At 56.3% G+C, this 139,175-nt stretch overlaps 5 protein-coding genes and 1 long non-coding RNA gene across 13 annotated transcripts in view; 4 read left to right on the top strand and 2 right to left on the bottom strand.

Moving 5' to 3' along the window:
* Window positions 1-57,787: 57,787 nt before the first annotated feature.
* Window positions 57,788-70,346, top strand: GFUS (GDP-L-fucose synthase). The gene is made up of 11 exons (XM_084260481.1): window positions 57,788-57,859; window positions 61,402-61,560; window positions 62,898-63,012; window positions 64,018-64,146; window positions 65,134-65,207; window positions 66,431-66,564; window positions 68,190-68,254; window positions 68,456-68,522; window positions 68,620-68,699; window positions 68,909-69,008; window positions 70,215-70,346. The coding sequence occupies exons 2-11, from the start codon at window positions 61,409-61,411 to the stop codon at window positions 70,268-70,270; spliced, it is 972 nt and encodes a 323-aa protein (XP_084116607.1). The 5' UTR covers window positions 57,788-57,859; window positions 61,402-61,408; the 3' UTR covers window positions 70,271-70,346.
* A 455-nt stretch (window positions 70,347-70,801) lies between these two features.
* On the bottom strand, window positions 70,802-73,192 carry LOC311188934. Its single transcript, XR_014617143.1, has 4 exons — window positions 73,166-73,192; window positions 72,946-73,061; window positions 71,404-71,564; window positions 70,802-70,911 (listed from the first exon to the last, which is right to left on the bottom strand). It is a non-coding gene; the product is annotated as an uncharacterized lncRNA (long non-coding RNA).
* A 1,330-nt stretch (window positions 73,193-74,522) lies between these two features.
* On the top strand, window positions 74,523-83,465 carry PYCR3 (pyrroline-5-carboxylate reductase 3). Its single transcript, XM_084260876.1, has 6 exons — window positions 74,523-74,629; window positions 78,841-78,905; window positions 80,716-80,895; window positions 82,502-82,714; window positions 82,837-82,929; window positions 83,217-83,465. Exons 1-6 carry the CDS (start codon window positions 74,548-74,550, stop codon window positions 83,397-83,399), a joined length of 816 nt encoding a protein of 271 aa, XP_084117002.1. The 5' UTR covers window positions 74,523-74,547; the 3' UTR covers window positions 83,400-83,465.
* Window positions 83,466-91,183: 7,718 nt separating this feature from the next.
* Window positions 91,184-92,986, bottom strand: TIGD5 (tigger transposable element derived 5; the record flags this gene model as incomplete). Its single annotated transcript, XM_084280246.1, has 3 exons — window positions 91,184-91,332; window positions 91,453-91,843; window positions 92,057-92,986. 3 exons carry the CDS (start codon window positions 92,984-92,986, stop codon window positions 91,184-91,186), a joined length of 1,470 nt encoding a protein of 489 aa, XP_084136372.1.
* A 616-nt stretch (window positions 92,987-93,602) lies between these two features.
* Window positions 93,603-121,475, top strand: EEF1D (eukaryotic translation elongation factor 1 delta). Of its 7 annotated transcripts, XM_084280075.1 has the most exons (10): window positions 93,603-93,661; window positions 96,469-96,497; window positions 106,327-106,450; window positions 108,117-108,188; window positions 114,250-114,318; window positions 116,321-116,414; window positions 116,672-116,775; window positions 118,002-118,253; window positions 120,622-120,816; window positions 121,372-121,475. In XM_084280075.1, exons 3-10 carry the CDS (start codon window positions 106,331-106,333, stop codon window positions 121,408-121,410), a joined length of 945 nt encoding a protein of 314 aa, XP_084136201.1. In that variant the 5' UTR covers window positions 93,603-93,661; window positions 96,469-96,497; window positions 106,327-106,330; the 3' UTR covers window positions 121,411-121,475. The 7 variants fall into 7 exon arrangements, with proteins under 7 accessions (XP_084136201.1, XP_084136202.1, XP_084136196.1 ...); XM_084280076.1 differs by lacking the exon at window positions 96,469-96,497 and having other exon boundaries at window positions 93,611-93,661; XM_084280070.1 differs by lacking the exons at window positions 93,603-93,661; window positions 96,469-96,497 and adding an exon at window positions 101,906-102,717.
* A 6,361-nt stretch (window positions 121,476-127,836) lies between these two features.
* The window catches only part of NAPRT (nicotinate phosphoribosyltransferase), a 12,516-nt gene continuing 1,177 nt past the window's right edge, over window positions 127,837-139,175 (top strand). The window contains exons 1-13 of one of the 2 annotated variants that reach the window (XM_084260537.1): window positions 127,837-128,026; window positions 132,690-132,817; window positions 132,928-133,010; window positions 133,970-134,100; window positions 134,177-134,292; window positions 135,802-135,995; window positions 136,166-136,306; window positions 136,510-136,594; window positions 136,892-136,972; window positions 138,224-138,326; window positions 138,428-138,585; window positions 138,843-138,950; window positions 139,098-139,175. The exon at window positions 139,098-139,175 is cut by the window's right edge and continues 1,177 nt beyond it. In XM_084260537.1, coding sequence (XP_084116663.1) covers window positions 127,840-128,026; window positions 132,690-132,817; window positions 132,928-133,010; window positions 133,970-134,100; window positions 134,177-134,292; window positions 135,802-135,995; window positions 136,166-136,306; window positions 136,510-136,594; window positions 136,892-136,972; window positions 138,224-138,326; window positions 138,428-138,585; window positions 138,843-138,950; window positions 139,098-139,157 — 1,575 coding nt within the window. In that variant the 5' untranslated portion in view covers window positions 127,837-127,839 and the 3' untranslated portion in view covers window positions 139,158-139,175. Of the gene's footprint in view, window positions 128,027-132,689; window positions 132,818-132,927; window positions 133,011-133,969; window positions 134,101-134,176; window positions 134,293-135,801; window positions 135,996-136,165; window positions 136,307-136,509; window positions 136,595-136,891; window positions 136,973-138,223; window positions 138,327-138,427; window positions 138,586-138,680; window positions 138,715-138,842; window positions 138,951-139,097 lie in introns of those variants that run through there. The other variant, XM_084260538.1, reaches the window with a different exon arrangement.

The raw sequence follows: 139,175 nt of genomic DNA on the forward strand, positions 1-139,175 counted from the left end.
AAGCTGTTGGCCTTCTTGGCCACCTTGCCACACAGCTGGCTCATATTCAGTTGGTTGTTGACCCCCAGGTACTCTTCTACCAGGCAGCTTCTCAGCTCCTCTTCCCCAAGCCTGTAGCGTTGCCTGGCGTTGTTGTGACCCAGCAGAGTGTGCACCCACCGAAGCCAAGAGAAGCCAGTTTCTCAAGGAGAATGCTGTGGGAAACAGTGACAAAGGCTTTACTAAAGACCAGGTAGACAACATCCACAGCCATTCCCTCATCCATTAAGCAGGTCGCCTTGTTAGGGCAGCAGATCAGAAGAGTCAAGCAGAACCTGCCTCTCATAACCTATGATGACTAGGACTGATCACCTTCTTGTCCTGTATATGCTGTGTGGTGGCACTCAAGGTGATCTACAATATACACTGCCCTGGGACCAAGGTCACACTGACAGGTCTGTAATTCCCATATCTTCCTTCTGGCCATTCTTGTAGGTTGGTATCATGTCTGCTCACTTCCAGACAACAAGGACTTCTCTGGTGCAGGCAGGATTGAAGAGACAAGAAAAAACTTATTCGTTGAGCACGGACACCAAGCCCCACAGTACCCCTGGGGGGATCCTATCTGGCCCCTACACTTGTGTAAGGCTAAATGGTGTAGCACGTCAACAAACATTCCTGCTTCTCTCATATGGGCTTTTTTATGATCCCCTTCCTTGTCTCCTATCTCAGGAGGGATGGGCACCCAGAAAAATACTGGCCTTGATAGTCTGTACTGAGGACCAAAGTAACTCAGACTTTTCCTCCTCGTTTGTCACTGTTTCCCCCACATCAAATAAAGGATGGAGATTCTGCTAAGGATTTTCTACATCCCCTTCCAAAGGAACAGTAAACACCCTCACCAGTCTCTACCTTCCCACATCTTCCTTCCCGTACCTCTTACACACAGGAGCCTTAGGAAGTCTCTGCAGGCCTTTAGAAACCACTCCCAAGCAACAACACCTCTACAAGACCATCAAGAAGGGCCGCCCAGAGAAGTCAGCCAGCTCCCACCCTCACCTGTTATGCTGACAAACCCACACAAGGCCCCACAGAGCTGTGTCCGGGCAGTTGCCAAGCACTCAGGAGCTCTGGGCTGAAGCTGCCAGGACAATGGCCTGCTCTCACAAGCAGCCCTCCTCTGCCTGCTGGGTACTCACACACCAAAGGCAGCCCAATCTGGGAACAAGCCTAAAGATGCTGCCTCCTTTCTCCCAGAAACAAACGTTGGAGAGACAGGGGCAGCAGGACAGAAACAAAAAGCAGAACCAGCAGGAAAGACCAGGCCCAAGGACACGCTTTGCCTCATGGCAGCAAGGCAGAGAAGGCCCAAATGCCTTCAGCTGGCACATATACAATGCACAGACCAGCCTTTCATGGAGGCACACCACAGAACTGCTGTGGCATGAGCTTAATAATAACACCCCAGCTCTCCTGTGGTTTGGTTGCATCTTCTGCCCGTCCTGACACACACACTCAACACCAAGAAGCCTTTGGCATCTCAAAGCTGCCGCCAGGGTCAGGTGAACATGGTGTCAGGAGAAGGACATGGAATTGCAGAAAAGTGTGGCCAGGTAAACACACCCCAGCTCATTGCTCACCAGGCTGTGGCATGAGAGAAGAGTTGGATGGAAAACGTGGTCACTCCCAAAGGCTGTCACACCCCTCTGGGAGCAGCATAAAAGCCGACCCAGAGCCTCTCTCCCTCACACACTTCTCCTGACGCCTTCTGCTCCACGCTCAGCAAGGTGAGACTCAAACCCCTTCCCCTCCAGCTCCTGCCCTGCTTGGCCCAGCTCTTCCAGACCCTCACCCCTTTCCACCCCGGCGCTTTCTCAACCTCCTCTCTTCCAGGGCCCCTCCACACCACACACATGGCCTGCAACACCCTCTGCAGCCCCTGCGGACCCACCCCGCTGGCTAACAGCTGCAACGAGCCCTGTGTCAGGCAGTGTGAGGACTCCCGGGTCGTCATCCAGCCTCCCGCTGTGCTGGTCACCCTGCCAGGACCCATCCTCACCTCCTTCCCCCAGAGCACCGCTGTGGGATCCTCCGCATCCGCTGCCGTGGGCACCGAACTCAGCGCCCAGGGAGTGCCTGTCTCCTCTGGAGGCTTTGGCTATGGCCTTGGCTATGGCCTTGGCTATGGCTACGGCTTAGGAGGCCTGGGCTGCTATGGAGGCAGGAGAGGCTTTGGGTACCCCTGCTAAGGGCCCTCAACACCACCCCTGACACCAACATCCCAATCTCTGGCAGCCAGGGTGTTGTTTTAAGTCACTCCTCCAAGCCTTTCATGCTCCATGGACTTGCCATCCATGAGTCCTCCTGTCTCAGCACCAAGAAATGAAGCAGGGAAGGGACCAGACCAGGCGCAGGCAAATATGGACCCGCGATCTCCTTCTCCCGCTTCCTTCTTTGCATCTCCTCTTCTCTTGCATCTACTACTCTCCACTGCAACCACCAGCATACAGACCAAAGACCACCAGGAACCTCGACTGTGCCACTCCCACAGTGGGGCAGGAACACCTCATGGCTCTGGGAAGAACTCCTACACACAAAGGATGTTGGCTGATGGTCACTCGACCTGTTCCTCACACGGGTGCCCCTCTTCTGGGCACTCCTCCCTTTTCACTGGATTGTTGTCCTTCAATAAACTTCTCCTGCATCACAGTATTCAACATGTCCTCATTCAGTCTTTCTTCTCCCAAGGCTCAGCCAGCCTCACCCATTAAATAGACAGGGCTCCAAAGGCCATGGAGGTGGCTTGACCAACGGCTGCCAGACCTCTCTTAGAAAGTACATCCCCAGACACGACTCCCATTGGCACCCAGTGGCTTTTCAGCCTGTCACATGAGAGCTTGGACACACTTAGGCACTTCTGAACCACAGTCACTTGGGGGCTTCCCCAGGGTTCCGTTCCAGGTCCAGTTCTTTTGAACATTTTCATAAATGTCCTGGACTCAGGACTAGAGGGTGTCTTAAACCTGCACATGACACCGATTTGAGATGAGCTGTTGACTCCAGAGAGTCCACACACAGAAACCTGGGAAGGTGCAACCAGTTTCAGGAGAGCAGAGCAGAGGGGCAGAATGACATCCTTTGACCTTACCAATACAATTCTCTTGGTGCAGAGAAGCCAAGGATCAGCTTTCTGGCCTGCAGACACATATTGCTGGCTCACAGTCAGGTTTCCATCCACCAAAACCCCCAAGTCCATCTCCACAGAGCTGCTTGCCACTGCCAAGCATCTATCCCTGTTCAACATTGCCCCAACCCAGACATGGGACCGAGCACTCGGCCTTGTTGAATCCAGGAGATTCACACATCAGGCCCGACCTCCCCAGCCTGTCTAAGACCCTCTGGATGGTGGCCCTTCCCTCCAGTGTGTCAACTGTACCACACAGCTTGATGCCATCTACAACAAAGCTTGGTGTCAGCTTCTGTGATCCTGTCTAGCATGTAGCTCACAGCCCCATTCATCCTGCCCTTGAACACTGCCAGGAACCCAAGGACAAACACAGCTTCTGCTGGCACCCTCTCCAACTGTCCAGTCACACATCAAAGAAAGCCTTCCTAGTAGCTCAGCTAGATCAACCTTCTTTCAGTTTTGTTTTGAACCCCTCATCTTATCACCACACATCCTGAAAACAATGAGACCAGGACCATATTTCCTCCTATCAACTTCTCATTCCACCCTGCATTGGCACTCCTTTACAGAAGGACTTTCAACATCCCCTTCCACAGGAACAAGAACAGGCTCAACAGCCTCTACTGTCCGAGATCTTCCCTCCTAAACTCCTCACACAGACAAGGCTTTTGAGCTCACTGACAACTGTTACCAACCCCTCCTGAGCAACACAACCTCAATGAGATAATAGAGAGGCCCACTGGAAAGATTCAGCCACGTCTCTCCCTCACCACTCCTGGGGACATCCCATCAGGACCACAGAGCTGTGTACATGCAGCTGTCAAGCACACCTTCCTACCTCTCTGTGTCATTCTTACCAACAAGGAAGTCTCCTCTGACAACCAGCCCAAAAAACACGCCCCTTGGCTAAACTGGAGCTGCCTTGCCATTCCTAAGGCCTTCAGCATTCATCACCCACCACCAGGGCCTCAGCTCTGCAGCCACATGCTGCACGCTTGGCTCCAGCTCGCCCTGGCAATCTGCAGACCCTCCTGCTGCCATCAAACACGGTGCAGAGAAGTGGCCTCACGTCTCAGCACACTCCCTAAGTAAAGATCTCAATGTTCCTGCAGAACCACATCCTCTCCCTGCGGCTTCCACTCTCCTGTGCCTCTCATCATCACACTCAGGGGCTCTCCACAGCCTCACCTGCCCATGCAAAGTAGCCATGGGGTGTGGCAGCATCACACCAGAGCCCGGCCTACAAACCTGTCAGCATGAGGAAAGGGCAGCACTGCTGAGGGGCTGACACCAGCCCATGGGGAGCCTGGCAGGTCTCCCAACAACACAGGGATTGGCAGGCTTGTAAGTCCTGGGCTGGGGCCACCACTCCAATGGCCTGTTCTCACAAGAGTCCCTCATCTGCCTGCTTGCACTCATGCATCAGGGATGGCCCCATGGGAGCATAAGGCTGAAGATGCAGCCCCCTTTCTCCCAGACACAACCTTAGGAGTCACAGGGGCAGGAAGACAGAACCACAGAGCACAACCACATAGAAAGGCCAGGCCCAAAGACACACTGAGCCTCCTGGCAGCAAGGTGGGGAAGAGCTGAATGCCATGGAAAGGGCAACACCTCACCTGGCACAACTCCAATGCCCAGACCAGCCTTCCAGGTCTGCCAGAAATTGGGGCACTTGCTTCACAACACATCTGCAAACCACACAAATGCCATGGCATGACCTCAGTGACAACACCCCAGCTCTCCTGTGCTTTGGTTGCATCTTCTGCCCGTCCTGACACACACACTCAACACCAAGAAGCCTTTGGCATTTCAAAGCTGCCGCCAGGGTCAGGTGAACATGGTGTCAGGAGAAGGACATGGAATTGCAGAAAAGTGTGGCCAGGAAAACACACCCCAGCTCATTGCTCACCAGGCTGTGGCATGAGAGAAGAGTTTGATGAAAAATGTGGTCACTCCCAAAGGCTGTCACACCCCTCTAGGAGCAGCATAAAAGCCGACCCTGAGCCTCTCTCCCTCACACACTTCTCCTGACGCCTTCTGCTCCACGCTCAGCAAGGTGAGACTCCAACCCCTTCCCCTCCAGCTCCTGCCCTGCTTGGCCCAGCTCTTCCAGACCCTCACCCCTTTCCACCCCTGCGCTTTCTCAACCTCCTCTCTTCCAGGGCCCCTCCACACCACACACATGGCCTGCAACACCCTCTGCAGCCCCTGCGGACCCACCCCGCTGGCTAACAGCTGCAACGAGCCCTGTGTCAGGCAGTGTGAGGACTCCCGGGTCGTCATCCAGCCTTCCACCGTGCTGGTCACCCTGCCAGGACCCATCCTCAGCTCCTTCCCCCAGAGCACCGCTGTGGGATCCTCCGCATCCGCTGCCGTGGGCACCGAACTCAGCGCCCAGGGAGTGCCTGTCTCCTCTGGAGGCTTTGGCTATGGCCTTGGCTATGGCTACGGCTTAGGAGGCCTGGGCTGCTATGGAGGCAGAAGGGGCTTTGGCTACCCCTGCTAAGGGTTCTCTCCACCTCCCTTCACACCAGCACCCAAAATCCTGCCGTCCATACTGTGGACTGAGAACACGACTCATCAATAAACTTCTCCTGCATCACAGCCTTTGACTTCTCCTCAGTTGTATTTTTATTCTTCCAAATCTCATCCAACCTCAAACAACACAAAGTCAGGGCTCAAGCAGCCAGCAGGATGGGTTGACCAATGGATGCCAGACCTCTCTTCAGGGCATGTATTCTGGGAAGACCATCCCACTGCCACTTCTGGCCTGACACACAAGACCTTCTCTTGCCCAAAGAAAAGCTTTGATACCTTTATTTTTACATGTCTCTTATGCCTCTCTGGTCGGGTAACATGAGCAGGGGACCAGGTGAGCACAGAGCCCCTCTATCACTGCCCCTCCTCAACTGGGAAGGGGAGGGGAAACATGACAAGAGCTTTGTGCAGTGACATGAGGACAGAGACAGCACAGAATCAGAGAGTGGTTTGTGTTGGAAGGGACCTTCAAAGTCATGTCAGTTGCTTCTCTCCTGCCATGAGCAGGGACACCCTCCACTGGGCCAGGATGCTCAAAGACACATCACAGCTGCCTTTCAACACTGCCAGGGATCCAGAGACACAGAACTCCACATGGGATCCTCTTCAAGTCTCCAACCACATGTATGGTAAAGAAAGCCTTCCTAATAGCTCACCTAAATCTACCCTGGTTCAGTTTTGCTCATTACCCCTCATGGTATCACTACATGTCCTGAATAATGAGTCCATCTCCATCTTTCCTGCACGCCTTCTATAAGTAGGACCTCAACCATCCATAGGGGAAAGGGAAATCCTGCAAGGACCTCACGTAAGGAGGACCACAACGACCCACAGGGGAAAGAAAGCCTAAAGAAAGCCTTCTTAATAGCTCACCCAAACCCCCCTTCTCAGTTTTCTTGATTACCACTTACTGTATCACTACACATCCTGTAAAGAGTCCCTGCCCATCCTTCCTCCATGCCTCCTGTCAGTACTGGAAGGCTGCTCTAAGGACTCCCTGGAAACTTCTCAGGATAAACAACCCAAATTCTTGCAGCCTGTCCTGAAGCAGGAGACACTTCGACACCACCAACTTCATGGCCTCTTCTGCTTCCCCTCCAGATGGTTCCTATCATTCTTATGCTGGGGGCCCAGAGCTAAACCCAGGGCTCCAGTTTCAGGAGAGCATATAAGAGGGGCAAAATATCTTCCCTGGACCTGATAGACATGCTGCTTTTGATGTAGCACAGCCTATGATTAGCTTTCCTCCTTCCACATCTTCTTGTAGGTGGGTATCACATTTGACAACTTCCCAACAAGTAGAACTGTCTGGATATAGTCAGGACTGCTGAGACTCAATAGGAGGAGATTGGATAGCACTGACACCAGCCCCCCTGGCACCCTTGGGGGATCCCATCAGGCTCCCTACACTTGTGTGTGGCTAAGTGGTGTAGCAGGTCAATGACCATTCCTGTTTCTGTTGGTGGCTTTGTTATGTTCTTCTTCCTTGTTTTCCATCTCAGGGGGGCTGGGCACCTAGAAAAACTCTTCTTCATAGTAAGGCCTGAAGCAAATAAGGCACAAAGTAACTCAGTCTTTTCCTCCTCCTTTGTCACTATGTTTCCCCCACAAAAAAATCAAAGATGGAGATTCTCCTTAGCCCTCCTTTTGCTGCCAAAGTATTCACAGAAACAGCTTTCCTTGTCCTTTATGGCCATAGCTGGATGAAGTTTCAGTTGAGCTTTGTCCTTTCTCAACTTCTACTTGGATAACCTCACAACATCCTTGTAGGTCTCCTGAGGTATCTGCCCCTTCCTCCAAACACCAGAAAATCTCTCCTTTTTCTTAAGTCCCAACCAAATGCCCCTTCCTTCTGGGCCAGACATTCTTCTTCCCGTCCAGCTCATCTCTCGGCACATGAAGACTCTCCATCAAACATAGAGCAATCTTTGGGAACCTTCAACAGAAGCCCTGCCTCTAGACCCCTAATTAACAAAACCATGCAGCATGAAGCCAATACAGAGAGCTACAAGCAGCCAGGCCTGGGGGAACAAAGACATCACAGAGCAATGACAAAGGCAGGAACAAAACCAGGCTTACTGAGCTGGCAGCAAGATGTGGACACAGCAAATAAGATGGAAGGGGAATGCCTCATACTTGGCACAACTCCAAAGCCCAGTCCAGCCTTCAAGGGCTGCCAGGCAATGGAAATCCACTGGACAATGCACCCACAACACACACCACATGCATGCCATGGCAGGACCTCACCCATGACACCCCACCTCTCCTATGCTTTGCCCGGGCCTCCAAAATGCCTTTACACACCCCTTGCCTACAAATCCATCCCAGGACCGACTCTCCCTTCAAAGCTGCCGCCAGGGCCAATGGGACACGACCTCAAGAAGAGGACAGGAAAAGGGAGCCTTGTGGCCAGGAAAACACGCCCCACCTCATTGCTCTCCAGGCTGTGGCATGCAAGCCCTGCCTGTCTGAAAACTGCTGCCCTGTGCACAGGCTGTCTCTCTGCCTCGGGCACTCCAGGAGCAGCATAAAAGCTGACCCAGAGCCTCTCTCCCTCACACACTTCTCCTGACGCCTTCTGCTCCACGCTCAGCAAGGTGAGACTCAAACCCCTTCCCCTCCAGCTCCTGCCCTACTTGGCCCAGCTCTTCCAGCCCCTCACCCCTTTCCACCCCTGCGCTTTCTCAACCTCCTCTCTTCCAGGGCCCCTCCACACCACACACATGGCCTGCAACACCCTCTGCAGCCCCTGCGGACCCACCCCGCTGGCTAACAGCTGCAACGAGCCCTGTGTCAGGCAGTGTGAGGACTCCCGGGTCGTCATCCAGCCTCCCGCTGTGCTGGTCACCCTGCCAGGACCCATCCTCAGCTCCTTCCCCCAGAGCACCGCTGTGGGATCCTCCGCATCCGCTGCTGTGGGCACCGAACTCAGCGCCCAGGGAGTGCCTGTCTCCTCTGGAGGCTTTGGCTATGACCTTGGCTATGGCTACGGCTTAGGAGGCCTGGGCTGCTATGGAGGCAGGAGAGGCTTTGGCTTCCCCTGCTAAGGGCCCTCCCCACCACCCCTGACACCAACATCCCAGTCTCTGGAGGAGATGCTGTGGGTTGAAGACATGCCTCCTGCCACCTCCTGCCTTCTCCATGGTTCCTCCTCTCACGGCACCCAGCAGAGAAGTGCCCAGCCAACCCTGAGACAAACACGGCCCCTTCACCTCCTCTTCTCCTACCACCTCCTTCTTTGCACCTCCACTTCTCTCTGCTATTCTACAGTGCAAAAATCTGCTCAGAAACCAGAGACCACGAGGGACCTTGACTGTGCCACTCCCAGAGTGGGACAGGAACACCTCGTGGCTCTGGTAGGAGCTCCAGAAGACAACAGCATTGGCTGGTGGTCACCCGACCTGTACCTCACACAGGCCCCCAGCCACTCTCAAGTCCTCCCTCTTCACTGTATTATTTTTTCTTCAATAAACTTCTCCTGCAGCACAGCCTTTGACAGCTCCTGGGTCCTTCTTTTGCCTCTCAAGGCTCATCCAACCTCACCCAGCAAAATGCCAGGGCTGAGGCCACCCGCGTGGCTCGACCAATGGCTGACAGTTCTTTCTCTAGGACGTGCACCCCAAAACACCTCCCACCTGCACCCAATGTGCTTCCAGCCCGCCACACAAGACCTTCCCTTCCCAAACAACAGCTTGGACACACTTCTGCAGTTCTACCCATGCCTCTGACCCAAGGCTTCCTTTCTGCTGGGGTGAATTGCCCTGCGTGCTGGGTCACCACTGAGGTTCTTCCTCTCCCCTGTCTGCAGAGGAAACAGGAGAGAAACAATGACCCAAGTTCTGTGTGTCCACAGAACAGCAGAGACAACACAAAGTCCCAGATTTATAGAATCAGAGTGTGACAGGATCACTGAAGGGTTTGGGTAGGAAGGGACCTGAAAGATCAGTTAGTTACAACTTTCCTGAGCAGGGTCTCCCTCTGCTAGACCAGGCTGCTCAAAGCCCCATCTAACCTGCCCTTCAACACTACCAGGGACCCCAGGACATACAGAGCTTCTGCTGGGATCCTCTTCAAGTGTCCAACTACTTGTGTCGTTAGGAATGCCTTCCTGATAGCTCAGCTAAATCTCCCCTCTTTCAGTTTTGTACTTAACCCCTCATCTTATCACTACACATCCTGCTAAGCAGGCCCTGCCCATCTTTCCTTCATGCCTCCTCCAAGTTCTCGCAGGCTGCCTTGGGGTCTCTCTGGAATCTTCTCCAGGACAAAAACCCCCAACTCACTCTAAGCCTGTCCTCAAGAAGGAGAAGCTCCAACACAACCATTTTATGGCCTTGTCTGATCTGATCCATGGCTGATAGTCAGGTTTTCATCCACCAAAACCCCAAAGTCCATCTCCACAGAGCTGCTTGCCATTGCTCAGCCTGTACCCATGTCTGGCATTGCCCCAACTCAGTCGCAGTACAGAGCCCTTGGCCTTCATGGGATTCGCACATGAGGACCCACCTACTGAGCCTGTCAAAGTCAAGCTGCACAGTAGGCCTTCCCTCTAAGACATCTACCACATCACTCAGCTTCCCACCTCCCCAGCCTCTAAATGACCCTCTGACCCTTCCCTCCAGTGTGTCAACTGTACCACACGGCTTGGGGTCATCCACAAACCTGCTGAGGCTGCACTCAATCCCACTCTCCTCTTCCCTGACACAGATGTGAAGTAGGACTGGACTCTATACCGACCCCAGACAGACAGAATTCATCACCACTCTCAAAAAACACATTGAACCACTGACCACAACACTTGGAGCATGACCATCCAGTCAATTCCTAACTCCACCAGCTCGTTCACCCATCCAATCCACAGCTCTCCAATTTACAAGCAAGCATGTTGTGTGGCACCATGTCTGAGCCCTTTCACAAGTCCATGTCTATGAAAATCTTCACTTTTCACTTACCCACTAATGTCACCCTGTTGGGGAAGGACACAGCATTTGTCAGGCAACAGTCTGCCCTTCCTGAAACCATGCTGGCTGCCAGCAGCCACCTCTCCTGATTCCAGGTGACTCAGCTTGGTTTCCAAAAGCATTTGCTCCATCACCATGACAGGCACAGAGGTGACACTGACCAGTCTCTGCTTACCCAGGGGATTCCTTTACACCTTATTTTTTCCAAAATCAGGGTTCCATCTGCTACTTGTTGCAGGGGTGGGGACTTGATTACATTGCCCAGGTCAGTAATGGGCATGTTCAACAGTGTTGGCCCCACATAAGAGTCTTGGGCTACACCTCTTGAGACTCTCCTCCAATGGACTTTGAGCCACTCAGCAGAGTGCTGTGGGCCCAGCCCTTCAACCACTCTGCACTCCACTCACTCCACACTTACACAACAGGTACTTTGGCAGCCTGCAGTGAGCATGCCAAGGGAGAAAGCATCATCAACTGCTTCATGAGAAGCTGGAGGGCAACACCAGCCACGACTCACTAAGCCTTAAAACATCCACTTCAACATAAAGGATGGGGGATCAACCAAGCCTAATGTCCCCTCTGACAGTTCACACTGGCGACTCCACATCACCCTCTCATGATTCCCTGCATTGTCCCTGCTTTACAGAAGCATCTTCTGCATCCCCTTCCAAAGGAACAATAAACAGTCTCACCAGTCTCTACCTTCCCACATATTCCTTCCCGTACCTCTTTACACACAGGAGACTTAGGAAGTCTCTGCAGGCCTTTAGTAACTACAACCAAGCAACAACACGTCTACATGACAATCAAGAAGGGCCTCCCAAAGAAGTCAGCCAGCTCCCACCCTCACCTGTTATGCTGACAAATCCCCACAAGGCCCCACAGAGCTGTGTCCGGGCAGTTGCCAAGCACTCAGGAGCTCTGGGCTGAAGCTGCCAGGACAATGGCCTGCTCTCACAAGCAGCCCTCCTCTGCCTGCGTGTACTCACACACCAAAGGCAGCCCAATCTGGGAACAAGCCTAAAGATGCTGCCCCCGTTCTCCCAGACTCAAACTCTGCAGACACAGAGACAGCATGACAGAACCACAGAGCAGAACCAGCAGGAAAGACCAGGCCCAAGGACACGCTTTGCCTCATGGCAGCAAGGCAGAGAAGGCCCAAATGCCTTCAGCTGGCACATATACAATGCACAGACCAGCCTTTCATGGAGGCACACCACAGAACTGCTGTGGCATGAGCTTAATAACGACACCCCACCTCTCCTGTGCTTTGGATGTGTCTTCTGCCCATCCTGACACACACACTCAAAACCAAGAAGCCTTTGGCATCTCAAAGCTGCCGCCAGGGTCAGGTGAACATGGTGTCAGGAGAAGGACATGGAATGGCAGAAAAGTGTGGCCAGGAAAACACGCCCCAGCTCATTGCTCACCAGGCTGTGGCATGAGAGAAGTGTTTGATGGAAAACGTGGTCACTCCCAAAGGCTGTCACACCCCTCTGGGAGCAGCATAAAAGCCGACCCAGAGCCTCTCTCCCTCACACACTTCTCCTGACACCTTCTGCTCCACGCTCAGCAAGGTGAGACTCAAACCCCTTCCCCTCCAGCTCCTGCCCTGCTTGGCCCAGCTCTTCCAGACCCTCACCCCTTTCCACCCCTGCGCTTTCTCAACCTCCTCTCTTCCAGGGCCCCTCCACACCACACACATGGCCTGCAACACCCTCTGCAGCCCCTGCGGACCCACCCCGCTGGCTAACAGCTGCAACGAGCCCTGTGTCAGGCAGTGTGAGGACTCCCGGGTCGTCATCCAGCCTTCCACCGTGCTGGTCACCCTGCCAGGACCCATCCTCACCTCCTTCCCCCAGAGCACCGCTGTGGGATCCTCCGCATCCGCTGCCGTGGGCACCGAACTCAGCGCCCAGGGAGTGCCTGTCTCCTCTGGAGGCTTTGGCTATGGCCTTGGCTATGGCTACGGCTTAGGAGGCCTGGGCTGCTATGGAGGCAGAAGGGGCTTTGGCTACCCCTGCTAAGGGTTCTCTCCACCTCCCTTCACACCAGCACCCAAAATCCTGCCGTCCATACTGTGGACTGAGAACACGACTCATCAATAAACTTCTCCTGCATCACAGCCTTTGACTTCTCCTCAGTTGTATTTTTATTCTTCCAAATCTCATCCAACCTCAAACAACACAAAGTCAGGGCTCAAGCAGCCAGCAGGATGGGTTGACCAATGGATGCCAGACCTCTCTTCAGGGCATGTATTCTGGGAAGACCATCCCACTGCCACTTCTGGCCTGACACACAAGACCTTCTCTTGCCCAAAGAAAAGCTTTGATACCTTTATTTTTACATGTCTCTTATGCCTCTCTGGTCGGGTAACATGAGCAGGGGACCAGGTGAGCACAGAGCCCCTCTATCACTGCCCCTCCTCAACTGGGAAGGGGAGGGGAAACATGACAAGAGCTTTGTGCAGTGACATGAGGACAGAGACAGCACAGAATCAGAGAGTGGTTTGTGTTGGAAGGGACCTTCAAAGTCATGTCAGTTGCTTCTCTCCTGCCATGAGCAGGGACACCCTCCACTGGGCCAGGATGCTCAAAGACACATCACAGCTGCCTTTCAACACTGCCAGGGATCCAGAGACACAGAACTCCACATGGGATCCTCTTCAAGTCTCCAACCACATGTATGGTAAAGAAAGCCTTCCTAATAGCTCACCTAAATCTACCCTGGTTCAGTTTTGCTCATTACCCCTCATGGTATCACTACATGTCCTGAATAATGAGTCCATCTCCATCTTTCCTGCACGCCTTCTATAAGTAGGACCTCAACCATCCATAGGGGAAAGGGAAATCCTGCAAGGACCTCACGTAAGGAGGACCACAACGACCCACAGGGGAAAGAAAGCCTAAAGAAAGCCTTCTTAATAGCTCACCCAAACCCCCCTTCTCAGTTTTCTTGATTACCACTTACTGTATCACTACACATCCTGTAAAGAGTCCCTGCCCATCCTTCCTCCATGCCTCCTGTCAGTACTGGAAGGCTGCTCTAAGGACTCCCTGGAAACTTCTCAGGATAAACAACCCAAATTCTTGCAGCCTGTCCTGAAGCAGGAGACACTTCGACACCACCAACTTCATGGCCTCTTCTGCTTCCCCTCCAGATGGTTCCTATCATTCTTATGCTGGGGGCCCAGAGCTAAACCCAGGGCTCCAGTTTCAGGAGAGCATATAAGAGGGGCAAAATATCTTCCCTGGACCTGATAGACATGCTGCTTTTGATGTAGCACAGCCTATGATTAGCTTTCCTCCTTCCACATCTTCTTGTAGGTGGGTATCACATTTGACAACTTCCCAACAAGTCGAACTGTCTGGATTTAATCAGCATTGCTGAGACTCAATAGGAGGAGATTGGATAGCACTGACACCAGCCCCCCTGGCACCCTTGGGGGATCCCATCAGGCTCCCTACACTTGTGTGTGGCTAAGTGGTGTAGCAGGTCAATGACCATTCCTGTTTCTGTTGGTGGCTTTGTTATGTTCTTCTTCCTTGTTTTCCATCTCAGGGGGGCTGGGCACCTAGAAAAACTCTTCTTCATAGTAAGGCCTGAAGCAAATAAGGCACAAAGTAACTCAGTCTTTTCCTCCTCCTTTGTCACTATGTTTCCCCCACAAAAAAATCAAAGATGGAGATTCTCCTTAGCCCTCCTTTTGCTGCCAAAGTATTCACAGAAACAGCTTTCCTTGTCCTTTATGGCCATAGCTGGATGAAGTTTCAGTTGAGCTTTGTCCTTTCTCAACTTCTACTTGGATAACCTCACAACATCCTTGTAGGTCTCCTGAGGTATCTGCCCCTTCCTCCAAACACCAGAAAATCTCTCCTTTTTCTTAAGTCCCAACCAAATGCCCCTTCCTTCTGGGCCAGACATTCTTCTTCCCGTCCAGCTCATCTCTCGGCACATGAAGACTCTCCATCAAACATAGAGCAATCTTTGGGAACCTTCAACAGAAGCCCTGCCTCTAGACCCCTAATTAACAAAACCATGCAGCATGAAGCCAATACAGAGAGCTACAAGCAGCCAGGCCTGGGGGAACAAAGACATCACAGAGCAATGACAAAGGCAGGAACAAAACCAGGCTTACTGAGCTGGCAGCAAGATGTGGACACAGCAAATAAGATGGAAGGGGAATGCCTCATACTTGGCACAACTCCAAAGCCCAGTCCAGCCTTCAAGGGCTGCCAGGCAATGGAAATCCACTGGACAATGCACCCACAACACACACCACATGCATGCCATGGCAGGACCTCACCCATGACACCCCACCTCTCCTATGCTTTGCCCGGGCCTCCAAAATGCCTTTACACACCCCTTGCCTACAAATCCATCCCAGGACCGACTCTCCCTTCAAAGCTGCCGCCAGGGCCAATGGGACACGACCTCAAGAAGAGGAAAGGAAAAGGGAGCCTTGTGGCCAGGAAAACACGCCCCACCTCATTGCTCTCCAGGCTGTGGCATGCAAGCCCTGCCTGTCTGAAAACTGCTGCCCTGTGCACAGGCTGTCTCTCTGCCTCGGGCACTCCAGGAGCAGCATAAAAGCCGACCCAGAGCCTCTCTCCCTCACACACTTCTCCTGACGCCTTCTGCTCCACGCTCAGCAAGGTGAGACTCAAACCCCTTCCCCTCCAGCTCCTGCCCTACTTGGCCCAGCTCTTCCAGCCCCTCACCCCTTTCCACCCCTGCGCTTTCTCAACCTCCTCTCTTCCAGGGCCCCTCCACACCACACACATGGCCTGCAACACCCTCTGCAGCCCCTGCGGACCCACCCCGCTGGCTAACAGCTGCAACGAGCCCTGTGTCAGGCAGTGTGAGGACTCCCGGGTCGTCATCCAGCCTCCCGCTGTGCTGGTCACCCTGCCAGGACCCATCCTCAGCTCCTTCCCCCAGAGCACCGCTGTGGGATCCTCCGCATCCGCTGCCGTGGGCACCGAACTCAGCGCCCAGGGAGTGCCTGTCTCCTCTGGAGGCTTTGGCTATGGCCTTGGCTATGGCTACGGCTTAGGAGGCCTGGGCTGCTATGGAGGCAGGAGAGGCTTTGGCTTCCCCTGCTAAGGGCCCTCCCCACCACCCCTGACACCAACATCCCAGTCTCTGGAGGAGATGCTGTGGGTTGAAGACATGCCTCCTGCCACCTCCTGCCTTCTCCATGGTTCCTCCTCTCACGGCACCCAGCAGAGAAGTGCCCAGCCAACCCTGAGACAAACACGGCCCCTTCACCTCCTCTTCTCCTACCACCTCCTTCTTTGCACCTCCACTTCTCTCTGCTATTCTACAGTGCAAAAATCTGCTCAGAAACCAGAGACCACGAGGGACCTTGACTGTGCCACTCCCAGAGTGGGACAGGAACACCTCGTGGCTCTGGTAGGAGCTCCAGAAGACAACAGCATTGGCTGGTGGTCACCCGACCTGTACCTCACACAGGCCCCCAGCCACTCTCAAGTCCTCCCTCTTCACTGTATTATTTTTTCTTCAATAAACTTCTCCTGCAGCACAGCCTTTGACAGCTCCTGGGTCATTCTTTTGCCTCTCAAGGCTCATCCAACCTCACCCAGCAAAATGCCAGGGCTGAGGCCACCCACGTGGCTAGACCAATGGCTGACAGTTCTTTCTCTAGGACGTGCACCCCAAAACACCTCCCAACTGCACCCAATGTGCTTCCAGCCCGCCACACAAGACCTTCCCTTCCCAAACAACAGCTTGGACACACTTCTGCAGTTCTACCCATGCCTCTGACCCAAGGCTTCCTTTCTGCTGGGGTGAATTGCCCTGCGTGCTGGGTCACCACTGAGGTTCTTCCTCTCCCCTGTCTGCAGAGGAAACAGGAGAGAAACAATGACCCAAGTTCTGTGTGTCCACAGAACAGCAGAGACAACACAAAGTCCCAGATTTATAGAATCAGAGTGTGACAGGATCACTGAAGGGTTTGGGTAGGAAGGGACCTGAAAGATCAGTTAGTTACAACTTTCCTGAGCAGGGTCTCCCTCTGCTAGACCAGGCTGCTCAAAGCCCCATCTAACCTGCCCTTCAACACTACCAGGGACCCCAGGACATACAGAGCTTCTGCTGGGATCCTCTTCAAGTGTCCAACTACTTGTGTCGTTAGGAATGCCTTCCTGATAGCTCAGCTAAATCTCCCCTCTTTCAGTTTTGTACTTAACCCCTCATCTTATCACTACACATCCTGCTAAGCAGGCCCTGCCCATCTTTCCTTCATGCCTCCTCCAAGTTCTCGCAGGCTGCCTTGGGGTCTCTCTGGAATCTTCTCCAGGACAAAAACCCCCAACTCACTCTAAGCCTGTCCTCAAGAAGGAGAAGCTCCAACACAACCATTTTATGGCCTTGTCTGATCTGATCCATGGCTGATAGTCAGGTTTTCATCCACCAAAACCCCAAAGTCCATCTCCACAGAGCTGCTTGCCATTGCTCAGCCTGTACCCATGTCTGGCATTGCCCCAACTCAGTCGCAGTACAGAGCCCTTGGCCTTCATGGGATTCGCACATGAGGACCCACCTACTGAGCCTGTCAAAGTCAAGCTGCACAGTAGGCCTTCCCTCTAAGACATCTACCACATCACTCAGCTTCCCACCTCCCCAGCCTCTAAATGACCCTCTGACCCTTCCCTCCAGTGTGTCAACTGTACCACACGGCTTGGGGTCATCCACAAACCTGCTGAGGCTGCACTCAATCCCACTCTCCTCTTCCCTGACACAGATGTGAAGTAGGACTGGACTCTATACCGACCCCAGACAGACAGAATTCATCACCACTCTCAAAAAACACATTGAACCACTGACCACAACACTTGGAGCATGACCATCCAGTCAATTCCTAACTCCACCAGCTCGTTCACCCATCCAATCCACAGCTCTCCAATTTACAAGCAAGCATGTTGTGTGGCACCATGTCTGAGCCCTTTCACAAGTCCATGTCTATGAAAATCTTCACTTTTCACTTACCCACTAATGTCACCCTGTTGGGGAAGGACACAGCATTTGTCAGGCAACAGTCTGCCCTTCCTGAAACCATGCTGGCTGCCAGCAGCCACCTCTCCTGATTCCAGGTGACTCAGCTTGGTTTCCAAAAGCATTTGCTCCATCACCATGACAGGCACAGAGGTGACACTGACCAGTCTCTGCTTACCCAGGGGATTCCTTTACACCTTATTTTTTCCAAAATCAGGGTTCCATCTGCTACTTGTTGCAGGGGTGGGGACTTGATTACATTGCCCAGGTCAGTAATGGGCATGTTCAACAGTGTTGGCCCCACATAAGAGTCTTGGGCTACACCTCTTGAGACTCTCCTCCAATGGACTTTGAGCCACTCAGCAGAGTGCTGTGGGCCCAGCCCTTCAACCACTCTGCACTCCACTCACTCCACACTTACACAACAGGTACTTTGGCAGCCTGCAGTGAGCATGCCAAGGGAGAAAGCATCATCAACTGCTTCATGAGAAGCTGGAGGGCAACACCAGCCACGACTCACTAAGCCTTAAAACATCCACTTCAACATAAAGGATGGGGGATCAACCAAGCCTAATGTCCCCTCTGACAGTTCACACTGGCGACTCCACATCACCCTCTCATGATTCCCTGCATTGTCCCTGCTTTACAGAAGCATCTTCTGCATCCCCTTCCAAAGGAACAATAAACAGTCTCACCAGTCTCTACCTTCCCACATATTCCTTCCCGTACCTCTTTACACACAGGAGACTTAGGAAGTCTCTGCAGGCCTTTAGTAACTACAACCAAGCAACAACACGTCTACATGACAATCAAGAAGGGCCTCCCAAAGAAGTCAGCCAGCTCCCACCCTCACCTGTTATGCTGACAAATCCCCACAAGGCCCCACAGAGCTGTGTCCGGGCAGTTGCCAAGCACTCAGGAGCTCTGGGCTGAAGCTGCCAGGACAATGGCCTGCTCTCACAAGCAGCCCTCCTCTGCCTGCGTGTACTCACACACCAAAGGCAGCCCAATCTGGGAACAAGCCTAAAGATGCTGCCCCCGTTCTCCCAGACTCAAACTCTGCAGACACAGAGACAGCATGACAGAACCACAGAGCAGAACCAGCAGGAAAGACCAGGCCCAAGGACACGCTTTGCCTCATGGCAGCAAGGCAGAGAAGGCCCAAATGCCTTCAGCTGGCACATATACAATGCACAGACCAGCCTTTCATGGAGGCACACCACAGAACTGCTGTGGCATGAGCTTAATAACGACACCCCACCTCTCCTGTGCTTTGGATGTGTCTTCTGCCCATCCTGACACACACACTCAAAACCAAGAAGCCTTTGGCATCTCAAAGCTGCCGCCAGGGTCAGGTGAACATGGTGTCAGGAGAAGGACATGGAATGGCAGAAAAGTGTGGCCAGGAAAACACGCCCCAGCTCATTGCTCACCAGGCTGTGGCATGAGAGAAGTGTTTGATGGAAAACGTGGTCACTCCCAAAGGCTGTCACACCCCTCTGGGAGCAGCATAAAAGCCGACCCAGAGCCTCTCTCCCTCACACACTTCTCCTGACACCTTCTGCTCCACGCTCAGCAAGGTGAGACTCAAACCCCTTCCCCTCCAGCTCCTGCCCTGCTTGGCCCAGCTCTTCCAGACCCTCACCCCTTTCCACCCCTGCGCTTTCTCAACCTCCTCTCTTCCAGGGCCCCTCCACACCACACACATGGCCTGCAACACCCTCTGCAGCCCCTGCGGACCCACCCCGCTGGCTAACAGCTGCAACGAGCCCTGTGTCAGGCAGTGTGAGGACTCCCGGGTCGTCATCCAGCCTTCCACCGTGGTGGTCACCCTGCCAGGACCCATCCTCAGCTCCTTCCCCCAGAGCACCGCTGTGGGATCCTCCGCATCCGCTGCCGTGGGCACCGAACTCAGCGCCCAGGGAGTGCCTGTCTCCTCTGGAGGCTTTGGCTATGGCCTTGGCTATGGACGTGGCTATGGCTATGGCTTAGGAGGCCTGGGCTGCTATGGAGGCAGGAGAGGCTTTGGCTACCCCTGCTAAGGGCCCTCAACACCACCCCTGACATCAACCACCATGAAAAGCCTGGAGTCCGTACCGTGGAATGAGGATTTCACTCCAGGCCTCTTCTGGCACTTGGTCTTGCCGTCCACATCTCCTCCTCTCACAGCACTAAGCAAGGAAGCAGGGAAGAGAGCCTGCCAAGGCTGAGGCTAACATGACCCCTCAACCTCTTCCTTCTCTGCATCTCCTCCTCTCTTGTGTCTGCTGCTCTCCCCTGAAACCACCTGCTGAAAAAACCCCAAGACTACTATGGTCCTCCAGTGTGCCTCTCCTATGGTGGGGTGGGAAGAACTTGTGGCTCTGCTAAGAGATCAGGTATACAAAGGATGTTGGCTCATGGTCCCCTGACCTGTATCTCAGGTGATCACCCTCATACTTGCACTCTTTCCATTTCATGGTATTTTTTTTCCATCAATAAACTTCTCCTGCATCACAGCCTTCCACGTGTTGTTCTTTCTTCTCCCAAGGATCATCCAACCTCAAACTCCAGAGGAAAGGCAGGGCTCAAGAAGCCATTGGGGTGGGCTGACAAACAGATACCAGACCTCTTTTAGGAAGTGCATTCTGAGAAGACCATCACTGGCACAGGGTGCACTCCCAGCCTGTCACACAAGACCTTCACTTGCCCAAGGAAAAGCCTGGCCACTCTTCTGCATTTCTACCCATGCCAGTGGCACAAGATCATAGAAACCACTGGTAAATGTTGGAAGGGACCTTTAGAGGTCATCTAGTCCAACATCCCTGCAGTGAGCAGGGACATCTTCACTAGATCAGGTCAGCCAAAGCCCCATCAAGCCTGATCATGAACATCTCCAGGGATGGGACCTCCACTCTGTCTCTGGGCAGCCTGTGCCAGTCATCCACCACCCTCATATTGAAGATCTTCTTCCTAATATCCAACCTAAATCTCCCCTTTTCTAGTTTAAAACCATCACCCCTCATCCTATCATTCCATGCCCTTGTGAAGAGTTCTTCCCCAGCTTCCTTACAGGCACCTTTCAGGGGCTGGAGGCTGCTATAAGGTCCCCCTGGAGCCTTCTCCAGGATGAGGAAGCCCAACTCTCTCAGCCTGTCTTCACAGGAGAGCTGCTCCAGCCCTCTGATCATTTTTGTGGCCTCCTCTGGACTTGCTCCAACAGGTCCACATTCTTCTTGTGCTGAGGGTTCCAGAGTTGGGCACAGCACTCCATGTGAGGTCTCCCAGAGCAGAGGGACAGAATCCCCCCTCTCAATCTGCTGGCCACACTTCTTCTGCCACAGCCCAGGATGTGGTTGGCTTTCTGGGATGCAGATGCACATCACTGGCTCATATCCAGCTTCTCATCCACAAGGACTCTCAAGTCCTTTTCCTCAGGGCTGCTTCCCAGCACATCATCTCCCAACCTGTATGGATAACTGGGATTGTCCTGACCCAGCTGCAGAACTCTGCACTTGGCTTTGTTGAACCTCGTGAGGTTCACCTGGGCCCACTTGTCCAGCCTGTCCAGCTCCTTTTTGGATGGCATCCTGTCCCTCCAGCACATGAACTTCACACCCCAGCTTGGTGTTATCAGCAAATTTGCTGAGGGTGCACTCAAGCCCATTGCCAATAGCCTTCAGGAAGATATTAAACAGCACTGGCTCCAGTACAAACCTTTGACAAACTCCCCTTGCCACTGTCTTCCATCTAGACCATGACCACCACCCTCTGGATGCGACCATCCAAAATTCCTTACCCACTGAACAGTCACAGAATCACAATGTTGGAAAAGACCAGGACCACAGCCTGCTCTTCCAAAAAGCTCTCTGCTGCCTGCCTGCACTCACAGCCCCAGGCATGGCCCCAAGGCCCACAAGGTAACAGGCAGCCACCCTTCTTCCAGCTACAACCATACAACCAAGACAGGCACTAAGACATCCCAACCCACACCCAATACAAATGAGTGGTGAATAAAACCTTCTGAGCTGGCAGTAATGTAGGAAGAGGGGGAATGTGATGGAAGGGGAATGCCTCACACCTGGAACAACTCCAAAACACAGTCCAGTCTTCCAGGGATTGAAGGACATGGGAACCCACTGGACAATGCACCCACAACCCACACCACATGAATGCCATGGGAGTACCTCACTGATGACACCCCACCTCTCCTATGCTTTGCCCGGGCCTCCAAAATGCTTTTACACACCCCTTGCCTACAAATCCATCCCAGGACCGACTCTCCCTTCAAAGCTGCTGCCAGGGCCAATGGGACACGACCTCAAGAAGAGGAAAGGAAAAGGGAGCCTTGTGGCCAGGAAAACACGCCCCACCTCATTGCTCTCCTGGATGTGGCATGCAAGCCCTACCTGTCTGAAAACTGCTGCCCTGTGCACAGGCTGTCTCTCTGCCTCGGGCACTCCAGGAGCAGCATAAAAGCCGACCCAGAGCCTCTCTCCCTCACACACTTCTCCTGACGCCTTCTGCTCCACGCTCAGCAAGGTGAGACTCAAACCCCTGCCCCTCCAGCTCCTGCCCTGCTTGGCACAGCTCTTCCAGACCCTCACCCCTTTCCACCCCTGCGCTTTCTCAACCTCCTCTCTTCCAGGGCCCCTCCACACCACACACATGGCCTGCAACACCCTCTGCAGCCCCTGCGGACCCACCCCGCTGGCTAACAGCTGCAACGAGCCCTGTGTCAGGCAGTGTGAGGACTCCCGGGTCGTCATCCAGCCTCCCGCTGTGCTGGTCACCCTGCCAGGACCCATCCTCACCTCCTTCCCGCAGAGCACCGCTGTGGGATCCTCCGCATCCGCTGCCGTGGGCACCGAACTCAGCGCCCAGGGAGTGCCTGTCTCCTCTGGAGGCTTTGGCTATGGCCTTGGCTATGGCCGTGGCTTTGGCTATGGCTTAGGAGGCCTAGGCTGCTATGGAGGCAGGAGAGGCTTTGGCTACCCCTGCTAAGGGCCCTCAACACCACCCCTGACACCAACATCCCAGTCTCTGCAGGAGATGCTGTGGGTTGAAGACATGCCTCCTGCCACCTCCTGCCTTCTCCATGGTTCCTCCTCTCACGGCACCCAGCAGAGAAGTGCCCAGCCAACCCTGAGGTAAACACGGCCCCTTCACCTCCTCTTCTCCTACCACCTCCTTCTTTCCACCTCCACGTCTCTCTGCTACTCTCAGGTGCAAAAACCTGTTCAAAATCCAAAGACCACCAGGGACCTCGACTGTGCCACTCCCAGAGCGGGACAGGAACACCTCGTGGCTCTGGTAGGAGCTCTGGAAGACAACAGCATTGGCTGGTGGTCACCCGACCTGTACCTCTCACAGGCCCCCAGCCACTCTCAAGTCCTTACACTTCACTGTGTTATGTTTTCTTCAATAAACTTCTCCTGCAGCACAGCCTTTGACAGCTCCTGGGTCATTCTTTTGCCTCCCAAGGCTCATCCAACCTCACCCAGCAAAATGCCAGGGCTGAGGCCACCCACGTGGCTCGACCAATGGCTGACAGTTCTTCCTCTAGGACGTGCACCCCAAAACACCTCCCACCTGCACCCAATGTGCTTCCAGCCCATAACACAAGACCTTCACCTCCCAAACAACAGCTTGGACACACTTCTGCAGTTCTACCCATGCCTCTGTCCCAAGGCTTCCTTTCTGCTGGGGTGAATTGCCCTGCATGCTGGGTCACCCCTCAGGTTCTTCCTCTCCCCTGTCTACAGAGGAAATGGGAGAGAAAGAATGACTCAACAGCAGAGAAATCACAAAGTCTGAGATTTATATTATGGTAGCTTGAAAGGATCACACAAGGGTTTGAGTAGGAAGGGACCTGAAAGATCAGTTAGCTGCAACTTTCCTGAGCAGGGAGTCTCTCTGCTAGACCAGGCTGCTCAAAGCCCCATCCAACCACACCTTGAACACTGCCAGGGACCCCAGGAGGACACACAACTGCTGCTGGCAATCTTCCAACTCCCCGTGTCTTTAGGAAAGACTTCCTAATACCTCACCTAAATCTACCCACTCAGTTTTGTTCTTAACCCCTCATCGTATCACTACACATCCTGATAAGGAGGCCCTGACCATCTTTCCTCCCATCAACTTCTTGTGGCTCCCTGCATTGGCACTGCTTTACAGAAGCATCTTCTACATCCCCTTCCACAGGAACAAGAACAGGCTCAACAGCCTCTACCTTCCCAGACCTTCCTCCCTGCACTCCTCACACAGACAAGGCTTAGGAGCTCTCGGAGAGCCGTTACCAACCCCTCCCAAGCAATATGAACTCAATGAGATAACAGAGAGGCCCACTAATGAAATCAAGCCAGGTCTCTACCACCTTTACCACTCCTGGGGACATCCCATCAGGACCACAGAGCTGTGTACATGCAGCTGTCAAGCACACCTTCCTACCTCTCTGTGTCATTCTTACCAACAAGGAAGTCTGCTCTGACAACCAGCCCAAAAAACACGCCCCTTGGCTAAACTGGAGCTGCCTTGCCATTCCTAAGGCCTTCAGCATTCATCACCCACCACCAGGGCCTCAGCTCTGCAGCCACATGCTGCACGCTTGGCTCCAGCTCGCCCTGGCAACCTACAGACCCTCCTGCTGCCATCAAACACTGTGCAGAGAAGTGGCCTCACGCCCCCAGAACTGACCCCAAGTGAAGACCCCAAACGCCCAGCCTCACCACATCCTATTCCTATGGCTCTCACAACCCTCTGCCTCTCATCACACTCAGGGGCTCTCCACAGCCTCAGCTGCCCATGCAAAGTAGCCATGGGGTGTGGCAGCATCACACCAGAGCCCGGCCTACAAACCTGTCAGCATGAGGAAAGGGCAGCACTGCTGAGGGGCTGACACCAGCCCATGGGGAGCCTGGCAGGTCTCCCAACAACACAGGGATTGGCAGGCTTGTAAGTCCTGGGCTGGGGCCACCACTCCAATGGCTTGTTCTCACAAGAGTCCCTCATCTGCCTGCTTGCACTCATGCATCAGGGATGGCCCCATGGGAGCATAAGGCTGAAGATGCAGCCCCCTTTCTCCCAGACACACCCTTAGGAGTCACAGGGGCAGCAAGACAGAACCACAGAGCACGACCACATAGAAAGGCCAGGCCCAAAGACACACTGAGCCTCCTGGCAGCAAGGTGGGGAAGAGCTGAATGCCATGGAAAGGGCAACACCTCACCTGGCACAACTCCAATGGCCAGACCAGCCTTCCAGGTCTGCCAGAAATTGGGGCACTTGCTTCACAACACATCCGAAAACCACACAAATGCCATGGCATGACCTCAGTGACAACACCCCAGCTCTCCTGTGCTTTGGTTGCATCTTCTGCCCGTCCTGACACACACACTCAACACCAAGAAGCCTTTGGCAGTTCAAAGCTGCCGCCAGGGTCAGGTGAACATGGTGTCAGGAGAAGGACATGGAATTGCAGAAAAGTGTGGCCAGGAAAACACACACCAGCTCATTGCTCACCAGGCTGTGGCACGAGAGAAGAGTTGGATGAAAACGTGGTCACTCCCAAAGGCTGTCACACCCCTCTGGGAGCAGCATAAAAGCCGAGCCAGAGCCTCTCTCCCTCACACACTTCTCCTGACGCCTTCTGCTCCACGCTCAGCAAGGTGAGACTCAAACCCCTTCCCCTCCAGCTCCTGCCCTGCTTGGCCCAGCTCTTCCAGACCCTCACCCCTTTCCACCCCTGCGCTTTCTCAACCTCCTCTCTTCCAGGGCCCCTCCACACCACACACATGGCCTGCAACACCCTCTGCAGCCCCTGCGGACCCACCCCGCTGGCTAACAGCTGCAACGAGCCCTGTGTCAGGCAGTGTGAGGACTCCCGGGTCGTCATCCAGCCTTCCACCGTGGTGGTCACCCTGCCAGGACCCATCCTCAGCTCCTTCCCCCAGAGCACCGCTGTGGGATCCTCCGCATCCGCTGCCGTGGGCACCGAACTCAGCGCCCAGGGAGTGCCTGTCTCCTCTGGAGGCTTTGGCTATGGCCTTGGCTATGGACGTGGCTTTGGCTATGGCTTAGGAGGCCTGGGCTGCTATGGAGGCAGGAGAGGCTTTGGCTACCCCTGCTAAGGGCCCTCGACACCACCCCTGACACCAACATCCCAATCTCTGGCAGCCAGGGTGTGGTTTTAAGTCACTCCTCCAAGACTTTCATGGTCCATGGACTTGCCATCCATGACTCCTCCTGGCTCAGCACCAAGAAAGGAAGCAGGGAAGGGACCAGACCAGGCTCAGGCAAACATGGACCCTGGACCTCCTTCTCCCGCTTCCTTCTTTGCATCTCCTCTTCTCTTGCATCTACTACTCTCCACTGCAACCACCAGCACACAGACCAAAGACCACCAGGAACCTCGACTGTGCCACTCCCACAGTGGGGCAGGAACATCTCATGGCTCTGGGAAGAACTCCTACATACAAAGGATGTTGGCTGATGGTCACTCGACCTGTTCCTCACATGGGTGCCCCTCTTCTGGGCACTCCTCCCTTTTCACTGGATTGTTGTCCTTCAATAAACTTCTCCTGCATCACAGCATCCAACATGTCCTCATTCAGTCTTTCTTCTCCCAAGGCTCAGCCAGCCTCACCCATTAAATAGACAGGGCTGCAAAGGCCATGGAGGTGGCTTGACCAATGGCTGTCAGACCTCTCTTGGAAAGTACATCCCCAGAAACGACTCCCATTGGCACCCAGTGGCTTTTCAGCCTGTCACATGAGACCTTCACATTCCCAGGCGTAACCTTGGACACACTTAGGCACTTCTGAACCACAGTCACTTGGGGGCTTCCCCAGGGTTCCATTCCAGGTCCAGTTCTTTTCAACATTTTCATAAATGTCCTGGACTCAGGACTAGAGGGTGTCTTAAATAAATCTGCACATGACATCGATTTGAGATGAGCTGTTGACTCCAGAGAGTCCACACACAGAGACCTGGGAAGGTGCATCCAGTTTCAGGAGAGCAGATCAGAGCAGAGGGGCAGAATGACATCCTTTGACCTTATCAATACAATTCTCTTGGTGCAGTGAATCCAAGGATCAGCTTTCTGGCCTGCAGACACATATTGCTGGCTCACAGTCAGGTTTCCATCCACCAAAATCCCCAAGGTCATCTCCACAGAGCTGCTTGCCACTGCCAAGCATCTATCCCTGTTCAACATCACCCCAACCCAGACATGGGACCGAGCACTCGGCCTTGTTGAATCCAGGAGATTCACACATCAGGCCCGACCTCCCCAGCCTGTCAAAGACCCTCTGGATGGTGGCCCTTCCCTCCAGTGTGTCAACTGTACCATACAGCTTGATGCCATCTACAACAAAGCTTGGTGTCATCTTCTGTGATCCTGTCTAGCATCCAGCTCATAGCCCCATCCATCCTGTCCTTGAACACTGCCAGGAACCCAGGGACAAACACAGCTTCTGCTGGCACCCTCTCCAAGTGTCCTGTCTCACAGCAAAGAAAGCCTTCCTAATAGCTCAGCTAGATCAACCTTTTTTCAGTTTTGTTTTTAACCCCTCATCTTATCACCACACATCCTGAGAACAATGAGACCAGGACCATATTTCCTCCCATCAACTTCTCATGCCACCCTACATTGGCACTCCTTTACAGAAGGACTTTCAGCATCCCCTTCCACAGGAACAAGACCAGGCTCAACAGCCTCTACCTTCCCAGATCTTCCCTCCTAAACTCCTCACACAGACAAGGCTTAGGAGCTCTCTGACAGCCGTTATCAACACTTCCTAAGCAATATGAACTCAATGAGATAATAGAGAGGCCCACTGAAAAGATTCAGCCACGTCTCTCCCTCACCACTCCTGGGGACATCCCATCAGGACCACAGAGCTGTGTACATGCAGCTGTCAAGCACACCTTCCTACCTCTCTGTGTCATTCTTACCAACAAGGAAGTCTCCTCTGACAACCAGCCCAAAAAACACGCCCCTTGGCTAAACTGGAGCTGCCTTGCCATTCCTAAGGCCTTCAGCATTCATCACCCACCACCAGGGCCTCAGCTCTGCAGCCACATGCTGCACGCTTGGCTCCAGCTCGCCCTGGCAACCTGCAGACCCTTCTGCTGCCATCAAACACTCTGCAGAGAAGTGGCCTCATGCCTCAGTACACTCCCTAAGTAAAGATCTCAATGTTCCTGCAGAACCACATCCTATTCCTATGGCTCTCACGCTCCTCTGCCTCTCATCACACTCAGGGGCTCTCCACAGCCTCACCTGCCCATGCAAAGTAGCCATGGGGTGTGGCAGCATCACACCAGAGCCCGGCCTACAAACCTGTCAGCATGAGGAAAGGGCAGCACTGCTGAGGGGCTGACACCAGCCCATGGGGAGCCTGGCAGGTCTCCCAACAACACATGCATTGGCAGGCTTGTAAGTCCTGGGCTGGGGCCACCACTCCAATGGCTTGTTCTCACAAGAGTCCCTCATCTGCCTGCTTGCACTCATGCATCAGGGATGGCCCCATGGGAGCATAAGGCTGAAGATGCAGCCCCCTTTCTCCCAGACACACCCTTAGGAGTCACAGGGGCAGCAAGACAGAACCACAGAGCACGACCACATAGAAAGGCCAGGCCCAAAGACACACTGAGCCTCCTGGCAGCAAGGTGGGGAAGAGCTGAATGCAATGGAAAGGGCAACACCTCACCTGGCACAACTCCAATGCCCAGACCAGCCTTCCAGGTCTGCCAGAAATTGGGGCACTTGCTTCACCACACATCCGAAAACCACACAAATGCCATGGCATGACCTCAGTGACAACACCCCAGCTCTCCTGCGCTTTGGTTCCGTCTTCTGCCCATCCTGACACACACACTCAACACCAAGAAGCCTTTGGCAGTTCAAAGCTGCCGCCAGGGTCAGGTGAACATGGTGTCAGGAGAAGGACATGGAATTGCAGAAAAGTGTGGCCAGGAAAACACACACCAGCTCATTGCTCACCAGGCTGTGGCACGAGAGAAGAGTTGGATGAAAACGTGGTCACTCCCAAAGGCTGTCACACCCCTCTGGGAGCAGCATAAAAGCCGACCCAGAGCCTCTCTCCCTCACACACTTCTCCTGACGCCTTCTGCTCCACGCTCAGCAAGGTGAGACTCAAACCCCTTCCCCTCCAGCTCCTGCCCTGCTTGGCCCAGCTCTTCCAGACCCTCACCCCATTCCACCCCGGCGCTTTCTCAACCTCCTCTCTTCCAGGGCCCCTCCACACCACACACATGGCCTGCAACACCCTCTGCAGCCCCTGCGGACCCACCCCGCTGGCTAACAGCTGCAACGAGCCCTGTGTCAGGCAGTGCCAGGACTCCCGGGTCGTCATCCAGCCTCCCGCTGTGCTGGTCACCCTGCCAGGACCCATCCTCACCTCCTTCCCCCAGAGCACCGCTGTGGGATCCTCCGCATCCGCTGCCGTGGGCACCGAACTCAGCGCCCAGGGAGTGCCTGTCTCCTCTGGAGGCTTTGGCTATGGCCTTGGCTATGGCTACGGCTTGGGAGGCCTGGGCTGCTATGGAGGCAGAAGAGGCTTTGGCTACCCCTGCTAAGGGCCCTCAACACCATCCCTGACACCAACAACCACCAAAATCCTGGAGTCCACATCATGGATTGAGGATGCACCTTCAGGCCTCTTCTGGCACTTGGTCTTGACATCTACATCTCCTCCTCTCATGGAACCAAGCAAAGAAGCAGGGAAGAGGCCCTGCCTGAGCTGTGGCAAACATCGACCCTCTACCTCTTCCCCTTCTTCTTCTTCCTTCTCTGCATCACTTCTTCCCTTGTGTCTACTATTCTCCTCTGAAACCACCTGCTCAAAAAACAAAGACCACTACTATCCTCCAGTCTGCCTCTCCTGTAGTGGGGGGCAGGAACACCTTGTGGCTCTGGTCAGAGCTCCAGCACACAAAGGATGTTGGCTCATGGTCCCCTGACCTGATTTTTCTCTATCAATAAAGTTCTCCTGCATCAAAGCCTTTGACGTATCCTCAGTTGTTCTTTCTCATCCAGCCTTAATCACTAGAAAGACAGGGGCATTAGACCTTTAGATGTCTTCTAGTCCACCCCACATCCAGGAAGCAACAACATCTTCACTAGATCAGATCACTCAGAGCCCATCAAGCCACACAGCACAGAATCAGAGACTCAGAGAATGGTTTCACTTGGAATGGACCTTAGAAGTCATCTAGTCAGCTCCTCTTCCCCAAGCCTGTAGCGTTGCCTGGCATTGTTGTGACCCAGCAGAGAGTGCACCCACCCAAGCCAAGAGAAGCCAGTTTCTCAAGGAGAATGCTGTGGGAAACAGCGACAAAGGCTTTACTAAAGACCAGGCAGACAACATCCACAGCCATTCCCTCATCCATTAAGCAGGTCACCTTGTCATGGCAGCAGACCAGAAGGGTCAAGCAGAACCTGCCTTTCATAACCCATGATGACTGGGACTGAACTCCTGTGTGTGGTGGCACTCAAGGTGACCTGCAACATAAACTGCTCTGGAACCGAGGTGAGACTGAGAGGCCTGTAATTCCCAGATCTTCCTTCTGGCCATTCTTGTAGCTGGGTGTCACCTTTGCTCACTTCCAGTCAACCAGGACTTCCCCAGTACAGGCAAGAATGCTGAGACATGATAGAATGTGTTTTGGTGAGCACTGACACCAGCCTCCTTGGTTCCCATGGGGGCGATCCCATCCAGCCCCCTACACATGTGTATGGCTAAGAGGTGTAGCAGTTCAACAATCATTTCTTCTTCTGCGTTGGGGGCTTTGTTATGTTCCCCTTCCTTGTCTTCCATCTCAGGGGGGCTGGGCACCCAGAACACAACTGGTCTTAGCAGTAAGGCATGAAGCAAATAAGATAACAAGTAACTCAACCTCTTCCTCCTTCTTTATCACTGTTTACCCACCATCAAATAAAGGAGGGAGATTCCCCATAGCTCTCCTTTCGCTGCCAGTGTGTTTACAGAAAGTTTTCTTGTCCTTTATGACCATAGCTGGATGAAGTTTGAGTCAAGATTTGGCCTTTCTGAATTTCTCCTTGGATAACCTCACAACATCTTTGGAGGCCTCCTGAGGTATCTGCCCCTTCCTCCGAAAATCAAACTCTCTTCTTTTTCCTAAGTCCCAACCAGAGGCTCCTTCATGCTCAGCCAGACAATTCTTCTTATCCTCAAGCTTGTATCTTGGCACATGGAGACTTTATCAAACACAGGCCAATCATCTGGAACATACAACAGAAGCCATGCCTCCAGCCCCTCACTAACAAAACCATGCAACACGAAGCCAACACAGAGAGCTACAAGCTGCCAGGCCTGGGGGAACAAAGACATCACAGAACACTGATAAAAGCCAGCCCCAAAACAGGATTAGTGGCAGCAAGGTGGGGACACAGCAAATATAATGGAAGGGGCATGTCTCACACCTGGCACAACTCCAAAGCCCAGTCCAGTCTTCCAGGGCTGCAAGGAAATGGCAATCCACTGGACAATGCACCCACAACCCACACCACATGAATGCCATGGGCAGACCTCACCCATGACACCCCACCTCTCCTATGCTTTGCCCGGGCCTCCAAAATGCTTTTACACACCCCTTGCCTACAAATCCATCCCAGGACCGACTCTCCCTTCAAAGCTGCCGCCCGTACAAGGGGACATGACCTTCAACAAGAGGACACTAAAAGGGAATGTTGTGGCCAGGAAAACACGCCCCACCTCATTACTCTCCTGGATGTGACATGTAAGACCTGCTTGCTGAATAACCCTGCCATGTGCACAGGCTGTCTCTCTGCCTCGGGCACTCCAGGAGCAGCATAAAAGCCGACCCACAGCCTCTCTCCCTCACACACTTCTCCTGACGCCTTCTGCTCCACGCTCAGCAAGGTGAGACTCAAACCCCTGCCCCTCCAGCTCCTGCCCTGCTTGGCCCAGCTCTTCCAGACCCTCACCCCTTTCCACCCCTGCGCTTTCTCAACCTCCTCTCTTCCAGGGCCCCTCCACACCACACACATGGCCTGCAACACCCTCTGCAGCCCCTGCGGACCCACCCCGCTGGCTAACAGCTGCAACGAGCCCTGTGTCAGGCAGTGCCAGGACTCCCGGGTCGTCATCCAGCCTCCCGCTGTGCTGGTCACCCTGCCAGGACCCATCCTCACCTCCTTCCCCCAGAGCACCGCTGTGGGATCCTCCGCATCCGCTGCCGTGGGCACCGAACTCAGCGCCCAGGGAGTGCCTGTCTCCTCTGGAGGCTTTGGCTATGGTCTTGGCTATGGCTACGGCTTAGGAGGCCTGGGCTGCTATGGAGGCAGAAGAGGCTTTGGCTACCCCTGCTAAGGTCACTTGACACCACCCCTGACAGCAACATCCCAGTCTCTGGAGGAGATGCTGTGGGTTGAAGACATGCCTCCTGCCACCTCCTGCCTTCTCCATGGTTCCTCCTCTCACGGCACCCAGCAGAGAAGTGCCCAGCCAACCCTGAGGCAAACACGGCCCCTCCACCTCCTCTTCTCCTACCACCTCCTTCTTTGCACCTCCACTTCTCTCTGCTCCTCTCCGGTGCAAAAATCTGCTCAAAATCCAAAGACCACGAGGGACCTCGACTGTGCCAACCGCAGAGTGGGACAGGAACACCTCGTGGCTCTGGTAGGAGCTCCAGAAGACAACAGCATTGGCTGGTGGTCGCCCGACCTGTACCTCTCACTGGCCCCCAGCCACTCTCAAGTCCTCCCTCTTCACTGTATTATTTTTTCTTCAATAAACTTCTCCTGCAGCACAGCCTTTGACAGCTCCTGGGTCATTCTTTTGCCTCCCAAGGCTCATCCATCCTCACCCAGCAAAATGCCAGGGCTGAGGCCACCCACGTGGCTCGACTAATGGCTGACAGTTCTTTCTCTAGGATGTGCACCCCAAAACACCTCCCACCTGCACCCAATGTGCTTCCAGCCCATAACACAAGACCTTCACCTCCCAAACAACAGCTTGGACACACTTCTGCAGTTCTACCTATGCCTCTGACCCAAGGCATCCTTTCTGCTGGGGTGAATTGCCCTGTGTGCTGGGTCACCACTGAGGTTCTTCCTCTCCCCTGTCTACAGAGGAAATGGTAGAGAAGCAATGACTCAACAGCAGAGAAATCACAAAGTCTGAGATTTATATTATGGTAGCTTGACAGGATCACTGAAGGGTTTGAGTAGGAAGGGACCTGAAAGATCAGTTAGCTGCAACTTTCCTGAACAGGGTCTCCCTCTGCTAGACCAGGCTGCTCAAAGCCCCATACAACATTCCCTTGAACACTGCCAGGGAACCAGGACACACACAGGTTCTGCTGGAATGCTCTTCAAGTGTCCAACCCCCCTCACAGGAAAGAAAGCCTTCTGAATAGCTCACCTAAATCTCCCCTCTTTCAGTTTTGTTTTTCACCCCTCATCTTATCACTACACATCCTGATAAGGAGGCCCTGCCCATCTTTCCTCCACACCTCCTATAAGTCCTTGAAGGGTGCTTTGGAGTCTCCCTGCAATCTTCTCCAGGATAAACAAGCCCAGCACTCTCAGCCTGTCCTCAAGAAGGAGGAGCTCCAACACAACCATCTTTATGCCTCTTCTGGTCCTTCTCCAGAAAGTCCATATCCTTTTCCAGCTGGGGGCCAAGAGCAAAATGAAGTACACCAGCTTCTAGAGAGCACAGTTGAGGGAAGAATGACCTCCTTCAACCTGCTCAACAAACTGCTCTCTATGCAGCCCAGCCTGTGATGGGCTTCCTTGCCTGCAAACAGACATTGATGGCCCATAGCCAGGTTTTCATCCAGCAATATACCCAAGTGCATCTCCACAGAGCTGCTTGACATCACTCAGCCTGTATCCATGTTAGTTATTGCCCAGACCCAGGCACAGGACCGGGCACTTGGACTTCTTGAGCTTCAGGAGATTCACACATGAGGCCCCAGCTCCCCAGCCTGTCAAAGCCCCTCTGGATGGTGGCCCTTCCCTCCAGTGTGTCAACTGTACCACACGGCTTGGGGTCATCCACAAACCTGCTGAGGCTGCACTCAATCCCACTCTCCTCTTCCCTGACACAGATGTGAAGTAGGACTGGACTCTATACCGACCCCAGACAGACAGAATTCATCACCACTCTCAAAACACACATTGAACCGCTGAACTACAACACTATGAGCATGACCATCCAGCCAATTCCTACATCCACCAGCTGGCTCACCCATCCAATCCACAGCTCTCCAGTTTCCAGGCAAGCAAGTCATGAGACACCATGTCTAAGATTTTCACAAGTCCATGTCTATGAAAATCTTCACTCTTCCCTTACCCACCAACGCTGTGACCCTGTTGTGGAAGGCCACAGCATTTGTCAGGCACAGGGTGCCCTTCCTGAAACCATGCTGGCTGCCAGCAGCCACCTCTCCTGATTCCAGGTGACCCAGATTGGTTTCCAAAAGCATTTGCTCCATGACCATGACAGGCACAGAGGTGACACTGAGCGGCCTCTGCTTACCCAGGGGATTCCTCTACACCTTATTTTTACAAAAATTAGGGTTCCATCTGCTACTTGTTGCAGGGGTGGGGACTTGATTACATTGCCCAGGTCATTAACGAGCATGTTCAACAGTGTTGGCCCCACATAAGAGTCTTGGGCTACACCTCTTGAGACTCCCCTCCAATGGACTTTGAGCCACTCAGCAGAGTGCTGTGGGCCCAGCCCTTCAACCACTCTGCACTCCACTCACTCTACACTGACACAACAGGTACTTTGGCAGCCTGCAGTGAGCATGCCAAGGGAGAAAGCATCATCAACTGCTTCATGAGAAGCTGGAGGGCAACACCAGCCACGGCTCACTAAGCCTTAAAACATCCACTTCAGCATAAAGAATGGGGGGATCAACCAAGCCTAATGTCCCCTCTGTCAGTTCACACTGATGACTCCACATCACCCTCTCATGATTCCCTGCATTGTCCCTGCTTTACAGAAGCATCTTCTACATCCCCTTCCAAAGGCACAAGACCAGCTCACCAGCCTCTACATTCCCAGCTCTTCCTTCCTGCACTCCTTACACAGAGGACACTCAGGAGCTCTCTGACAGCCCTTATGACCTCTACAAGATAATTGAGAGCCCCAACCACCGCCCAGGAACTCAGTCAGCTCCCTCCCTCACCACTCCTGCAGAAGTCCCACAGGACCCCACACAGCTGCATACATGCAGTTGTGGAGCTCTCCTTTCTAACTCCATGTGTCTTCCTCAGCAACAAGGAAGTCTCACTTGAAAACGAGCCTATAGAACCATCCCCTTGGCTGAACTGGGCCCATCTTCCTCTTCCTCAAGTCTTCAGGATACATCCCTGCTGGGGAAGGCCTGAATGCAATGGAAGGGACAGCACCTCACCTGGCTCATCTCCAACACACAGACCAAACTTTCAATGAGCCAAGGAAATGGGGCACCTGCTTCATAAAACATCTGCAAACCACAAGACTTGACTGCTGTGGCATGACCTCAGTGGCAACACCCAACCTCTCTTATGCTTCGGTTGCATCTTCTGCCCGTCCTGACACACACACTCAACACCAAGAAGCCTTTGGCATCTCAAAGCTGCCGCCAGGGTCAGGTGAACATGGTGTCAGGAGAAGGACATGGAACTGCAGAAAAGTGTGGCCAGGAAAACACGCCCCAGCTCATTGCTCACCAGGCTGTGGCATGAGAGAAGAGTTTGATGAAAAATGTGGTCACTCCCAAAGGCTGTCACACCCCTCTGGGAGCAGCATAAAAGCCGACCCAGAGCCTCTCTCCCTCACACACTTCTCCTGACGCCTTCTGCTCCACGCTCAGCAAGGTGGGACTCAAACCCCTTCCCCTCCAGCTCCTGCCCTGCTTGGCCCAGCTCTTCCAGACCCTCACCCCTTTCCACCCCTGCGCTTTCTCAACCTCCTCTCTTCCAGGGCCCCTCCACACCACACACATGGCCTGCAACACCCTCTGCAGCCCCTGCGGACCCACCCCGCTGGCTAACAGCTGCAACGAGCCCTGTGTCAGGCAGTGTGAGGACTCCCGGGTCGTCATCCAGCCTCCCGCTGTGCTGGTCACCCTGCCAGGACCCATCCTCACCTCCTTCCCGCAGAGCACCGCTGTGGGATCCTCCGCATCCGCTGCCGTGGGCACCGAACTCAGCGCCCAGGGAGTGCCTGTCTCCTCTGGAGGCTTTGGCTATGGCCTTGGCTATGGCTATGGCTTAGGAGGCCTGGGCTGCTATGGAGGCAGAAGGGGCTATGGGTACCTTTGCTAAGTGTGCTCACCACCATCCCTGACACCAACATCCCAAACACTACAAGCCATGCCACGTCTTGAGGACACATCTCCAGGCCTTTCCTGGCACATGGATCTGCCATCCACAGCTCCTCCTCTCATGGCACCAAGAAAGGAAGCAGGGAAGGGGAGCAGCCTGGGCTGAGGCAAATATGGCCCTGCAACCTCCTCCTCCTCTTCTTCTTCCTTTGTTTCATCCCTTTTTCTCTTGTGTCTAGTACTCCCTACTGACACCAACTTCTCTGAAGCCATAGCCTACCATGGACCTCTGGTCTCCTTCCTCCATGGTGAGGAGGTCCTTATGCTTTTCACTGCTTGTTTTCCTTCCTTCAATAAAGTTCTTCTGCATCCCAGCCTTAGGTGTTTCGTTGCCATTCTTTGGACAGGCTCCAAAACCTCAATGTCTTCCTGGTAGTGAGAGGCCAAAAACCCATCAGAGCATTCCAGGACAGACTCAGCAGTGCTGAGTACAGCAGGACAATCACTGCCCTGGTCCTGCTGGCCACACCATTTCTGATACAAGCCCCCAGGCTGTTGGCCTTCTTGGCCACCTTGCCACACAGCTGGCTCATGTTCAGATGGCTGTCGACTCTCAGGTCCTTTTATGCCAGGCAGCGTTTCAGCTCCTCTTCCCCAAGCCTGTAGCTTTGCCTGGTGTTGTGACCCAAGGGCAGGACCTGGCACTGAGCCTTCTTGAACATGATACAGTTGGCCTCAGCCCATCGATCCAGCCTGTCCAGACCCCTCTTTGGAGGATTCCTACCCTCAAGCTGATCAACACTATAGGCAACCTTGGTGTCATGTCCAAACGTACTCAGGGTGCCCTCAATCCCCTTGTCCACATCACAGATAAAGATATTACAAGGAACTGGCCCCAGGACTGGGTCTAGGGGAAACACTGGTGACCGGTCTCCAATGTGATTAAGCTCCATTGATCACAAGTCTTTGGCCCAGCCATCCAGCCAGGTTTTACCCAGCAGAGGGTACACCCACCCAAGCCAAGAGAAGCCAGTTTCTCAAGGAGAATTCTGTGGGAAACAGTTACAAAGGCTTTACTGAAGACCAGGTAGACAACATCCACATCCATTCCCTTATCCATTAAGCAGGTCGCCTTGTCATGGCAGCAGACCAGGAGGGTCAAGCAAAACCTGCCTTTCATAACCCATGATGACTGGGACTGGTCACCTGGTTGTCCTCTATGTGCTGTGTGGTGGCACTCAAGGGGATCTGCAATATAAACTGCTCTGGTAGTAAGGTCAGACTGAGAGGCCTGTAATTCCCAGACCTTCCTTCTGGCCATTCTTGTAGGTTGGTATCATGTCTGCTCACTTCCAGACAACAAGGACTTCCCTGGTACTGGCAGCATTGAAGAGACAAGACAAAAACTTATTTGGTGAGCACGGACACCAAGCCCCACAGTACCCCTGGGGAATCCCATCTGGCCCCTACACTTGTGTAAGGCTAAGTGGTGTAGCAGGTCAACAAACATTCCTGCTTCTCTCATATGGGCTTTCTTATGTTCCCTTTCCTTGTCTTCTATCTCAGGAGGGATGGGCACCCAGAAAAATACTGGCCTTAATATTCTGTACTGAGGACCAAAGTAACTCAGCCTTTTCCTCCTCCTTTGTCACTATGTTTCCCCCACATCAAATAAAGGATGGAGATTCTGCTAAGGATTTTCTACATCCCCTTCCAAAGGAACAATAAACAGGCTCACCAGTCTCTACCAACACACATCTTCCTTCCCATATCTCTTACACAGAGGAGCCTTAGGAAGTCTCTGCAGACCTTTAGTAACCACTCCCAAGAACAACACCTCTACAAGACAATCAAGAAGGGCCTCCCAAAGAAGTCAGCCAGCTCCCACCCTCACCTGTTATGCTGACAAACCCCCACAAGGCCCCACAGAGCTGTGTCCGGGCAGTTGCCAAGCACTCAGGAGCTCTGGGCTGAAGCTGCCAGGACAATGGCCTGCTCTCACAAGCAGCCCTCCTCTGCCTGCTTGGTACTCACACACCAGGGATGGACCAACAGCGGCACAAGCCCACAGAGGCTGCCCCTTTCTCCCAGACACACTCTGCAGACACAGGGGCAACAGGACAGAACAACAGAGCAGAACCAGCAGGAAAGACCAGGCCCAAAGACAGGCTTTGCCTCATGGCAGCAAGGCAGAGAAGGCCCAAATGCCTTCAGCTGGCACATATACAATGCACAGACCAGCCTTTCATGGAGCCTTTCACCACAGAACTGCTGTGGCATGACCTTAGTAAGGACACCCCACCTCTCTCATGCTGTGCATCACCAACCCTGGACATGTTTAACAGACGGGTAAATGAGGTACTGAGGGATATGGTTGAGCATAGGACAGGAAGGGTTGGACTGGATGATCATAAAGGCCTTTTCCAGCCTTGTGATTTTGTGTGATTCTCTGTGTGTGTGGGTACTGACTCTCCCTTCAAAGCTGCCGCCAGTACAAGGGGACACGACCTTCAACAAGAGGAGACTAAAAGAGAGTGTTGTGGCCAGGAAAACACGCCCCACCTCATTACTCTCCTGGATGTGGCATGTAAGACCTGCTTGCTGAATAACCCTGTCATGTGCACAGGCTGTCTCTCTGCCTCGGGCACTCCAGGAGCAGCATAAAAGCCGACCCACAGCCTCTCTCCCTCACACACTTCTCCTGACGCCTTCTGCTCCACGCTCAGCAAGGTGAGACTCAAACCCCTGCCCCTCCAGCTCCTGCCCTGCTTGGCCCAGCTCTTCCAGACCCTCACCCCTTTCCACCCCTGCGCTTTCTCAACCTCCTCTCTTCCAGGGCCCCTCCACACCACACACATGGCCTGCAACACCCTCTGCAGCCCCTGCGGACCCACCCCGCTGGCTAACAGCTGCAACGAGCCCTGTGTCAGGCAGTGTGAGGACTCCCGGGTCGTCATCCAGCCTCCCACTGTGCTGGTCACCCTGCCAGGACCCATCCTCAGCTCCTTCCCCCAGAGCACCGCTGTGGGATCCTCCGCATCCGCTGCCGTGGGCACTGAACTCAGCGCCCAGGGAGTGCCTGTCTCCTCTGGAGGCTTTGGCTATGGCCTTGGCTATGGCTACGGCTTGGGAGGCCTGGGCTGCTATGGAGGCAGAAGGGGCAGCTACCCCTGTTAAGGGTTCTCACCGACATCCCTCTCACCAGCACCCAAAAATCCTGCAGTCCATACTGGGGACTGAGAACACAACTCATCAATAAACTTCTCCTGCATCACAGCCTTTGATTTCTCCTCACTTCTATTTTTATTCTTCCAAAGCTCATCCCACCTCAAACAACACAAAGTCAGGGCTCAAGCAGCCAGCAGGATGGGTTGACCAATGGGTGCCAGACCTCTCTTCAGGGCATGTATTCTGGGAAGACCATCCCACTGCCACTTCTGGCCTGACACACAAGACCTTCGTTTGCTCAAAAAAAGCTTCAATACATTTATTTCTACATGTCTCTTATGCCTCTCTGGTAGGGTAACATGGCCTGGGGACCAGGTGAGCACAGAGCCCCTCTATCACTGCCCCTCCAGAACTGGGAAGGGGAGAGAAAATATGACAAGAGCTTTGTGCATTGACATGAGGACAGAGACAGCACAGAATCAGAAAATGGTTTGGATTGGGAGGGACCTTCAAACTCATCTCAGTTGCATCTGTCCTGCCATGAGCAGGGACACCCTCCACTAGACCAGGCTGCTCAAAGACACATCACATCTGCCTTTCAACCCTGCCAGGAATCCAGGGACAAAGAACTGCACATGGGATCCTCTTCAAGTCTCCTACCACATGTATGATAAAGAAAGCCTTCCTAATAGCTCACCTAAATCTACCCTGGTTCAGTTTTGCTCATTACCCCTCATGGTATCACTACATGTCCTGAATAATGAGTCCATCTTCATCTTTCCTCCACGCCTTCTATAGGTTGGACCTCAACCATCCACAGGGGAATGGGACCTCCTACAGGGACCTCCTAGAAGTAGGACCACAAACACCCATAGGGGAAAGAGCCTTCTTAACAGCTTACCCAATCCTTCCTTCTCAGTTTTGTCATTAACCACTTAGTGTATCACTTCATGTCCTGTAAAGATTCCCTGCCCATCCTTCCTCCACACCTCCTGTCAGTACTGGAAGGCTGCTCTAAGGAGTCCCTGTAAAATTCTCCAGGATGAACAACCCAAACTCTCGCAGCCTGTCCTCAAGCAGGAGAAGCTTTGAAACCAGCATCTCCATGGCCTCTTCTGCTTCCCCTCCAGAAGGTTCCTATCATTCTTATGCTGGGGGCCCAGAGCTAAACCCAGGACTCCAGCTTCTGGAGAGAACAGTAAAAAGGGAAAATATCCTCCCTTGACCTAATGAACACACTTCTCATGATGTGACTCAGCCCATGATTGGCTATCTGGCCTGGAAACACACATTGCTGGCCCATAGTCAGGCTTTTACCCACCAGTACACCCAAGTCCATCTCCATGGAGCTGCTTGGATTGCCCAGCCTGTAACCCTTCATCCCTTGCCCCAACCCACACATGGGACCAAGCACTTGGCCTTGTTGGACAACATGAGATTCACACATGAGGTCAAACCCCTAACCTGTCAAAGCCCTGCTGGATAGTGCCCCTTCCCTCCAGTGTGTCACCAATACTAAATGGCTTTGGGTAATCCACAAACCTGCTGAGGCTGCACTCAATCCCACTCTCCATTTCCCTGACCAAGATGTGATGCAAGACCGATCCCAGAGACACACAACTCGTCACCACTCCCCACACACACAGAGGCACTGGCCTCCACTCTTTTGAAGATGTCCATCCAGCCAGTTCCTATTTGACCAAGTGGTGGAGAGACAAATCCACAACTCTGCAATTTACAGACAATTCTCTCACGTGGGACAGTGCCTAAGGCTGTGAGGACATGGATCCTCACTGAACAACTCAGCCACAACCCACACCACATGAATGCCATGGGAGGACCTCACCCATGACACCCCACCTCTCCTATGCTTTGCCTGGGCCTCCAAAATGCCTTTACACACCCCTTGACTACAAACCCATCCCAGGACCGACTCTCCTTTCAAAGCTGCCGCCAGGGCCAATGGGACACGACCTCAAGAAGAGGACAGGTAAAGGGAGCCTTGTGGCCAGGAAAACACGCCCCAGCTCATTGCTCTCCAGGCTGTGGCATGCAAGCCCTGCCTGTCTGAAAACTGCTGCCCTGTGCACAGGCTGTCTCTCTGCCTCGGGCACTCCAGCAGCAGCATAAAAGCCGACCCAGAGCCTCTCTCCCTCACACACTTCTCCTGACGCCTTCTGCTCCACGCTCAGCAAGGTGAGACTCAAACCCCTTCCCCTCCAGCTCCTGCCCTGCTTGGCACAGCTCTTCCAGACCCTCACCCCTTTCCACCCCTGTGCTTTCTCAACCTCCTCTCTTCCAGGGCCCCTCCACACCACACACATGGCCTGCAACACCCTCTGCAGCCCCTGCGGACCCACCCCGCTGGCTAACAGCTGCAACGAGCCCTGTGTCAGGCAGTGCCAGGACTCCCGGGTCGTCATCCAGCCTCCCGCTGTGCTGGTCACCCTGCCAGGACCCATCCTCAGCTCCTTCCCCCAGAGCACCGCTGTGGGATCCTCCGCATCCGCTGCCGTGGGCACCGAACTCAGCGCCCAGGGAGTGCCTGTCTCCTCTGGAGGCTTTGGCTATGGCCTTGGCTATGGCCGTGGCTTTGGCTATGGCTTAGGAGGCCTGGGCTGCTATGGAGGCAGGAGAGGCTTTGGCTTCCCCTGCTAAGTGTTCTCACCACCATCCCTGACACCAACCACCAATACCCTGCAGTCCACATCCTGGATTGAGGATGCACCTTCAGGCCTCTTTGGCACTTGGTTTTTCCATCTACAACTCATCTTCTTAAGGCACTAAGCAAGGACACAGGGAAGAGAGCCAGCCTTTTCTGAGGCAAACATTGCCCATCTACCTCTTGCCTTCTCCCTCTTCCTTCTCTGCATCGCCTCTTCCCTTGTGTCTACCACTTCCTCTGAAACCACCTGCTCAAAAAACAAAGACCACTAAGGTCATCTAATGTGCCTTTCCTACGGTGGTCTGGGGAGACCTTGTGGCTCTGGTAAGAGCTCCAGCATTCAAAGGATGTTGGCTCATGGTCCCCTGACCTGTATCTCAGACCAGCACCCTCACACTTGGCACTCTTTCTTTTTCATGGTATTTTTTCCATCAATAAACTTCTCCTGCATCAAAGACTTTGACATCTTCTCAGTTGTATTTTTATTCTTCAAAAGCTCATCCAACCTCAAACAACACAAAGTCAGGGCTCAAGCAGCCAGCAGGATGGGTTGACCAGTGGATTCCAGACCTCTCTTCAGTATGAGTGTTCTGAGAAGACCATCCCCCTGACACCTGGGCACTTCTGGCCTGACACACAAGACCTTCACTTGCCCGAAGAAAAGCTTCAGTACATTTATTCACTTCTACACATGTCTCTGATGCCTCTCTGATAGGGTAACATGGCCTGGGGACCAGGTTATAACACAGTCCCTTTATCACTGCCCCTCCCTAACTGGGAAGAGGAGAGAAAATATGACAAGAGCTTTGTGCAGTGACATGAGGACAGACACAGCACAGAATCAGAGAATGGTTTGGGTTGGAAGGGACCTTCAAACTCACCTCAGTTGCATCTGTCCTACCTTGGGCAGGGACACCCTCCACTAGACCAGGCTGCTCAAAGACCCATCACACCTGCTCTTGAACAATGCCAGGGACACAGACCTGTACATGGGATCCTCTTCAAGTGTCCAATCACTCTTATAGTAAAGAAAGCCTTCCTAATAGTCCACCTAAATCTACCCTCAGACAGTTTTACTCATTACCCCTCATCGCATCACTACACACCCAGAATAATGAGTCCATCTTTCCTCCAGCCTCCTGTAAGAACTTAAAGGCTGCTCCAAGGGCTCCCTGGAAATATCTCCAACTAAACACCTGCAGCTCTCAATGGAGAAACTCGGACCAGACCGTCTTCAAGGCCTCTTCTTCACCCCACTTATGCAGAAAGTCCCTGTACTTCTACTGGGGGACGAGCTGAATACAGGACTCCAGACACAGGAGAGCAGATTAGAGGGGGAGAATTACCACCCTTGATGTAGTGGTCATGCTTCTCATGATGTAGCCCAGCATGTGATCAGCTTTCCTCCCTCCACACACTCTTGTAGGTGGGTATCACATTTGCTCACTTCCAGTCAACCAGGACATCCCCAGTATAGGCCAAGACTGCTGAGACATGATGGAAGGTGGTTGGGTGAGCACTGACACCAGCTCCAGTTGTACCCTTGTGGGGATCCCATCTGGCCCCCTACACTTCATTATGGCTAAGAGGTGTAGCAGGTCAACAACCATTTCTACTTCTGCTAATGGGGCTTCCTTATGATGTCCTCCCTTGTCATCCATCTCAGGGTGACTGGATGCCCAAAGAAAACAACTGGTCTTAGTATTCTGTACTGAGATACAAAGTAACTCAGCCTTTTCCTCCTCCTTTGTCACTATGTGTCCCCCATATCAAATAAAGGATGGAGATTCTCCTAAGGATTCTCTACATCCCCTTCCAAAGGAACAATCAACACGCTCACCAGTCTCTACCTTCCCACATCTTCCTTCCCATACCTCTTAAACAGAGGAGCCTTAGGATGTCTCTGCAGGCCTTTAGCAACCACTCCCAAGCAACAAGACCTGCACAAGACCATTAAGAAGGGCCTCCCAAAGAAGTCAGCCAGCTCCCACCCTCACCTGTTATGCTGACAAACCCCCACAAGGCCCCACAGAGCTGTGTCCAGGCAGTTGCCAAGCACTCAGGAGCTCTGGGCTGAAGCTGCCAGGACAATGGCCTGCTCTCACAAGCAGCCCTCCTCTGCCTGCTTGGTACTCACACACCAGGGATGGACCAACAGCGGCACAAGCCTACAGATGCTGCCCCCTTTCTCCCAGACACAAACGTTGGAGACACAAGGGCAGCAGGACAGAACCACAGAGCAGAACCAGCAGGAAAGACCAGGCCCAAAGACAGGCTTTGCCTCATGGCAGCAAGGCAGAGAAGGCCCAAATGCCTTCAGCTGGCACATATACAATGCACAGATCAGCCTTTCATGGAGACACACCACAGAACTGCCACAGCATGACCTTAGTAAGGACACCCCACCTCTCTCATGCTGTGCATCACCGACCCTGGACGTGTTTAACAGACGGGTAAATGAGGTACTGAGGGGTATGGTTGAGCATAGGACAGGAAGGGTTGGACTGGATGATCATAAAGGCCTTTTCCAACGTTCTGATTCTGTGTGATTCTCCGTGTGTGTGTGGGTACTGACTCTCACTTAAAAGCTGCCGCCAGGGCAAGGGGACAAGACCTTCAAGAAGAGGACACTAAAAGGGAGTGTTGTGGCCAGGAAAACACGCCCCACCTCATTACTCTCCTGGATGTGGCATGTAAGACCTGCTTGCTGAATAACCCTGTCATGTGCACAGGCTGTCTCTCTGCCTCGGGCACTCCAGGAGCAGCATAAAAGCCGACCCAGAGCCTCTCTCCCTCACACACTTCTCCTGACGCCTTCTGATCCACGCTCAGCAAGGTGAGACTCAAACCCCTGCCCCTCCAGCTCCTGCCCTGCTTGGCCCAGCTCTTCCAGACCCTCACCCCTTTCCACCCCTGCGCTTTCTCAACCTCCTCTCTTCCAGGGCCCCTCCACACCACACACATGGCCTGCAACACCCTCTGCAGCCCCTGCGGACCCACCCCGCTGGCTAACAGCTGCAACGAGCCCTGTGTCAGGCAGTGCCAGGACTCCCGTGTCGTCATCCAGCCTCCCGCTGTGCTGGTCACCCTGCCAGGACCCATCCTCACCTCCTTCCCCCAGAGCACCGCTGTGGGATCCTCCGCATCCGCTGCCGTGGGCACCGAACTCAGCGCCCAGGGAGTGCCTGTCTCCTCTGGAGGCTTTGGCTTTGGCTATGGCCTTGGCTATGGCCTTGGCTTAGGAGGCCTGGGCTGCTATGGAGGCAGAAGGGGCAGCTACCCCTGCTAAGGGTCTCCCCCTCCTCCATTAACACCAGCTTCCCAAAGCCTTGAAGCCATGCCATGGATTGAGGACACACCTCCAGGCCTTTCCTGGCACAGCGACCTTCCATCCATGGCTCCTCTTTTTATGCTACCATGCCATGTAGCAGAGAAGGAGGTAGTCCAGGCAATCATGTCTCCTGGACCTTCTCCTCTCCTCTCTTTCTTTTTTCCTTTGCCTCTTCTCCTGTGTCCGCTCACCCCTACTGGAACTAGCTGCTCATAAATCAAAGCCCACCTGGGGCCTCCACTGTCCCCCTCCCACAGTGGGGCAGGAAGAGTGATGGGCTCTGGCTAAACCTGCTGCACACAAGGTGCCTGGGTGGATGGCCACCTTACTGGCTCCTCAGACTGTCTCCATGTCTTTTTTGCCTCAATAAAGTTGTCCTGCATCCCAGCCTCAGATGCCTCCTCTTCCTTTCTTCTCCCAAGGCTCTGAAAGAATCACTGAGCTCAAGTCCACATGCTCAGGACACCTCTGGTGTGGTTGGAAAGGGCCATGACACCTCTCTTTGCAATGGTGTCCCCAGAAACTGTGCCATCATGGTGGGCATTTCAACCTCTGAGACAAATCCTTCACTTCCCAAGCTAAGGCTTGGATGGAGGCACACCCTCCTAGCCATGCCTTTCCTTGTGGCTGCCCATGGCAACAGGCAATTGAGTATTTCTCTTCCCCTGCACAACTCTCTGGTCAGCACAGCCAGCAGAAGCACAGCACATGGAAACATGGGGAGCACAAGGTACTTCTTGAGGTCATAAAGTTGAACTGAATCTGCTCAGGCAGGACCATCCTGAGCAGGCTGCCCTGGACCACTGACAGACAGCAAGGATGGAGACTCCCAACACTGTTATTTAAACAGTGCCACATTGTGAGCCTCCTCACACAGAGAATTGTCTTCTTGTCCAAGGAAAGGGCACGTCTTTCCACCATTGCCTGGCTGTGGGCTCCAAGGAGAAGAGTCTGGCTCCCCTTTCCTCATGGCTCACATCAGGGATTTAGACACATTGATGACACCTTCCATGTACAGCCCTGCCTCCTGGCTGAAATACCTCCCAGCTCTCACACCTGCTCCTCATAAGGAGGGTGCTCCACTCCCATCTGCATCTTGGCAGCTCTACATCCCTCTTGGTCCACTAAGTCCATGTAAGAGGATCAGAGAATGTTAGGAGTTGGAAGGGACCTCAGGTGATCATCTACTCCACCCCTGTTCACATGAGAACAGATTTAGAATGTGTCCAGGGAAGGAGACTCCACAACCTCTCTGGGCAGTCTAATTCAGTGTTTCTTCACCCTCACAGTGAAAAAGGTCTCCTTATGTTCACATGGAGCTTCCTCTGCTCCAGCTGCACCCACTGCCCCTTATCCTATCACTGCCCATCACTGAGAAGAGCCTGGCTCCACTCTCCTGACACTCAGCATTTACATTTATAGACATTGATGAGGTCATGCCTCAGTCTTTTCTCCAGGCTAAAGAGATCCAGCTCCCTCAGCCTCTCCTCATAAGGAAGGTGTTCCACTCCCTCCATCATCTTGGTGGCCTGTGCTGGGCTCTTTCAAGGAGTTCTATGTCCTTCTTGAGCTGAAGGGCCCAGAACTGGACACAACGTTCCAGGTGGGGTCTCTCCAGGGCAGAGCAGAGGGAGAGAAGGACCTCTCTTGACCTACTAACCACCCCCCTTCTCATACACCCCAGGATGCCATTGGCCTTGTTGTCCAGGAGGGCACATTGCTGGTCATGGTCATCCTGCTGTCCCCCAGGACCCCCAGGTCCCTCTCCCCTACCCTGCTCTCCAACAGGCCAGTCCCTCATCTATACTGGTACCTGGGGTTGTTCTTCCCCAGATTCCAGACCCTACACTCACTCTTGTTACATCTCATGGAACTTCTCCCTGCCCAACTCTCCAGCCTGTCCAGACCTCACTGGATGGCAGCACAACCCTCTGGGGTGTCAACCTCTTCTCCCAGCTTTGTGTCACCAGCAAACTTGCTGACACTCTGTGTCCTCATCCAGGTCACTGATGAATATATTGAACAGTACTGGTCCCAGTACCAACCCCCTGAGGGACTCCACTAGACACAGTCCTCCAACCAGACTCTGTCCCACTGACCACAACTCTCTGACTTCTTTCCTTCAACCAGTTCACAATCCACCTCACTACCAGATCCCCCAGATCCCTGTTTCTCAGTTTAGCCATGAGGATGCTGTGGGAGACGGTGTCAAAAGCTTTACTGAGATTAAGATAAACCACATCCACTGCCCTACCATCATCTATCCACCTGGTTCACAGAAGGCTATCATGTTGGCCAAACAGGACTTCCCCTGCTGACTGCTCCTCATGACCATCTGATCCTTGAGATAAGAGAGATCTCTCTTGGTGCCTAGAGACTGCACTGAGGGTAAGTTGTTCCATCACCTTTCCAGGGATGGAGGTGAGGAGGGTCTGTAGTTACCCAGCTCCTCCTTCTTGCCCTTCAGCTTACTGTTGACTCCCCAGGTCCTTTTCCACCAGGCAGCTTTCAAGATAATCCTCCCTACTCCTGTAGTGTGCCCTGGCATCATTGTGACCCATCATTGTGACCTGGTATGGAGCCTTCTTGAACCTCATACAGTTGGCCTTGACCCATCGATCCAGCCTGTCCAGACCCCTCTTTGGAAGCTTCCTACCCTCAAGCTGATCAACACTTTGGCCAACCTTGGTGTCATGTCCAAACTCATTGACCATGCCCTCAATCCCCTTGTCCTCATCACTGATAAAGATATTACACAGAACTGGCCCCAGGACTGGGTCTTGGGGAACCACTGGTGACCAGTCTCCAACTGGATTAAACTCCATTGATCACAAGTCTTTGGCCCAGCCATCCAGCCAGGTTTTACCCAGCAGAGGGTACACCCACCCAAGCCAAGAGAAGCCAGTTTCTCAAGGAGAATGCTGTGGGAATTAGTATCAAAGGCTTTACTAAAGACCAGGTAGACAACATCCACAGCCATTCCCTCATCCATTAAGCAGGTCACCTTGTCATGGCAGCAGACCAGGAGAGTCAAGCAGAACCTGCCTTTCATAACCCATGATGACTGGGACTGGTCACCTGGTTGTCCTCTATGTGCTTTGTGGTGGCACCCAAGGGGATCTGAAACATAAACTGCCCTGGTACCAAGGTCACACTGAGAGGCCTGTAATTCCCAGATCTTCCTTCTGGCCATTCTTGTAGGTGGGTATCATGCCTGCTCACTTCCAATCAACCAGGACTTCCCCAGTACAGGCTGGATTGAAGACACATGGTAGAAAGTGAGCACTGACACCAGCCCCTGCAGTACCCTTGGGGGGATCCCATCCAGCCCCTTACACTTGTGTATTTCTTAGTAGCAGGTCACCAACCATTTCTGCTTCTGTTATGGGGGCTTTGATGTGTTCCCCTTCCTTGTCTTCCATCTCAGGGGGGCTGGGCACCCAGAAAACAACTGGTCTGAGTATTCAGTGCTGAGGCACAAAGTAACTCAGCCTTTTCCTCCTCCTTTGTCACTATGTTTCCCCCACATCAGATAAAGGAAGGAGATTCTGTTCACACACACACCCCTTGCCTACAAATCCATCCCAGTACTGTCTCTCACTTAAAAGCTGGTGCCAGGGTCAGGTGGACATGACCTCAAGAAGAGGACAAGAAAAAGGAGCTTTGTGGCCAGGGAAACACGCCCCACCTCATTGCTCTCCAGGCTGTGGCATGCAAGACCTGCTTGTTGAATAATGCTGCAAAGGTTGTCCCTCAGCCTTGGGCACTTCAGGACCAGCATAGCAGCTGACTCAGTGCTTCTGTTCCTTACACACTTCTCCTGTGTCCTTCTCTTCTGTGCTCAGCAAAATAAGCCTGAATCCCCTGACAAGCACCTGCCCAACTTGCTGCACAGTCCCCATTCCAGGTATGGGAATGTTCTCCATCCCACCAGGCCATGATCCCACTTTGCTACAGTGTCCCCACGTGATCCCCCAGCCACCATCCTCTCTTCACTGCAGGGTGCCACAGTGACCAATGCAGAGAGGTATCCAGACAACCATTGTCTCTGCTGTAGTGTCCCTGGGCAACCTGTGCAGGGGAACCCAACCACCAACCCTCTGCTCAGAGGTCCCACAGAAGGACCCCTGTGTGAGGTCACCATCCTCCTCACTGTGGGGGTCTCTTAGGTGCTGGAGACCAGCTGCAGGAGCAAACTTGAGACCCTGCTCTGCTGTGAAGATGGGGCTCCAGTGGGGGCTATATGGCCAAGGACATGCTTTGGGACATCCCCTTGTGCCACCCTCCTACCTCTCTGCTTCTCAACTTGAGCATTTAAACCCAGATCTTTGGGTGTTGAGGATTTTTGGCCACCCCAAATTGCTTCTCACTGGCACCACTCTTTCTTCATAGACTCATAGAACTATGGAATGTGTAAGGTTGCAAGGGAGCTTTGAAGTCCACCTAGCCCACCCCCCCTGAAGTGAGCAGGGACATCTTCACTAGAGAAGGTTGTTCAGAGCTTCATCCAGCCTGACCTTGAATATCTCCAGGGATGGGGCCTCCACCACCACTATGGGCAACCTGAGCCAGTGTCTCACCACCCTCAGAGTGAAGAACTTCTTCCTAAGGTCTCATCTAAACCTGCCTTGCTCTAGATTAAAACCACTGCCCCTCATCCTGTTGCTCCATGCCCTTACAAACAGTCCTGCCCAGCTTCCCTGTAGGTCCCTTCAGGGACTGGAAGGGGCTTGGAGGTCTCTCCACAGCCTTGTCTTCTCCAGGCTGAACAATCCCAACTCTCTCAACCTGCCTTCATAGGAGAGGCCCTCCAGCTGCTCTCCTTCATTGGTTTTATTTTCCACGCTCTGTAATCACAGAATCACAAGGTTGGAAAAGACCTTGAAGATCATCAAGTCCAACTGTTCCTGTCCTGTGCTGAACCAGATCCCTGAGCACCTCAAATCCCCTCTGTTAAACACACCCAGGGGTGGGGACTCAACCCCCTCCCTGGGCAGCCTGTTCCAGGCCCTGACCCTCTCTCAGGCCCTGACCCTGTCTCAGGCCCTGACCCTGTTCTAGGCCCCTATTCCAGGCCCATCCCAGGCCCTGACCCTGCTCCAGGCCCCTGTTCCACAGCCCCACAACTCTGCCAGGGAAGAACTTTTCCCTCCCAGCTGAGCTGACCCTGCCCTGGGGCAGCTTGAGCCCATTGCCCCTTGGCCCATCTCCTGGCCCCTGGCTGCAGAGACCATCGCCCACCTCTCTGCACCCTCCTGGCAGGGCAGGGCAGGTGGGGAGAAGGTCTCCCCTCAGCCTCCTCTTCTCCAGGCTCAACACCCCCAGCTCCCTCAGCTGCTCCTCACAGGATTTGCCCTCCAGCCCCTTCCCCAGCCTGGTTGCCCTTCTCTGCACTCGCTCCAGGACCTCAATGTCCTTCTGATGCTGAGGAGCCCAGAACTGGACCCAGCACTCCAGCTGCAGCCTCACCAATGCCAATTAAAAAAGCTTCTATGAAACAGGTGAGCTCTGGGCTGAGACAGAACCCAGCAGTCTCCATGGTTATTGGCAGCACTGAAACATCCATCAGATTAAGAGAACATTTCTAGATCAGCCAGAGTCCAGAGATCTCTGTGCACAGCCAGGGTCAGCCTCATTTCAAAGAGGAAGCTTTCACCTAAGAACAAAACCCTTCCCTAAAATCAAAGCCAAACTTCACCTGCTTCAGAGCCGTGCAAGGAGAGGGGGAATCACAGAGCTGGAGGGGTTGGAAGGGACCTCCAGAGATCATGGGGTCCAATCCCCCTGCCAAAGCAGGGTCCCTAGGACAGGTCACACAGGGAGACATCCAGATGGGGCTGGAAGATCTCCAGAGATGGAGACTCCACACCCCCTGGGCAGCCTGTCCCAGGGCTCCCTCACCCTCACTGGGAAAAAGTTCTTCCCCATGTCGGTGTGGAACTTCCCTGTGCTCCAATTTGAGCCCATCACCCCTTGTCCTGTCCCCACAGACACTGAGCAGAGGCTGCCCATGGCCCCCTGTGTCCCACCCTTCAGCTATTGATCCCCAGTGATCAGATCCCCTCTCAGGCTTCTTCTCTCCAGGCTGAACAGCCCCAGCTCACTCAGCCTTTCCTCACAGGGGAGATGCTCCAGGCCCTTCAGCATCTCCATGTCCCTCCTCTGGACTCTCTCCAGGAGATCCCTGGCTTTCCTATCCCAGGGAGCCCAGAACTGGACACAACACTCCAGGTGGGGCCTGACCAGGGCAGAGCAGAGGGGGAGGATCCCCTCCTTTGACCTGCTGCCCACACTCCTCCTGATGCCCCCCAGGATCCCATTGTCTCTCTCAGCCCCCAGGGCACACTGCTGGCTCATGGCCAACCTGTTTTGGAGGTGTTGGTGGTGCTTTTCTATCTGGTGGTGTAGTATAAATAGCTTATCCCCCCCCCTGCATACACTCTTTGTTGAGGATCATCTTAAATCAACTCAAGATCAACTCAATATCTGCTCTTATGAGTTCACTTTGGACTTCTGCCAGGTTGAGATCAACTCCTGGACCAAAACAAGTGCAGGACCTTGTCTCCCCGCAGCCCTGCAACGTGCCTGAGCAGCTAGAACATCTGCTTCATGCTTCTCAGCATGTTTCAACCCAAAATAACCTCAGAGCTGCTCATTTTGGGAACAACCAGCTCAGACAGGCTCAGGGGTGCACTGGGAAGGTGGTCATAGCCACGTTGCCCTCTGCCCAGGTGGTGGATGGACCAGCACAGAGTCACAGAATCATAGAGGTTGGAAGGGACCTCAAGAGATCAAGTCCAACCCACCACAACACATGGCTCTCTCCCATCCACCCTGAGAATTCCAGGCCCCTTTGGTTTCCCTCTGCCCAGTTCTCTGCACCCAAAGCTTAGGAGACCCCAAACCAAGCACATGGCATGAGGGATGTGCTGCAGGGCACCCTCCTGAGCTGGGACACCTCTCCCAGTGGGACTCTCAGCCACCCAGCCAGGACCTATCTCTCAGAGCAGCCCCAAAACCCCATGGTGGAGCAGTCATACCTGACTTTGTTCCCCTTGTCTCCCTCCTCCAGGACTCAAGAGGGCAAAAGCAAAGTGATGATGACAAGGATGTTCTTGCCCAGCAGCTGCTACCCAGTACCATGAACTGGGAGTCTCCAGGTTGAAGAAGAACCTGAAGAACCTTCAGGTTCTTCATTCCTGCCCCATCCCAAGTCAGAAATGTTCTGTTTAAACTGCTCCTGGTTCACATTCAACCAGGAGCCAGTAGAGTCTTCATGTGGCCAAGAAAGCCACCAGCATCCTGGGGTGGATCAAGAGAAGTGTGTGCAGAAGGTCAGGGAGGTTCTCCAGCCCCTCTGCTCTGCCCTGGTGAAGCCTCATCAGGAATAGTGTGTCCAGTTCTGGGATCACCAGGTCAGAAAGGATAGGGAGCTCCTGGAGAGGGAACAACAAAGGGCTACAGAGATGCTGAGGGGACCAGAACATCTCTCTGATGAAGAGAGACTGAGGGACTGGAGAGGAGAAGACTGAGGGGGGATCTTCTCAGTGCTGATAAATCCTTGAGGGGTGGGCTCAGGAGGATGGGTCAGTCTGTGTTCAGTGGCTCCCAGGGACAGGACAAGAGGTGATGGGCACAAACTGGAGCAGAGGAAGTTCCAACTAACCTTGAGGAGGAACTTCTTTGCTGGGAGGGTGACAGAGCCCTGGGACAGGCTGCCCAGAGAGGTTGTGGAGTCTCCATCTCTGGAGACATCCAAACCCCCATGATCCTGGACGCTGTCCTGTGCAGCATCCTGCACAGGAGGGGATCCTGCTGTGGTAGAGGGCTGTGCTAGGTGATCTCCAGAGGTCCCTTCTAATCCCTGGACAAGCTGGAGAAGTGATCCTGTGCAAAGTTCACGAGGCTCAACAAGGACAAGGTCCTGCACTTGGGTAGGGACAATCCTGGCTACCAATACAGGCTGGGAGAAGATGTGATAGAGAGAAACCCTGAGGTCTGATGGACACAAAGCTGGACATGAGCCAATAACAAGCCAATAACGAGCACTTGGAGATCCAAAGGCCAATCACATCCTGGGATGCATCTCAAGAACTGTGGCTAGCAGATTGAGAGAAGTGATTCACCCCCTCTGCTCTGCTTTGGTGAGACCCCACATTGCTGTGTCCAGCTCTGGAGCCCTCAGCATAAGGACATGGACCTGTTGGAGCAAGTCCAGAGGAGGCCACAAGGATGATCAGAGGGCTGGAGCACCTCCTCAATGAAGACAGCCTGAGAGCTTGCCCAGAAAGGTAGCGGAGTCCCCATCCCTGGAGACATTCAAGGTCAGGCTGGATGAAGCTCTGAGCAACCTGACTGGTTCAAGGTGTCCCTGCTCACTGCAAGGGGTTGGAGTAGGTGACCTTTAAATCTCCCTTCCAATTTTAAGCAGTCTATAAAGGAGGTCACCCATAAAGGAGCTTCCTTACAGAACGATGAAGCAGCAGTTCCACAGTGGTGATGGCATCTGAAAAAGCCACTCTGGTTCACCTTGGGCAGAAGACCTGCCCAGCTGACCCAAATGGGTCTCCTCCAGCCTTTCATCTTCAACTCACAAGGCCTTGCCTGGCTTTGATTTCAGCAACAAGAGAGCCCTGCTCCATCCCACGTGGTCACTCACCACAAGCTGACACCTCTCCCCTGTCATCTTCCCCTCATTACTTTGGTAATTAGCTCCAGATTTAACATATTTCAGTCCAGAACTGTGATTATTCAGCTGCTGCCACCTCCCAGCGATTCCTTGACCAAAACAAGGGTTACACCTAATTAGTCTATGATGTTTTTCAGGGTGCAGGTAGAAGCTCAAATCCTTATCTGGTGAGGGGCTGGAACAGGCTGCCCAGAGAGGTGTTGGGTGCCCCATCCCTGGGGGTGTTCAAGGCCAGGTTGGATGGGGCAACCTTGTGTAGCTCCAGGCCTGGAGGTTGGTGGCCCTGCCTGTGGCAGGGGGGTTGGAGCTCTGTGATCCTTGGGGTCCCTTCCAACCCAGACCAGTCCATGATTCTATGATAACCTAATTTTTTTAAGAAAATGAAGCCTCAATGCTCCTTTTCAGACCAATTTCACCAGTAGGAGGAAGTTCTTTCCAGAGAGAGTGGTGAGGGGCTGGAACAGGCTGCCCAGAGAGGTGGTGGATGCCCCATCCCTGGAGGTGTTCAAGGCCAGGTTGGCTGGGGCCCTGGGCAACCTTGTGTAGCTCCAGGCCTGGAGGTTGGTGTCCCTGCCTGTGGCAGGGGGGTTGGAACTCTCTGATCCTTGGGGTCCCCCCCAACCCAGCCCACTCTCTGATTCTATGATTCTCCCCCCATCTACCAGGAAAATCTTCCTTGCCCTTTTGCACTTGCATCATCTAATGGATGCCTCCTCCCTACAAGTGCTGAAGGCCAGGTTGGATGGGGCTTTGAGCAACCTGATCTAGTAGAAGATGCCTCTGCCCATGGCAGGGGGGTTGGAGTAGGTGAACATCCAGGGTTTCTTCCAACCCAAACCACCCTAGTCTGTAATTTTACCACGTGGCAAGTTGGAAGTGTGGATGCAGCTGGTGGTTGTGATTCATCTCCTGCCTTGAGCCAGCAAAGGTGGAGTGGGACACGTAGAAAAACATCAACAGGAGGGTTTCTCCTTGCTAAACCTTGGAGTCCTGTAGAGGATGAAAGGTGATGCTGCTTGCAGAGCAGGCACAGTGATTACCCAGCATGGAGAAGGAGCTGCTGGAGAGAGTCCAGAGGAGGGACATGGAGATGCTGAAGGGCCTGGAGCATCTCCCCTGGGAGGAAAGGCTGAGGGAGCTGGGGCTGTTCAGCCTGGAGAGAAGAAGCCTGAGAGGGGATCTGATCACTGGGGATCAATAGCTGAAGGGTGGGACCCAGGGGGACATGGGCAGCCTCTGCTCAGTGTCTGTGGGGACAGGGCAAGGGGTGATGGGCTCAAGGCTCAAGTTGCAGCACAGGGAGTTCCACATCAATCTGGGGAAGAACTTCTTCCCAGTGAGGGTGAGGGAGCCCTGGGCCAGGCTGCCCAGGGGGTGTGGAGTCTCCTTCTCTGGAGAGATTCCAGCCCCATCTGGATGTCTCCCTGTGTGACCTGTCCTAGGGACCCTGCTTTGGCAGGGTGGTTGGACCTGATGACCCCTTGAGGTCCCTTCCACCCCCTCTGACACTGTGATCTTTGACTCCATGTGTGAGATCAGAACCTTGTATCACAGAAGGAGAAACAGCATCAGGACTGGAGCCACTGGATTTTGGAGCTGGGAAAGCCCCAAAGAGGGCTGGGGGGACACCAACCTCAACCTATCTCAGTGCACTGAGAGCAGCCCTAAGGAGAAGGACTTGGAGCTCAAGTGGGCTCCAGGAGAGCTGGAGAGGGGCTGGTGCCCAGGGCAAGGAGGGCCAGACCCATGGGAAGGGTCTTCAGCTGCAGGAAGGGGATGGAGAGGGGCTGGGAGGCAGAAATCCTTCCTGGGGAGGGGTGGGGGGACCCTGGCACAGGGTGCCCAGAGAAGCTGGGGCTGCCCCTGGATCCCTGGCAGGGTTCAAGGCCGGGTTGGATGGAGCTTTGGGAACCCTGGGCTGGTTGAAGATGTCCCCAGCCCAGTCAGGTGGAACTAGATGGGCTTTGAGGGGCCTTCCAAGCCAAACCTGTCCTGGATTTAGCATTCCATGCTGGGATCCCTCCAGCTGGGTTGCTCCCAGGGGCTGGATACTCCCATGGGGTGCAGCAGGTGACACCAGCACATCTTTGGATGTGGAGGGGTGTGGGGGGGAAAGAGACCCACATTCCCAAAGGATTCAGCTTTTCCAAGGGAAAAGGGGCAGGTGCTTCCAGTTCTCCACCCCAAGGGGGGGAAAAGGAGGAGGGAGAAAGGGAGCTGGAAGCTGGGAGAACCTACTGCTCCTCCTCATCAGGGCCATCCTTCTTTGGGGATGGGGAGGGAGTGGGAATTCCTGGCTGGATCTCCCTTAATCCCATTCATCCCCATTGGAATTTAGAGCAGTGTGAGGACCTACCTGCCTCTGCCACGTAGAAATCCCAAAGGAAAAGCCAGCTGGGGGTGGGGCTGCCTTTTAAACCATCCCCCCCCCACCCCACCCCCCAATCCCCACCCACCTGAAAGCTCGGGATTTGGGTTGGGGTTGGGTTTCATCTCAGTTTAAGGTCATTAGAGGTGATTAAGTCTTTCTGGGAGGGGAGGGGAGGGGAGGGGAGGGGAGGGGAGGGGAGGGGAGGGGGAAAGGGAAGGGGAAAGGGGGAGGGGAAGGGGGAAGGGAAGGGGGAGGGGAAGGGGGAAGGGGGAAGGGAAAGGGGAAGGGAAAAGAATAGGGAAGGGAAAAGGGAAGGGACTGGGAAAGGAAAGGGATGGAGAAGGAGGAGGAGAAGGAGGAGGGGGAGGGAAGGGAGAGGAGAAGGAGAAGGAGAAGGAGAAGGAGAAGGAGAAGGAGAAGGAGAAGGAGAAGGAGAAGGAGAAGGAGAAGGAGAAGGAGAAGGAGAAGGAGAAGGGGAAGGGGAAGGGGAAGGGAAAGAGAAGGAGAAGGGGAAGGGAAAGAAAGGGAAAGGGAAAGGGAAAGGGAAAGGGAAAGGGAAAGGGAAAGGGAAAGGGAAAGGGAGGGAAGGGGAAGGGAGAGGAGGGGAGGGGAGGGGAGGGGAGGGGAGGGGAGGGGACGGGAGGGGACGGGAGGGGAGGGGAGGGGAGGGGAAGGGAAAAGGGAAGGGACTGGGAAAGGAAAGGGAAGGAGAAGGAGGAGGAGGGGGAGGGAAGGGGAAGGGAAGGGACTGGGAAAGGAAAGGGAAGGAGAAGGAGGAGGAGGTGGAGGGGAAGGGGAAGGGGAAGGGAAAGGAAGGGAAGGAAAGGGAAAGGGAAGGGGGAAGGGAGAGGAGGGAAGAGGAGGGGAAGGGAGGGGAAGGGAAGGGAAGGGAAGGGGAGGGGAGGGGAGGGGAGGGGAGGGGTGGGGAGGGGAGGGGAGGGGAGGGGAGGGAGGGAAGGGAAGGGAAGGGAAGGGAAGGGAAGGGAAGGGAAGGGAAGGGAAGGGAAGGGAAGGGAAGGAAGGGAAGGGAAGGGAAGGGAAGGGAAGGGAAGGGAAGGGAAGGGAAGGGAAGGGAAGGGAAAGAATGGGGAAGGGAAAAGGGAAGGGAAGGAGAAAGAGGAGGAGAAGGAGGAGGGGGAGGGAAAGGGAAGAGAAGGGGGAGGGAAGGGGAAGGGGAAAGGGAAGGGGAGGGGAAGGCGGAGGGGAAGGGGGACGGGACGGGACACCGGGCGCGGACTCAGTTTCCCGAGGAGCCGAGCGGCGGCGCAGGAAGCGCGGCCGGGTTGAGCCGAGCGCAGCCGAGCCGAGCCGAATATAGCCGAGCGGAGCCGAATCCAGCCGAGCCGAGCCGAGTGCAGCCGAGCCGAGCCGAGTGCAGCCGAGCCGAGCCGAGCCGAATCCAGCCGAGCCGAGCCGAGTGCAGCCGAGCCGAGCCGAGCCGAGTGCAGCCGAGCCGAGCCGAGCCGAATCCAGCCGAGCTGAGCCGAATCCAACCGAGCCGAGCCGAGCGCCGCCGACTCCAGCCGAGCGCCGCCGACTCCAGCCGACTCCAGCCGAGCCCCGCCGATCCCAGCCGATCCCCGCCGACTCCAGCCGAGCCCCGCCGAGCCCCGCCGAGCGCACCGAGCCCCGTGTCGGGGTGAGACGGGCCCCCCCCCCCCCCCCGCCCCCTACACCCCGTTTTGGGGAGCAGCCCCCACACACACACACTGGGGGGTGCCCGGGGGGGGCAGCAGTGGGGGGACCCCAGAGGGAAGAGCTCTGGGAGGGGCTGGGAGGGGGTTGGGGCGGGGGGAGGGTCCGGGGGGGTAGAACTGGGCGGGGGGGGGGTGGGAAGGGGGGGGGGAAGGGGGAGGGGGGTTGGGGATGGGGTTTGGGGGGGATGGGGGTGCGGGGGGAGGAGGGGAGTGAGGGTCAGGCCTGGGATTGGGGGCGGGGGGATGGGTGCGGAGCTGGACTGAGGGACACGGTGGCGGGGGGGTGGGGAGGGGGTGGGAATGGGGGGCAGAGCTGGGATTTGGGGGTGTAGACACGATATTGGGGGTGCAGGGGGAGGTGTGGGGTGCAGAGCTGGGATTTGGGGTGCAGGAGTGGCTGTGGGGTGCAGAGCTGGGATTGGGGGTGCAGGGGTGGGTGTGGGGTGCAGACCTGAGATTGGGGGTACAGGGGAAGTGTGGGGTGCAGGCCTCAGATTTGGGGTGCAGGGGGAGGTGTGGGGTGCAGACCTGGGATTTGGGGTGCAGATCTGAGATTTGGGGTGTAGGGGGAGGTGTGGGGTCCAGACCTGAGATTGGGGGTGCAGGAGTGGATGTGGGGTGCAGACCTGGGATTTGGGGGGTGCATGGGTGAGTGTGGGGTGCAGACGTGGGATTTGGGGTACAGGGGGATGTGTGGGGTGCAGACCTGAGATTTGGGGTGCAGGAGTGGGTGTGGGGTGCAGACCTGGGATTTGGGGTGCAGGGGGAGGTGTGGGGGGTAGACCTGGGGTTTGGGGGTGTAGACCTGATATTGGGGGTGCAGGGGGAGGGGAGGGTGCAGACCTGGGATTGGGGGTGCAGGAGTGGGTGTGGGGTGCAGACCTGGGATTGGGGGTGCAGGAGTGGGTATGGGGTGCAGACCTGGGATTTAGGGGGTGCATAGGTGAGTGTGGGGTGCAGACCTGGGATTTGGGGTGCAGGGGGAGGTGTGAGGGGCAGACGTGGGGTTTGGGGGTATAGATCTGAGATTGGGGGTGCAGAAGTGGGTGTGGGGTGCAGACCTGATATTGGGGGTGCAGGGGGAGGTGTGGGGTGCAGAGCTGGGATTGGGGGTGCAGGAGTGGCTGTGATGTGCATACCTGGGATTTGGGGGGTGCATAGGTGAGTGTGGGCTGCAGACCTGGGATTGGGGAGGTGCAGGGGGATGTGTGGGGTGCAGAGCTGAGATTGGGGGTGCAGGGGTGGGTGTGGGGTGCAGACCTGGGATTTGGGGTGCAGGGGAGGTGTGGGGTGCAGACCTGGGATTTGGGGGGTGCATGGGTGAGTGTGGGGTGCAGACCTGAGATTGGGGATGCAGGAGTGGGTGTGAGGTGCAGATCTGGGATTTGGGGGTGTAGACCTGAGATTGGGGGTGCAGGGGGAGGTGTGGGGTGCAGAGCTGGGATCTGGGGTGCAGGAGTGGGTGTGGGGTGTAGACCTGGGATTTGGGGGGTGCAGGGGAGGTGTGGGGGGCAGACCTGGGGTTTGGGGTGTGCATAGGTGAGTGTGGGGTGCAGATCTGGGATTTGGGGTGTAGACCTGGGATTGGGGGTGCATTGGGAGGGCAGGGTGCAGTCCTGAGATTGGGGGTGCAGGAGTGGCTGTGGGGTGCAGGCGTGGGATTGAGGGTGCAGACCTGGGATTTGGGGGGTTCAGGGGAGGTGTGGGGTGCAGCCCTGGGATTTGGGGGGTGCAGACTTGAAATTTGGGGTGCAGGGGAGGTATGGGGTGCAGACCTGGCATTTGAGGTTGCAGACCTGGGATTTGGGGTGCAGGAGTGGCTGTGAGGTGCAGACCTGGGATTTGGGGAGTGCATGGGTGAGTGTGGGGTGCAGACCTGGGATTGGGGGTGCAGGGGGAGGTGTGGGGGGTAGACCTGGGGTTTGGGGGTGTAGACCTGATATTGGGGGTGCAGGGGGAGGGCAGGGTGTAGACCTGGGATTGGGGGTGCAGACCTGAGGTTGGGGGTGCAGGAGTGGCTGTGGGGTGCAGACCTGGGATTTGGGGTGCAGGGGGAGGTGTGGGGTGCAGACCTGGGATTTGGGGGGTGCATGGGTGAGTGTGGAGTGCCAACCTGGGATTTGGGGGTGCAGAGGAGTTGTGGGGTCCAGAGCTGAGATTTGGGGGTGTAGATCTGAGATTGGGGGTGTAGGAGTGGAGGTGGGGTGTAGACCTGGGATTTGGGGGTACAGACCTGGGATTTGGGGTGCAGGGTGGTTGTGGGGTGCAGATGTGGGATTTGGGGTGCAGAGCTGAGATTGGGGGTGCAGGAGTGGATGTGGGGTGCAGACCTGGGATTTGGGGGGTGCATGGGTGAGTGTGGGGTGCCGACCTGGGATTTGGGGGTGCAGGGGAGCTGTGGGGTCCAGAGCTGAGATTTGGGGGTGTAGATCTGAGATTGGGGTGCAGGAGTGGATGTGGGGTGTAGACCTGGGATTTGGGGGTGCAGACCTGAGATTGGGGGTGCAGGAGTGGGTGTGGGGTGCAGACCTGGGTTTTGGGGGTGTAGACCTGGGATTTGGGGTGCAGGAGTGGGTGTGGGGTGCAGACCTGGGATTTGTGGGTGCAGACCTGAGATTGGGGGTGCAGGAGTGGATGTGGGGTGCAGATCTGAGATTGGGGGTGCAGGAGTGGCTGTGGGGTGTAGACCTGGGATTTGTGGGTGCAGACCTGAGATTGGGGGTGCAGGAGTGGGTGTGGGGTGCAGACCTGGGATTTGGGGGGTGCAGACCTGGGTTTTGGGGGGTGCAGACTTGAAATTTGGGGTGCAGGGGAGGTGTGGGGTGCAGACCTGGTATTTGGGGGTGTAGACCTGGGATTTGGGGTGCAGGAGTGGGTGTGGGGTGCAGACCTGGGATTGGGGGTGCAGGGGAAGTGTGGGGTGCAGACCTGGGATTTGGGGGTGTAGACCTGGGATTTGGGGTGCAGGGGAGGTGTGGGCTGCAGACCTGGGATTGGGGGTGCAGACCTGAGACTGGGGGTGCAGGAGTGGGTGTGGGGTGCAGACCTGGGATTGGGGGTGCAGACCTGGGATTGGGGGTGCAGGAGTGGGTGTGGGGTGCAGACCTGGGATTTGGGGTGCAGGAGGAGCTCCGAGCTGCACACTTGGGGTGCATCATGCCCCCCCCCATTTCCAGAGGCCAGCTGGTACCCCGTGGCCCCAGCCCAGGTCCCCCCCCCCCTCCGTGTTTGGGGACCTCCTGAGCCACCAGCTGGTTCCATTAATTAACAACTCCAGCTAATGAGTTTCCACAACTCCAGCCTGGCCACGTCACCACCAACCACTCTGCTTCTCCTTCCCTTAACCAGTAGAAACCAGTAAACCCCCCCCCACACCCAAAAATCATCCTGCTACCTCCTGGGATGGTGGTGATGCCCCTGGGCACCCATGGGGTTGGCTCCTGGGTGAGGCTGGGTGCACCCATGGGTTCCATGTCCCCCACAGGGCTGTGATGGAGGTGACTGGACCAGTGGCCAAGCGCATCCTGGTGACTGGTGGCACTGGTTTGGTGGGCAGAGCCATCCAGAAGGTGGTGGTGGAGGATGGAGAAGGGAGGCCAGAGGAGGAGTGGATCTTCGTGGCCTCCAAGGATGCTGACTTGACGTGAGTTGGGAGAGCTCTGCACCCCCATTCCCACCCCCCAAATCCCAGGGCAGGACCCCAACACCCGTCCCTGCACCCCTAAATCCCAGGTCGGCACCCGACATCTCCCTCTCCACCCCCAAATCCCAGGTTGGCACCCCACACCTCCCCCTGCACCCCAAATCCCAGGTCTGCACCCCAAACCCACCCCTGCACCCCTAAATTCCAGATCTGTACCCCACACCCATCCCTCTACCCTTAAATCCCAGGTCAGCACCCCACACCCCTCCCACATCCCAGATACCAGGTCTGCACCCCAAATCCCAGGTCTGCACCCCACACCTCATCCCACCCCCAAATCCCAGGTCTGCACCCCACACCCACCCCTGCACCCCTAAATCCCAGGTCTGCACCCCACACCTCCTCCTGCACCCCAAATCCCAGGTCTGCACCCCATACCCCATCCCACCCCAAATCCCAGGTCTGCACCCCACAGCCACCCCTGCACCCCAAATCACAGGTTGACACCCCACATCAACCCCTGCACCCCAAATCCCAGCTCTGCACTCCACATGTCCCCCTGCACCCCAAATTCCAGGTCTGCACCCCAAACCCACCCCTGCACCCCAAAATCCCAGATCTGTACCCCACACCCACCCCTGTACCCCCAAATCCCAGGTCTGCATCCCACACCCCTCCCACACCCCAGATACCAGGTGTGTACCCCAAATCCCAGGTCTGCACCCCACACCCACCCCTGCACCCCAAGTCCCAAGTCTGCACTCCACATCTCCCCTCCTGCACCCCCCAAATCCCAGGTCAGCACCCCACAACCCTCCCACACCCCAAATCCCAAGTCTGCACCCCACACCCATCCCTGCACCCCCAAATCCCATCTCTGCACCCCACACCCACCCCTCCCCCCCCAAATTCCATCTCTGCACTCCACATATCCCCCTGAACCCCTGAAATCCCAGGTCTGCACCCCACAGCTCCCCCTGCCCCCCAAATCCCAGGTTGGTACCCCACACCCACCCCTGCACCCCAAATCCCAAGTCTGCACTCCACATCTCCCCTCCTGCACCCCCCAAATCCCAGGTCTGCCCCCCAGACCCCCACCCCTGCACCCCCAAATCCCAGACCTGCACCCCACACCCACCCCTGTACCCCCAAATCCCAGGTCTGCATCCCACACCCCTCCCACACCCCAGATACCAGGTCTGTACCCCAAATCCCAGGTCTGCACCGCACAACCACCCCTGCACCCCACCCCCCCGCCAGACCCCCCCAAATCCCAGGTCTGCACCCCCATATCTCTCCTCCTCAGCACCTCTGAACCCCAAAACCTCCCACCCCAGGGATGCTGCAGAGACCAGAGCCCTGTTCCAGCAGCACAGGCCCACCCACATCATCCACCTGGCTGCCATGGTGGGGGGGCTCTTCAAGAACATCCGCCACAACCTGGACTTCTGGGTGAGCACCAGGGATTGAGCCCCTGGGCTGGGCACTGGGGAGGCTGCAGCTGGAGTGCTGGGTCCAGTTCTGGGCTCCTCAGCATCAGAAGGACATTGAGGTCCTGGAGTGAGTCCAGAGAAGGGCAACCAGGCTGGGGAAGGGGCTGGAGGGCAAATGCTGTGAGGAGCAGCTGAGGGAGCTGGGGGTGTTGAGCCTGGAGAAGAGGAGGCTGAGGGGAGACCTTCTCCCCACCTCCCCTGCCCTGCCAGGAGGGTGCAGAGAGGTGGGCGATGGTGTCTTCAGCCAGGGGCCAGGAGATGGGACAAGGGGCAATGGGCTCAAGCTGCCCCAGGGCAGGGTCAGCTCAGCTGGGAGGGAAAAGTTCTTCCCTGGCAGAGTTGTGGGGCTGTGGAACAGGGGCCTGGAGCAGGGTCAGGGCCTGGAACGGGCCTGGAACAGGGGCCTGGAGCAGGGTCAGGGCCTGGGATGGGCCTGGAATAGGGGCCTGAAACAGGGTCAGGGCCTGGAATGGGCCTGGAACAGGGGCCTGGAATAGGGGCCTAGAACAGGGTCAGGGCCTGAGACAGGGTCAGGGCCTGGCACAGGCTGCCCAGGGAGGGGGTTGAGTCCCCACCCCTGGGTGTGTTTAACAGAGGGGAGATGAGGTGCTCAGGGATCTGGTTCAGCACAGGATGGGAACAGTTGGACTTGATGATCTTCAAGGTCTTTTCCAACCTTGTGATTCTGTGTGAAATGAGGTGGTATTGGGGTCCCCTGGGATGCCACCACCCCCTGTCCTCCTTGAGCCAGGACATGGGGACTCCAGGACTCGGTTTGCTCTGCTCCAGAGGTCAAACTAGGTCCCATTTGGAGTTCTTAATGGGTTATTAACCGTAGAGTGAAGGGTTTTGGGGGGTCTCCACCTCATAAACTCACCACCCATGGAGTGCAGGGCTTCTGGGGGGTCTCTCCACCCTATAACCTCACCCCATAACCCCATCCCATAACTCCCTCCCTCCCCAGAGGAGAAACATCCACATCAACGACAACGTCCTGCACTCGGCGTACGAGACAGGGGTGCAGAAGGTGGTCTCCTGCCTCTCCACCTGCATCTTCCCAGACAAGACCACATACCCCATCGATGAGAGCATGGTGAGCATCTCCACCCCTCCATCCATCCCCATCCCTCCATCCATCTCCATCCATCTCCACCCCTCCATCCATCTCCATCTCTCCATCCATCCCCTCCCCTCCATCCATCCCCTCCCCTCCATCCATCCCCACCCCTCCATCCATCCCCATCCCTCCATCCATCCCCATCCCTCCATCCATCTCCATCCATCCCCATCCCTCCATCCATCCCCATCCCTCCATCCATCTCCATCCCTCCATCCATCTCCATCCCCATGTGGAGGATGATGTCCCCCTAACCCTGCCCAGAGCATGGTGAGCATCTCCATCCCTCCATCCATCTCCACCTCTCCATCCATCTCCATCCCTCCATCCATCTCCATCCCTCCCTCCATCCCCATCCCTCCCTCCATCCCCATCCCTCCATCCATCCCCATCCCTCCATCCATCTCCACCCCTCCATCCATCTCCACCCCTCCATCCATCTCCACCCCTCCATCCATCTCCACCCCTCCATCCATCTCCATCCCTCCCTCCATCCCCATCCCTCCATCCATCTCCATCCATCTCCATCCCTCCATCCATCTCCATCCCTCCATCCATCTCCATCCCCCTACCCCTGCCCAGAGCATGGTGAGCATCTCCATCCCTCCATCCCTCCATCCATCTCCATCCCTCCATCCATCTCCATCCCTACATGGAGGATGATGTCCCCCTAACCCTGCCCAGAGCATGGTGAGCATCTCCATCCCTCCATCCATCCCCATCCCTCCATCCATCCCCATCCCTCCATCCATCTCCATCCCTCCCTCCATCTCCATCTCTTCATCCATCTCCATCCCTCCATCCATCCCTCCATCCGTCTCCATCCCTCCATCCGTCTCCATCCCTCCATCCGTCTGCATCCATCTCCATCCCTCCATCCATCTCCATCCCCCCGAGCAGCCCCCAGGATGATGACTCCCCCCAACCCCTGCCCTGTTTAACCCTCTGCTTTCTGCTCTCCAGATTCACAACGGGCCACCTCACAGCTCCAACTTTGGCTACTCCTATGCCAAGAGGATGATTGACATCCAGAACAGGTGTGTGGGGTGGGGGGGAGCAAGGGGGGACACCAAAGAGTCACAGAAGGTTGGAAAAGACCTTTAAGATCATCAAGTCCAACTGTTCCCATCCTGTGCTGAACCAGATCCCTGAGCACCTCATCTCCCCTCTGTTAAACACACCCAGGGGTGGGGACTCAACCCCCTCCCTGGGCAGCCTGTGCCAGGCCCTGACCCTGCTCCAGGCCCCTGTTCCACAGCCCCACAACTCTGCCAGGGAAGAACTTTTCCCTCCCAGCTGAGCTGACCCTGCCCTGGGGCAGCTTGAGCCCATTGCCCCTTGTCCCATCTCCTGTCCCCTGGCTGAAGAGACCATCGCCCACCTCTCTGCACCCTCCTGGCAGGGCAGGGCAGGTGGGGAGAAGGTCTCCCCTCAGCCTCCTCTTCTCCAGGCTCAACACCCCCAGCTCCCTCAGCTGCTCCTCACAGCATTTGCCCTCCAGCCCCTTCCCCAGCCTGGTTGCCCTTCTCTGCACTCGCTCCAGGACCTCAATGTCCTTCTGATGCTGAGGAGCCCAGAACTGGACCCAGCACTCCAGCTGCAGCCTCCCCAGTGCCCAGTCCAGGGGCACAATCCCCTCCCCAGCCCTACTGGCCACACTGGGTCTGACACAAGCCAGGATGCCCTTGGCCTTCCTGGCCACCTGGGCACACTGCTGGCTCATGCTCAGCCTGCAGTCACCCAACACCCCCAGGTCCTTCTCTGCCTGACAGCTCTCCAGCCAGTCTCCCCCAGCCTGGAGCGCTGCAGGGGGTTGTTCTGTCCCATGTGCAGCACTCTGCACTTGGCCTTGGTAAACCTCATCCCCTTGGGCTCAGTCCATGGGTCCAGCCTGTCCAGACCCCTCTGAAGAGCCTCCCTACCCTCAGGCAGATCAACTCTTCCTCCCAGCTTAGTGTCATCTCCAAACTTCCTGAGGGAACATCCAATCCCTTCACCCAGGTCCTTGATAAAGATGTTGAACAAAACTGGACCCAGGAGAAGACACCCTTGAGGGGCTGTGAGCACCCTCCATGATAAGGGGGTGTAGGTGGGCTTGATTCCCATGGGAATCAAGTGGATCCCTGGGGAGATACCAGGGCTCAGTAGATGGAGATGTTGGTCTTCTGAGGATAGGTCTGTGCTTGGAAGGGGGGGGGGATTTCTGCAGCTGGTGGATGACCCCCCCTATGTTCATCCCCCCCCCCCCGCTGTCACCCAGGGGTTACTTTGAGCAGCACGGCTGCCGCTTCACCGCCGTCATCCCCACCAACGTCTTTGGGCCACATGACAACTTCAACATTGAGGATGGACACGTCTTGCCAGGGCTCATCCACAAGGTCTACTTGGCCAAACGTGAGTTTGGCAGGACCTTTTGGGGCTTTGCTTGGGTTGGGTTGGGTTGGGTGGGTGGTTTGTTGAGTTGGGTGAGTGGTTTGTTGAGTTGGGTGGGTGGTTTGCTGGGTTTGTTGAGTTGGGTGGGTGGTTTGTTGAGTTGGGTGGGTGGTTTGTTGGGTTGGGTGGGTGGTGAGTTGGATGGGTGTTTTGTTGGGCTGGTGGGTGGTTTGTTGGGTTGGGTGGGTGGTGTTTTGGGTTGGGTGGGTGGTTTGTTGGGCTGGGTGGGTGGGTTTGTTGAGTTGGGTGGGTGGTTTGTTGGATTGAGTGGTTTGTTGAGTTGGGTGGGTGGTTTGTTGGGTTGGGTGGTTTGTTGAGTTGGGTGGGTGGTTTGTTGGGTTGGGTGGTTTGTTGAGTTGGGTGGGTGGTTTGTTGGGTTGGGTGGGTGGTTTGTTGGGCTGGGTGGGTGCTTGGGTTGGGTGGGTGGTTTGTTGAGTTGGGTGGGTGGTTTGTTGGGCTGGATGGGTGGTTTGTTGGACTGGGTGGGTGGTTTGTTGAGTTGGGTGGTTTGTTGAGTTGGGTGGGTGGTTTGTTGGGCTGGATGGGTGGTGAGTTGGGTGGGTGGTGTGTTGGGCTGGATGGGTGGTGAGTTGGGTGGGTGGTTTGTGGGGCTGGGTGGTTTGTTGGGTGGGTGATTTGTTGGGTTGGGTGGGTGTGTTTTGGATTGGTGGTTGGTTTGTTGGTTTGGGTGGGTGGTTTGTTGGTTGGGTGGGTGGTTTGTTGGGCTAGGTGGGTGGTTTGTTGGGCTGGGTTGGTGGTTTGTTGAGTTGGGTGGGTGGTTTGTTGGGTTGGGTGGGTGGTTTGTTGGGCTGGGTGGGTGGTTTGGTGGGTTGGGTGGGTGATTTGTTGGGTTGGGTGGGTGGTTTGTTGGGTTGGGTGGGTGGTGAGTTGGGTGGGTGTTTTGTTGGGCTGGTGGGTGGTTTGTTGAGTTTGGTGTTTTTTTGGGTTGGGTGGGTGGTGTTTTGGGTTGGGTGGGTGGGTTTGTTGAGTTGGGTGGGTGATTTGTTGGGTTGGGTGGTTTGTTGAGTTGGGTGGGTGGTTTGTTGGGTGGGTGGTTTGTTGGGTGGGTGGGTGCTTGAGTTGGGTGGGTGGTTTGGTGGGTTGGGTGGGTGGTTTGTTGGGTGGGTGGGTGCTTGGGTTGGGTGGGTGGTTTGTTGAGTTGGGTGGGTGGTTTGTTGGGCTGGATGGGTGGTTTGTTGGGCTGGGTGGGTGGTTTGTTGAGTTGGGTGGTTTGTTGGGCTGGGTGGGTGGTTTGTTGAGTTGGGTGGGTGGTTTGTTGGGTTTGTTGAGTTGGGCTGGGTGGTTTGTTGGGTTGGGTGGGTGGTTTGTTGGGTTGGGTGGGTGGTTTGTTGAGTGGGTGGTTTGTTGGGTTGGGTGGGTGGTTTGTTGGGTGGGTGGTTTGTTGGGCTGGGTGGTTTGTTGAGTTGGGTGGGTGGTTTGTTGGGTTGGGTGGGTGGTTTGTTGGGTTGGGTGGATGGTTTGGGGGTTTTTGGGGGGGGCTTTCCACTTCTCCAAGGAGGTGCTCTGCTGGGATGGGTGGAGGCAGCTCCAATGCTCATGGAGATGTGTTCTCCTCTCTCCTGCAGAGACTGGCTCTGCTCTGACAGTCTGGGGCACAGGCCAGCCCAGGAGACAATTCATCTACTCCTTGGTATGTGTGGTCTTGGAGCAATCATCTCCCACAGCCTGGGGAGGGGGTGCTTAGACCCCCCCTTAGTAGGGTTTGAGCCCACCTGGGTGTCCCTGGGCAGCATTTGCCATCCTCAAGGTTGGATCCCCTTATGATGGGAGGGATGGGGGGGGACACCAACCACCCCACAACCCCCAAGATCCATCTCCCCCCACCTCACAGGACTTGGCAAGGCTCTTCATTTGGGTCCTGAGGGAATATGATGAGGTGGAGCCCATCATTTTGTCAGGTAAGCCCTGGCTGTCACCCTACCCCACCCCAGACCCCCCTTCTCCCCACTTCAGCCCCTTTCCCAAGCACCCACCCCCCTCTTCCCTTCTCTCCAGTGGGAGAAGAAGATGAAGTCTCCATCAGGGAAGCAGCAGAGGCGATTGTGGAGGCCATGGACTTCAGGGGAGAGCTTGTTGTATCCTTCACTACAAGCTGAACCCCCCCCAAACTTGGTGGGGGGGTCACCCCACTTTCCACCAACACTCCTAGGGCACCCAGGGAGATGCTGGGATCCAGAACATCTCCCACTTCTCCAGCCAGGAGGTGGTAGAGCAGAGTAAGACCTGGTGGTTTCCACAACCCCTTACCCCAGCTTTTGGTTTCCTTTAACCCTTCTCACCCCAGTTTGACACCACCAAAGCAGATGGGCAGTTCAAGAAGACAGCCAGCAACGCCAAGCTTCGGCACTACCTGCCCACCTTCCAGTTCACCCCCTTCAGGCAAGGTGAGGTGAAGGGGCTGGAGAACATGAGCCAGCAGAGGGGCCAGGAAGGCCAAGGGCATCCTGGCTTGTGTCAGACCCAGTGTGGCCAGTAGGTCTGGGGAGGGGATTGTGCCCCTGGACTGGGCACTGGGGAGGCTGCAGCTGGAGTGCTGGGTCCAGTTCTGGGCTCCTCAGCATCAGAAGGACATTGAGGTCCTGGAGCGAGTGCAGAGAAGGGCAACCAGGCTGGGGAAGGGGCTGGAGGGCAAATGCTGTGAGGAGCAGCTGAGGGAGCTGGGGGTGTTGAGCCTGGAGAAGAGGAGGCTGAGGGGAGACCTTCTCCCCAGCTCCCCTGCCCTGCCAGGAGGGTGCAGAGAGGTGGGCGATGGTCTCTTCAGCCAGGGGCCAGGAGATGGGACAAGGGGCAATGGGCTCAAGCTGCCCCAGGGCAGGGTCAGCTCAGCTGGGAGGGAAAAGCTCTTCCCAGGCAGAGTTGTGGGGCTGTGGAACAGGGGCCTGGAGCAGGGTCAGGGCCTGGCACAGGCTGCCCAGGGAGGGGGTTGAGTCCCCACCCCTGGGTGTGTTTAACAGAGGGGAGATGAGGTGCTCAGGGAGCTGGTTCAGCACAGGACAGGAGTGGTTGGACTTGGTGACCTTAAAGGTCTTTTCCAACCTGGTGATTCTGAGAGCAGAAGGGATCCTCCACCCACTGCCTTTAGCTTTGGTGGCATCAGGGTGGTCCATCCACCCTTTCAGCACTTAAAGGGGTTTGTGAGAAGGATGAGGACAGGTTTTTAGGAGGGTTTGTAGCAACAGGAACCAGAGAATCCCAGACTGGTCTGGGTTGGGAGGGACCCCAAGGATCACAGAGCTCCAGCCCCCCTGCCACAGGCAGGGCCACCAGCCTGCAGGACAAGGGCAACGGTGCTGAACTAGAAGAGAGGAGGTTCAAAAATAGATCTAAGGAAGAAATCTGCTACTCTGAGGGTGGTGAGACACTGGCAGAGGTGGCCCAGGGAGGTGGTGGAGGCCCCATCCCTGGAGACATTCAAGGTGAAGTTGGATGGGGCTCTGAGCAACCTGCTCTTGTTGAAGATGCCCCTGCTCATTGCAGGGGGGGGGGTTGGGTCTAGATGAGCTTTAGAGGTCCCTTCCCACCCAAAGTGGTGGGATGAATCTCTGAAGAAGCCCCAATCCTCAATCCCACCCCATCTTCTCCTTCCCCAGCTGTGAAGGAGACCTGTGAGTGGTTCAACACCAACTATGCCAACGCCAGGAAGTGATGGGCCAACGCTGGGGACCAGCAGCATCCTCTTCATCTCAGGGTTGTCCTTTGCTGGGGCAAAGGATGGGGCTGGGTGGGTGACAAAGACATTTCCAAAGTAAAAGAAGGGGCCCAGCAAGCCCCCCTCCCCCCCACCACCACCTCTTCCACGTTCCTACCTGCTGCTTGGGATACCCAGGACAAGGTGGGGGGGGAAAGGATTATCAGGACACCCCAAAGGTGCTGAGCCCCAAAAACTAGGTGGGAGCAGCCAACTGGAGCCACCACGACCATGTCTAAGAGCCTGGTGGCTCTGGCTGAGCTGTGACATTGCTAATTACTCATAATTAGGCTGTAATAAAGGGAAGGTGGCCAAGGTTCCTCTAGTGGAGGGACAGCAGTGGGGTGGTTGGTGTTGCTTTTAGGGCGTTGAGATGGTCCCATCAGGACTGGGGAGGGGGCACCACAGAAGGATGAAGGTTCTGACTGGAAATATGGCATTTATTAAAAGCTGAGGAGACAACATCAGAGCTGGTGGGATGAGGAACATCTCCCCCAGAGTGTGGTCCTGTATCCCTGCCAGGTGGGGTCCCAAGGACCACCCTGTGTCCTCCACGAGGAGCTGGAAGAGCCAGCACCCAGCACTGGCTCCAGCATCACCTGGTTGGGGAAGAAGAGGTTTGGTAGGGCACCCTGTGTCCCTAGTGACCTTCAGGAGGTGGCCCTTGTCCCCTCAGGGCACGAGTCACCCAGGACTGGTGCCTTGGAGGACACCCCCCTCCACCCAAAAGTCCTCCTTTCAGCATCGTAGCTGGTGGCACCAGCTCTGGCCCCTCTCCAGCACCCAGAGGTGGGGGTCACAATGAGGACACCCCAACTCTAGAGGACCTGACCCTCAGGGGGACCCCCAAAAGTGGCCACCAGCTGCAGGGTCTGGCCCAAGAAGGGGCTTCTCCAGGCAAGGACATGGCATGGGTGGTGGCAAAGGTCCCAGAACCTCTTTCCACCACCCCTTTGGGTGGTGTGTGCACCCCAAGACCTGCCCCAGGACAGGATGGGGACATGTTGGGGCTTTTAAGACCCCCTGTCCTACAGCCACCACACCTCATGGTCATCACATCACCCTCCTCCTCCTGCCCAGCCAACTCTCACCTTGCAAGCAGCTCATCTCCACCTTCTCCAGCTCCTCCTGCAGCAGCTCCATGTCACACTCCCTCCATGGGATGAAGGGAAACCTGGAGCTCCAGCAGCTTGGCAGCTCCTTCTTCATCCCCATCACCATGGCAACCCCCTCCTCAGCCTCTCCACACCCTCTTCCAGGCAGAAGCAAGCCAGAGAGGGGGGATGAAGTGCCCAGGAGATGGAGGCAAAGCCATCAAGAGGGGTTCTCTTCACACCCAGGGACCACCAGCCCACCTTGGGGGCTGCTGACAGGTGGCAGCAGGAGGCAGCATGGGGCACCCAACATCCCTCCATCTCCCACCCCACCCCTTCCTTCCATCCCCCCATTGCCCCCCCACCCCATCCCCCCATCTCCCCCCCACCCCATCTGCCCAACTCCCCCCACCCCATCCCTCCACCCTTCCATCCCTCCATCTCCCACCCCATCGCATCCCTCCACCTCCCCCCACCCACCCCACCCCATCCCTCCATCTCCCCCCACCCCACCCTTCCATCTCATCTCCCCCCCACTCCTTCCATCCCCCCATCTCCCCCCCACCCCTTCCTTCCATCCCTCCATCTCCCCCCCACCCCTTCCAACCCCTCCATCTCCCCCCACCCCTTCCTTCCATCCTCCATCTCCCCCCCACCCCATCCCATCCCACCCCATCCCATCCCTCCATCTCCCCGCCACCCCACCCTTCCATCCCATCTCCACCCCACCCCTTCCTTCCATCCTCCATCTCCCCCCACCCCTTCCATCCCCCATCTCCCCCCTACCTCTTCCTTCCATCCCTCAATCTCCCCCCACCCCATCCCATCCCTCCATCTCCCCCCAACCCCTTCCTTCCATCCCTCCATCTCCCCCCCTTCCTTCCATCCCATCTCCACCCCACCCCTTCCTTCCATCCCATCTCCACCCCACCCCTTCCGTCCATCCTCCATCTCCCCCCCACCCCTTCCATCCCCCCCATCTCCCCCCAACCCCTTCCTTCCATCCCTCCATCTCCCCCCCTTCCTTCCATCCCATCTCCACCCCACCCCTTCCTTCCATCCCTCCATCTCGCCCCACCCCACCCCACCCCACCCCACCCCATCCCATCCCTCCATCTCCCCCCACCCCACCCTTCCTTCCATCCCATCTCCCCCCACCCCTTCCATCCCCCTATCTCCCCCCCACCACTTCCATCCCCCCATCTCCCCCCACCCCATCCCATCCTATCCCTCCATCTGCCCCCACCCCTTCCTTCCATCCCCCCATCTCCCCCCCACCCCTTCCATCCCCCCATCTCCACCCACCCCTTCCTTCCATCCCCCCAATCTCCCCCCACCCCTTCCATCCCCCCCATCTCCCCCCCACCCCTTCCTTCCATCCCATCTCCCCCCCACCCCTTCCTTCCATCCCTCCATCTCCCCCCACCCCACCCCATCCCATCCCATCCCATCCCATCCCATCCCATCCCATCCCATCCCTCCATCTCCCCCCACCCCTTCCATCCCCCCCATCTCCCCCCCACCCCCATCTCCCTCAACCTCCTCCTTCCTTCCTCTCTGGGCTGGAGGTGAGCCAGGGGTGGGGTTTCTCCTGAGGGACCATCAGCCAGGTTCTCCCAACACCACCACCATGGAAGCCACCACCAGCCACTGCCCTGTGGGGGAGATGGGAGGGGAGGAGAAGACCAGGGAGCACCTCCCCCCCCAGGGGTAGGGGTGTCCCCAACCAGGTGTTGCACCCCCCAATGCTTGTCCCCACCTCTGATGGCAAGAGCCAGGAGAGAGGGGAGTGCTGGGAAGCCAAGGGGGGGGGGAGATGGAGGGATGGGATGGGGTGGGGGGGAGATGGAGGATGGAAGGGGGGGTGGGGAGATGGGGGGATGGAAGGAAGGGGTGGGGGGAGATGGGTGGATGGGATGGGGTAGGGGGGGAGATGGGGGGATGGAAGGGGTGGGGGGGGAGATGGAGGATGGAAGGGGTGGCGGGGAGATGGGATGGAAAGAAGGGGTGGGGGGAGATGGGATGGAAGGGGTAGGGGGAGATGGAGGGATGGGATGGGGTGGGGGGGAGATGGGGGGAGGGAAGGGGTGAGTGGGGAGATGGAGTGATGGAAGGGTGGAGGGATGGGGTGGGGAGAGATGGGGGGTGGGGTGGGGGGAGATGGAGGGATGGGGAGATGTGGGAGATGGGGGGATGGAGGGATGGGGTGGGGGGAGATGGAGGGATGGAAGGAAGGGGTGGGGGGAGATGGGATGGAAGGGTGGGTTGGGGGGAGATGGAGGGATGGGATGGGATGGGATGGGATGGGGTGGGGTGGGGGGAGATGGAGGGATGGAAAGAAGGGGTGGGGTGGGAGATGGGGGGGATGGAAGGGGTGGGGGGGGATGGGGGGATGGAAGGAAGGGGTAGGGGGAGGGGATGGAGGGATGGGGTGGGGGGAGATGGAGGGATGGGATGGGGTGCGGGGAGATGGAGGGATGGAAGGAAGGGGTGGGGGGGAGATGGAGGGATGGAGGGATGGGGTGGGTGGGGGGAGATGGAGGGATGGGGTGGGGGGAAAGAGATGGAGGGATGGGTTGGAGTGGGGGGGAGGAGATGGAGGGAAGGGGGGGATGGGGGGAGATGGAGGGATGGAAGGGTGGGTGGGGAGATGGAGGGATGGAAGGGTGGAGGGATGGGGTGGGGGGGAGATGGGGGGATGGAGGGATGGGTGGGGAATTGGGGGGGGGGGGTGTGGAGAGACGGGGAGAGGAGTGATGGGGGCCAGGAGGGAAGGGGGGGGGAGATGGGAGGGATGGAGGGGGGGGAGATGGAGTGAGGGGGGGGGAGGTAGGGATGGAGTGTGGGGGGGGGATGCACGACGGTCCTCAACCCTCCCCCTCCCCTCCCCTCCCCTCCCCTCCATGAGGCCGAAGCGGCTCCACCCCGGACGCCGCCATCACCCCCCCCTCCCCGCCCCCTCCCCCATCCCCGCCCCCTCCCCCCCGCGCACCTGCGCAGACACCCCCCACCCCGCTGAGGCCCCGCCCCTTATAACCCACCCAGCCAATAGGCAGGAGGGGCCGGGCGCAGCTCTGCCAATCAGCGTTCGGGGGGGGGCGGGGCCTGAGGGGGGACGGGGGGGTCCCGGCTGCCGGCGCGATGGAGGCGGCGGAGCTGCGGGTCGGGTTCGTGGGCGCCGGGCGGATGGCGGGGGGCCTGGCCCGGGGGCTGCTGCGGGCAGGTAGGGGCGAGGGGAGGGGGCCTGACCCATAGATCAGTGTGGGGATGTGGGGCAGCCCTGGCCCCGACCCTCCACCCATCCCTTTCCTCTTCCCATGGGGTCCCTGAACTGCCCGACCCCCCCCCCCCCCCCGCATCCCAACCCAGGTGTCCCTGCCCCATAGATCAGTGTGGGGACATGGGGACAGCCCTCTCCTATCCCCCCCCACCCCCTTCCCTTGGGGTCCCTGTCCCTGGGGAACAGCCCTGGCCCCTCACCCCCCTCACCCCCCTTTCCTCTTCCCATGGGGTCCCTGAACTGTCCGAACCCCCCCCCCACCCCCCAATCCGGCTGTCCCTGCCCCATAGATCAGTGTGGGGATGTGGGGACATGGGGACAGCCCTGGCCTATCCCCCCCTTCCCTCTCCCCCCACTTCCCTTGGGGTCCCTGTCCCTGGGGCACAGCCCTGTCCTATCTACCCCCCACCCAGGTGTCCCTGCCCCATAGATCAGTGTGGGGATGTGGGGACAGCCCTGGCCCCTCCCCCCCTCACCCCCCTTTCCTCTTCCCACGGGGTCCCTGAACTGTCCGACCCCCCCCCCCCCCACCCCCAACCCGGGTGTTCCTGCCCCATAGATCAGCGTGGGGACATGGGGACAGCCCTGGCCTAACTGCCCCCCTTCCTCTGCCCCCTTCCCTTGAGGGTCCCTGTCCTTGGGGGACCGGCCCTGTCTTATCCCCCCCTCCCCCTGCCCACCCCCTTCCCTTGGGGTCCCTGTCCCTGGGGCACAGCCCTGTCCTATCCAACCCCCACCCGGGTGTCCCTGCCCCATAGATCAGTGTGGGGACGTGGGGACAGCCCTGGCCTATCCCCCCTTCCCCCCCACCCCCTTCCCTTGGGGTCCCTGTCCCTGGGGGACCAGCCCTGTCCTGTCCCCCCCTCCCCCTGCCCACCCCCTTCCCTTGGGGTCCCTGTCCCTGGGGGACCAGCCCTGTCCTATCCACCCCCCACCCGGGTGTCCCTGCCCCATAGACCAGTGTGGGGACATGGGGACAGTCCTGTCCTAACTACCCCCCTTCCTCTGCCCCCTTCCCTTGGGGTCCCTGTCCCTGGGGGACCAGCCCTGTCCTATCCACCCCCCACCCAGGTGTCCCTGCCCCATAGATCAGTGTGGGGACATGGGGACAGCCCTATCCTATCACCCTCTTCCCCCCCCACCCCCTTCCCTTGGGGTCCCTGTCCCTGGGGGACCAGCCCTGTCCTATCCACCCCCCACCCAGGTGTCCCTGCCCCATAGATCAGTGTGGGGACATGGGGACAGCCCTATCCTATCACCCTCTTCCCCCCCCACCCCCTTCCCTTGGGGTCCCTGTCCTAGGGGGACCAGCCCTGTCCTATCCCCCCTCCCCCTGCCCACCCCCTTCCCTTGGGGTCCCTGTCCCTGGGGCACAGCCCTGTCCTATCCACCCCCCACCCGGGTGTCCCTGCCCCATAGATCAGTGGGGGGACATGGGGACAGCCCTGTCCTAACTGCCCCCCTTCCCCCCCCACCCCCTTCCCTTGGGGTCCCTGTCCCTGGGGCACAGCCCTGGCCCCTCCCCCCCTCACCCCCCTTTCCTCTTCCCATGGGGTCCCTGAACTGCCCGACCCCCCCCACCACCCCAACCCGGGTGTCCCTGCCCCATAGATCAGCGTGGGGACATGGGGACAGCCCTGTCCTAACTGCCCCCCTTCCTCTGCCCCCTTCCCTTGGGGTCCCTGTCCCTGGGGCACAGCCCTGTCCTATCCACCCCCCCACCCCAGGTGTCCCTGCCCCATAGATCAGTGTGGGGATGTGGGGACATGGGGACAGCCCTGGCCTATCAACCCCTTCCCTCCCACCCCCTTCCCTTGGGGTCCCTGTCCCTGGGGGGACAACCCTGTCCCATCCCCCCCCACCCGGATGTCCCTGCCCCATAGATCAGTGTGGGGACATGGGGACAGCCCTGTCCTAACTGCCCCCTTCCTCTGCCCCCTTCCTTGGGGTCCCTGTCCCTGGGGCACAGCCCTGTCCTATCCCCCCCCCTCCCCAGGTGTCCCTGCCCCATAGATCAGTGTGGGGACATGGGGACAACCCTCTCCTACCCTCCCACCCCCTTTCCCCAGGGTCCCTGTCCCTGGGAGCAGTGTGGGGACATGGGGACAGCCCTGTCCTATTGCCCCCTTCCCCACCACCCCCTTCCCTTGGGGTCCCTGTCCTTGGGGGACCAGCCCTGTCCTATCCCCCCTCCCCCTGCCCACCCCCTTCCCTTGGGGTCCCTGTCCCTGGGGCACAGCCCTGACCTATCCACCCCCCACCCAGGTGTCCCTGCCCCATAGATCAGTGTGGGGATGTGGGGACATCGGGACAGCCCTGTCCTATTGCCCCCCATCCCCTTCCCTTGGGGTCCCTGTCCCTGGGGGCACAGCCCTGGCCCCTCCCCCCCTCACCCCCTTTCCTCTTCCCATGGGGTCCCTGAACTGCCCGACACCCCCCCCCCCCCACCCCAACCCGGGTGTCCCTGCCCCATAGATCAGTGTGGGGATGTGGGGACATGGGGACAACCCTCTCCTATCCCCCCCACCCCCCTTTCCTCGAGGTCCCTGTCCCTGGGAGCAGTGTGGGGACATGGGGACAGCCCTGTCCTAACTGCCCCCCACCCCCTTCCCTTGGGGTCCCTGTCCCTGGGGGCACAGCCCTGTCCTATTCCCCCCCCCACCCCCCCCCAGGTGTCCCTGCCCCATAGATCAGTGTGGGGACATGGGGACAGCCCTATCCTATCCCCCCCTTCCCCCTCCCCCCCTTCCCTTGGGGTCCCTGTCCCTGGGGGAACAGCCCAGGAGTCCCTGCCCCATAGATCAGTGTGGGGATGTGGGGACATGGGGACAGCCCTGGCCTATCGCCCCCTTCCCCCTCCCCCCACTTCCCTTGGGGTCCCTGTCCCTGGGGCACAGCCCTGCCCCCCTCCCCCCCTCACCCCCCTTTCCTCTTCCCACGGGGTCCCTGAACTGCCCGACCCCCCTCCCCCCCCCCCCCAACCCGGGTGTCCCTGCCCCATAGACCAGCGTGGGGATGTGGGGACAGCCCTGTCCTATCAACCCCTTCCCTCCCACCCCCTTCCCTTGGGGTCCCTGTCCCTGGGGGGACAACCCTGTCCCATCCCCCCCCACCCGGGTGTCCCTGCCCCATAGATCAGTGTGGGGACATGGGGACAGCCCTGACCTATCGCCCCCACCCCTCCCACCCCCTTCCCTTGGGGTCCCTGTCCCTGGGGGACCAGCCCTGTCCTATCCCCCCCCCACCCAGGTGTCCCTGCCCCATAGATCAGTGTGGGGACATGGGGACAGTCCTGTCCTAACTACCCCCCTTCCTCTGCCCCCTTCCCTTGGGGTCCCTGTCCCTGGGGCACAGCCCTGGCCCCTCCCCCCCTCGCCCCCCTTTCCTCTTGCCACGGGGTCCCTGAACTGCCCGACCCCACCCCCAACCCGGGTGTCCCTGCCCCATAGATCAGTGTGGGGACATGGGCACAGCCCTGTCCTAACTGCCCCCCACCCCCTTCCCTTGGGGTCCCTGTCCCCAGGGGCACAGCCCTGCCCCCTCCCTCCCTCACCCCCCCTTTCCTCTTCCCACGGGGTCCCTGAACTGCCTGACCCCCCCACCCCAGGTGTCCCTGCCCCATAGATCAGCGTGGGGATGTGGGGACATGGGGACAGCCGTGGCCTATCATCCCCTTCCCTTGGGGTCCCTGTCCCTGGGGGACCAGCCCTGTCCTATCCACCCCCCACCCAGGTGTCCCTGCCCCATAGACCAGTGTGGGGACATGGGGACAGCCCTGTCCCATCTCCCCCCCACCCAGGTGCCCCATAGCTCCATAGATCAGCATGGGGACATGGGGACAGCCCTATCCTATCACCCCCTTCCCCCCCAACCCCTTCCCTTGGGGTCCCTGTCCCTGGGGGGACAGCCCTGTCCTATCCCCCCCTCCCCCTGCCCCCCCTTCCCTTGGGGTGCCTGTCCCTGGGGGGACAGCCCTGTCCCATCTCCCCCCACCCAGGTGCCCCATAGCTCCTTTGCTCCATGTCCCCCAGGCTGGTGGGGCTGGGGCTGGAGGAGAGGAGCACGTCCCACCTGAGGTGGGGGGTTCCTGGGTGGCGTTGGGGTGTCCCCTGGGACCACCCTGACCCCTCACCCCTGTCCCCATGTTCCCCAAGGGAAGGTCCCAGCCAGCAGCATCCTGGCCAGTGCCCCCTCGGACAAAAACCTGGACGCCTGGAGGGTGAGTTGGGGGGACGAGGGGGGGACAACCCACCCCACATGGTGGCTGGGGAGTCGGGAGGCATGTTGGGTGCTCCTTGCCATGACTTGGGGTGCTTTCAAACCTCCTCCTCCCCTTCTTCCTCCACCTTCTCCTCCCCTTCTTCCTCCACCTTCTCCCCCCTTCTTCTTCCTCCACCTCCTCCCCCCCTTCTTCTTCCTCCACCTCCTCCCCCCTTGTTATTCCTCCACCTTCTCCCCCCTTCTTCTTCCTCCACCTTCTCCCCTTCTTCTTCCTCCACCTCCTCCCCCTTCTTCTTCCTCCTCCTTCTCCTCCCCTTCTTCTTCCTCCACCTTCTCCTCCCCTCCTTCCTCCACCTTCTCCCCCTCTTCTTCTTCCTCCTCCTTCTCCCCGCTTCTTCTTCCTCCACCTTCTCCCACCTTCTTCTTCCTCCACCTTCTCCCACCTTCTTCTTCCTCCACCTTCTCCCCCTTTTCTTCTTCCTCCACCTTCTCCCCCTTTTCTTCTTCCTCCACCTTCTCCCCCTTTTCTTCTTCCTCCACCTTCTCCCCCTCTTCTTCTTCTTCTTCCATCTTCTCTCCCCTTCTTCTTCCTCCACCTCCTCCCCCCCTTCTTCTTCCTCTACCTCCTCCACCCCTTCTTCTTCCTCTGCCTTCTCCCCCTTCTTCCTCCACCTCATCCTCCCCTTCTTCCTCCATCTTCTTTCCCCCTTCTTCTTCCTCCACCTTTTCCCCTCCTTCTTCTTCCTCCACCTTCTCACCCCCTTCTTCTTCCTCCTCCTTCTCCCCTTCTTCTTCTTCCTCCTCCTTCTCCCCTTCTTCTTCTTCCTCCTCCTTCTCCCCTTCTTCTTCTTCCTCCTCCTTCTCCCCTTCTTCTTCCTCCTCCTTCTCCCCTTCTTCTTCCTCCAACTTCTCACCCCCTTCTTCTTCCTCCAACTTCTCACCCCCTTCTTCTTCCTCCTCCTTCTCACCCCCTTCTTCTTCTTCCTCCTTCTCCCCTTCTTCTTCCTCCCCCTTCTCCTCCCTTCTTCTTCCTCCCCCTTCTCCTCCCTTCTTCTTCCTCCCCCTTCTCCTCCCTTCTTCTTCCTCCCCCTTCTCCTCCCTGCTTCTTCCTCCACCTTCTCCTCCTCTTCTTCTTCCGCCTTCTCCCCCCTTCTTCCTCCGCCTCCTCCCCCCCTTCTTCTTCCGCCTCCTCCCCCCCTTCTTCTTCCGCCTCCTCCCCCCTTCTTCTTCCTCCACCTCCTCCCCCCTTCTTCTTCCTCCGCCTCCTCCCCCCTTCTTCTTCCTCCGCCTCCTCCCCCCTTCTTCTTCCTCCGCCTCCTCCCCCCTTCTTCTTCCTCCGCCTCCTCCCCCCTTCTTCTTCCTCCGCCTCCTCCCCCCTTCTTCTTCCTCCGCCTCCTCCCCCCTTCTTCTTCCTCCGCCTTCTCCCCCCTTCTTCTTCCTCCTTCTCCCCTTCTTCTTCTTCCTCCACCTCCTCCACCCCTTCTTCTTCCTCTGCCTTCTCCCCTCTTCTTCCTCCGCCTTCTCCTCCCCTCCTTCTCCTTCCTCCTCCTCCTCCTTCTCCCCTTCTTCTTCTTCCTCCACCTTCTCCTCCCCTTCTTCTTCTTCCTCCACCTTCTCCTCCCCTCCTTCTTCTTCCTCCTCCTTCTCCTCCCCTTCTTCCTCCTCCTTCTCTGACTTCCCCTCCCTCCTCCTCCTGGTGTCTTTGTGACCAGAGCATGTCCCCAGCGTGTCCCCACCTGCCTTTCCCCAGGGGGCAGCCGAGGGTTTGGGGGTGCTGGGCTGTGACCCCTCTTCCTGCTCCTGGGCAGGAGTCGGGGTGCAGGACCACGCACTGCAACCTGGAGGTGCTGCAGGAGAGCACCTTGGTCTTCCTGGCCACCAAGCCCCACGTGCTGCCCGGGGTGCTGCAGGAGATCCGTCCCGCCGTGGGACCCCAGCACCTCATCGTCTCGCTGGCCGCCGGCGTCACTCTCCAGACGCTGCAGCGGGTGAGCCTGCCCCTCCTCCTCCTCCTCCTCCTCCTCCTCTTCTTCCTCCTCCTCCTCCTCTTCTTCCTTCTCCTTCTCCTCCCCTTCGTCTTCCTCCTCCTCCTCCTCCTCCTCTTCTTCCTCCTCCTCTTCTTCCTCCTCCTCCTCCTTCTCCTCCTCCTCTTCTTCCTCCTCCTCCTCTTCCTCCTCCTCCTCCTTCTCCTCCTCCTCTTCTTCCTCCTCCTCCTCCTCTTCTTCTTCCCCCTTCTTCCCATCTTCTTCCTCCTCCTCTTCTTCCTCCTCCTTCTCCTCCCCTTCTTCTTCCTCCCCCTCCTTCCCATCTTCTTCCTCCTCCTCTTCTTCCTCCTCCTCCTCCTCCTCCTCCTCCTCCTCTTCTTCCTCCCCCTCCTCCTCTTCTTCCTCCTCCTTCTCCTCCCCTTCGTCTTCCCCCTCCTTCCCATCTTCTTCCTCCTCCTCTTCTTCCTCCTCCTCCTCCTCCCCCCCCTCCTCCTCTTCTTCCTCCCCCTCCTCCTCTTCTTCCTCCCCCTCCTCCTCTTCTTCCTCCTCTTTCTCCTCCCCTTCTTCTTCCCCCTCCTTCCCATCTTCTTCCTCCTCCTCTTCTTCCTCCTCCTTCTCCTCCTCCTCCTCTTCTTCCTCTTTCCCTTGGTCTTCTTCCTCCTTCTCCTCCCCTTCTTCTTCCTCCTCTTTCTCCTTCTCTTCTTCCTCCTCCAATCCTCCTCTTCTTTTTTCCTCCCTCCTCTCCCTTCTCCTCCCTCCTCTCCCTTCTCCTCCCTCCTCTCCCTTCTCCTCCCTCCTCTCCCTTCTCCTCCCTCCTCTCCCTTCTCCTCCCTCCTCTCCCTTCTCCTCCCTCCTCTCCCTTCTCCTCCCTCCTCTCCCTTCTCCTCCCTCCTCTCCCTTCTCCTCCCTCCTCTCCCTTCTCCTCCCTCCTCTCCCTTCTCCTCCCTCCTCTCCCTTCTCCTCCCTCCTCTCCCTTCTCCTCCCTCCTCTCCCTTCTCCTCCCTCCTCTCCCTTCTCCTCCCTCCTCTCCCTTCTCCTCCCTCCTCTCCCTTCTCCTCCCTCCTCTCCCTTCTCCTCCCTCCTCTCCCTTCTCCTCCCTCCTCTCCCTTCTCCTCCCTCCTCTCCCTTCTCCTCCCTCCTCCTTCCTCCTCTCCCTTCTCCTTCCTCCTCTCCCTTCTCCTTCCTCCTCTCCCTTCTCCTTCCTTCTCCTTCCTCCTCCTTCCTCCTCTCCCTTCTCCTTCCTCCTCTCCCTTCTCCTTCCTTCTCCTTCCTCCTCCTTCCTCCTCTCCCTTCTCCTTCCTCCTCTCCCTTCTCCTTCCTCCTCTCCCTTCTCCTTCCTTCTCCTTCCTCCTCCTTCCTCCTCTCCCTTCTCCTTCCTTCTCCTTCCTCCTCCTTCCTCCTCTTCCTTCTCCTTCCCCCACACACCTGGGCCCATGGAGAAGGACACACCCCTATGGCTCTGTCCCCACCCAGGTTGCACCCCCAGGTCCTTCTCCAAGGACCGTGCATCTCCACCAGCCTCAATGGCTGACACCCACCCGTGTCTCAGGACACCCTTGGGTGCTTCCCCAGAGCTGACAACTCTCTCCCCTCCCCTTTATCTCCCCAGCTTCTCCCTGCTTGGACCAAGGTGCTACGGCTCATGCCCAACCTGCCATGTGTGGTGCAAGCAGGGGCCATGGTCTTCGCCCGGGGCAGCGGTGCTGGTGATGAAGAAGCTGCCCTGCTGAAGAGCTTGTTGTCCTCCTGTGGGCTCTGTGAGGAGGTCCCTGAATCCTACATCAACATCCACACCGGCCTCAGCGGCAGTGGGGTGGCCTATGTAAGCTCCCCCACCCAGCAGGATGTGGGAGGTCAACAGAGATCCCACCAGCACAGGGGTTGGGGTTTGGGGTCCACCCTTGTGGTGTTGCTCACCCCGTTTCTGATGGTCTTCTCCTCCAGGTCTACCTGTTTGCTGAAGCCTTGGCTGAGGGAGCGGTGAAGATGGGAATGCCAGGTGGCCTGGCCAGCCGGATCGCGGCTCAGACGCTGCTGGTGAGTCAGTGGGGATGCTCTGGGGACACCTTGGCGTTGCTCCTGTCCCACAGCGCCCACCCAGCTTGGGGACCCTGTCACCTTCACTCCCCTTGACTCTGTGACGCTTGGCAAAGTGGAAAAGAGAGGGAGGAGGTTCCTGATGGTGCCCTGCCTCAGTTTCCCCTCTTGAACCCCAAGCTGATGTCACCAGGTGGCACTTGGTCCCCTGTGATGCGATGGAGAGGTGGGTTTGGGGTGGGAGGGGGGGTGTCCCCTTCTCTCAGCCCCACCTTGGTCTCCCACAGGGTGCTGCCAAGATGATGCTGGAGACAGGGGAGCACCCAGCGAAGCTGCGAGGAGACGTCTGCACGCCCGGGGGTACCACCATCCACGGGCTCCATGAGCTGGAGAAGGGTGGCCTGAGGGCCACTGTCATGAATGCTGTGGAGGTGGCCACCAACAGGGCATGTGACATGGCTGAGGACTAAGTGGTCTGGCTGTGGACAAGCCCCTCTGTCCATCCGTTGGTGGGGAGGACACCAGACTGGGAATTTCAGGGAATTAGGGGGGGGGGGGACCCTGACACCCCTAGGTGACCCTGGTTTGGGGGTGGGGACAGAGCATGGACTCATGTCCACACCCTGTGCTACCTCTGCAGGGCTGGGACCGAATAAATGTGGGCAGCACCATGGTGGGCTTGGTTCTTTCTGGTCCCATCAGCATGGGGGTCACCTCCAAGGGGAGGTGGCAGCCATGGGTCAGCGTGGATGGAGCTGATCTACACTCCCCAGCCCCATGTTGGGTGGTGTTGTACTGGGAAATGGGATGGAGATGGGGTTTTGGGGAATGGGGTCATCCCAAGACAAGCTGGGGCTGGGCAGAGGGGCTGCATCTCTCTGGATGGACACAAGGACCAGCACAGGTGCTGTGAGGACACCAAGGGATCTTGAGAAATGGGGAGCTGATAGGATTGAGCACAGAGAAAGGCTTTGATTCCCCAACTCCATGTGGAGTAAAGGGTGGTAGGTGCTTGGGTTCCACATGGGGATTGATGTCCTCTCCTCTGCTGGGCTCTGGAGGTGCCTGTGCACTTCTGCACCCCAAAACAATGGGTGAAAAGTCAAATCAGGCAAAAAAAACCCCCCTCCATCTCCCACCTCAGCTGGGCACCAGCATCACATCATGGTCCTGCAGATCATAGAATGGTCTGGGTTGGAAGGGACCCCAAGGATCAGAGAGCTCCAACCCCCCTCCCACAGGCAGGGACACCAACCTCCAGGTCTGGAGCTACACCAGGGTGCCCACCAGGGCCCCATCCAACCCATCCTCAGGTTCCTCACCAGCAAGAGAGGCAGTGGGATGGAAGCTGTGATGCTCTCTCATCACATCAAGGGAGGAGGAACTCAAAAGCTTGCTTATCTGGAGAAGATCTGAGTCTTCTGCACACCCTAATGAAGCTTTGTTTGCCTCCTGGCACTGGAAGGGATGTAATTAGTGATGATTTGTGAACCACTTTGAAGATTAAAAGCTTCTTCCCCCCCCCCCAGCAAAACATCTCTGGTGAAACAGATGGATGCTGAACCTTCAGCTCCTGCTCCAGATGCTGGTGGAGCCAAGCCAAGAGAGATGCTGTAGGCTCAAACCAAGGTGTGACCTTCCCCTGGCACCTCCTTGAGGCACCTAATGAATTAGCAAAGCTTCACAAAAGCCAGAGATGGAGCTTGAGTCAGAGATGTCCCACCTCCTCATGGACAGGAGCTCATGGCACCTACATGGTGCAAAGGAGGAGTGGTCCTCAAGGTTTCCAAGCTCCTTCATCCTGCCTAATTTTATCCCAAAGTCCCACCCCCAAGGTGACTCTACAGATCTCTCCAAAATATGCAGCTTTCTGACCTAACTCTTGGGCATCTCCATCTCTCCTGTGTCCTCCACACCATTCTAGGTCAAATCCAGCCTCATGACTTGTGACACAGCTGACCAGAGCCCCTGCCCATGGCCCATCATCTCAGTGTCTCCTAAAGGCTTTTGAACTTTGGGGGTTGAGGTTGTGTTTCAAAGCAGTGGCTGGGTTGAGAATTGGCTGTTGGTCTGAGCCCAGAGGGTTGTGATTTGTGGAGCAGCATCTGACTGGAGACCTGTGACCAGTGGTGTTCCCCAGGGCTTGGTGTTGGGTCCAGTCCTGTTTAATATCTTCATGGAGGGAGCAGCATCCACCCTCAGCAAGTACCTGATGATACAAAGCTGGGAGGAGGGGGTGACACACAGGACACTGAGCTGCCATCCAGAGAGACCTGGCCAGGCTGGAGAGCTGGGCAGGGAGAAACCAGATGAGGTTCAACAAGAGCAAGTGGAGAGTCTGGCACCTGGGAAGGAATAACTGCTGGAATCAGGACAGGCTGGGGGTGACCTGCTGGAGAGGAGCTCTGTGGAGAAGGAGCTGGGGGTGCTGGTGGGTGACAGGGTGGCCATGAGCCAGCAGTGTGCCCTGGGGGCTGAGAGAGACAATGGGATCCTGGGGGGCATCAGGAGGAGTGTGGGCAGCAGGTCAAAGGAGGGGATCCTCCCCCTCTGCTCTGCCCTGGTCAGGCCCCACCTGGAGTGCTGGGTCCAGTTCTGGGCTCCTCAGCATCAGAAGGACATTGAGGTCCTGGAGCGAGTGCAGAGAAGGGCAACCAGGCTGGGGAAGGGGCTGGAGGGCAAATGCTGTGAGGAGCAGCTGAGGGAGCTGGGGGTGTTGAGCCTGGAGAAGAGGAGGCTGAGGGGAGACCTTCTCCCCACCTGCCCTGCCCTGCCAGGAGGGTGCAGAGAGGTGGGCGATGGTCTCTTCAGCCAGGGGCCAGGAGATGGGACAAGGGGCAATGGGCTCAAGCTGCCCCAGGGCAGGGTCAGCTCAGCTGGGAGGGAAAAGTTCTTCCCTGAAAGAGTTGTGGGGCTGTGGAACAGGGGCCTGGAGCAGGGTCAGGGCCTGGCATAGGCTGCCCAGGGAGGGGGTTGAGTCCCCACCCCTGGGTGTGTTTAACAGAGGGGAGATGAGGTGCTCAGGGATCTGGTTCAGCACAGGATGGGAATGGTTGGACTTGATGATCTTTAAAGGTCTTTTCCAACTTTGTGATTCTGTGATTGGTTTGTTCCCACACAGCATTCTTGCTGGTAATTTGGAGATAGATGGGGCTGATGATGGACCATTAGGTGGATCAGGTGTTGGCTGGATGGCTGGATGCAAAAAGCTCAGGACTCAGTCCTGGGGCCAGTTCTGTGTAGTATCTTTATCAGTGATGAGGACAAGGGGCTTGAAGGCACCCTCAGGAAGTTTGGATGTGACCCAGGGCAGGCAGGAGTGTTGATCAGCTTGAGAAGGCTCCAAAGAGGGATCTGGATAGGTTGGATTGATGGGTTGAGGCCAACTGTATGAGCTTCAAGAAGTCTCAGTGCCAGGTCCTGCACTTGGGTCACAACAACAACAACCTCAAGCAACTCTACAGGCTTGGGGAAGAGTGGCTGGAAAGCTGCCCCATGGAAAAGGACCTGGGGGTGTTGGTCAACAGCTGGCTGAACATGAGCCAGCAGTGTGGCCAACAAGGCCAGCAGCATCCTGGCTTGTGTCAGGGCAGTGATTGTCCCCCATACTGGGCACTGGTGAGGCTGCACCTTCAGTGCTGGGTTCAATTTTGGGCCCCTCACTACAAGAAGGACTTTGAGGTGCTGGAGCCTGTCCAGAGAAGGGCAATGAGATGGGGAAGGTTCTGGAACACAAGTCTGATGAGGAGTGGCTGAGGGTACTGGGGGTATTCAGCCTGGAGAAGTGGAGGCTGAGTGGAGACCTGATCACTCTCTACCTGGGAAGAGGGTGTAGCTAGGTGGGATTGGTCTCTCCTCCCAAGTCCCAAGTGGCAGGAGAAGAGGAAATGGCCTCATGTTGTGCCTGGGGAGGTTCTGATTGGATTTTAGGAAAGATTCCTTCACCAAAGGAGTTACCAAGCACTGGAAGAGGCAGCTCAGAGAAGAGGTTGAGTCACCATCCCTGGAGGTATTCAAGATGTGTAGACATGATGCTCAGGGACATGGTTCTGTGGTTGGACCCAGCAGTGCTGGGTTAACAGTTGGGCTTGATCTTAAAGGACTTTTCCAACCTAAACCAGTCTGTGATCCTACAAAGTATCTTCACCAGAGACATCACCAGTGGGGTTGAGTTGCACCCCCAGTGAGCCTGCAGGTGACACCAGCTGAGTGGTGTCACTTGATTCTCTTGGGGGGTGTCACCCAGAAGGAGCAGAGGAATGGGCCCCACGATGTCAACCTCATGAAGGTCATAGGCAAGGTCATAGAATCATAGAATCATAGAATCCCAGACTGGTCTGGGTTGGGAGGGACCCCAAGGATCACAGAGCTCCAACCCCCCTGACACAGGCAGGGACACCAACCTCCAGGCCTGGAGCTACACAAGGCTGCCCAGGGCCCCAGCCAACCTGGCCTTGAACACCCCCAGGGATGGGGCATCCACCACCTCTCTGGGCAGCCTGTTCCAGCCCCTCACCACTCTCTCTGCAAAGAACTTCCTCCCCCAACATCTCATCTAAACCCTCCCTCCTTTAGCTTTAGTCCATTCCCCCTTGTCCTGCCCTTTGAACAAGCTGATTCCCCTCCTGTTCCTCTGCTCCCTTCAGGGACTGGAAGGCTGCAATGAGGTCCCCCCACAGCCTTCTCTTCTCCAGGCTGAACCAGCTCAGCTCCCTCAGCCTCTCTCTGCAGGGGAGCTGCTCCAGCCCTCTGATCATCTTCATGGCTCCTCTGACCCCTCTCCAACAGTCCCACATCTTTCTTGTACTGGGGCCCCAGCTCTGGACACAGGACTCCAGCTGGGGCCTCCTGAGGGCAGAGCAGAGAGGGACAATCCCCTCCCTGTCCCTGCTGGCCACTCCTTCCTGATGGAGCCCAGGATCCCATTGGCCTTATGAGCTGCAAGAGCCACTGCTGGCTCATGTTCAGTTCCTCACCCACCATGACACCCAGGTCCTTCTCAGCAGGGCTGCTCTCCAGGAGCTCTTCTCCCAGTCTGTATCTGTGTCTGGGATTCCTCCAGCCCAAGTGCAACACCTCACACTTCACAGTGTTGAACCTCATTAGGTTCCCCTGGGCCCATCTTTCCAGCCTGTCAAGATCCCTCTGGAAGGGGCTGCACATGGATTGGGGTGATCCCCAGTATCCATAGAGACTGGGGATGATGGGATGGAGAGGAGCCCTGTGGAGGACTTGAGGACCCAGAAATGGTCAGATGGCTGGAACATCTCTCCTAAGAAGAAAGGTTAAGGGAGTTGGTATCATCTGGAGAAGAGAAGGCTCCAGGAGGACCTTATTGTGGCCTTCCAATGCAGAAAGGGGGCTGATAGGGAAGGCAGTGCAATGGTTTGAACTGGAAGAGGAGATATTTAGACTGGACATGAGGAAGAAATTCTGTGCTATGAGGGTGGTGAGGCTCTGGAACAGGTTGTCCAGAGAAGCTGTGGAATTCCCCCTTCCTGGAAGGGTTGGATGAAGGTTGGATGAAGTTTAGAGCAGCCCAGGCTAGTGAAAGATGTCCCTACCCAAGACATGAGGGTTGGACTAGATGATCTTTGAATCATAGACTGGGCTGGGTTGGAAGGGACCCCAAGGATCAGAGAGCTCCAACCCCCCTGCCACAGGCAGGGCCACCAACCTCCAGGCCTGGAGCTACACAAGGTTGCCCAGGGCCCCATCCAACCCAAACCATTCAATGTTCTCAACCCCCCCAAAAACCAAGCCAAATGGTGCCACGACTGCACCCAGGTTGACCCACACAAGAAGTGAAGATTTCCAGCCTGGTACCTTCTGCTGAGCTTGGCAACTGTTTTAACAGACAACTGAAAACCCCTTTAATTCATAAACTTCTGTGGAGATGCTGAAGGGCCTGGAGCATCTCCCCTGTGAGGAAAGGCTGAGTGAGCTGGGGCTGTTCAGCCTGGAGAGAAGCAGCCTGAGAGGGGATCTGATCGCTGGGGATCAATAGCTGAAGGGTGGGACACAGGGGGACATGGGCAGCCTCTTCTCAGTGTCTGTGGGGACAGGACAAGGGGTGATGGGCTCAAGTTGGAGCACAGGGAGCTCCACACCAATGTGGGGAAAGAACTTTATCCCAGTGAGGGTGAGGGAGCCCTGGGACAGGCTGCCCAGGGGGTGTGGAGTCTCCTTCTCTGGAGATATTCCAGCCCCATCTGGATGTCTCCCTGTGTGACCTGTCCTAGGGACCCTGCTTTGGCAGGGGGGTTGGACCTGATGATCTCTGGAGGTCCCTTCCAACCCCTCTGATCCTGTGATTCCTGAAGTGAGCCACGTTCCAAGCTCTAAAATATCTTTGGGTGGGGTGGAGGAGGTGGAGGGGTGGGGGGTTGGGTCCAGGAGATGACAAAAATGAACAGAAACCTGGTTGGACGTGGACACATCCCAGTTGTGGGTAGAAGACCACATTCAAGCATGGCAACATCAAGCCCCAAACACATTCCAGAAGGAAACCAAAGCCAAGAGAACCAAAGCTGAAGAGAAATTGAGGTTGGTTGGGTTTGGGGAGAGGGGAAGAGGGGAGAAAGTGAGTCCCTCTCCTAATCTGAAGCTTTCCTTCTAGAGTAGAGTTTCATGATCTGAAAGGACAACCCTCAGCTCCAAATTTGGGTGGGGGTTGGGGGTGTTTTTCCTTTCTTCTCCCTAAATTCCCTCGTTTATTGGTCAGTTAACCCCACTGATGGAGTAAAAGAGTCAATTTGGGGACCTGCCACATCAAACAGGCTGTGGAGAGACAACAACCACGATGGAGAAGACCACACCAAGACAACACAACCACGCTGAGGTCCCCCTTTTGTGCCACCCCCACCCCCCCCCCTTATCCCACTGGGTGTGACTATTTACACACAAACCCCCCAGAAATGGGAATAAAACTCCATTTAATTTCCATAAACTCTGAAGAGACAAAGACCCAACAAGTAAAAACACCCACCCCACCTGGTGCCACGGCAACGTTGATGTGGTTGGTTTGGTTTTCCACTGATGGTTTCGTGGTTTCTCTTTTGTCCCCTCCAATAATTTGGCTAATGAGGCTAAAATTTCATCTGAATCAGGTCAAGAGCTGCTCAGTTCATAGCTGGTGCCTCTGGTTGTTTTGAGGCCGTTCTGGAAGCCCACCTTGCTCCCAATCTCAACGTGCCAGCAGTCATCTCCCCCACGATGTGTCCTCCAGCCCCAGCCTCCTGGTAAAACCTGGGGAGGGGATGGAAAACCTAGGGAGGGGGATGGAAAACCTGAGGAAGGGGTGGAAAACCTGGGAAGTGGGTGGAAAACCTAGGGAGGGGGTGGAAAACCTGGGAAGTGGGTGGAAAATCTGGAGAGGGGGATGGAAAACCTGGGGAGGGGGATGGAAAACCTGGGGAGGGGGATGGAAAACCTCATCCCTCATTCCCAGAGCCTTTTGCTTCATGAGGATGCTTAGATGATGGTACCTGTTTCAGGAGGTTTCTGTGGTGGGGATGTTCCCAGGGATAGAGTTGATGTGGGAATGATGGAGTTGACCCTCTTTGAGGAGCTGCAGCTTCTTTTGGATGCCACCTAAGCGTCCCTGTCCCAATCCAGTGCATGCAGAAGGTTGTCTTAAAGCAGCTCCAAAACACTTCCCAGTTTAGCAGGACTCTGTTTTAGGCAGTGGGAAGGGTGTCAGCAGCCTCTTCAAGGGCAGAACCTTTGCTCTTCAGGAGCTGTCCCCATCCAGCCAGCTCTGTCCACCCCAATTGGTGTAACTCCCCCCCATCATCCCAGCTCCTCATGGTGACACCAAGCAGGTCCCTCCCTTGCCCCTTCTCCCCACAGGGTTGGGGGGGAATGGGGTGGCACAGGGGGGAGGGGGCATCTGGCCCCTTCAAGCAGTGCCAATGACCAGAGGGTCACCCCAATTCAGCCCCATGGGCTTTAAAAAACAGCACCTCCTAAATACCCTCAGGGTGAGGAGCAACCCTCAAACACACAACGTATGGAGGGGCTGCTGCACAACCCCCCACCCCCAAAAGCCCTAAATCATCCCCCCCACACACACACATACACACCTAACTGCAGGTTTTTGGGGTCTCCTGAGCCCAAGGAACCACCTCTGATGGAGGGAGGGGTGAGCTGGCACCTCTGGGACAAGGTGAGGTGTCCCCAACCCCGTTGTCCACCCACCACCCCAAAAATTAGGGCTGGGGGGGGGGTTGGAGAGGTGATGGGTCACCCTACCCTAGGAATGGGGGTGGCCACCCCGCTGCAACCGCTGGGCCATGCTGATGAGGGAGCGGAGCTGCACCAGTTTGAGGGGCCCCACTTGCTGGGGGTCCTGACCCTCCAGCCAGCGCAACGCCGTCTCCAGCCCTTTGATGGCTTCCCGAGCTGTGGGCACCAAACCATCTCCTGTTTCCAACCCCTTTCTACCACCTCCAGCTCCGGGGGGTGTCTCCTCCTCTTCCTCCTCCACCTCCTCCTCCTCCTCTTCTTCTTCCTCAACCCCACAGCCTTCCTCCTCCTCCTCAGCATCATCCTCCTCTGTACCTGGGGCTCCATCATCCAAGTGCAACCAGTTGGCCACCTCCTCAGGAGCCAAACGTTTATAAGCCAAGGCGGCCAAGTGGGTCAGGTCACTGAAGACTTTGCTGTCCCCGCTGCCTTCCTCCCCATGGGAAGGGTCTCCATGCTCTTCCTCCCCAGGCTGGGGCTCGAAGGCGGCGCGGAGCCCCAGCAGCCAGTACTTCTCAATGGAGCCAGGTGGGATGAGGTCCCAGGAGAGGCCAGCCAGGTACAACATGTCCTTGAGGAGGAAGGAACGGACAAAATCCACGGGGCCACCGGTCCCACCGCCGGCTGCGCAGGAGACGGCCAAGCGCAGCAACTCCCGCTTATAAAGCTGCTTGAAGGTGGGTACCACCCCTTGCTCCAGAGGGGCTGGGATTCGGCCTCCTCCTCCTCCTCCTCTTCCTCCTCCTCCTCCTGAGCAGCTCCCAGCAGGGCCCTTAGAGAGGAAGAGGGCACGGATGGAGCCGTCAGGTGTCTGGAGAAGGGGGGATTCCTCAGGACCTGTCCCAGGGGAAGGTGGTGGTGGGGAGCTGAGGAGCAGCACAGCTTTCTGCTGCAGGCAGCTGCGCCGTAGGTACCGTTTGACGCCCGGCACGAAGTCCTCAAAGAACCAAGCCCGGAGAAGCGCCGATCCCAACCTGGCTTCGGGTCCGTAGCGGTAAGAAGCAGGGAATTTATCCTGGTTGTGATGCCGGAGGCTGGGGGGATCCCGAAAACCCCCAACCACCAGCGGCTTCAGCTTGTGGGAGCCGGTTAAATTGGCAGCCAGAAGGACAGTGACCCGCTGGCGGGGAGCCAACCGCCGCCGCCGCCGCCGCGTCGCTCCACCGGGTAGAAGCTTCCAGTACAGCCCAGTGACGTTGGCGTTGTAGATCTGCTCGTCGCTGTAACCCCCGGCCTCAGGGGTGGCGGGTGAGGCGTCGGGGCAGGCGGCGGGCGCCCGCTGCTCAGGCTCGCCGCCCTCGCCGCCGTAGATGCGCTGACTGGAGATGCCGTGGCGCTTCTGCCAGCGCCAGAACCAGCCGTGGCTGGCCTTGAAGGTACACTCAGGCCCGTAGATCTGCCGGGCGAATGCCTCTGCCTGAGCTTGGATGAGAGGGCCGGAGAGAGGGACGCCATGTTGGCGGAGGGCGAGGAACCAAGCGTAGACGGCGCGGTCGATCTCTTCCTCGTTGGCCAAGCGCATCTTCTTCCGTTGGGTCCCCACCTCCCCCCCAAGCTGCTCCAGGAACCAACGGAGCTTCGCTTCATCCTTCAGCCAACCCCTCAGCGTACCGCCGGGGACGCCGAAGGCTCGGCACACCGAGGCTTGCCGTTCGCCTTTCTTCACCCTCTCGATGGCTTGCAGCTTGTCCTTGATGGAGTAGGCCCGTCTCAGCGCCATCTTCACTGATACACCCCCCCCCCCATTATTACCACCACCGCCACCACCACCACCGCTGGCTGTGCCACCTCCACGGCGCCCTCCCGCCATGCCGGCTGGATTCTAACCCGCCTCTGGTTCCCTATGAGGTATGGAGCAGCCATGAGCCGGGCGCGGTACGGGGAGGTGGGGGGGGGGGGCGCGTTATAACCGGGGAGGGGCAAAGGGAGGGGGGGGGGGGGGCAGCGGCTCCTTTGTCTCCGCTCCCAACCCCAGCCGGCCGGTAGGGCGGGGAGGGGCTTAGTGCGCATGCGCGCCACCGCCTCTCCCCCCCCCCCCCCCCCCCCCGCAGTGATTCTTAGACCGCGCCGGTCACACCCCCCTTCTCCCTCCCTCTCCCCCCCCCCTTTCTTATCCTATTGGACTCTTCCCCCCGGCTTCTCCCTCCGCTTCGGGTCGTACCACTGTGCGAGTAGAGGGGAAGCGCTTCTCGCCGCTTTCCCCCCTCACCGCTTAACCCCTCCTTTTTTCCGCCGCTTCTCCCTTCCCTGCTGAAAAAGAGGAGGAGGAGGATGGGAGGAAAGGAATGCCCGATTCGCGTTGCCTCCCTGTGCGCGGCTGTTCTTTCCCCCCCACCACCCCCCTACCCCCCCCCCCCCGCCTCCGCCACGCGTGGTTCGCTCCGACCCCCACAACCCTCCGCGCGTCGCGCCCGCCCTCCTTTTGCCTGGTGGAGGCCGGAGGGAGCGGAGCCGCCTGCGGCCTGCCCGGGGCCCAGCTCTGCCGGTGAGTGCCGCCTCCCTCAACCCTCCACCGGGCTCCTCGGTCCGTGAGGGGCTTTCATTCCCTTCCGCGGGCTGCGCTAGGGGGGAAATTTGAGGGTCTGTGGGGTCCTTTGCTTCCCTCACAGCCCTGGGTGGGGGGGGGTGGGCCTGTGGGATCCTGCACTGCGCGCAGGCCGCGGGGTCCCCTCAGGGGCCGCGGGGGTCGCCTCAGGGGCCGCGGGGGTCGCCTCAGGAGCCGCGGGGGTCGCCTCAGGGGCCGCGGGGGTCGCCTCAGGGGCCGCGGGGGTCGCCTCAGGGGCCGCGGGGGTCGCCTCAGGGGCCGCGGGAGCCCTTCACGGGCCGCGGGGGTCGCCTCAGGGGCCGCGGGGGTCGCCTCAGGGGCCGCGGGGGTCGCCTCAGGGGCCGCGGGGGTCGCCTCAGGGGCCGCGGGGGTCGCCTCAGGGGCCGCGGGAGCCCTTCACGGGCCGCGGGGGTCGCCTCACGGGCCGCAGGGGCCTTTTTCTCTCTCACAGTCCCCAGGAAGGAGGTTACGATCGCGTTCCTAACACCCATGTGGTCCCTTTCCCCTCTCAAAGCCCAGGGGAAGGGGTTTTTTGGGGTTATCGGTGGGTTCTGTCCCCTTGCAGTGAGGCCAAAGCGCTGGGGCCTGCACCTGGGTCATGGCAGCCCCTGTTATCAGTGTGGGTTGGGGAGGTGATGTGCTGGGACTTGAGGGGATGAGAAGCTGGATGTGAGTCACCAGCATGCATCTGCGGCCTAGAAAGCCAACCACGTCCTGGGCTGCATCACAAGGAGTGTGGCCAGCAGATCAGGAGAGGGGATTCTGCCCCACTGTGCTGGGGAGACCTCACTTGGAGTGCTGTGTCCAGCTCTGGAGCCCTCAACACAAGAACATGGAGCTGTTGGGGTGTGTCCAGAGGATGCCATGAAGATGATTAGAGGGCTGGAGCACCTCTCCTGTGAAGACAGGCTGAGAGAGTTGGGCTTGTTCAGCTTGGAGAAGAAAAGGCTCCAGGGGGGGACCTTATAGCAGCTTTCCAGTACCTGAAAGGTGCTTGTAAAAAAGCTGGGGAAGAACTTTTCACAGGTGCATGGAGTGATAGGATGAGGGGTGATGGTTTAAACTAGGAAAGGGGAGATTTAGGTTGGATATTAGGAAGAAGCTCTTGAATATGAGAGTGTTGGATCATTGGCACAGGTTACCCTGAGAGGTGGTGGAGACCCCATCCCTGGAGACATTCAGGGTCAGGCTTGGTGGGGCTCTGAGCAACCTGATCTAGTGAAGATGTCCCTGCTCACTGCAGGGAGGTTGGACTAGATGAAGGTCCCTTCCAACCTTACATGTTCTAGATTGTGATGGGAGGGAGAGTTTTGGGGAGCCCTCATTAGATGTGGGAGTTTTTTCTTTTGTTATGCTGCCAGAGAAGGGAGGTCATAGGGTTCCTACATCATCTGTGGGGGTCCTTCCCCTTCACAGCCTTGGGAACAGGGATGGCTCTCCCCTGTTATCTGTGGGGTCTGCTTTTCCCCCCTCCCAGAGCCCTGAGGGAGAAGGTTTAGGGTGCACCTGCTCTTTGGGGTTATTTTTCCCCTTTCTAAGACTCAGAGAATAGTCTGTTGCTGCACCCCACATGCTCCCTGTGATTTCTTAGCTCCCTTTTATCTCAGTAGGTTTGAGAAAAGGGGTTTTGGGAGGCTCCCCAATTTCCTGTGGGGTCTTTTCTCCCCTCACATGACAGGACAGGAGGGTGTGTGTGTGGCTCATTTTCTGTCACATCCCTTTCCCCTTCCCAGCCCTAAAAAAGGGGTTTGTAGAGTTCTTTCACCTCTTTGGGGTCACTTCCCCTTTTCAGGTGGTTGCAAGAGCACCCTCTTTTGGGAGCTAATGTTGCAGATGATGCTGGAGATCTCCCTAAACCTGCCCAGCTTTTGGGGACAAGGAGCAGGTTCACTGTTTTAGGGCTTCACTCCTTTAAGTCTGAGGGGGGTCAGTGCATTTCCTGCCCTAGTAGGAAGGGGAATTTAGGGGGGGACACACCCCCCTTTTTTCCCCAGCAGCTCTTCAGGACTCTGTTGTTCTGATCTCTCCCCTTGGCAGGGGTTTCTTGTTGAGTCACCTGCTGCAAAGGGAAACTCGAGCTGCTCCTCCAGCCTGGCACAGAGCAGCTGGCAGCCCTCTGGAACTGCAGCAGTGGCCTAATCCAGCCCCTGGCCCAGCACCCTTAGCTTGATTTGGAGCTGGGAGTCCTGTAAGGAGAGACTTTACCCCCCTCCTACCCCCCACCTTGTTCTGCTCTTGCTCCATGGGTGCACCTGGGCTCTGCTCATCTCACCTCTCCCTCTCCATGTCCTGGTGTTTCCAACCCTGTTGTAACCTTGGTGGTGCCTCTGGCAGCCTGTCCTGCTCTTTCTTTGCACCTTGAGTGCTGGGTCCAGTTCTGGGCCCCTCACTACAAGGACATTGAGGTCCTGGAGTGTTTCCAGAGAAGGGCAACCAGGCTGGGGAAGGGGCTGGAGGGCAAATGCTGTGAGGAGCAGCTGAGGGAGCTGGGGGTGTTGAGCCTGGAGAAGAGGAGGCTGAGGGGAGACCTTCTTCCCACCTCCCCTGCCCTGCCAGGAGGATGCAGAGAGGTGGGTGATGGTCTCTTCAGCCAGGGGACAGGAAGATAGGACAAGGGGACATGACCTCAAGCTGCACCAGCTTGATTTGCTCTTTGAGCTGATGTTCCCAATCCTGTTGTGCTTGTGATGGAGGAGGAAATCTCTTTGCTTACTCTGCAGCTGTAATTCTTCTCTCTGCTTTTTTAGGTGTGTCCTCTTTCTCCCTGACCTTGCAGGTATGCTTTTTTTTCTTCTCCTTTCTTCACCTAAACTGTTTGTTTTCAACTAATTTGCCTTTTTCTCCTGAAGGTTGACTCCTTTCCTCTCTTCCCCTCCTCATTTCCCATGTTGTTGCTTATCTCTTTATTAGCAATCAGTGACCTTGTTGCTTGGAGTGAGAAGCTGTGATTTATTTTAGGTGATGGAGCTTGGGGGGAGCCCTTGTTTCCAATGGCTAAAGGTTTGTGTGGAGCTTTGTCTTAAACCAAAGGTGATGGAGATGGTTCCTCTCCCAGCTTTCTCCTGCTGCTTGGAGTTACCATGAGTTTGGGGAAAGACAATTGATGGATTGAAACCAGCAGAAGAACAATATTATTTCCTCTGTCTCCTGACATCAAATGGACCCTTCTTCCTGGGTTTTATTTTTCTGGGATGAGTTTTGAGGAGCTTGTGGCATGATGTGGAGCTCTAAATATAACACTGTTGGCCTGGACAAGCTCAACTGTGCCAGGACATGGAAACAAATACCTGGAGAGAAGATTGGAGTAGGATTTCTTGTTGGCTCTGGAGGAACAAGCCACTGATGAAGCATCATTGCTCCTTTGACCTGCAGAAATCAGGACTTCTCCTGCCAGACCTTTTGAGCTGCTTCCATGGGGTGTTTTTGGGGGCAAATCACAAGCTGCTTTCTGTGTGTCTCACCCCATGTCCCTCAGTGCCACCTAATGCCCATTTTTTGCTCTTTGCTGAAGAAAGGAGTTGAATCCTGACTGTTACCTTGTCCTCTTGATGGTGGCTTGCAGAAAGCAGCTGTCACATCCCTCCAGAAATCAGTCATGGATAAGGTGTCCTCCTTTTGCTCATCTAAAGATATTTTTTGAAGCAATTTGGAGTATTTTAAGCTATTAAAAGCTCTTATGAGGAGAGGCTGAGGGAGCTGGGCCTCATTAGCCTGGAGAAGAGGAACCTGAGGGGTGACCTTATTCATGTTTCTATGGGTGGGAGTCAGGAGGATGGAGCCAGGCTCTTCTCAGGGATGGCCAGTGATGGGACAAGGGACAATGGGGTGCAAGCAGGAGCAGAGGAAGCTCCATGTCATCATAAGGAGGAACTTCTTCCCTGTGAGGGTGATGGAGCCCTGAGCCAGGCTGCCCAGAGAGGTTGTGGAGTCTCCTCTGGAGACATCCAACACCCTCCTGGACTTATTCCTGTGTGATTTAGTCTGGGTGATCCTGCTCTGGCAGGGGGGTTGGACTAGATGATCTCTTGAGGTCCCTGCCAACCAATAACCTTCTGAAGTAGGATTGTGAGCTCGTGGCTTTTCTGGAGTAAACTTATATACTGGGAGAACTGGTTAATGCTCTGGTCTGGTATTAATGGTCTGCAGCTCATGTGTCTCATCAGGTTGTCTACACCAACTCAGTTGATGGCTTCTGGAATTAAAAAATCCTCATTATAGCCCTTTTCCCCAGGTTCCTCTGGGAAAACTTCTGAAGGCAGAGTGGGAATGACCTTTGTGTTTTTTTCCTTGTGTTTGTAAAATTCCCTGAAAATCTGGGTTTTATCATAAATAACTCAAAGGTTTTGACCCCTCCTGGGAACAGGGGTTGGACCTGATGATCTCCTGGGGTCCCTTCCAACCCCTCTGATTCTGTGATAAGTGTTGGATTTCCTATGAGTCAAATTAGATGGGGAACATTGGTGGTTACATTGGGTTTGGGTTGGGTTTGTGTTTCTTCCCTGCAGAAATACCCTTTTATTTAATAATATGTGATGTCAAACTGGTGATGTGAGAAGCTGTGTCTGGTCAGATTTCAAGGTGGAACCTCATAGGTATGTCTCTCAAACTCTTATGTTCTACCACAAGCTTTCATGTATCATATCTTGCACGTGGGAATGAATAAACTGCTTGTATCAGGACAGGCTGGGGTGACCTGTTGGAGAGGAGCTCTATGGAGAAGGACCTGGGGGTCCTGGTGGGTGACAGGGTGGCCATGAGCCAGCAGTGTGCCCTGGGGGCTGAGAGAGACAATGGGATCCTGGGGGGCATCAGGAGGAGTGTGGGCAGCAGGTCACAGGAGGGGATCCTCCCCCTCTGCTCTGCCCTGCTCAGGCCCCACCTGGAGTGTTATGTCCAGTTCTGGGCTCCCTGGGCTAGAAAAGCCAGGGATCTCCTGGAGAGAGTCCAGAGGAGGGACATGGAGATGCTGAAGGGCCTGGAGCATCTCCCCTGGGAGGAAAGGCTGAGTGAGCTGGGGCTGTTCAGCCTGGAGAGAAGAAGCCTGAGAGGGGATCTGATCACTGGGGATCAATAGCTGAAGGGTGGGACACAGGGAGACATGGGCAGCCTCTTCTCAGTGTCTGTGGGGACAGGACAAGGGGTGATGGCTGCAAGTTGGAGCACAGGGAGTTCCACACCAACATGTGGAAGAACTTTTTCCACAGTGAGGGTGAGGGAGCCCTGGGACAGGGTGCCCAGGGGGGTGTGGAGTCTCCTTCTCTGGAGATATTCCAGCCCCATCTGGATGTCTCCCTGTGTGACCTGTCCTAGGGACCCTGCTTTGGCAGGGGGGTTGGACCCCATGATCTCTGGAGGTCCCTTCCACCCCCTGGTAGAAATAATCACATGGATTTGTTATTTTACACTAAAATTGTTACATTCTCAGAACTGTTATTGATGGATTTGCTGTCAATGTTCAGTTACCTGAAATTTCAGGGACTTGAGTTCCACTTTCACTTCATAGAGTGGTGAGGGCCTGGAACAGGCTGCCCAGAGAGGGGGTGGATGCCCCATCCCTGGAGGTGTTCAGGGCCAGGTTGGCTGGGGCCCTGGGCAACCTTGTGTAGCTCCAGGTCTGGAGGTTGGTGTCCCTGCCTGTGGCAGGGGGGTTGGAACTCTGTGATCCTTGGGGTCCCTTCCAACCCAGACCAGTCTGTGATTCTATGATCAGTATGGCAGGTCAGGACCTTCTCTGCCTGGTTCCCTCTCAGTGTGGGTAGATCTTTTCTGGCTCCATCTCTTTTATTACTTGTTATTTAAAATCTAAAGTAACTTAGAAGTGTCTGGTGTTGAGTGCTGAAGGTAACGTAGTTCTGGTGAGTCAATCAGCTCTAAGTTCTATTACATGAGTTGTGTATGGTGGGATTCAAGTGTATGGTAAATATATGGTTGCTCTTTGTCCTTACTACATCTCAAGAGCTCAAAACCTTCTCTAACTTTCTCTTTTCTCTTAATGCTGTCATAGGAGCTTGAAAAGTAAGTACCCTCTAGTTGTTGTAACGTGGTTTACACCTGGAGAACAAAGGGGAAATGTAGGTGCTGCTCCTGGAACTTGTAAATAAACAGATCATCACAGAGGTTTCTGATTTCTCCTGGAAATCTGGTTTATTTACTCCATTCAGCTTTGTCTTGGTATGATTTGATCTTGGCTGCCCAGAGAGGTGGCAGATGCCTCATCTCTGGAGGTGTTAAAGGCCAGGTTGGATGGGGCAACCTTGTGTAAATCATTCCTGGAGGTTGGTGGTCCTGCCTGTGGGAGGGGGGTTGGAACTCTCTGATCCTTGGGGTCCTTTCCAACCCAGACCAGTCTATGATTCTATGATTTGAGTCACTTCTTTTGATCTGAGAACCTCCAGATATTTGGCCTCCTCAATAATGTACCCTCATGATGAGCAGTGTGAGGGCTGGGACTCCTGCTTGATGTTGTTTGCTTTAAATCTTGAGCAAAATCCCCTCTTCTAACTTAAAAATCCACCCAAAACCTAAACCCCAGCTCTAAATTTTGGGTTTCTCCAATGGTCACACTCTTTCTGTAGGACATATTAATGACTCTAATGCTAATTAACTATTTAAAGGTGTTGAGGTGAATTGAATCATCTCTGGGTTGGTTTTTTTGGTGACACCAACTAGAGATTCTCCCTGAAAATGTTTGTTGTAACCTTGGAGTAAGCACAGCTTGTGCTGGGTTAAAGTGTTCCCAGTAAAGTATCTTGAAAGCTACAAACTGGGGGTTTAGGGGTTTTTTGTTCTCCTTGGGATAACAAAAATGGGAATGGAGACCCAAGCAGAGCATGTCAGGCTGATGTAGAGATCTGGTACTCCCTTTAGGAGTCCTTATCAACCTAAATGTCCCCAAAATTCAAATCTATTGTCCTACCTACTTGTTTTAGTTGGGCATTTTGTTTTTCCCCATGGATGCTGCTGCCTCAGTATCTCAAAATAACTTGTGTGGGCTCATTAGTGCCACATCTTATGACCACATGATGTTCATGGCTTGATGCCATGGAGGCTGGGAGAGCAAGAGCTTAACCTGAGGGACTAAAGCTGAAGGAGAGAAGGTTTATGTGAGATATTAGGGGGAGGTTCTGTCCAGAGAGAGTGATGAGGGGCTGGAACAGGCTGCCCAGAGAGGTGGTGGATGCTCCATCCCTGGAGCTGTTGAAGGCCAAGTTGGCTGGGGCCCTGGGCAACCTTGTGTAGCTCCAGGCCTGGAGGTTGGTAGGTTGGAACTGTGTGATCCTTGGGGTCCCTTCCAACCCAGACCATTCTATGAGCAAACCCCAACTACTACTTGCTCATAGCATTGCTCCTACCTTGCAACATGTGTCTTTCCAGCTGGGCTGGTTCTGACCTTGATGATAACAAGTCAGTTAACATATATTTAAAACACTGGCTTGTTTCTCTCTCCCCATAGTTCAATATTTCATGGGTGCCAAATCCCAACAGAAAATGCTGCAAATAATGTTTTACAGATATTTTTTTTAAATAATAATTAAAGATATTTTAATTTTGACATGACAGCCAGGGGTATGATGCTGCCTCAGTGGCTCTTTGTGACTTGGAGGGGGGGGGACTGGATGTGATGAAGCAACTCAATTAAAGAAGTTAATAATTAAAGCCTGATGCATGCCCTTAATTAATTGAGTTTTGCTACCACTACATTGCTGTGCTTATCTCTTAATGCTGCCAATCTTTGGAAAGATGAGGACCAGGAAGCCTCCATGCCCTGTAGAAAAAGTCTGGGTAGATAAACACAAGTACGACGAAGCGGAGAGGTTGCACTATGAAAGAGAAGCCATGAGAGCTGCCATGGCCACCGAGGAGTCTCAAGAGGTTGAGGCTGTCAATGGAGTGAGCAATGATGATTCAGTTGAAGGAGAACCCAAGGGAGACCTGAAGAAAGGCAGGAATGGGAAGAAACAACGGAAACGGAAGCGTTCTCCTAAACCCAAGAACGTGGCTACTAAGTTGGACTCTATTCTGACTGGTGTGGTAACTGACCACGTCTGGCCTGAGAAACCTTCTTATGACCATGCTGAGAACTTGTCCAGGGAAAAAACAGTGGATTGTCAAAGCCAGGAGCAGCAGCAGGAGTCAAGTGTTGAGCAATCTCCTTTAGCAGCCAGGTCAAAAGCTACCCAAGATGTCCCAAAGCCAAGGATGCTTTCCACAACCCTGCAGTGCTCTCATGGTAGTCTTTCTGCGTGTCACCACGTTGTTCAGGGAGTCTGGGTCAACAAGCTTGACTTTGATAAGGCTGAGGAGGCGTTTATTGAAAGGTCTCAGTTCTTTCTTCCTCCAAATGTCTTAGCTGTCCCATCTGTGTGGTCAAACACTGGCAACGTTGGGCTGAGAACACCAGATGAGGGCTACGTTACGGCCCTACCTACTCCTGCTACACCAAGCTTGGCTCCAGGTGACATTCCAGAGTCTGATTCTTCAGTTGTTCCTGGTTTACCTGGCTCTGTACATCAGACAGAGAATGGAAAGCCCCAGATCTCAAGCTTGCAGGCTCTCATGTCAGAGGTGTGGTTGGAGAAACCTCTCTACGACGACGCTGAGAAGAGCTTCTACGAGAACATGTTTGACGACCGTCCCCCGGGCAAAGCCAGGCAGCAGCAACACAGCTGCCCTGAAGCATTGAAGAAGCACCACGAGGACAGGAAGAACCCCAACGTTGGGAAGCAAACAGACACCAAACCCATGGAGATGACCACCAGCTCTCTCCTTCCTGGTGCTGCTCAGCAACCTTCACCTACCTGCTTTTTTCTCCATGAGGACAGTGAAACCGTGTGGCTGAAGAAGCCGACGTACGACAGCGCCGAGGCGCGGTACTACGCTGCTGAGGCTCTGAAGATCTCAAGAGCAGGGAAGAACGTGGAGACCCAGAAACCTGCAGTAGTAAAACCATCTCAACCAGCTGTTGATGCTTCAAGTGTACCCACACCAGAAAAAAAGTAGGAGATGTTTATTCTGGGGTTAAAGTCACAGATGGAAAAACTGCTGGGTCAGGATGGAGCTGGAAAGAGGTTGCATGTGTTGGGAGATGGGTGTCCTCTGTGTCTGAAGGACCAGGTGTGCATGATGTTGTAGGGAGATGTAGCTCCTGAGTCAAGGAGCCTGGTTGTGGGCATCATAACTGTGTGTGTGTGGGGAAAATGTCTTCAAGGACCCCGCTTCTCTGGGTGAATGGTGGTGTCTGAAGGTGGGATTTGTGTGGGGAGCATTTAAAGTCAGGGTGGGGATGTCAGGTGAGGTTTGACACGCTCCCAGTATAGGTTGGGGATGGGTCTGTTGGAGAGCAGCACAGGGAAAAGGAACATGGGGGGACAGCAGGATGACCATAAGCCAGCAATGTGCCCTTGTGGCTAAGAAGGTCCATGGCACCCTGGGGTGTATAAGAGGGGTGGTTAGTAGGTCAAGAGAGGTTCTTCTGCTCTGCCCTGGTGAGACCACACCTGGAATATTGTGTCCAGTTCTGGGCCCTCAGTTCAAAAAGGACATAGAACTCCTTGAAAGAGCTCAGCACAGGCCACCAAGGTGATGGAGGGAGTGGAACACCTTTATGAGGAGAGGCTGAGGGAGGTGGGTCTCTTTAGCTTGGAGAGGAGGAACCTGAGGGGTGACCTTATTAATGTCTATAAATATGTGAAGGGTGAGAGTCAGGAGGATGGAGCCAGGCTCTGCTCAGTGATGTCCAGTGACAGGACAATGGGCAGTGGGTGCAAGCTGGAGCAGAGGAAGTTCCATGTGATCATAAGGAGGAACTTCTTCCCTGTGAGGGTGATGGAGCCCTGGGCCAGGCTGCCCAGAGAGGTTGTGGAGTCTCCTTCTCTGGAGACATCCCAACCCCACCTGGATGTGTTCCTGTGGGATTTAGTCTGGGTCATCCTGCTCTGGCAGGGGAGTTGGACTAGATGATCTATTGAGGTCCCTTCCAACCCCTAACATTCTCTGATTCACATAGAAGGGAGCTCTGTGCCATGGGTGACTACATCTCAGCACTGCTGGGGTTCCCCAGGTTGAAGGAGGCTTGAGGACAAGAGCAAAACACAATCCAGGGCACTGGTCTGGTGGGACCTCCTGCTGGTTTTTGTTGAGGGAGAAGGTTGTTAAACCACCCAGTCTAGAAGCTTCTGTAAAACTTGAGCCAGGCCTAACTGGATTCCAGCTCATTTGATGTGCATCTGGGCAGGAAGAAATCCTCAAATTCTTGATGACCTTAATAGTTGCTTATAAACAATCATTTCAAGGCTTCCTTTAAAGTCTTGGATGAGGAGTAGTATGATACCACACTTAATGCCTTAAAATGCTTTTAGATACGACTTCCTGAACCCTGAAGTCCACTTGCATGGAGGGCTTGGAACATCCTGGGGGTGGGAAAGCTGTTGGAACATCAGTCTGTCTTTCTGATGCTTTTGATCCTTGAGATTTTTAGGAGTGTTGGAAGGTTTTAAGATCTTTAAATGCTACAGACAAGCTTTAGACTTTTTACCCTCCTCTATTTGGGATCATTTTCTCTTCAGTTGGACAGAAGTAGATGTTTGGTCGTGCCTTTCACCCTTCCCCAAGGAAAGTCCATGTGTTGTGGTGGCTGAAGTTTGTCCCTAACTGGGATCCTCTATTCATTCTACTGGTTGGCAGCTCAAGCTGGGCCTTGAAGGGTTGAGTGCTGGAAATGGCTTTGATGTTGAGGAGCTGGATGATATGGTGGCCTCTGGTCTTTTCTGAGTGGGTGAGGAGGATTCATCTGTTGGCTTTCATGGAAGTGTTTTGCTCTAAAGCTTTGGGGTCAAAACCCCAAAAGGGTTGCTAGTAGTGGCCTGGTAGAAGCTGGTAGTGGTGTAGTTTCATTGCATGGTAGAACCTGGAAGTGGTGTAGTTTCAATGTGATGCTCTGTCCTTGCTCTCACTGCCTCCTCAAATTGATCTTGGCTCTGTTAACTGTCCCCTGGTGCAGTGGTGGATCTAGTGGAGCATGGAGTGACCAGGTAGACACATGTGTTAGCCAACAGTTGCTGTTGATGCAGTTGAGTCATGTTCAAGGAAGACTAAAACACATTTAAATTTGGGAGCTGTAGTGTCAGGAGTTGCCTGTCACCTACAGAGAGCTCCCTTGTTGGTATGTTGTAGGGTGTCACATGCTGCTTGGAGCTGCATCTTCTTCAGCCATGAGGGGTGTTCCCCAGGGCTCAGTCCTGGGGTCAGTCCTGTTCAATGTCTTGATCGGTGACCTGGATGAAGGGACTGGATGTTCCCTTAGTAAATCTGTGGATGACACTAAGCTGGGAGGAAGTGTTGATCTGCTGAGAGTGGGGAGGCTCTTCAGAGGGATCTGAACAGGCTGGACCCATGGGCTGAGCCCAAGGGGATGAGGTTTAACAAGGCCAAGTGCAGAGTGCTGCCCATGGGACAGAACAACCCCCTGCAGCGCTCCAGGCTGGGGGAGACTGGCTGGAGAGCTGTCAGGCAGAGAAGGACCTGGGGGTGTTGGGTGACTGCAGGCTGAGCATGAGCCAGCAGTGTGCCCAGGTGGCCAGGAAGGCCAAGGGCATCCTGGCTTGTGTCAGACCCAGTGTGGCCAGTAGGTCTGGGGAGGGGATTGTGCCCCTGGACTGGGCACTGGGGAGGCTGCAGCTGGAGTGCTGGGTCCAGTTCTGGGCTCCTCAGCATCAGAAGGACATTGAGGTCCTGGAGCAAGTGCAGAGAAGGGCAACCAGGCTGGGGAAGGGGCTGGAGGGCAAATGCTGTGAGGAGCAGCTGAGGGAGCTGGGGGTGTTGAGCCTGGAGAAGAGGAGGCTGAGGGGAGACCTTCTCCCCACCTGCCCTGCCCTGCCAGGAGGGTGCAGAGAGGTGGGCGATGGTCTCTTCAGCCAGGGGACAGGAGATGGGACAAGGGGCAATGGGCTGAAGCTGCCCCAGGGCAGGGTCAGCTCAGCTGGGAGGGAAAAGTTCTTCCCTGGCAGAGTTGTGGGGCTGTGGAACAGGGGCCTGGAGCAGGGTCAGGGCCTGGCACAGGCTGCCCAGGGAGGGGGTTGAGTCCCCATCCCTAGATGTATTTAAAAGATGGGTAGATGAGGTGCTCAGGGATATGGTTTAGTAGAGGATGGGTATGATTGGAGTCAATGATCTCAAAGGTCTTTTCCAACCTTATGACTCTCTGATTCTTTGGTTTCACCATGACCTTAAGATTTCCAAGCATTCTCCCCAGAGACCTCTTTCTTAGCAGCCCATTCCCATGTTTCTAGCATAATCTAAATAATTCTGTGCCAAAAATGTTGTTTGGGGGTGAGGGAAGAGAAGGACCAGATCAGCTGATGGATCCTGTCCCCACTTGGTGTCAGAGCAGGTCAGGTCAGGCAGGCTGGTGGGTGATTAGACTGTCCTGCTTTCCTAAGAGGATCTCCTAAAGCTTTCCACAGGAGAGGGGGGAGTGGGGGTGAAGAACCAAGCAGAGAGCTGCAGACACAGCTCAGGGGTGAAGGAAGGGGGGGAAAGAAAACGCTCTTAAGTACATTTAGGAACTGACATTGTTGGGTTTGATGGTTTCTTCTCCCTCCCTGCAGAACCATGGCAGTTGACTACTTCTTGCATGAGAAGATCTGGTTTGAGAAGTACAAGTATGATGATGCTGAGAGAAGATTTTACGAGCGGATGAACGGACCGGTTGGCAGCTCTTCACACCAGCAGGTAACACTTGCACTCTGACAGGGTTTTAACCAAGGTTTGGGGAGCTTCTAAGGAGTTAGTTTGGAGCAGGTGGAAGGACATGATCCACCTGGATGTGTCCTTCTCTATTTTAACCCCAGGTGCTGCTTTTTCCAAGCATTGAGGGTCTTCTCTGGGGCTTCAAACCTACCCCTGGTGATGACCCCTTTTGAAAAGACTCATTTTCTTTGGCTTGTGAGGAATTTCTCCCATCCAACCAGCATCCTGGGAGAGCAGATGTCCTTGGAACAACCAGTTCAAGGTTGCAGCAGCAACTCTTAATCTTCTTGGGCTGCTGCAGCAGGGCACAGATGCCATCTGTGATCCAACGGGCGTGTGGTTTGAGCCACAAACCCTGAGACAGGAATGAACCTGTCCACTTTTGGCCAGGGAAGATGATTTTTTGACAACATCTGGAGGGTTTGAGCCACAAAACCCTGAGACAGGAATGAACCTGTCCACATTTGGCCAGGGAAGATGATTTTTTGGCAACATCTGGGGCTATAGGAGATGTTTGATGCTTGAAGAAGCATCATGACTCCAGTAAAACCACAGGGATTATGTTCCTCTCTGAAATAACCAGAAGATGCATCCTGGTTACTGGTGAGTTGGTGTGGAGTGAGTAGAGTGGAAACACTGTTGCTGTTACAACACCCCTTGAGCTTCAATATCAACCCCAAAATGTCACTGTTTAAAGGTCTGGAGCTGTTGTAACCTTCTTCCTGCTGTGTGAAAAGCTGTTAACTGCTTATGCCTTTGGTTGGTTATGCAGAAAGCTGCTAAAGAATCTCACAAAGTGGTTAAGGAGAAGCTTTTTTGCCTAAATTACAGCTTCTGGGCATGCTCTGTTCCCTCTGCCCCTGCTAGAGTAGCACCTAGGCCATGTAAAGGGAAGAGGACACCTTTGAGAGGTGGTGGTGAAGGTTCTGGGGGAGGTTCTGCAGTAGTTTTATCAACTGCTTCCTCACTAAGGAAAAAAAATATCCATGTTCCTTCAAATCTTTCCTGCAACCTGGAAGTGGTGTCTACCTGAATGTGTCCTGTCCAGGCTGGTTTTCTCTTCTGTGGTCTGTTGGACACAGAGTTTTGGGCTTGTGGGTAGTTTGATGTCTCAGATCTTGCTTGTGTGGGGTTACAGCCTGAAAGAAGCAGCAAGGAGTGGATGGATCATGGAAAACTGAGCCATGGGAAGGGATTTTTTTCCAAACCCAGGCTGAGATGCAACAGCAGAAGGGGGGAATGGAGACCAAAAATTGGTGCTGCTGCACCTTGGGTGGTGGCTCTCTGGATAGAAGACATCACTTAGGGCTGTCACTTCTTTCCTGAACATGATGATGGATAACACCATGAAAAAGACCTTCTAATGAGAGATCTCTGAGGAGAACTGAAGCATCTCCAAGGCTTTGCTATCCAAAACCATCCAGGGTAACAAGAGAGGGTAATAACTCTTGACTGGATGATCTTCTGTGACAGTTACCGCTTGATTTATGCCCAATCCCAGCAGCTAATCTTACAATCCATACTGAATCAATGAAAGGAACCCTTCATCCTTACCCTCTATTTTTTTTCTCTTCCCTGCCCAATATCCCCTGGGGTTTTTTGTGGTTTTTTTGTCAAAAACTCTTGGTTCTTTCTGCACTGTTTGCAGGAGAACGGAGCCAGCACCATCCTCCGCGACATTGCCAGAGCCAGGGAGAATATCCAGAAATCGCTGGCCGGAGTGAGTACCCAAAGCTCTCTCACCAGCTGGCTACTTTGTCAACCCATTTATTATTTTTTTTTTTTTAAGCCATTCTCCATCATCCCATAGATTGTGTGGCTTCTTTTATCTTGGAATAGTTAAAAGAGGAGAAGACTTAAGGTGTGCGGCGCTGTGTTACCACCACCGGAGCTCTCCTACGGGGTGGGGGTTGGAGTTCTTATGATCCTTTGGGGTTCCTTCCAACCCATGCCATTCTATGATTCACCCATCCAATAAAAAGCACCCTTACTACAGAGTGCATGCTGCTTGCTGGCCTGTGGGGCTTTTTAAAACTTAATCAGGGTAAAAATTCTTTGACTCTTGATTTTCTTTTTCCTCCTGGTGGAATGTTCTGGCAAGTTCTTACCTAACGAGTTGGCTGTTGAAATAACCTTGCTGAGTAGCAAAGCACTGAGCTTTGCTACCTACCTGAGTAGGTATCTCTCTTGGGGTACACTGAGCTGCCACCTTCTCTCTTCTGGTTTGCTTTCAGTTAGGGTATGTGCAAAAGAAATGCTGTCTTCTGTTTGCTGCTTGACATCTGGGAAGGTGGGCCCAGGGGAACCTAGTGAGGTTCAACACTGAAGTATAAGGTGTTGCACTTGGGATGGAGGAATCCCAGACATAGATACAGACTGGGAGAAGAGCTCCTGGAGAGCAGCCCTGCTGAGAAGGACTTGGGTGTCATGGTGGATGAGAAACTTCCCATGAGCCAGCAGTGGCTCTTGCAGCTCAGAAGGGTGATGGGATCCTGGGCTCCATCAGCAGAGGGGTGGCAGCAGGGACAGGGAGGGGATTGTCCCTCTCTGCTCTGCCCTCAGGAGGCCCCAGCTGGAGTCTTGTGTCCAGAGCTGGGGCCCCCAATACAAGAAAGATGTGGGACTGGTTGAGAGGGGTCAGAGGAGCCACAAGGATGATTAGAGGGATGGAGCAGCTCCCCTGTGGAGAGAGGCTGAGGGAGCTGGGCTGGTTCAGCCTGGAGAAGAGAAGGCTGTGGGGGGACCTCATTGCAGCCTCCCAGTCCCTGAAGGGAGCAGAGAAACAGGAGGGGAATCAGCTTGTTCAAAGGGTAGATAATGGCAGGACAAGGGGGATGGAGTGAAGCTGGAGGAGGGAAGGGTGAGATGAGATATTAGGGGAAGTTCTTTGCAGAGAGAGTGGTGAGGGGCTGGAACAGGCTGCCCAGAGAGGGGGTGGATGCCCCATCCCTGGGGGTGTTCAAGGCCAGGTTGTCTGGGGCCCTGGGCAACCTTGTGTAGCTCCAGGCCTGGAGGTTGGTGTCCCTGCCAGTGTCAGGGGGGTTGGAGCTCTGTGATCCTTGGGGTCCCTTCCAACCCAGACCAGTCTATGATTCTATGATCTGGACCATCCTGTAGGACACAAGTCCTTTCTGGAGGTGTTTTTGTGCTGCAATGTACAGCCAGAGCTGTTAAAACTCGCTAATTTTTCAAGAGGAAACTGAGCTTTTCAGTTAATGAGCAGTTTGGTGAAAAGACTCCTCAGGATACAGCCCATTCCTTACCTGGGACCACTACGTACCTGCATCTACCTTCCATCTTGATCTGGCCTCATAACTCCACCTTGGAGTAATTAACACCTTCAATTTCTACTTAGATAAGTAGAGTAATGAGGAATTAAACAAATGAAATGCTCTTGAGGGGAGTATTTAATACAGAGCAGAAGGGAGCTGTGTTTTGGGGTGGATGTGAAGGAGTTTGGGGAATTGAGGTGGTCTTGCTGCTGAAATGACTTCAGTGTGCGTTGGGTTGAGCGATTAAAGATGCTCTTCTTCCTCCAGAGTATACAGAGTAGGGTGAAACCCATGTAAGGATGGTGGGAAAGGAGTTCAGCTTCATTTTAGGTTCAATGGGTCCCAAATACAAGTTGAGTAGAGCATGGGAATCACCAGAGAGCTGACATGTCTTAGTAATACTGAAACCAAACCAAAAACATGCTGAGGAGGAGAATGGGAAGGTTCCTACTGCTGGTTTCTTACTTCAACATCAGGATTTCAGCTCAGTTCAGATCATAGAATGGGGGAGATTAGAAGACACCTTTAAGACCATCTAGTCCAACCCTCCTGCAGTGATCAGGGACATCTTCACTAGATCAGGTTGCTCAGAGCCCCATCAAGCCTGATCTTGAATGTCTCCAGAGATGGGGCCTCCATCACCTCTCTGGGCACCTTGTGTTGGTGATCCACCACCCTCATATTGATTTTTTTACTAATATCCAACCTAAATCTCCCCTTCTCTAGTTTAAACCATCACCCCACGTCCTATCACTCCATGCCCTTGGAGCAGTTCTTCCCCAGCTTCCTTCTAGGCACCTTTAAGGGACTGGAGGCTGCCATGAGGTCTTCTAGGAGCCTTCTCCAGGCTGACCAAGCCCAACCTTCTCAGCCTGTCTTCACAGGAGAGGTGCTCCACCCCTTGGACCATTTTTGTGGCCTCCTCTGGACTCTCTCCAGCAGGTCCATGTCCTGAAATAACATCTTTGGGCTTTTTTTTTAGTAGAGCCTGTTGGTCCTGTTGAAGACTGAGTTTGGAGTTTAGTTAAGGCAGATGTGTTGGGGAATGAGCCCTCATCCCAAAAGGGTTGGAGAACTCACTGCACAGTCAGTGCTAAATGCCTTGGGAAAGACCTTCTCAAGCTGGGCAAGGTCACTACTGTCCTCCAAGACCTCCTCCAAAGGAGCAGAGGCTGGATGTGGTGAAGAGGGATGAGGAATCTATGTATAAAACATCTAGTGGTGCTGCTGGTCTACCCCAAAGGGATGTTCTCATCTCCCAGAATGGTCTGTGGTTTCCCAAAGATGAGGAGTTGCTTGTCCTGGCCTGTGACTCCAGCTAAAGAGCTGCTTTGTGTGAGGAGCACATTAAGTTTAGAACCTGTGGTGATCTATAATGGGGAAGACTGGGAGAACTGGCAAAGCACCAGATCAAAACCAGAACAGAAATTTGGGACTAAATTCCTTTGCACCCATGTTGCACTTGTTGGGGCTGGTTGCTGAATCCCAAAACTCATCTGGTTGACACTTCTCCTCTGAAGAAGGATTAGCCTTCAGGATTTAAAGGTCAGGACTGAGCCACAAAGCCTTAAAACCAGCATCTGGGGTGCTGAGAAGTGGGTTGGGATTTTCCAGCAAAGCTTTCAAGGAAAAGCATTATGGTCTGCTCACCTGTACTGGGGAATGCTCTGTGTGTCCAAGTCTGCATTGCAGTTGGGGACACCCCACCATTTATCCAACCTGTAGCTGCCATTCTGCTCCCAAAATACATGGAGCTCACCTTCCTTTCCAGTTCTGCCATGCTTTGCCCACATCGGAAGTGGTCAACCATGGTCAGATCTGGTTTAGCTTGTGGGTTAGAAAGACCAGGCTCTTCAGAAGCAGGTCTGAAACATCACCTTTCATAGCTTGGAGCATCAACTCCTGGAGCTTGCACTTCTGAAGGATCATCATTAATTGTGGACTGGCCTGGACAGGCCCCACCTGGAGTGTTGTGTCCAGTTCTGGGCTCCCTGGGATGGAAAAGCCAGGGATCTCCTGGAGGGAGTCCAGAGGAGGGACATGGAGATGCTGAAGGGCCTGGAGCATCTCCCCTGGGAGGAAAGGCTGAGGGAGCTGGGGCTGTTCAGCCTGGAGAGAAGAAGCCTGAGAGGGGATCTGATCACTGGGGATCAATAGCTGAAGGGTGGGACACAGGGGGACATGGGCAGCCCCTTCTCAGTGTCTGTGGGGACAGGACAAGGGGTGATGGGCTCAAGTTGGAGCACAGGGAGTTCCACACCAATCTGGGGAAGAACTTTTTCCCAGTGAGGGTGAGGGAGCCCTGGGACAGGCTGCCCAGGAGGTGTGGAGTCTCCTTCTCTGGACACTTCAAAAGCCAGAAATCCTGGGGTTTTAATTTCCTTGGGTGATGAAATTTCTCTGCAGTCCCTGCTTGCTCCAAGTATCTTGCTGGGCAAGATACTTTGGAGATGCTGCAGCACTGATTAGCACAAGAAAGACACCAGAAGCTTGGGAAGAACCAAAGGTTTTAAGAGCTCTATCCATGAGACAATGGGCAGGAATTGTGGCTGAAGTGATATTCTGGAATTTTCTACCTTTGAGGTCTTTAAGATTCACAAACACTTGTGCTGAGCTGCTTCTTGGAACAGTTGAGTCAGAAGAGGAGATAATGCTTGACCACATTGGGAAAACCATGCTTTAAGTACCATGTGGATTAGATGGTGACCACATCTCTCTAAGCTTGAAGCATCCTCACCTCTGAGAAGACCTTGGAGTCTCTCAAAAGCAACTTCTACACAATTTTTTTTCTCCCAGAATTTTTGGGAACTTGGTTCAGCCTTGTGCCTCTTCCACTGTGCTTTAAGCAGGTTCCCAAAGGATGCTTGGGACCTCCAGAGATCATGGGGTCCAACCCCCCTGCCAAAGCAGGGTCCCTAGGACAGGTCACACAGGGAGACATCCAGATGAGCTTGGAATATCTCCAGAGAAGGAGACTCCACACGCCCCTGGGCAGCCTGTCCCAGGGCTCCCTCACCCTCACTGGGAAGAAGTTCTTCCCCAGATTGGTGTGGAACTCCCTGTGCTCCAACTTGAGCCCATCACCCCTTGTCCTGTCCCCAGAGACACTGAAAAGGGGCTGGCTGATTCCCCCTGCATCCCCTGCTTCAGATAATTATAGACTTTAATTAGGCCCCCCTCTCAGGCTTCTTCTCTCCAGGCTGAACAGCCCCAGCTCCCTCAGCCTTTCCTCACAGGGGAGATGCTCCAGGCCCTTCAGCATCTCCATGTCCCTCCTCTGGACTCTCTCCAGGAGATCCCTGGATTTTCTATCCCAGGGAGCCCAGCACTGGACACAACACTCCAGGTGGGGCCTGACCAGGGCAGAGCAGAGGGGGAGGATCCCCTCCTGTGACCTGCTGCCCACACTCCTCCTGATGCCCCCCAGGATCCCATTGTCTCTCTCAGCCCCCAGGGCACACTGCTGGCTCACAGTGAGCCACATCCATTCACCTGGGTGCACGGTGCTGAGCTGTTCCCATGAGTTTTGTGGGTGTTTAACCTGTGGGTGCATCCAGGATGTTCAACCACTCTCCCCATTTCCACACAGACCTCAGTAGCAACTTGGAGCTGAGATATCTTGGAGTGGAGATGGCTCTTTATGGAACCACCCAGATACCTGTGCTGCAGCTCCTGGAGCAGTTGGTGGGTTGTAGAGCTTTCCAGTTCTCTGGGTGAGAGAGGTCCCCAGATCAGGAAGGACAGGGAGCTACTGGAGAGGGGACAACCAATGGCTACAAAGGTGCTGAGGGCACCAGAACATCTCTGATGGAATAAGGCTGAGGGACTTGGGACTCCTTAGCTTGAAGAAGAGAAGATTGAGGAGGGATCTTCTCAATGCTGATAAATCCTTGAGGGGTGGGCTCAGGAGGAAGGGTCAGTCTGTGTTCAGGGGTGCCCAGGGACAGGACAAGAGGTGATGGGCACAAACTGGAGCAGAGGAAGTTCCACCTAACCCTGAGGAGGAACTTCTTTGCTGGGAGAGTGGCAGAACCCTGGGCCAGGCTGCCCAGAGAGGTTGTGGAGTCTCCATTTCTGGAGAGATCCAAACCCCCATGATCCTGGACACTGTCCTGTGCAGCATCCTTCACAGGAGGGGATCCTGTTTTGGCAGGGGGGTTGGACTTAGATGATCTCCAAATGTTCCTTCCAACCCCCACCAGTCTGTGTTCTGCGAGATGACCATGGCCACACTCTAGACACCTCCCCCTAGTTCAGCCACCCAGCTGCATGACCTTTCTGTGCTCCCTGAGCTGTTTTTAACAAGAAGATGGTGGAGCTCATGGACAAATGTTTCTCTGAGGGCTTTGCTGGGTGTGTGGTTGGTGTGAGACTCTCATCTCAACGCTTGACAACCTGCCCTGCATGTGGATCTGCTTCTTGTGCTTGGTCTGCCTCTTCCAGCATGGAATCCTTCTCTTGTTCTCCCTTCTTGATCCAAACATCCTCCAAACCTTTTGCCCTTTGCAGCAGAAGACAGCTCCTCGTAGCAAAGAAGCTCCTTCTGCCCGTCACAAGAGGCAGTCGGGACGCTCAACTGTAAGTCACCCGCCGGTTGTGTGCTTGGAGAGGGTGGTGTAGGGCAAGGACACTTGGTGTGGTCCATATGGACCAAGAGGTGGGCCAAGTTCTCCTTCCTTAAAGATGAGAAGTGTTTGTCCTTTGGCCTGTGGTTGTAGCTCACCTTGTACATCTTCTACTGGGGTATTTTGGTCTCCAAGCTTCATGTCTGGGGACATCAGGTCTAGGCTGGTCTTCCTGAGCCCACACCCAGCTGTGTTGGAGATGGATTTCATGGTTCTTATGACATCTGGCCCCTGCCCCTTTTTGGCTGAGTGGAGAAAAGGGTCTCTCTGACCTTCCTGTTAGGACCAGCTCACACTTCTCCATGTCTCCCAGACCTTCTTTCTGTGTGCTGGGTGTTCCTCATCTCAATCCCCATCTTTCCCTCAGCATCTGATGTGACTTTGGTCTGGAAGGTGGAGTAGTGAGGTGGATTGAGGGTGGTTGAAGGGAAGAAGCCAGAGTCCTCATCAATGGGACAGAGTCTGGCTGGAGGTCTGTGTCTAGTGGAGACCCTCAGGGGGTTGGTACTGGGACCAGTACTGTTCAATATACTCATTGGTGACCTGGATGAGGACACAGAGTGCACCATCAGCAAGTTTACTGATGACACAACCCTGGGAGAAGAGGTTGACACCCCAGAGGGTTGTGCTGCCATCCAGTGAGATCTGGACAGGCTGGAGAGTTGGGCAGGGAGAAGTTTAATGAGATTTAACAAGAGTGAGTGTAGGGTCTGGAATCTGGGGAAGAACAACCCCAGATACCAGTATAGATGAGGGACTGGCTTGTTGGAGAGCAGTGTAGGGGAGAGGGACCTGGGGGTCCTGGGGGACAGCAGGATGACCATGACCAGCAATGTGCCCTCGTGGCCAAGAGGGCTGATGGCATCCTGGGGTGTATGAGAAGGGGGGTGGTTAGTAGGTCAAGAGAGGTCCTTCTCTCCCTCTGCTCTGCCCTGGTGAGACCCCACCTGGAATGTTGTGTCCAGTTCTGGGCCCCTCAGCTCAAGAAGGACATAGAACTCCTTGAAAGAGCCCAGCAGAGGCCACCAAGACAATGGAGGGAGTGGAATCTCTTCCTTATGAGGAGAGGCTGAGGGAGCTGGGCCTCTTTAGCTTGGAGAAGAGGAACCTGAGTGGTGACCTCATTAATTTCTATAAATATGTGAAGGGTGAGAGTCGGGGATGGATCTGGGCTCTGCTCAGGGATGGGCAGTGATATGACCAAGGGGCAGTGGGTGCAGCTGGAGCAGAGGAAGTTCCATGTGAACATAAGGAGGAACTTCATCCCTGTGAGGGTGACAGAGCCCTGGGCCAGGCTGCCCAGAGAGGTTGTGGAGTCTCCTCCTCTGGAGACATCCAAATCCACCTGGATGTGTTCCTGTGGGATTTAGTCTGGGTGACCCTGCTCTGGCAAGGGGGTTGGACTAGATGATCTATTGAGGTCCCTTCCAACCCCTAACACTCAGTGATTCTGTGACTTCTGCCATCTCAGGTCACCTACAACCCAAACCCACCTCATAACTATATGCAGGGTGCACTTGGAGAGCACCAATGACCTCCTCTCCCATTGTGTCGAGTGCAGATGACACTTAGAGTGTTGAAGCCCATTACTGATTGGAATTCATGGGTAATAACTTCATTAAATTAAGAAATAGGGTTTTTTTTTGGTCATTAAATACTTCTGGACTGCTGGGATTGCTCCTGGAGAACACCTTGACATGGGTTTGAGAGGAATTAAAGGAACAAGCTCATCAGTGCCAGCTGAAGTATCTCAAGATACGTTTCATAGAGCTCAGACATCATTTTGTTTTGGAAAGCCTTCAGAGAAAATGGCTTTGTTCTCAGCTTAGCTCTCCTCCTCTCTTCTCCCCTGAAAGCATGACTGAACCCTCTTCCCTCTGCTTCCCTGAACCTTCCAACATGGGAGGAGGCAAATGGGTTATAGTGGGGGTTTTGTTTTCCAATCCTTGTTGCAGAGCACGAGCGCATCTTCTGGGCCTCCTGGTGACCAAACCGAGCTCCTGTCCAGAATTTCTCACCTGGAGGTAGAGAACCAAAACCTTCGCAGTGGTAAGTAGGAGGAATCTTCTGCCATGGAAGCAAAACTGGATGTGGTTGTCCTCCTTCTGTGGGGTTTATTCTCCCTTGGTGGTCTTGTCACCTGATGAGCGCCTGCTGATGGCTTCAGCAGAGCTTTGCTCTCCAAACTTTTCCTCCACCGGTGGTTTTTAAAGCAGAAGGAAACTTGTCCTGACTTCAAAGTTGATGCAGAGCCTACAAGATGAGCTTCTCTGTTTTATTTCTCCCTCTTCCTCCTCCTCTTGCAGTTGTGACAGACCTTCAGATGGCCATCTTGAAGTTGGAGAGCCGCCTGAACGCTCTGGAGAAGTCATCGGGCTCCCACCAGCCCTCGCCGGTTCCTCCAACCCAGGTGAGACTTGGCTGTTCTCAAATGCTTCACACTCACAAGCCACCAGGTTTTTTGGAGGTCTCCTTCCTGCTGAGGGTGGAGAGATGCTCATAGTTAGGATGAGTTTTGGGGCTTTTCCAGCAGTTTCAGCACCTACTTCATCATCTTTCCCAAAATTTATGGGTAGAGAGGAGTGTTCTGCTCTAAGACCACCAAAGAAGCTACGTTGGAGATCTCAGCTAGGGGAGAGGTGGTGGAGATTGGTGGGAGTTTAGAGGTTCCATGTGCTCAATCAGTGTTTAGCCTGGGGTGCTGTGAGGTTCTGAGCATGTGACAGGTAAAATGTCCCTTGGTTATGTTCCATGAGCAGAATTGATGAAGGTTCTTGATAATAAATGTCCTCTGGCTGGAGGACTTCAGGCTTGAGAGGGTTGGGGTGGTTCAGCCTGGAGAAGAGAAGGCTGTGGGGAGAACTCAGAGCCCCTTTTGGTCACTTGAGGGGCTCCAGGAAAGCTGGAGAGGTGTTGGTGACAACAACAAGGAGTGATAGGATGATGGGAATGGCCTTCAGCTGCAGGAGGGTGGATTCAGATTAGATGTTAGGAAGAAGCTCTTTACTCTGAGGATGGACCAGGTTGCCCAGAGAAGCTGTAGCTGCCCCTGGTCCTCTGGCAGCCTTCAAGGCCAGGTTGGATGGGGCTTTGGGCACCCTGAGGGTGTCTCTGTCTGTAGCAGGAGAGTTGGAACTAGATGATCTTTGAGGTTCCTCCAACCCAAACCATCCTGTGATGGGGATCTAAGAATATCTTTGAGAGCTGGGTGTGTGGCACCAGGTTGATCAATTCTTCTCATAGGTTGGAAGCCATGCTTCCAGTGCAGGTGGTGGTCTCTGCAGGAGGTCTTCAAGTTGTGTAGGCCCTTCCTTGTGCTGGGAAGACCCTCACTTGTGTTCCTTCTCAAGACTCCCATGGTCTGAATCCCCTGAGCCCTTAAGGAGAAGGTTCCTTGGCTCTGTGGTGGCTTTTGCTCTCAGAACATCACCCACGCTGGGCCATTCCCAAGGTCCATCTGCTTGAATGTCATATTTCCATGACCAATAGCTGATTCTTCTCTCAAATCACATGGGCTGGGCCATGTTTCCTGTCAGGAGTGATGTAGACCACAGTTCCTTCTGAGTGTTGCTCTGATCCAACCTCACCTTGATCTTCTTCCCCTTTTCCCTTCACGCCACCTTGACCCCACCGAAGAAAGTGGAACCATTCAGTGTTCCTTCCAAGAAGGTGGAGCTCCCATCTGCTTCACCAGCAAAGAAAGCTGAACCACCTGCTGCTGAGGAAGATGATGAGGATGATGACATTGACCTTTTTGGTAGTGATGATGAAGAGGAAGACCAAGAAGCTGCCAAAGTCAGGGAGGAGAGGCTGCGTCAGTACGCGGAGAAGAAGGCCAAGAAACCGGGTCTTATTGCAAAGTCCTCTATCCTTCTGGATGTGAAACCAGTGAGTAACTGAGGTGGGGGGACCTCCTGAGGGAGGCCATAGGTCTTCTGCTGCAGGAGGTTGTAAGTCATCTCCCCATTTCCATGTCTGAATGGACCAGTGGAGACAAATTTCCCAACGGAAGGGGTCAGGGTGAGGTGGGGTATTGGAGGTGGGGTCTGTACCCTGAGTGTTGCCAGCCTGCTCCTCACTCCATGGCAAGCTCAGGGTCTCACCTGAGCTTCTCCTGCCCAGGACCAGCCTTTTCCTAGTCTTCAGAGACAGATAATAAAGGGCCTAAAGATGGGAGTGAACCTTCTCAAGGAGGAACCTGCAGCACTACAGAGAGACTGGCTGGAGAGGTGTCAGGCAGAGAAGGACCTGGGGGTGTTGGGTGACTGCAGGCTGAATATGAGCCAGTGGTGACAACAACAAGGAGTGATAGGATGATGGGAATGGCCTTCAGCTGCAGGAGGGTGGATTCAGATTAGATGTTAGGAAGAAACTCTTTACTCTGAGGATGGACCAGGTTCCCCTGAGAAGCTGTGACTGCCCTTGGATCCCTGGTATTCTTCAAGGCCAGGTTGGATGGGGCTTTGGACATCTTGAGGGTGTCCCTACTCATGGCAGGAGAGTTGGAACTAGGTGACCACTTATCCAGGTGGCCAGGAAGGCCAGTGGCATCCTGGCTTGTGTCAGACCCAGTGTGGCCAGTAGGTCTGGGGAGGGGATTGTGCCCCTGGACTGGGCACTGGGGAGGCTGCAGCTGGAGTGCTGGGTCCGGTTCTGGGCTCCTCAGCATCAGAAGGACATTGAGGTCCTGGAGCGAGTGCAGAGAAGGGCAACCAGGCTGGGGAAGGGGCTGGAGGGCAAATGCTGTGAGGAGCAGCTGAGGGAGCTGGGGGTGTTGAGCCTGGAGAAGAGGAGGCTGAGGGGAGACCTTCTCCCCACCTGCCCTGCCCTGCCAGGAGGGTGCAGAGAGGTGGGCGATGGTCTCTTCAGCCAGGGGCCAGGAGATGGGACAAGGGGCAATGGGCTCAAGCTGCCCCAGGGCAGGGTCAGCTCAGCTGGGAGGGCAAAGTTCTTCCCTGGCAGAGTTGTGGGGCTGTGGAACAGGGGCCTGGAGCAGGGTCAGGGCCTGGCACAGGCTGCTCAGGGAGGGGATTGAGTCCCCATCCTTGGATGTATTTAAAAGATGGGTAGATGAGGTGCTCAGGGAGATGGTTCAGCACAGGACAGGAACAGTTGGACTCTGATCTTCAAGGTCTCTTCCAACCTGGTGACTCTGTGGTTCTTGTAAAACTGTCAGGGGTGAACAAAACCCTCTGGCCTGCTTGGGGAGATGCCCTTGGTCACTTGAAAAGGAACATTCTAGAGCAGTTGTGTCTCTGTGGGAAGAATCTTCTGAGCATCTGCAGCACCTGCAGGTAGAACTGAAACAAAACCCTACTCAGCATCACGGTGACGTCAGGCTTAGCTTGGCAACCCTCCCATGGAGCCAGTTCTGGTGGAGGAGAAGAGTCACCAAGAGAAGGGTGCAGTTGAAATGGTTAACAAGGGTGAGTGCTGGGTTCTGCTCCTGGGATGGGACAACCCTGGCTGTCCACCCCAGCCTGGGGGGTGAGAGGCTGGAGGCTGACTGTGCCAAGAGGGATTTGGGGGTCTTGGTTGACAGCAGGATAACCATGAGCCAGGAGTGTGCCCAGGCAGCCAGGAGGGTCAACCACATCTTGGGGTGTATCAAGCATGGCATGGCCAGCTGGACCAGGGAGGGGATTGTCCTCACCTTGAGTATTGGTGCAGGTTTGAGTGCCACAGGACAAGAGGGACACTAAACTATTGGAAAATGTCTGGAGACAGGCAGCAAGGATGGAGAAAGGTCTGGAGTTGAAGGCTTATGAGGAGAGGCTGAAAGCCCTGGGGTTGTTCAGCCTGGAGAAGAGGAGGCTGAGAGGAGACCTCATGGGGGTCTGGAGCTTCCTGATGAGGGGCAGTGAAGGGGCAGGTGCTGATCTCTCTCCTCTCTTTGGGGACCAGGGACAGAACCTGAGGGAACAGGGTGAAGCTGCCCCAGGGGAGGTTTAGGCTGGGTGTCAGGAAGAGGTTCTGTGCTGAGAGGGGGGTCAGGCTCTGGCACAGGCTCCCCAGGGAAGGGGTCCCAGCCCTGAGCTGGGCTGAGGTCAAGAAGCATCAGGATGATGCCCTCAGTGCCCTGCTCTGACTTGGCTGGTCTGTGTGGAGCCAGGAGTTGGACTTGATGGTCCTTATGGGTCCCTTCCAGCTCAGGAGATTCCCAGATTCTCTGAATTTGAAGTCACTGGGAACTTCTTGGGGCTGATGATGACCTCTGGGAGGACAACACTAAAGTTCTTCCTTGATGTTTCTGCAGTGGGATGATGAGACTGACATGGTGAAGATGGAAGAGTGTGTCCGGTCCATCCAAATGGATGGGTTGGTCTGGGGAGCTTCCAAACTGGTCCCAGTAGGTTATGGCATTAAGAAACTCCAAATCCAGTGCGTGGTGGAGGATGACAAAGTGGGAACAGACATCCTGGAGGAGGAGATCACCAAGTTTGAAGACCATGTAAGTCTTTCAGCCAGCTGTGTAATGCCCACTGATGCCTCAACACTTTTTTAACTGAGGCTCCTTTGTGGATTTTGGGGGTTTTGGGGCAAACTTGGGGGGTTTTAAGAGGAGAAGCTCATGGAATTGATGGTGTCTACCTGCTGAGACACTTGTCTTCACCTCTTCCTGAAGCCTGGCTGATGCTGGTCTCTTGCAGATACTTCACAGAGCCAGGTTTTTAAGCACTCACACCTCCTTCACCCCCCACCAACTGTTATTTTGGGGATCCCCTCCTTTTACACCTAGCTTGGGGTGCACTGGGGTAGACCCACAGATGATTTAACCTCAGTGGTGGAGGCTGGAGGAGGTATCTCCATCCCTGTCCTTCCTTGGGAAATGATAGTAGGATCTCTCCATCCCTGTGCACCACAGGCAGGGAGGTGACCTGAGAGACCTTGGGCCACTCTTGATCTGTTTGAGCATCACTAGTGCATGTTAGGAAGGTGTCCCCTCTTTGGGAACATCTGGAGAACATTCTGGTGACCTTCAACTGGTGCTTCTGTTCCATTGCAGGTGCAGAGCGTTGACATTGCTGCTTTCAACAAGATCTAGAAGAGAAACTGTAACCACCCCCCCTTCTGAAACTGTAACTAATAAAGGTGGAGATTGGGAGTGCAGGTTTGGGTGGTGGGTTTTCTCTTGTCAAGTCCAGCTCCTCTTCTGGGGGATGTTCCCCTTCCTTATCCCCATCATAAAGGGAAAGGCCTTGGGACTATGGGATGGCAGGATCTACAACCAGGTAGGCTGATTTGACAGAGGTTAAACCCCCCCCTCATGTTCCAGCTGACCTCAGATTGCTCTGGGTGGCTGCACTCAACCCCTGAGTGAGGTTCCATCAGGTGTTAGATCATGGCCAGGTCTTCTGGGTGGCTGGAGGTGGCTGTGCTTAACCCCTGAGTGAGGTTCCATCAGGTGTTTGATCATGGCCAGGTCTTCTGGGTGGCTGGAGGTGGCTGTGCTTAACCCCTGAGTGAAGTTCCATCAGGTATTTGATCATGGCCAGGTCTTCTGGGTGGCTGTGCTTAACCCCTGAGTGAAGTTCCATCAGGTATTTGATCATGGCCAGGTCTTCTGGGTGGCTGTGCTTAACCCCTGAGTGAAGTTCCATCAGGTATTTGATCATGGCCAGGTCTTCTGGGTGGCTGGAGGTGGCTGTGCTTAACCCCTGAGTGAGGTCCCATCAGGTGTTTGACCATGGCCAGGTCTTTGTGATCTTCAGGAACAGAATTAAGACTCAAACTGGAGTCAAGTCACTTTATTTGACCCACAAAAAGTGTGCAAGAGAACGGGGAGAGAAAGAGGAGAGGGGGGAAGAGAGAGCAATAGCTACCACCATGGAGATCTGCAGCATCCCAGCAGTCCCATGTCTTCAGATCCAGTGGGGGAACGTTCCCTTTGATGTCTTCAGGTGAGGGAATGTTCCCTTTCATCTTTCTTGGCTTTGTTGGGCTTGCTTCTTGAGTGTTACCTCCTTCCATAGTCAATAAGTCCTTTGGCATGGCCACAGCTTCCACCTGGCTGTGGGACACATGCCTATTGCCATCTCTAGAGGGTCCCCAAAAGTTCAAGAGGGTCTGAGCCCCCTCAAGAAGGTCTGAGCCCCCTCAAGAAGGTCTGAGCCCCCTCACTGTTGGTCCTTCAGTTGACCCTGGGTCTGGGCACGTGTGCAGAGGACTTGGGATACATGTTGTGAGATAAACCACTCTGAGATAAGCAAGATCAGAGAGTTGTAGGGGTTGGAAGGGACCTCCAGAGATCATCAGGTCCAACCCCCCTGCCAAAGCAGGGTCCCTAGGACAGGTCACACAGGGAGACATCCAGATGGGGCTGGAATATCTCCAGAGAAGGAGACTCCACACCCCCTGGGCAGCCTGTCCCAGGGCTCCCTCACCCTCACTGGGATAAAGTTCTTCCCCAGATTGGGGGGGAACTCCCTGTGCTCCAACTTGAGCCCATCACCCCTTGTCCTGTCCCCACAAACACTGAGCAGAGGCTGCCCATGTCCCCCTGTGTCCCACCCTTCAGCTATTGATCCCCAGTGATCAGATCCCCTCTCAGGCTTCTTCTCTCCAGGCTGAACAGCCCCAGCTCCCTCAGCCTTTCCTCCCAGGGGAGATGCTCCAGGCCCTTCAGCATCTCCATGTCCCTCCTCTGGACTCTCTCCAGGAGATCCCTGGCTTTTCTATCCCAGGGAGCCCAGCACTGGACACAACACTCCAGGTGGGGCCTGACCAGGGCAGAGCAGAGGGGGGAAAGATGTGTATCCATCCCTGATGGGTGGAATTCACTCTGGGTGTCATGGGGATGAGGTTTTATGGTGGTTGAGAGAGAAGAAAAGGGGAGGAGAGTAGGAGAGAAGAAAGGGGGGGGGGGGGGTGTGACATTCCAAACCCTTGGCACAGGTTGTGTGTCACAGGGCTGGAGGCCAAGGTCCACGTTGCACAAAGAACACTGAGCAGATCAGTGGTGCTGGGGGGTGGCTCTGCAGGCACTGGGTGGAGCTGGAGCAGCACCCACCACCCAAGTGATAATCAGTGTTAGGGGTTGGAAGGGACCTCAAGAGATCATCTAGTCCAACACCCCTGCTGGAGCAGGGTCAGCCAGACTAAATCCCACAGGAATAAGTCCAGGAGGGGGTTGGATGTCTCCAGAGAAGGAGACTCCACAACCTCTCTGGGCAGCCTGTCCCAGGGCTCTGTCACCCTCACAGGGCAGAAGTTCCTCCTTATGTTCACATGGAGCTTCCTCTGCTCCAGCTGCACCCACTGCCCCTTGTTCTGTCACTGGACATCACTGAGCAGAGCCCAGCTCCATCCTTCATCCTGGGGAGTATGAGAAGGGGGGTGGTTAGTAGGTCAAGAGAGGTCCTTCTCCCCCTCTGCTCTGCCCTGGTGAGACCCCACCTGGAATGTTGTGTCCAGCTCTGAGCCCCTCAGCTCAAGAAGGACACAGAACTCCTTGGAAGAGCCCAGCACAGGGTGACCAAGGTGATGGAGGGAGTGGAACCCCTTCCTTATGAGGAGAGGCTGAGGGAGCTGGGCCTCTTCAGCCTTGAGAAGAGGAGCCTGAGGGGTGACCTTATCAATGTCTTGATATGGGTGTGCAGTGTCCCATAAAACTGGTCCCAGGAGCTGCCCCATGTTCCCTGTGTCCTGTTATAGAATGGGATAGGTTGGAAAGGACCTTTTGAGGTCATCCAGTCCAACCCCTGCAGTGAGCAGGGACATCTTCACTAGAGCAGGTTCCTCAGAGTCCCATCAAGCCTGACCCTGAATATCTCCAGGGATGGGGTCTCCACCACCTCTCTGGGCAACCTGTGCCAGGGATCCACCACCCTCATATTGAAGAACTTCCTAAAATCCAACCTAAATGTCCCCTTTTCCAGTTTAAAACCACCCCCCTTGTCCTGTCACTCCACAGTTCTTCTCCAGCTTTCCTGTAGGCACCTTTCAGGGGCTTGTAGGTCACTCTAAGGTCCCCCTGGAGCCTTCTCCAGGCTGAACAAGCCCAACTCTCTCAGCCTGGCTTCCCAGCAGAGCTGCTCCAGCCCTCTGATCACCTTTGTGACCTCTGGCCACTCCAACAGGTCCCTGTCCTTGTGTTGAGGGCTCCCAAGCTGGACACAGCACCCTGTGTCCCTTGTACCATCACAGCTGGTGTCCTGGGCACCCCTGTCCTCTTCCGTGGCTGGTGTCACCTGGGTCTGGGGGGTCTGGGTGCTGCTCCCCCCCCAACTGTGTGTCCCTGGAGACCCCAGTGTCCCATGTGCCCTGTGTGCCTGGAGCTGCCCCATGCTGTGTGTGCCATGTGCCTGGTGGCCCATGTGCTGCCACCCCTGGTGTCCTGGCACAGCTGGGACCACGTGTGTCTTGTGCCCTGTGTCCCCTTCACACTGTCATCCCTGGTGCCCTCTGTCCTTTGTCCTCTGGGTGTCACCATCCCTGGTGTCCTGTGTCCCCTGTATCCCATGTCCTGCCATCCCTGGTGCCCTGTGTCCTGCCAGCCCTGTGTCCCATGTTCCCTGTATCCCATGTCCTGCCATCCCTCTGTGTCCCCTGTGTGTCCCCATCCCCATGTGCCCCATATCCTCTGTGTCCTGCCACCCCTGTGCCCCATGTCCCCTGCATGCCATGTCCTGCCATCCCTCTGTGTCCCATGTGTGTCCCCATCCCCATGTCCCCTGTATCCCCATGTCCTGCCATCCCTGTGTCCTGTGTTCCCCATCCCCATATGCCCCATATCCCGTGTCCTGACATCCCTATGTCCCATGTCCCCTGTATCCCCATGTCCTGCCATCCCTGGTGCTCTGTGTCCTGCCAGCCCTGTGTCCCATGTCCCCCGTATCCCATGTCCTGCCACCCCTGTGTCCCCTGTGTGTCCCCATCCCCATGTCCCCTGTATCCCTACGTCCTGCCATCCCTGTCCCCTGTATCCCCCACAGCCCTCATGTCCTGCCATCCCTGTGTCCCCCACCCCTGTCCCCCATATCCCCTGTGTCCTCTGTATCCTGCCATCCCTGTGTCCCCCACCCCTGTCCCCCCATATCCCCTGTATCCTGCCATCCCTGTGTCCCCCACCCCTGTCCCCCCATATCCCCTGTATCCTGCCATCCCTTTGTGCCCCGTGTGTGTGTCCTGCATCCCATATCCTGCTACCCCTTGTATCCCGTGTGTGTCCCCCCATTCCCGTGCCCCCCATCCCCCATGTCCTGCCATCCCTGTGTCCCCTCTATGTGTCCCCCACCCCTGTCCCCCATATCCCCTGTCCCCCCTGTATCCTGCCATCCCTGTGTCCCCCAACCCTGTCCCCCCATATCCCCTGTCCCCCCATATCCCGTGTCCCCTGTGTCCTGCCATCCCCGTGTCCCCTGTGTCCTGCCATCCCTCGTATCCCCCATGTGTCCCCCCCTCCATCCCCGTGTCCCCCCCTCCATCCCCATGTCCCCCATATCCCCTGTCCTTCCACCCCTGTGTCCCCATCCACGTGTCCCATGTCCCTGTGCGCTGCCCCCCCTCTGTGCCCCCCGTGTCCCCTGTGTGTCCCCCCCTGCCCGTATCCCCCTTACCCGGCCACCCCTGTGTTCCCGTGTGTCGCCCCCACCTCCCCATGTCCCGTGCCCCCGGTGCGCTCCCATCCCCCCTCCCCCGTATCCCTCGCACCCCCTTCCCAGCGAGCCCCCCATTTCCCCCCACCCCTCCCGTCCCGTCCCGTCCCCCCATCCCCTCCCACACCCCCCCCCCCCCCCCCCGGTGCCTCCTGTCCGGACCCATCCCGTCCCCCTCATACCCCCCTCCCGGTCCCTCCCACCCCCGCCCCGTCCCGTTCCCCCCCATAAACCCCCCCACACCCCGCCCACGGTCTCTCCCGCGTCCGCCCCGTCCAGACCCAGCCCGTCCCCCCCCATATCCCCACCCCCCGCCCCGTCCAGACCCAGCCCGTCCCCCCCCATATCCCCAACCCCGCCCCGTCCGGACCCATCCCGTCCCCTCCCTCCCCCATCCCGTCCCCCCCCCCCCCATTCTCCTCCCTTCCCGCTCCCCGCCCACGGTCCCTCCCACCCCCGTCCCCCCCCATATCCCCCTTTCCCGCCCCCTGCCCACGCTCCCTCCCACCCCCGTCCCCCTCGACATCCCCCTTTCCCTCCCCTCTCCTGCGTCCGCCCCGTCCAGCCCCATCCCGTCCCCTCCCTCCCCCATCCCTTCCCGCCCCCCGCCGGCGGTCCCTCCCACCCCCGTCCCCCCCCACATCCCCCTTTCCCTCCCTCCCCCGCCGCGTCCGCCCCGTCCAGCCCCATCCCGTCCCCCCCCACCATTCCCCTCCCTTCCCGCCCCCCGCCCACGGTCCCGCCCCCATCCCGTCCCCCCCCTCCCGCCCCCTGCCCACGGTCCCTCCTACCCCCACCCCATCCGGACCCATCCCGTCCCCTCCCTCCCCCATCCCGCCCCCCCCCCCCCATTCCCCTCCCTTCCCGCCCCCCGCCCGCGGTCCCTCCCACCCCCGCCCCCCTCCACATCCCCCTTTCCCTCCCCTCTCCCGCGTCCGTCCCGTCCAGACCCATCCCGTCCCCTCCCTCCCCCATCCCGTCCCGCCCGCGGTCCCTCCCACCCCCGTCCCCCCCCCCATATCCCCCTTTCCCTCCCCCCTTCCCCCGCGTCCGCCCCGTCCGGACCCATCCCGCCCCCCCCATATCCCCACGCCCGCCCCGTCCGGACCCATCCCGCCCCCCCCATATCCCCACCCCCCGCCCCGTCCGGACCCATCCCGTCCCCTCCCCCGTCCCGTCGCCCCTATTCCCCCCCCCACCCCTTCCCGCCCCCCGCCCACGGTCCCTCCCCCTCCCGTCCCCCCCCACATCCCCCTTTCCCTCCCCCCCTGCGTCCGCCCCGTCCAGCCCCAGCCCGTCCCTTCCCTCCCCCATCCTTTCCCCCTCCCCGCCCACGGTCCCTCCCCCTCCCGTCCCCCCCCACATCCCCCTTTCCCTCCCCCCCTGCGTCCGCCCCGTCCAGCCCCATCCCGTCCTCTTCATTATCCCCCCCCTCCTGCCCCCCGCCCACGGTCCCTCCCTCCCCCACCCCATCCGGACCCATCCCGTCCCCCCCATTCCCCCCCCTCCCGCGGTCCCTCCCTCCCTCGCCCCGTCCGGACCCATCCCCCCCTCCCTATTCCCCTCCCCTCCCTTCCCCCTCCCCGCCCACGGTCCCTCCCACCGCCGTCCCCCCCCACATCCCCCTTTCCCTCCCCTCCCTCCCCCGCCCCGTCCCGTCCCCTCCCTCCCCCATCCCGCCCCCCCCCCCATTCCCCTCCCTTCCCCCTCCCCGCCCACGGTCCCTCCCACCCCCGTCCCCCCCCACATCCCCCTTCCCCTCCCTCCCCCGCCCCGTCCAGCCCCATCCCGTCCCCCTCCCTCCCCCGTCCCCATCCCGTCCCCATCCCCGTCCCCGCCGCCGCTCCCAGGCTGCCCCGCGGCGGCCCGCCGGGGCCATGGCGCCTCTGGCCGACCTGTACCAGCTCACCATGGCCTACGGGCACTGGCGGGCCGGGCGGCAGCGCGTCCCCGCCGCCGCCGAGCTCTTCTTCCGCCGCGGGCCCTTCCGAGGCGCCTTCGCGCTGGGCGCCGGCCTGGCCGAGGCTCTGCGCTGCCTCCGCGCCTTCCGCTTCTCCGCCGCCGGTGCGTGGGGACGGGGGACGGGGGTGAAGGGGGAGAGGGGGGGGGAACCCCTCAGGGGGACCCGCAGGAGAGATGGCGGGGGGGGTGAAGGGGGATAGAGGGGACCTGAGGGGCTGGGGGATCCTTCAGGGAAGAGCTGGTGGGGACAGGGGGGAGTGGGACAGGTGGAGGGGACGGGGATGTCCCTTCGGTGGGGTCAGGAGAAGCCCTCAGGGGGGACAGAGACGTCTCTTGGGGGGACCCTTCAGGAAGAACTGGGGGGTTGGAGGGGACAGGGGGGAGTGGGACAGCTGGAGGGGACAGGGATGTCCCTTCAGTGGGGCCAGGAGAACCCTCAGCGGGGACAGGGACATCTTTTGGGGGGACCCTTCAAGGAAGAACATGTGGGTTGGTGGGGACAGGTGGAGGGGACAGGGAATGTCCCTTCAGTGGGGACCAGGAGAACCCCTCAGTGGGGCCAGGAGAAGCCCTCATTGGGGACAGGGACATCTTTTGGGGGGACCTTTCAAGGAAGAGCTGGTGGGTTGGTGGGGAGAGGGAGGTCCCTTAAGTTGGGGGTGGGAGAGGGAGTGGGACAGCTGGAGGGGACGGGAATGTCCCTTCAGAGGGGATCAGGAGAAGCCCTCAGTAGGGTCAGGAGAAGCCCTCAGTGGGGATAAGGACATCTTTTTGGGGGGACCCTTCAGGAAGAACTGGGGGGTTGGTGGGGACAGGGATGTCCCTTTAGAGGGGACCAGGAGAAGCCCTCAGTGGGGACAGGGACATTTTTTGGGAGGACCTTTCAAGGAAGAGCTGGTGGGTTGGTGGAGACAGGGAGGTACCTTAAGGGTGGAGGAGGGGGAGAGTGGGACTGCTGGAGGGGACGGGGATGCCCTCAGTAGGGTCAGGAGAAGCCCTCAGTGGGGCCAGGAACATATTATGGGGGTACAGGAAGGGCTGAGAGGACTTGGGAAGCACAGGGACAGCCCTCAGAGGGACCAGGGGGGTCCTTCAGGGACACTTGGTGGGGACAGGACACAAACAGCCCTCAGGGGAACTTGGGGAGACACTGGGACATCCTTTGGGGGGGTCCCTCAGGGACACTTGGTGGGGACAGGACATGAGAGGCCCTCAGGGAGACTTGGGGAGACACTGGGACATCCTTTGGGGGGTCCTTCAGGGACACTTGGTGGGGACAGGACATGGACAGCCCTTGGGAACTTGGGGAGACACTGGGACATCCTTTGGGGGGTCCTTCAGGGACACTTGGTGGGGACAGGACATGAGCAGCCCTCAGGGGAGCTTGGGAGACACTGGGACATCCTTTGGGGGGTCCTTCAGGGACATGTGGTGGGGACAAGACACAAACAGCCCTCAGAGAAGCTTGGGAGACACTGGGACATCCTTTGGGGGGTCCTTCAGGGACATGTGGTGGGAACAGGACATGAGCAGCCCTCAGGGGAAAGTGGGAGACACTGGGACATTCTTTGGGGGGTCCTTTGGGGACACTTGATGGGGACAAGACATGGACAGCCTTTGGGAACTTGGGAGACACTGGGACATCCTTTGGGGGGTCCCTCAGGGACACTTGATGGGGACAGGACATGAGAGGCCTTCAGGGAGACTTGGGGACACACTGGGACATCCTTTGGGGAGTCCTTCAGGGACACTTGGTGGGGACAGGACACAAACAGCCCTCAGGGGAACTTGGGGAGACACTGGGACATCCTTTGGGGGGTCCTTCAGGGACACTTGGTGGGGACAGGACATGGACAGCCCTTGGGAACTTGGGGAGACACTGGGACATCCTTTGGGGGGTCCTTCAGGGACACTTGGTGGGAACAGGACACGGACAGCCCTTGGGAACTTGGGAGACACTGGGACATCCTTTGGGGGGTCCTTAAGGGACACTTGGTGGGGACAAGACACAAACAACCCTCAGAGAAGCTTGGGAGACACTGGGACATCCTTTGGGGGGTCCTTCAGGGACATGTGGTGGGGACAAGACACAAACAGCCCTCAGGGGAAAGTGGGAGACACTGGGACATCCTTTGGGGGGTCCTTCGGGGACACTTGGTGGGGACAAGACATGGACAGCCCTTGGGAACTTGGGAGACACTGCGACATCCTTTGGGGGGTCCTTCAGGGACACTTGGTGGGGACAGGACATGAGAGGCCCTCAGGGAGACTTGGGGATACACTGGGACATCCTTTGGGGGGTCCTTCAGGGACACTTGGTGGGAACAGGACATGAGCAGCCCTCAGGAGAACTTGGGAGACACTGGGACATCCTTTGGGGGGTCCTTCAGGGACATGTGGTGGGGACAAGACACAAACAGCCCTCAGGGGAAAGTGGGAGACACTGGGACATCCTTTGGGGGGTCCTTCGGGGACACTTGGTGGGGACAGGGCATGGACAGCCCTCAGGGGAACTTGGGGAGACACTGGGACATCCTTTGGGGGGTCCTTCAGGGACACTTGGTGGGGACAGGACATGGGAAGCCCTTGGGAACTTGGGGAGACACTGGGACATCCTTTGGGGGGTCCTTAAAGGACACTTGGTGGGGACAAGACACAAACAACCCTCAGAGAAGCTTGGGAGACACTGGGACATCCTTTGGGGGGTCCTTCAGGGACATGTGGTGGGGACAAGACACAAACAGCCCTCAGGGGAAAGTGGGAGACACTGGGACATCCTTTGGGGGGTCCTTCGGGGACACTTGGTGGGGACAGGACATGGACAGCCCTTGGGAACTTGGGAGACACTGGGACATCCTTTGGGGGGTCCTTCAGGGACACTTGGTGGGGACAGGACATGAGCAGCTCTCAGGGGAGCTTGGGAGACACTGGGACATCCTTTGGGGGGTCCTTCAGGGACATGTGGTGGGAACAGGACATGAGCAGCCCTCAGGGGAAAGTGGGAGACACTGGGACATTCTTTGGGGGGTCCTTTGGGGACACTTGATGGGGACAAGACATGGACAGCCTTTGGGAACTTGGGAGACACTGGGACATCCTTTGGGGGGTCCCTCAGGGACACTTGATGGGGACAGGACATGAGAGGCCTTCAGGGAGACTTGGGGACACACTGGGACATCCTTTGGGGAGTCCTTCAGGGACACTTGGTGGGGACAGGACACAAACAGCCCTCAGGGGAACTTGGGGAGACACTGGGACATCCTTTGGGGGGTCCTTCAGGGACACTTGGTGGGAACAGGACATGAGCAGCCCTCAGGGAGACTTGGGGAGACACTGGGACATCCTTTGGGGGGTCCTTCAGGGACATGTGGTGGGGACAAGACACTAACAGCCCTCGGGAGAACTTGGGAGACACTGGGACATCCTTTGGGGGGTCCTTCAGGGACACTTGGTGGGGACAGGACATGGACAGCCCTTGGGAACTTGGGGAGACACTGGGACATCCTTTGGGGGGTCCTTCAGGGACACTTGGTGGGAACAGGACACGGACAGCCCTTGGGAACTTGGGAGACACTGGGACATCCTTTGGGGGGTCCTTAAGGGACACTTGGTGGGGACAAGACACAAACAACCCTCAGAGAAGCTTGGGAGACACTGGGACATCCTTTGGGGGGTCCTTCAGGGACACTTGGTGGGGACAAGACATGGACAGCCCTTGGGAACTTGGGAGACACTGGGACATCCTTTGGGGGGTCCTTCAGGGACACTTGGTGGGGACAGGACATGAGCAGCTCTCAGGGGAGCTTGGGAGACACTGGGACATCCTTTGGGGGGTCCTTCAGGGACATGTGGTGGGGACAAGACACAAACAGCCCTCAGGGGAAAGTGGGAGACACTGGGACATTCTTTGGGGGGTCCTTCGGGGACACTTGGTGGGGACAAGACATGGACAGCCCTTGGGAACTTGGGGAGACACTGGGACATCCTTTGGGGGGTCCTTCAGGGACACTTGGTGGGAACAGGACATGAGCAGCCCTCAGGGAGACTTGGGGAGACACTGGGACATCCTTTGGGGGCTCCTTCAGGGACATGTGGTGGGGACAAGACACAAACAGCCCTCAGGGGAAAGTGGGAGACACTGGGACATTTTTTGGGGGGTCCTTCGGGGACACTTGGTGGGGACAAGACATGGACAGCCCTTGGGAACTTGGGAGACACTGGGACATCCTTTGGGGGATCCTTCAGGGACACTTGGTGGGGACAAGACACAAACAGCCCTCGGGAGAACTTGGGAGACACTGGGACATCCTTTGGGGGGTCCTTCAGGGACACTTGGTGGGGACAGGACATGGACAGCCCTTGGGAACTTGGGGAGACACTGGGACATCCTTTGGGGGGTCCTTCAGGGACACTTGGTGGGAACAGGACATGAGCAGCCCTCAGGGAGACTTGGGGAGACACTAGGACATCCTTTGGGGGGTCCTTCAGGGACATGTGGTGGGGACAAGACACAAACAGCCCTCAGGGAAATTTGGGAGACACTGGGCCATCCTCCAGTACAACACTCCCAGGCGACTTGAGGGGCTCCTAGGGCTGCATCACCCCCTACCTCACCACATCTCTGAGGTGGAGGACTGGGAGGTGCCCCCACCCTGTCCCCAGCATGGAGGTGGCTCTGTCCCTCCAGCCTGACCTGTGCCATGTGGGACCATGGGCTGGGGAACCACCCAACCCTGGTGCCTGCTGAGCTCTGCCCACCCCCCAGACGTGGCGTACCTGCGCTCTGTCCTGCCCAGCACCACAGAAGACGCCTTCTTCGAGTACCTGGCCAACCTGGACACCTCGGAGGTGACAGTCTCAGCCATACCAGAGGGCTCAGTCGTCTTCCCCAGGGTGGGACATGCTTGGTACCCTCTCCTCTCCTTCAGAAGGGCTTTTGGGGCTGTCAGCATCCAGGTCCCCAAGGTGGAGAAGGGGGTGTGACAACCCAGCTGTCCCCACAGGTCCCGTTCCTGCAGGTGAAGGGGCCGCTGTTGGTGGTGCAGCTGCTGGAAACCATGTTGCTCTGCTTGGTCAACTATGCCAGGTAGGGACACGTCCCACTCTGGTCCCCAAACTGCTGGGGGGTCACATCCAGCTCCAGGGTGCCAAAGCCTTCCGAGGTCCATGGTTGTCCCAGCCACGTCCCCACGTGTTGGCTGTGGAGGGGAGAATGGGCCTTGGAGTCCCTTAGCTGTGGGCTGGCCTCATGCCCAGCCTGGTTTGCTGGGGGATGGGGATGGGTTGGGATGGGGATGGGATAGGGATGAGATGGGGATGGGATGGGAGGGGGATGGGGATGGGATTGGGACGAGGATGGGATGGAGACAGGATGGGATGGGGATGGGAGGAGATGGGGATGGGGATGGGATGGGATGGGAGGAGGATGGGATGGGATTGGATGGGGATGGGATTGGGACGAGGATGGGATGGAGACAGGATGAGATGGGGATGGGTTGGGATGGGGATGGGAGGAGATGGGGATGGGGTGGGAGGAGGATGGGATGGGATTGGATGGGGATGGGATGGGGATGAGGATGGGATGGAGACAGGATGAGATGGGGATGGGATGGGATGGGATGGGATGGGATGAGGATGGGATGGAATGAGGATGGGATGGGGATGGGATGGGATAGAGATGGGATGGGATGAGGATGGGATGGAGACGGGATGGGATGGGGATGGGATAGGTTGGGATGGGGATGGGATGAGATGGGATGGGGATGGGATGAGATGGGATGGGGATGGGGACGGAGATGGGGTTGGGATGGGTGAGATGGGGATGGAGATGGGGTTGGGATGGGGATGGGATGGGGACAGGATGCAATGGGGATGGGTTGGGATGGGGATGGGGATGGGATGGGGACAGGGATGGGGATGGGTTGGGATGGGGATGGGGATGGAATAGGGACAGGGATGGGGATGGGTTGGGATGGTCTGGGGATTGGGATGGAGATGGGATGGGGTGGAGATGGGATGGGATGTTCTGTCCCTTCCTTCCCCCAGCCTGGTGGCCACAAACGCCGCCCGCTTCCGGCTCCTTGCTGGCCCGGACATGAAGCTGATGGAGATCGGGCTGCGTCGAGCTCAGGGCCCAGACGGGGCCCTCTCAGCCTCCAAATACTCCTACATCGGGGGTGAGTGGTGCCCTGCGCCGTCCCACGGCCCCGCGGCCGCGCTGCCAGCCGTGCTCCCCACTCTCACCCCTCACAGGCTTCGACTGCACCAGCAACATCCTGGCTGGGAAGCTCTACGGCATCCCGGTGCGCGGCACCATCGCCCACTCCTTCATCATGGCCTTCACCTCGCTGGAGGAGGTGCAGCCGCGGGTGAGCAGCGGGCTGGGGATGGGATTGGGATTGGGATTGGGATGAGGATGGGATAGGAGGGGTTGGGGATGGGGGTGAGGATGGGAGGGGGATGGGATGGATAGGGATGAGGATGGGGATTGGGATGGGGATGAGTTGGGATGAGGATGGGGATTGGGATGGGGATGAGTTGGGATGAGGATGGGGATGGGATAGGATGGGTTGGGGATGGGGATGAGGATGGGAGGGGGATGGGATGGATAGGGATGAGGATGGGGATTGGGATGGGGATGAGTTGGGATGAGGATGGGGAGGGATGGGGATGGGATAGGATGGGTTGGGGATGGGGATGAGGATGGGAGGGGGATGGGATGGATAGGGATGAGGATGGGGATTGGGATGGGGATGAGTTGGGATGAGGATGGGGAGGGATGGGGATGGGATAGGAGGGGTTGGGATGGGGATGAGGATGGGAGGGGGATGGGATGGATAGGGATGAGGATGGGGATTGGGATGGGGATGAGTTGGGATGAGGATGGGGAGGGATGGGGATGGGATAGGAGGGGTTGGGGATGGGGATGAGGATGGGAGGGGGATGGGATGGATAGGGATGAGGATGGGGATTGGGATGGGGATGAGTTGGGATGAGGATGGGGAGGGATGGGGATGGGATAGGATGGGTTGGGGATGGGGATGGGGATGGGGATGGGAGGGGGATGGGATGGATAGGGATGAGGATGGGGATTGGGATGGGGATGAGTTGGGATGAGGATGGGGAGGGATGGGGATGGGATAGGATAGGATGGGGATGGGGATGAGGATGGGAGGGGGATGGGATGGATAGGGATGAGGATGGGGATGAGATGGGGATGGGGAAGGGATGAGGATGGGCTGGGATAGGGAGGGGATGGGATTAGGAAGGGATGGGATGGGGATGGGATGGATTGGGATGAGGATGGGATGGGGATGGGATGGGGGTGATGTGATGGGTTGGGATGGGGATGAGGATGGGCTGGGATGGGGGTAGGATGGGTTGGGGTTGGGATGGGGATGAGATGGGGATGGGGAAGGGAGGGGGTGGGTGGGATGAGGATGGGCTGGGCTGGGGATGGGGATGGGATTGGGATGAGGATGGGCTGGGGATGGGGATGGGATTGGGATGAGGATGGGATGGGGATTCAATGGGGATGGGTTGGGATGGGGATGGGATGGGATAAGGATGGGATGGGTGGGGATGAGGATGGGCTGGGATAAGGTTGGGGATGGTTGAGGATGGGGATGGAGATGGGATGGAGATGGGTGGGGATGGGGATGGAGATGGATTGGGATGGGGATGGGATGGGGAGGGATGGGTTGGGATGGGATAGATTGGGATGAGGATGGGGAGAGGATAGGGATCGGGATGGGATGGGGAGGGATGGGTTGGGATGGGGAGAGGATAGGGCTGGGGCTGGGCTGTTCTGCCCGTGCTCGTGCTCCCGATGCCACAGGATGCCATGGGGGTCTGTAATACCCATGTCCCCTGGGCAGGAGCTGCTGCCGCTGGCCGGAGGGGAACCAGTGGATCTCCTGGCCCTGGCTGAGTCCTGGCTGCAGAGGGTGTGTGAGCTGCTGCACACCCCAGCTGAGAAGACAAACCAGGGCGAGCTGGCTGCCTTTGTCTCCTATGCCATCACCTTCCCTCACGACTTCCAGGGGCTGCTGGACACCTACTGCGTCAGGAGGTCAGGACGTTGCTTGGGCACAGGGGACTCACGTCCCTCCTTCCTTGGTGGCTTTGAAGGAGAGCTGTTTCCTCCAGGTCCCATGGAGGGTTTAGACCATCTGCTGGACTTTCCCCCACGTCCCTGTCCCAGCAGGGAAGGGACACTGAGCTTCTCCTCACCCCTGCCAGGAGCGGCTTGCCCAACTTCTGTGCCGTGGCGCTGGCGCTGCACCAGCTGGGGTACCGGGCGATCGGGGTGCGTCTGGACAGCGGGGACCTGGCCCAGCAGTCCAAGGAGATCCGTGGAGTGTTCCGAGCCTGTGGTGCTCAGTGAGTGTCCCCCACACCAAGCCTGGGCTGGTTGCCACCAGTCCTCTGACCTCCCCACCTTGCTGGTCACTCAACATCATGTTCTACCAGGGAAAAAGCCTTGGTGGCTCAAAGGAGATGGGGGGGTGTGATGGAACCAAGGGGTTCCCCAAAGCCTACACCCCCATTCCTTCTCCATCACTCACTCTGCTGCTGCTCTCCAGCTTCCAGGTGCCCTGGTTTGAGACCATCCCCATCGCTGTCAGCAATGACATCAGTGAGCAGAGCCTGGTGGAGTTCAGCAGGGAGGTGAGGTGGCTGCTGGTCCAGGTTGGGATGTGGCTTTTGTGGGCACCACCAAAGTTTGGGGGGGTGTGTGGGTTGGGTAGGTCACCTGGGGGTTTCTCCCCAAGAAAGGAGAAGGTGTCTCCTTGGCTGTCAAAGAAAACAGGTGGCTTTGGGGAGGGACAGATGGACAGTGGTGGGCACCTTCATGCAGAGCATCCTCTGACCTACCTCCTGGCACTGGTTTTGGCCTATCCTGAAGAAGGAAAACCAGTGGCAGGACTGGGCTGTTGATGGTTGGTGTCTTCTCTGCTGCACCAGGGGAGTGAGATCAACGTGGTCGGCGTGGGGACGAACCTGGTGACGTGTCCCCTGCAGCCATCACTGGGTTGTGTCTACAAGGTGAGGGTGGCAGCTCTCTGCCCTGCTTGGTTTGGAGGGGTGAGGAGCTCCCTGGTTGCTTCCCAAGCTTTGCATGGCTGGGGGGGTGAAGAAGCAAAGGAGAGGTTCAAGCCCTGAGGGACACTGCTGTGAGGTCATCAGCTCACAGATGGGGTGGGTTGGAAGGGGCCTTAAAAGAGTGGCTAGTTGTGGGATGCCCTCTGCTAGCCCATGTTGCCCAAAGCTTCATCCAGCCTGACCTTGACCATTGCCAGGGATCCAGGGGAAGCCCCAGCATCTCTGGGTGACCTGGTCCAGTGTTTCACCACCCTCATCTTAACAAACATCTTCATGGACTCATAGAATTGTCTTGGTTGGAAGGTGGCTCTTTAGATCATCAAGCCCAACCATCACCTCAACCTGCCACCAACCACCAAACCATGTCCCTCACCACCACGTCTAATGGTCTTTTGAATCCCTCCAGGGATGGAGGCATCACCTCTTCCCTGGGCAGCCTGGTCCAACCCTCTCCATGAAGTTTTTCCTGTCCAATCTAAAGCCACCACCTTGCTTTCAGTTTAAGACCATTGTCCCATCACTACAGGTCCTGGTGAAACATCTCTGTCTTCCTCATAAGCCACCAGTCTCATGAGAGCAGAGCAGAGGTGAAGTCGTCCCCTCCTGGGGACCAGCAGACCTGTTGGTCACGCTGGTGGGGATGCAGCACAGGACACTGGTGGCTTTCTGGGTGCAGATTGCCAGGTCATGTCCCATTTTATTCATCCACCAGTAGCCCCAAGTCCTCCTCTGCAGGGCTACTGGTGGCCCATGTGCAGGACCTTGCACTTGGCCTTGTTGAGCTTCATATGGTCTCACTCCTCCAGCCTGTCAAGGTCCCTCTGGATGCCATCCCTTCCCCTCATGGGCACCACACCACTCAGCTGGTGGCATCTTGGATGTTTGTTGAAGGTGCAACTCAGTCCCACCAGCTGTGTCCTCCTCCTCCTCCTCCTTGGGCACAACAATCATGAGACCAGGACAAGGAGCTTGCAGGCAGGAGGAGGAGGAGGAGGCAGCTTGTCCAACTTTGGGGTGGCTTGAGGGTTGGGGTTTTGATGCTGTAGTCAGCTGGGTTGCATCACTGGGCTCTCCAGCACGTGGGGACACACTCAGAAGATCCAGAGCTCCTCACCATCCTCAGCCCAGGCACAAGCTGGTGGGTGTGTGCCTAAAAACCAAGGTGCCCATCTCCATAACCTCCTTGTCCTACAGCTGGTGGAGGTCAATGGCTCCCCATGCCTCAAGTTCACAGAAGATGAGGAGAAGATGACAATCCCAGGGACTAAGACCATCTATCGGCTCTATGATGCTGCTGGTGAGTTGGGTGTCGACCTGCATCCTCCTCCTGCTCCATGACCCTTCCCATGGTGTCCCACAGAGCTGCTGCCCCCCCCCCCTAACTTGCTATCCCTGCAGGTCACCCCTTCATGGACCTCATGGCCCTGGAAGAGGAGCCCTCACCCATTGCAGGCCAGGAGCTGGTGGTCCGTGTCCTGGGGCAGCTTGGTGAGACCAGTAAGGTGGTGCCCACCACTGTGGAGCCCCTCCAGCGTGTCTACTTCAGCCAAGGCCAGGTCAGGGCTGGTTCTCACCTTCTGGAGCTGGGAGGGGGAGGGGTCCTCCCTAATGTTGGGTGAAGGTCCAAGCCAGCATGGTGGTGTCTTGGCAGAATCCAAAGGGTTCAACAACTCCTCCTGTCAGAGGTGTGTCCCCCTGTCTCCACAACCACCTTGGGAACGTGGTGACGTTGGAGCCCAGCATGGAGCTGGCTTCTTGGGGAGCAGAGCTGGGGTGTCCATAGAGAGGTGGTCAGGCATCTCCCATCCCACAGGTGTGTGAGCCCCTGCCCAGCCTGGCAGAGGTGAGGAACCACGCGCAGATGTCCCTCAGCACGCTCAGCCCCGCTCACCGCCGGCTCCACGAGCCACAACCCTACCTGGTACGTCCACCATGGGCTCCCCACCCAACCCTGGGGGGGTTGTGACAAGCCATGGTGGCCCTGCTGTGGAGACACAAGCCATGGGGCTGTAGTCCTCCCATGGAGCTCCCACTCACTGTCCCTCTCCTGTCCCCACCCCTTTGCCAGGTGGCCATGACAGAGAGGTTGCACCGCGTCCTCGCTGCGCTGCAGAAGACCAGCCAGTGAGGAGGGGGGTGTCCCTGC

This window comes from Gallinula chloropus (assembly GCF_964237585.1).
Source record: "Gallinula chloropus genome assembly, chromosome: 2".
Lineage (NCBI taxonomy): Eukaryota > Metazoa > Chordata > Aves > Gruiformes > Rallidae > Gallinula > Gallinula chloropus.

Coding starts and splice junctions, on each gene's coding strand:
- GFUS (XM_084260481.1), top strand. CDS start 61,409: ATGGAGGTGACTGGACCAGTGGCCAAGCGCATCCTGGTGACTGGTGGC. Junction 63,013..64,017: donor GCCACAACCTGGACTTCTGG/GTGAGCACCAGG, acceptor CTCCCTCCCCAG/AGGAGAAACATCCACATCAA. Junction 66,565..68,189: donor CAAGGTCTACTTGGCCAAAC/GTGAGTTTGGCA, acceptor TCTCTCCTGCAG/AGACTGGCTCTGCTCTGACA.
- PYCR3 (XM_084260876.1), top strand. CDS start 74,548: ATGGAGGCGGCGGAGCTGCGGGTCGGGTTCGTGGGCGCCGGGCGGATG. Junction 78,906..80,715: donor AAAACCTGGACGCCTGGAGG/GTGAGTTGGGGG, acceptor GCTCCTGGGCAG/GAGTCGGGGTGCAGGACCAC. Junction 82,930..83,216: donor TCGCGGCTCAGACGCTGCTG/GTGAGTCAGTGG, acceptor GGTCTCCCACAG/GGTGCTGCCAAGATGATGCT.
- EEF1D (XM_084280070.1), top strand. CDS start 101,921: ATGCTTTCCACAACCCTGCAGTGCTCTCATGGTAGTCTTTCTGCGTGT. Junction 108,189..114,249: donor TCCAGAAATCGCTGGCCGGA/GTGAGTACCCAA, acceptor TGCCCTTTGCAG/CAGAAGACAGCTCCTCGTAG. Junction 114,319..116,320: donor GGCAGTCGGGACGCTCAACT/GTAAGTCACCCG, acceptor TCCTTGTTGCAG/AGCACGAGCGCATCTTCTGG.